This window comes from Bufo bufo, chromosome 4, assembly GCF_905171765.1.
Source record: "Bufo bufo chromosome 4, aBufBuf1.1, whole genome shotgun sequence".
Classification (NCBI taxonomy): domain Eukaryota; kingdom Metazoa; phylum Chordata; class Amphibia; order Anura; family Bufonidae; genus Bufo; species Bufo bufo.
In genome coordinates, this window is record NC_053392.1 from 246750964 (window position 1) to 246895142 (window position 144179).

General features: G+C 43.9%; 1 protein-coding gene across 1 annotated transcript; it reads left to right on the forward strand.

Annotated features, from left to right (window-relative positions):
* Nucleotides 1-27953: 27953 nt before the first annotated feature.
* PDE6D (phosphodiesterase 6D) lies at nt 27954-112329 on the forward strand. The gene is made up of 5 exons (XM_040428441.1): nt 27954-28549; nt 84996-85084; nt 87596-87721; nt 106485-106590; nt 110947-112329. Exons 1-5 carry the CDS (start codon nt 28503-28505, stop codon nt 111026-111028), a joined length of 450 nt encoding a protein of 149 aa, XP_040284375.1. The 5' UTR covers nt 27954-28502; the 3' UTR covers nt 111029-112329.
* Nucleotides 112330-144179: the final 31850 nt, after the last annotated feature.

Here is a 144179-nt window from a genome sequence, read left to right on the forward strand (position 1 = left end):
CTCCAACCAGTGACGCCATTCCTCAAAGGCCAATTTGATTGCCAGCAATTCTCTATCTCCTACATCATAATTCCTCTCGGCAACAGAGAGCTTCTTGGAAAAAAAAAGCACATGGAACCCATTTTCCAGGAGATGAACCCTGCGACAGCACTGCTCCAACCCCCACTTCTGATGCATCAACCTCCACCACGAATGGCTGAGACACATCGGGCTGCACCAGAATGGGAGCAGACGCAAAACATTCCTTAATAATCGAAAAGGCCTGCAGTGTCTCATCCGACCAGACAGAGACATCGGCGCCCTTCTTAGTCATGTCAGTCAGAGGTTTTACAATGCTAGAATAGTTGAAAATAAATTTTCTATAATAATTAGTAAACTCCAAAAACCGCATCAAAGCTTTCTGATTCTCTGGTCGGTCCCATTCCAGAACTGCCCGGACCTTTTCGAGATCCATACGAAAACCAGAGTCAGAAAGCAGATATCCCAAAAACGGAAGCTCCTGCACAGAAAAAACACATTTCTCCAATTTGGCATATAATTTATTCTCCCGAAGGATCGTCAAAACCTGTCTCACATGATCCTGATGGGTCTTCAGATCAGGAGAGTAAATTAAAATGTCATCCAAGTAAACTACCACGAACCTCCCCACCAAATGATGGAAAATGTCATTGACGAATCGCTGAAATACCGCTGGCACGTTCGTCAAACCAAAAGGCATAACCGGATTCTCAAAATGACCCTCGTGTGTATTGAAGGCCGTTTTCCACTCATCCCCTTCCTTGATTCTGATCAGATTGTAGGCCCCTCTCAAATCCAACTTAGACAACACCTTGGCTCCAAAAATCTGATCAAAAAGGTCGGAGATCAAAGGAAGGGGATACGGATCCCGGACTGTAATACGGTTCAATTCCCGGAAATCCAAACAAGGTCTCAGCGATCCATCCTTTTTCTTTACAAAGAATAAACCTACTGCCACCGGAGACTTAGATGGCCTAATATGACCTTTTGCCAAACTCTCGGCGATATACTTCCGCATGACCTCTCTTTCGGGTTGAGAAAGATTGTAAAGCCGAGACTTTGGCAACTTAGCCCCTAGGATGAGATTAACTGGACAATCATAGTCACGATGAGGCGGCAATTCCTGAGCCCCACCCTCCGAAAAGACATCCGCAAAATCTGAGAGATACTGAGGTAGAGCCGTAGTGGACACACCAGAGATAGATGTGCCAAGACAATTATCCGAACAAAATTCACTCCACCCAATGATTTGTCTTGCTTGCCAATCTATAATTGGGTTATGTTTTGTCAGCCACGGTAACCCTAAGACTATAGGAGCGGGCAAATCCTTCATGACAAAACAAGACATAATCTCAACATGTGAATCACCCACCCTCAACTGAACACCATGAGCAATATGAGTGAGACTCCTTTGAGAAAGAGGGGAAGAGTCAATTGCAAAAACCGGAATCTCTCTTTCTAAAGTGCAAGTACTTAGACCCAGATTTTGAAGAAAAAGAAAGTCAATAAGGTTTACCCCAGCACCACAGTCAATGAATACTTCAACAAAAAATTTTCTTGAGTCTAGCACCACCATAGCTGGAAGGAGAAAACGAGTATTACAGGGAGCTTGCATACCTGCTTGCTCCACCACTCCATTCACGCTACCAAGAGTCAGGACGGTTCTCTCTTTCTCATCAACATGCGGTTTAACAAAAGGACAAGCAAAAATAAAATGACCACTTTTCCCACAGTAGTAACATAGTTTGTGCAATTTCCTAAAGTCTCTACTACCAGAACGGAAAGATACCTGACCCAGCTGCATGGGTTCCTGTAACATCACCCTGGGAAGCAGTAGAGACGAAACCACTCACAGAAGGGATCCCTTGCGCGGAGGGAGCCTTACACCTCTCTCTAATACGTCTATCTAACCGTACTGCCAAAGACATAGCATTCTCCAATGTATCCGGGTACTCATGAAAAGCAAGGGCATCTTTCAATCTCTCAGATAACCCCTGACAAAACTGACTACGTAACGTGGGGTCATTCCACTCTGACTCGGTAGCCCATCTCCTAAACTCCACGCAGTAAACCTCTGCAGTATGTTTACCCTGTAATAAATTACGCAATTTGGATTCCGCCATCGAGACCTGATCTGGGTCATCGTAAATTAATCCCAGGGCTTTAAAAAAATTCCTCCACCGACCGGAGGGCCAGAGAGCCGGGGCGGCAGAGAAAAAGCCCAGGATTGCACGTCCCCTTTAAGCAGAGAAATGATTATAGCAACCCTCTGACTTTCATCACCTGATGAAGATGGACGCAGCCGAAAATACAACTTGCATGACTCCTTGAAGCTGATAAAGTCATCCACACCTCCTGCAAATCTATCAGGAAGAGCGACTTTAGGCTCCCCACAAATTTGACCTGCACCTGATGCCAGAGCATTCTGACACCGTGTGACCGAACTACGCAGATCCGCAACCTCTAGAGATAATCCCTGCATGCGGTCAACTAGTGCATCAATTGACGCCATCACCAAACCGCTGAGCAATGGCAGTCACAGTATGATGCACACAACAGGTAACAATGATGCACACAACGATACACTCTCCCTGCATTCTCCCTCTCCAACAGTGTCCCTAGAACATGAGCACTTACCACGTCTCTCCCTATGCTCAGCTCACAGGACAATGGCGGAGACCTCGCAGGGTGAGGCTTTTATCAGGCTGTGACATCACAGGGGATGGTTACCTGTGGAATGGCTGGCTGCATGGCATTATCAGTGACCTCACGTTCCCAGGCTTATTGCTTTCACCTTGTAACATTTACAGCTGCCATTTTAGGAAAAACTGAATAGTTACCACGAAGCCCGAGGAAATTTGGCTTTGTTGTGAATCGAAGTTTTACTAAACGTTTAACACACAAGTACAAAGAAAGAACCAAGATTACTATATACATACTGTACGGTGCGGTTCACTGTGCCGTGTGATGCCATGCAGGCTGGCTGCAGGGCGAAATCTTGTGCAGGCTAGTTGCTAGGGGCTGTGTGCGGGCTGCGGTATCTGGTGTGAACCTGCCCGTGTACGTGTGTACCCCTTTGACTGTGTCTGTATTTCTGTTTCTGTTCCCGTTTCGGTGTTCCTGGCAACGCCCGATACTGCAGCCTTGTGCTGTGTTCTGGTTCCCTGACCTGTAAGGGTTAATCCCCGAGTTCCTCTGTTGGTGTGTTCCTTACAGGTGCACTCGTTGGGCGGCTATTTCTCCCTGTGATCCATGTGTTTCTGGGTTAGTCTTGCTTTGTTCTGTTCTGTAGTCAGTTCCTTGTTATGTCTTGTTATGCTTTGTTTTGCCCCTTGCTGCTGATCCTTGGGGTTCTGTCTGCCATACCTTGGTGTGGTTCCGCCTTGCTCTGCATTGTTGCTTTCGTTCTGTTTGTATGCCATGTTCTGTCCATAGCCTAGCAGAGCTAATCTGCGTCTGTTTCTGTTATGCCTGTTTCTATTCTTGTTTGTGGCAGTTTACTCTGCTTCTGTTCATGTCTGTTTGTCCGCCTGCGGAAGTGGGTTCCTGGCTTCCCCGAAGGGGGAATCGCCATCCGTGTGCAGCTCTGCCTGGGGCTGCTTAGCTCCTCTGCTTGCGGCGCAGGTAACTGCTTCTTGCACTGTCCTGTCTACTCCTGGTTTCTGTCATGCCTGCAATTCGGTTCATGTCTGTATGGGATCATGCACACGACCGTATGCCCTTCGAGACATACGGTCCGTGAGCGGGCCATATGTCCCAGAGCGGCATACATCGTGCAAACAGGAGCGCACAGAGTCATAGGTTACTATGATACTGTGCGCATCGGGCCACCCGTGGGACTATTGTCCTGCACTCATATGATCATATGAGTGCAGGACAATAGTCCCGCAGGCGGCCCGATGCGCACACTATCATAGTAACCTCTGATGCTGTGCGCTCCCATGCGCACGATGTATGCCGCTCAGGGACATATGGCCCGCTCACGGACCGTATGTCTCAGAAGGCATATGTGTAACGGGGTTCCGAGGGTGCACTCGGTCCCCCATTGCCCGCAGACCTGTTGCTTAGCTTTGGGAATGAGGATCTGCGTTTGACCTCATTCCCAGGGCGGCTTTACTAGCTGGGTGGCTCCCTGCTCCTAGTCTGCCTTGAGCGCCGAGCTGATCACTCGGTGCTCGACTGGTTGGTCTGTCGGTCATGTGACGCTGGCCACGTCACATGACCCTCACTCCCCACTATAAATACAGGCAGCCTGCTGGCCACAGGTTGCCTGTTAATTTAGGTTCCACCTGCGATTTTGTCTTTCCTGGCGTACTGACCCCCTGCTGAACTCCTGACGATCCTCTGCTGACTCCTTTGGTACTTCACGACTCTCCTGGTATTTATGACCCCGGCTTCTCCTGACTATTCTCTGCTTGCTCCATTTGTACTTTGTAGATTTCCTGGTATTGACTCAGTCCGTTCACGTTCTGTTGTTTGTCTGTCTGTCATCCCTGCACTTATTCCAAGCTAGGGATTGCCGTCCAGTTGTCCCCTGTCATTAGGACTCGCGAGGCAAGTAGGCAGGGCCAGGGGTGAGGGTGGAGCGCAGTGGTCACTTCCCTCCCCCTGTGTGTGTGTGTGTGTGTACGTGACCGTTACAATATGGTAGTGTGCATGAGCCCTACTTCTTGTTACGGCTGAGGATGGGGGAAACCCTCAGCCGTGTGCCGAAGGAAGATGGTCGCTGCTTGACCAGGACAAACAGGATTAGGGAGCAGGTCACCTCCTACAGCGTCCCTAACCTGACCCTAACTCCTACCTGCATGGGCCTACCTTGAATGTAGGAGGACCCATGCGCAGGAACCTCGGATCCCTACTCGCCCTCCGACGGTCCCTAGGCTAGGAGTCAGAGTAAGACATCCTGTTCCTTCTGGATCCGGAGGAACAGGAGTCTCACTGGCCAAGCTGCAAGCAAGGGGAAACAAATGCAACCTGCAGGACTCAGCACACAACACACGGGAACCCAGGACCACAGGTGCAATAAAACAACATAAAACCAAACACATCTTCAAGACATATATATTTGCTTATGACCAGAAGGTTGGCCCCCACTGGCAGTTGGTAAGTAACCAGGAGGATGTCTACAGCCAGCATGGCTGAAACACCCTCTCTGGCTACTGCCTACAACTGAGGCTTTATAGGGCCAAGAGGCCACACCCAACAATCAGACACACCCCGTGACTCAGACACACAGAAAGGGAGTTAACCCTTCCAATACCACAAAAGGGAAAACAGAACTTAAAGGGGAAGTGTCAAAACGAAGGTCACACTGTGGCTATTGCCGCAGGCAACGGCATGGGTGGCTACCATGTCCTGGGAGTCAGCCCGAAGGCCGGGACACTGCCACCACATGTACAGACTATACAAAACGTTGCTGCGAGCAGCCACAGTGAAGGGAAAATGTCAGTGCACACCAAACATAAACAAAGTGCACACAGACATACAAAAGTGCTACAAACGCGCACACAACTCCAAGGGAACCGCACACATAGCTGTTGTCCGCGGCAACCGCACCTGAGGCCAACTACATTATGCCTCAAGCTGCGGTTGACACTACAACCCAAAACCGCGGGCAACAGTATGCGGCTCCCAAGGAGTCACGGCCAAAACCGTGGCCGTGACACTTCTGTAGATACCTTCGTAGGTATCTCCTGGTCCTCCTGACCAGTTGCTACTGTATGGGTGTGGCTCTGGAGTGGCACCTGGCAGCTACCCTAACAGCAAAGTCTATCCCCACCTTCAGGGGCCCTAGTGAAGTCCAGGTAGCTGCTTAGTCACGCCCCTTCTGGGTACATACCATCAGTAGCACAGTGGGTTTTCACCCGCTAATCTGTAACAGTACTCTGCGGCACATTTGTCATGTGCTTCTGTTACCTTGCATTAAAGTTTCCGTGTTCCGTAGCCTGTTTTGCCGTGTTCTGCCTTGCCTGACGTCTCAGGGGTTCCCCGCAGGATCCCCGGCACGTTACACATACAGCACCAGAACCAAGCCTATAAGTTCAACAGAGCACCGGAACCTTGATCAAAACACAAAGAAAGCATCAGAACCAAGTTCACTTCATAAATACAGCACCAGAACCATGTTCACTTGATGAATGCAGCACCAGAATCATGTTCACTTCATAAATACAGCACCAGAACAATGTTCACTTCATAAATACAGCACCAGAACCATGTTCACTTCATAAATACAGCACCAGAACCATGTTCACTTCATAAATACAGCACCAGAACCATGTTCACTTCATAAATACAGCACCAGAACCATGTTCACTTTATAAATACAGCACCAGAACCATGTTCACTTCATAAATACAGCGCCAGAACCAAACCTATAAGCCAAATACAGCACCAGAATCAACTACATAAATACAGCACCAGAACCATGTACAGTACATATATACATTACCAGATTTTAAAAGTTCAATACCATTTGAGTAGTCAGGTTGGCCCTCACTATATAAGCTTCTACGGTGTGAAACGAAAGCTCCCAGTATGGCCTGAACTGTAGTAAAGGGATGCTGGGTGTTGTTCAAAATATCATGCTACCACTGGCGGATCGGGGGGGGGGGGCAACGGGTCAATTGACCCCCGAGAATATAGTGAGAGAGAGGGCTTCCGATCGCCCCCCTACTTCCCCTTTCCTAAACCAGTGCCGGCCGCCGCGCTGCTGTTTTGGATCTGGTCAAGGTACCAGGTATGAAAACCGACCAAAAGGAGTGGGTCAATACAGTACAAATAACACTAGTGGTACCAAAGTAATCCAAAAATAGCATAATTTTTATTAGAAAATCACAGAAAAACACATGATTGACACAAGTCACACAAAGACATTTAATACAGGTCACAATACATATTAAAAACCAAGAGGACCGATGGTGAACTGCCGGTACATATAAATAAAGTACACATGCAAAAAAGCTTCCTGATTGGTCATCCGTAGGAAGGTATGTCATACCTACACACTATGGCTCCAGATTTGCATGATTTAAGCTATATGCATAAATTGTACAACAGATACCAGAGTTGGGGGTGATAATACACAGCAGAAGTGGCTAACTGAGGCAATAGGGTAAATAGAATTATAACAAGCACATAGAAAATACTGACCAAGCAGTTATAGTACACCGTACAGCAACACCACCAGTCCACTCCCCAACGCACGTTTCGCGTACAGCTTTTTCAAGGGGTACTCAAGATACCATGTAGGTTGATGTACTGCTCCAAATTAGTAGATATTGGGCCAGATTTATCCTTACTCTGACAGCTCACTCTACTTTCACATATGGCTAAAGTCAGTTTTAGCCAAGTCAGATTTATGATCGGCCCTTTAAGACTGTAATAAATGTGGTTTGACGGTAGCAGTTTATCCGTCAGTAAGCAGCTTTACAAAAGTCGCACATCTTTACGAAAAAGTTGCACATTTTTACGAAAAAGTTGCATGTTCTATTAAAAAGTCTCATAAGATAAGCATGGTCCTAACTGGAGTGAAATTGCGCATTTTTTTGCGACTTTTTAAATAGTCCCAATAGTAAATCTGTCTAGAGATTCATTTACATAAGAAAACACGCCCACTTTCAGAAAACTGGCGAGCATAGTGCAGAGCAGAAAAAAGTCGCAAATTTGTGCGCAGTTTTAGCATTTGCGCATTTTTTTGCGACTTTTTCACTCCATTATTCTGACTTGAGCTAATGATAAATCTGGCCCATTGTCTTTACGTGCACGGAGGAGTTAAGCAAAGACACACACGCTGGGGTCAAAGCAAAATCTCTAGTTTTAGTGTTCACACAGAATATACCCCCCGGTGGGAGGTGACTAAATGTGGTGCATATTTATTGGTTACTGGGAAGAAATAGCAAGCATTTAATGGGTTAATCTTACACTTCTTTTCCATCAGGCTGACTTAAGATATCAGCTAGGAGAGCAGCTATGCAGCCCCCTCACTGACATGTACATAGGGCTTTGGAATGCGCTCCTTCCCCCTCCCATCTTCAAGATAGTGGGAAAGCTGTATGCGTGCCTGGTAGTACATCCAGGAAGCAGGATTTTTCTACTAAGCGGTGTCAGAGCAGTGTAACGCAAGTGTATATAGAACAAGCAAGTATCCATACTGTTTCAATAGTCCATAACACCGATACTAGCAGAGTAGCAGGGGAAGGAAGAGGAGCAGGGACGAGAGGGTTACAAACTGCCGCCCACAGACACAGCGCGGGGAGGAGACAGAGCATTTCTTCTGCTCACACACAGTGTCGGGAGCCTGCGTGAGCACCTGCAGCAGAGTGTGTGAGTCTGCGCATGCTGACGCAAGAGACCGGCCACAGCCGCGGCGCCAGCGGAGACAGAGCGTTTCTGCCTGCAGCTGGCATGTGTGTGAGCGCCTGCAGCCAGCACAGCAGGGTGTGTGAGTCAAAGGCTAATAGTACAGCTATGATAAAAAAAAAACATTTTGTGACCCTCTTGGAATGATCATTTTCCACTGAAGAAACAGACCTGCTTTTTTTTAGTGGCTAGCATTAAGACTTATTTTTTTCCAACAGAAGATAGCCCTAAATATTAGAAACTGGTGATGTTTCTTTGTCCATTGGTCATCGGGTTTGTGAGTTTTACCTAACCCTGCCTGCATGACGATAACGTTTCATCATGCAGACAGGGTTAGGTAAAACTCACAAACCCCATGACCAATGGACAAAGAAACATCACCAGTTTCTAATATTTAGGGCTATTTCCTTTTGAAAAAAAAGTCTTACTGCTAGCCACTAAAAAAAGCAGGTCTGTTTCTTCAGTGGTACAAGTGACCTGAAAGGAGTATAATTCTGTGCGCTGTTAGAGGGTCCCCTCTAACAGGCCATTTAATGAGGTCTTAAAGTTATAGCATAATACTATGATTCAGGAACCAATACAAGAGATCTGTTTCCATCTGTACTCTGCGGTAAGGTGTGGGGGTCCTGTGTTGTCTCTGCGGTGCGGGGGGAGTGCTGCCATCTCTCTCCTCAGTGCAGAGTGTGATCAGACTGGCCCTGCCTCATATAGTATATGCTGTCCACCTCACCTCTCCACTGCCTCATACAGTATATACTCTCCTTTTAAATAAGGTTAGAGCCGTACGATAGGTTAAATAAAATAGTCTGTTCTATAAGCACCACATTATTTTCTGTCCGCCGCCACAAAACAATCTGGAAGTGCCCCTTCTAGCTGGCCAGCTACGACCTGTCCTAGGTTGATAATATAGCTCATGTTTGTATACAGCTAGACCTGCCAATAGCCTTAATACAGTTCCTATGTTTAGGTGTTAAAGACAAAAGCAGAGTTATTTACGGTGACATTATGTTTTAGATGTTATATAACTGTTATATTTTGTGTTCACGGAAGCAAAAAAAGATAATATACCTTTAAGATTCATATTGTAATGTAAGGTAAGCTCAGTGACACAGCAAAAACAACAGAAAGCATAGTGTTAATCTGTTGTTGCTGGGCAGAAGTCTAGACCAATCAAAGCCAGCTTCTCACACAGCAAGAGTTTTCACCAATCACAGCCAGTCTCACACACAGCCTGTTTGGGAATTCCCTTAGCAGGAGCTGCTATAATCATTATTCACCAGAGACAGGAGCTGAAGAGACATTCACTCCACTGAGAGCTGTGTTTTTATTGAAGCAGAGAGGCCAAAATAGATATTTAAATCAGTTATACAATGTTTTTACTGTTAGCATAGTGATAAGAACTGTATACTGAACCAGTTACATGTGTGTTTACTTACAGTTTCACCAAATTCAAATTGCTAGCTACAAATTGCAAATACAAATTGCAAGCTACAAATTGCAAGCATAGAATTTCAAACCACAAAGTTCACAATCCAAATTCAAATTCCATATTGCAATCCAAATTGCATACAACCATACCAGATCATACTCAAACAATCTGCAAATAGTTACTGTTAACTGCATACTGCAAATTGCGACAAATTCAGCAAGTGAACTATTAGTTAGACCTCAGATATACCTCTCAGAGAGATCATAAAGTGTTTAAATGACTTAAAGTGAGAGTACAGATACTCAAGAGAGAAATATATCCACCATTTTATGTTGAATGACAACATTGAACAGTTGAACCACCATCTTATGCATACTGCCATTTTGTGATATCTTTTCATCACGTGTTTTGTACATGGACTATCTGCTGCGGAGGCGGCAGTGTTATATGAAGAAAAGTTGAAGTTAATAAAGAAGTTATTTCAAGCATTTGGTCTGCTCTTTAAACCTACTGTTTCCATAGAACGGCGCTAGAGGAATTACAGAGTAATAGACAGTCTGGTTAGACTAAAAGTCAGAGATATCAAAATTCTTCTAATGCCACAGTGCAAAAAAGGCATTTCATAGTGCTGCGCCTGCCACAGTGGAACTATTACCCTCAGAGGGCGAAGTGATAGGCGAAGTGATAGCGCTCTTCAACTTGCATAGTAAAGAGCGCATTAGAGCAGCGGAGCGCCAGCATATACCGCCGCGCAGCAACTGTTACCTGAGTGAGCAAGCAAAGACATCTCAGCAGAGCTACCATAAAGGCCATAGAACGTGCGTATTAGTCAAACTGCAGCCGACTCTTAAAGTGGCAGAACGGCAAAGGCAAGATAGTCAGAGAAAGAGCGCCAACCCTCCTGCGATCCCTAGAGAGAGACGCATGGTGGGAGGCCAAAGTCCAGAGCTAGAGTGCCTGCACTGCTATCCACTGAGAGACCGCGTACTGCAGTCAGCTAGTTTCCCGCCACTAGGCACAAAGCCTGCAGCAGCGTATTTAAGCCAGCGCATCTCAAGTCATCACAGATCATCGCAAGTCATCACAGATCATCGCAAGTCTGCACAGAGCATCGCAAGTCAGCGCAGAGCATCGCAAGTCAGCGCAGAGCATCGCAAGTCAGTGCAGAGCATCGCATCACAGCAAGAAAAGACAAGTCTCCTTTAAGACAGACATTTGTTCCAGCAACCTTTAGATCGCAGTATCCTGCTTTTCAGAATAAGGTCAGAGCTTTCCTTTCCTGGATATAGGCTTTGGCTTAAAGAGACATTTTTGTGTTCAGATAAAGACTTTAACCTCTTGGGGACACATGATGTGGGACAAAAAATTAAGTGAAAAAATAAAGTTTCCCCCCCCAAAAAATTTAAGTTTCAAGTAAAAAAATAAAATAAACGTAATTTCCCCAAATAAAGTATAAATAAATTGGTAAAAAATAGGAAAAAAAAAAGTTGACATATTAGGTATCGCCGCGTCCGTATCGACTGAGCCAGTCGATACGGACGCGGCGATACCTAATATGTCAACTTTTTTTTTTCCTATTTTTTACCAATTTATTTTTACTTTATTTGGGGAAATTACGTTTATTTTATTTTTTTACTTGAAACTTAAATTTTTTGGGGGGGGAAATTTTATTATTTCAACTTTTTTTTTCACTTAATTTTTTGTCCCACTTTGGGACTTCAACTTTTGGGGGTCTGATCCCCTTCACAATGCATTCCAATACTTCTGTATTGGAATGCATTGGCTGTATGTGTAATACAGTGTGTATTACTCATACAGCTTCCTGCCTGTGAGATCCAGGGGGCTGGATCTCACAGGCTCTTCACTGGAAGGCAGCGCCGATGCCTAAGGAAGGCATCGCACTGCCTTCCATGCCATCGGGTCCCCATTACAGCAGCACGGAGACCCGATGGCACTGCCGACCGCCCGCCGGAATGACCCGTAAACGCCGCAAACCGCAGGTCCCATATAACATATAACATGACCTAACCCCTCAGATGAACACCGTAAAAAATAAAAAATAACAACTGTGCTAAACAAACCATTTTTTTGTCACCTTACATCACTAAAAGTACAACAGCAAGCGATCAAAAAGGCGTATGTCCACCAAAATAGTACCAATCTAGCCATCACCTCATCCCGCAAAAAATGAACCCCTACCTAAGACAATCGTCCAAAAATTAAAAAAAACTATGGCTCAGATTATGACACTAAAACATAATATTTTTTTGTTTTAAAAAAGCTGTTATTGTGTAAAACTAAAATAAATAAAAAAAGTATAAGTATTAGGTATCGCCGCGTCTGTAATAAAATGCTCTATAAAAATATCACATGACCTAAACCCTCAGGTGAACACCGTAAAAAAAAAAACGGTGTAAAAAAAAAGCCATTTTTTGTCACCTTACATCACAAAACTGAAAAAACTATGGCTTTCAGAATATGGAGACACTAAAACAGGCATCCTCAAACTGCGGCCCTCCAGCTGTTGTAAAACTACAACTCCCACAATGCCCTGCTGTAGGCTGATACCAGTAGGCTGTTCGGGCATGCTGGGAGTTGTAGTTTTGCAACAGCTGGAGGGCCGCAGTTTGAGGATGCCTGCACTAAAACATGACTTTTTTGTTTCAAAAATGATATTATTGTGTAAAACTTACATAAATAAAAAAAACTGTATACATATTAGGTATCACCGAGTCCGTAATAACCTGCTCTATAAAAATATCACATGACCTAACCCCTCAGGTGAATACCGCAAAATAAAAATAAAAAAACGGTGTAAAAAAAGCAATTTTTTGTTACCCAACATCACAAAAAGTGTAATAGCGAGCGATCCAAAAGTTATACGCACCCCAAAATAGTGCCAATAAAACCGTCATCTCATCCCGAAAAAGATTAGCCCCTGCACAAGAGAATCGCTCAAAAAATAAATAAAACTATGGCTAAAAAAATCATTTAAAAAAAAAATGCATATTTGGTATTGTCGCCTCCGTGACAACCTGCTCTATAAAAATACCACATGATCTAACCTGTCAGATAAATTTTGTAAATAACAAAAAATAAAAACGGTGCCAAAACAGCTATTTCTTGTTACCTTGCCTCACAAAAAGTGTAATATAGAGCAACCAAAAATCATATGTACCCTAAAATAGTACCAACAAAACTGCAACCCTATCCCGTAGTTTCTAAAATGGGGTAACTTTTTTGGAATTTCTACTCTAGGGGTGCATCAGGGGAACTTCAAATGGGACATGGTGTCAAAAAAACAGTCCAGCAAAATCTGCCTTCCAAAAACCGTATGGCATTCCTTTCCTTCTGCGCCCTGTCGTGTGCCTGTACAGCAGTTTACGACTACATATGGGGTGTTTCTGTAAACTACAGAATCAGAGCCATAAATATTGAGTTTTGTTTGACTGTTAACTCTTGCTTTGTAACTGGAAAAAAAATATTAAAATGGAAAATCTGCCCAAAAAGTTAAATTTTTTAATTTTATCTCTATTTTCCATTAATTCTTGTGGAACACCTAAAGGGTTAACATAGTTTGTAAAATCAGTTTTGAATACCTTGAGGGGTGTTGATTCTAAAATGGGGTCACTTTTTTGGAGTTTCTACTCTAGGGGTGCATCAGGGGGGCTTCAAATGGGACATGGTGTCAAAAAACCAGTCCAGCTAAATCTGCCTTCCAAAAACCGTATGGCATTCCTTTCCCTCTGTGCCCTGCCGTGTGCCCGTACAGCAGTTTACGACCACATATGGGGTGTTTCTGTAAACTACAGAATCAGGGCCAAAAATATTGAGTTTTGTTTGGCTGTTAACCCTTGCTTTGTAACTGGAATAAAATTATTAAAATGGAAAATCTGCCCAAAATGTGAAATTTTGAAATTTTATCTCTATTTTCCATTAATTCTTGTGGAACACCTAAAGGGTTAACAAAGTTTGTAAAATCAGTTTGGAATACCTTGAGGGGTGTAGTTTCTAGAATGTGGTCATTTTTGGGTGGTTTCTATTATGTAGGCCTCACAAAGTGACTTCAGACCTGAACTGGTCCTTAAAAAGTGGGATTTTGAAAATTTCTGAAAAATTTCAGGATTTGCTTCTAAACTTCTAAGCCTTGTAAAATCCCCAAAAAATAAAATGTCATTCCCAAAATGATCCAAACATGAAGTAGACATATGGGTAATGTAAAGTAATAACTATTTTTGTAGGTATTACTATGTATTATAGAAGTAGAGAAATTTAAACTTGGAAATTTGCACATTTTTCCACATTTTTTGTAAATTTGGTATTTTTTTTATAAATAAAAATGAATTTTTTTTAAATCAATTTTACCAGTGTCATGAAGTACAATATGTGACGAAAAAACAATTTCAGAATGGCCTGGATAAGTCAAAGCGTTTTAAAGTTATCACCACATAAAGTGACACTAGTCAGATTTGCAAAAAATGGCCTGGTCCTTAAGGTGAAAATGAGCCCGTTCCCTAAGGGGTTAAAGTAAAACAAAGGACAGTTGGTATTACACGGACTATATTGCATGTAAATTGAAAGTCATTTATTGCCTGCATTTATCGCTGTTACATTTAAAGTGAAAGTCATTTATTTCTGCATTTGTCAATATTGCATTTAAAGTGAAAGGACTCATAATATTTGTATTGATTGTTATAGCATTTAAAGTAAAATGTCTGAGCTTAGTATTACCATGCCACTGTTAGAGTATACAAAGATAGATAGAGTAGAGGGGGAAGAGTAAGGGAACCTGTCTGAGGTAGAAGAGTCTGATGCAGCATTAGTCTTGCCTCAAACAAATATATCTATGTCTATATACTAAGACGTTCATCATGTGTCAAAAAACCGACCCCAAAGATACTGGAAAATTTGGAGCCAGAAGCAGCATTAAAAGGAAAAAAAGTTTGCAAGAATGTATGAGAAGTGGAAGTTATACATTAAAGGCATTCGTGGAAAGTTAAAAGAAAAAAGTATAAAAGGGAACTTGAGTGATATGGTAGAGACGGGAGAAGAATCTGAATCAGAGCTTATGGCAGCATATGTCAACCTGCGGTCGCTTACGACACCTTCCCAGTAGATTGTAAGGAACATGGACACATGTACTGCAGTCACTAAAGATTTAGTAGAGCTCATGAGCGAACTTTCATCTGCAGCTAATTATGATGAAGTTAAAGCAAGAAGTAGAATGAATGAGCTTTTTATGAGAGACTATGCTAGGTCCTTAGGTGGTACCACAATCTCAAGTGTGACCTCCTTCGCTAGCAGAAGTGCCACACATATATCAGAGTCCTAAAATACTTCAGCCAAAAGAAAGGAATTAGCTGAACAACTTGCTGTTAAGAGAGCAGAAATTGAAATGGAAGCTGCCATTGAGGCGTAGCGCCAACTGATGGCTGAAAAGGATGCACAACACCATCATATGGAAGCTGAAATGGAGGCGCAGTGCCATCAGATGGAATCTGAAATCGAGGCACAGCGCCAACAGATGATAAGTCTGGAAAGGCAGAAAGAAGTTAAGATCATAGAAGCCAGACTCAGAGTACATGAGGAGGATATGAGTCAGAGTAGTCATAGGTTCAAATCTGTACTAAGTGAAGAAACAGACTCCTACTTTCCTTCATATGCCCAGGAGAATGGAAGGAAATCTTCAGCATGTAGTGAAGAAATAAGTTATTATCCTTCCATCCCTGCTCATAAAAACAAAGAGAGGCCTAGTCCAGTGTTAGGAAAAAGGTGTTTGGATTTACCCTCTATCTCTACCAAAAAACATAAAGAAAAGGACTCTAATTCAGAACTAAGTAAGAAAATAGAACCGTATGATTCTATTCCTAGATGTCACAGCATTTCTCATGAGAGTGTTACAACTATTGTCCCAACAGGACAACAGAGAACAGTCCTTGCTAGACTTCCCGTGCCGGAACCCACTGTATTTTCAGGAGACGTACTGAAGTTCATAGAGTAGAAGGCAAGTTTTGAAATGATCATTGAGAATCATTGCTTCAGTCCAATCGACAAGTTATTCTTCCTTCAGAGATATGTTGGTGGGGAAGCAAAGAAAGTTCTTGAAGGTAACTTCTATAGAAAAGACGAAGAAGCCTACAAGCAAGCTTGGGAAAAATTAAATGCAAGATATGGTCATCCTTTCTTAGTACAAAGAGCTTTTAGAGGGAAATTGAATAACTGGCCTAAAATAGGTCGTAAAGAACACTTCAGACTCCAAGAGTACGGTGACTTCCTGCAAGCATGCAGTAATGCCATCCCACACGTTCAAGGACTGGAAGTACTGAACGACTATCTAGAAAACCACAGGATGCTAACTAAGCTACCTGAAGAAGTGGCTTCTAGATGGAATCGCTATGTGACTGAACAGTTAGATCTAGGCAAGAACTTCGCAATTTTTAAAGAGTTCTCTGAGTTCGTCAATAAGGAAGCACAGATAGCATGTAATCCAGTAACATCATCTTAGGCTACTTTCACACTAGCGGCACAGACCTCCGGCAGGCTGTTCCGTCGGGTGAACAGCCTGACGGATCCGTCCTGACGCTAGTGACCATGTGCCCCCGAACTGCCGCTCCATCCCTATTAACTATAATGGGGGCGGGGGCGAAGTTCCGGTGAGGCGCGGCAGCACACGGCGAGAGGCTGCCGGAAGAAATGTCGGACATGTCGTAGTTTTTATCCGGCAGCCTCTTGCCGTGCGCTGCCGTGTGCTGCCGTGCCTCTGCTGGAACTCCGCCCCCGTCCCCATTGACTATAGTGGCAGTCCGGGGGCACATGGTCACTAGTAGCCTTACGTTTTAAAATCCTTAGAAGAAAGGCCTGCAACAGAGATAAGACGTGCAAGAGCAACTAGCTTTGCAACCAACACAACAGCTAAAGGTCCAGATACCTACGAGAGTAAGTTCAAAGTCACTACTGGGATCAGTAGAGAGACAGAACCGACAAATCTTCAGACTACCTTCAAGTGTATGTTCTGTGGAGAGAACCACTCCATACACAAGTGCCAACATTTGAAGGAGAAGTCCCCAGATGAAAAGAAAAAATTAGTGCTGGATAACCAACTGTGTTTCGGATGTCTAAGAAAAGGCCATGTTACGAAGGAGTGTAAGAAAAAGGCCACATGCAGCGTTTGGAAAGGACGCCATCCTACACCACTACATGAAGAACGTCCAAAGAAGGATAAATCCTCAATACCTAAAGATACTAAGGAAGAAAAGAAAGTATCGTTATTCTCTTGCAGAGTGACGGAAGGAGAAAGCAATGGCACATCAATGGTTGTACCATTGTGCATTTCAAATCCTAAAAGGAGGAACAAGAAGGTATACGGCTATGTGCTACTGGATGCCCAGAGTGATTGATAAAGAAATCTGCAAGAAATTACAAGTGGCTACAGAACCAGTGACGCTCAAACTCACCACAATGACGGGGCGAGACACATTAGTGAACAGTCAAAGGGTCAAAGGACTGAGAGTTAGAGGGCTTCATTCAAACTGCACATTAGATCTACCTCCGGTTTATACAAAAGACGATATACCTCTAGATCGAGATCGCATACCTACCTGTGAAACAGCCAATGAATGGGAGCATCTATCTGTCATATCTCATGAAATGTCCCCGCTGAAGGAGTTTGGTGTTGGACTGTTGATAGGCTACGATTGTCCCGAAGCCTTGGTAGTATGCAAGGTAATCACAGGAGGAAAGGGGGAACCCTACGCTGTTCAAACTGATCTAGGATGGGGTGTTGTTGGAGGAAAACAGCAGATCGCAAACTCAAGACAGGTGACAGGATTGTGTCATCGAATATCTGTCCAAGAGTTACCAACTGTAAGTCCAGCAAAAGTAATCAAGATCCTTGAATTCGACTTTGCAGACATAAGTTCTAAAGAAAAGAGTGTATCCCAAGAAGACATAAAGTTCATACACACTCTAGAAGAAAATATTCAGCAGAATCAACAAGGTCATCTTGAAATGCCCTTACCTTTTAGAGAACGACCTCGTCTGTCAAATAACAGAAATCTTGCTCTAGCAAGATTGAAATATTTGAAGAAAAAGATGGGAAGAGATCCCAAATTCAAGCAGGATTATTTGAAATTCATGGAAGGCATCATTAAAAAAGGACATGCAGAGAAAGTTAATAATCAGCCTAAAGAAGAAGAAGTGTGGTACATCCCACATCAAGGTGTTTACCACTCAAAGAAACCAGATAAGATTAGAGTAGAATTTTATTGCTCAGCAAAGTACAATGGTGTTGCATTGAATGATCATCTCCTAAAAGGACCAGATCTTACAAATGCTCTGCCTAGAGTACACTGTAGATTCAAAAAGTATCCTGTAGCGGTCCTGTGTGTGTCACGACGGACAGGATCTCAGATACACAGACAACCAAATACACCAGTGTCTAGGCGAGATGCTGGGAAATGGTTACCTCCTAGCACATCCGTGACTTCTCTCCCTATGCTGCTAAGCCCACATTCAGACCTTGATGGTAGGAATGATGTGTCCTCGTGCCTGGACTGCAAACACCCTAGAATTCCTGAGATGGTGAAAGGGGAGAAGGGGCAGAAGACACACAAATAGCCTAGACCGCAAACAACACAAACAGAAACCAAACTTATCTAAGCTGGAACAGACAATCCTTCCTTCCTTGAATCCAAGGCCAGACTGAATTCTATAACCCGCACGGCCCTCTGGGATTGAAGGCAATTTAAGCCAATGACCCCACCCAGAGCACCTGAAGGAAGGCGGATCCAGCATGATTCCAAAACAAACAAAAGGTTAGACACGTGCTGCCAATCTGACAGACCTCCGCACACCGTCCGAGCAGGGCATGACAGTGTGACATTGAAAAGATGTTCACCCAGTGTCATGTGAAAAATGAAGATACACTTGTTTGGAGCTGCATCATCTCCAGGTTGCGGCAATTATGGTATGAAGTACCTACCTAATTCAGAATGAAAAGGATTGCCCATCAGCAGCAAATTTTCTGAAGAAAAACTTTTATGTAGATGATGGTCTCATCAGTCTAGAGTCCACAGAATTTGCAATCAAACTAGTGAAAGAAAGCCAAGAGTTATGCGCAAGAGGAAACCTGCGCCTTCACAAATTTATCTTATCTCAAACAACAGAGAGGTACTGGAACCCATCAGTAACTCTGAACGTGCAGCAACAATGAAGAATGTAGATCTCAATTATGATCATCTTCCAGTTCAGAATGTACTTGGATTGGGATGGAATGTAGAGAACGACAAGTTCTTCTTTAAAGTATCTATTGAAGAGAAAGTTGCAACTAGACGAACCATTCTTTCCGCAGTGGCTTCTATTTTTGATCCATTGGGATTCTTGGCCACAGTAATCCTCAGAGCAAAAGAAATATTGCAAGAATTATGCACAGAAGTTAGGATGGGATGAGCCCATACCTGAAAATCTGAGGCCAAGGTGGGAGAGTTGGATAAAAGACTTGCAAAACTTGAGAGAAGTTCGGATACCCAGATGTTTTGTACCGCATGATTTCGGAAAGTACAAGAAAATAGAACTTTAGCACTTTTCAGATGCTAGTAGTTATGGATATGGTCAGTGCTCCTACATCAGAGTAATAGGAGAAGAAAAGATACACTGTGCCCTGGTTATGGGGAAGGCCAGAGTTGCACCTACCAGTATTCAGACAATACCAAAACTTGAACTGACAGCAGCTGTAGTTTCAGCATCAGTAAGCAAGTTTCTGGGAGAAGAATTGGAATTGGAAATAGATGAATATTTTTGGACAGACTCACAAGTTGTCCTAGGATACATAAACAACGAAGCTCGAAGATTCCATATCTTTGTCACCAACAGAGTTGAGAAAATTCGGGAAATAACAAATCCAGAACATTGACATCACATTGACACAGCAGATCATGCTTCAAGAGGCCTGAATGTAACAGAATTGAAAAATTCTAACTGGTTTACCGGTCCAGAGTTCCTTTGGGAAAAGGAAATCACGCCCAGTAAAGGTTACACAGAATTGTCTATGGGTGATCCAGAAGTAAAAGTTGTACAAACATTGAGCACTGCTGCCAAGTGTCAAGATGACATACTTGAAAGACTAGCCAGATGTTCAAAATGGAATACAGTGATAAACATAGTAGCTTGAATTCAACGGGAATCAGAAAGAAGAAATTGTTGAATGTAGAAGAAAGAATGAAAGCTGAAGAAACAGTCATAAGACTCATTCAACAGATTGTACAGTGAAGAGTTGAAGAGACTTAGTCAAGAACCTAAAAGGCTTCCACACAACCACCCAATGTACAAGCTTAATCTTGTTCTGCAGGATGGTATACTGAAGGTGGGAGGGAGACTGGAAAATGCATTGTTACCTAGCAGAGTGAAGCATCCAGCAATTCTACCCAAAAATTCGACCTTCACAAGATTGATTATTGATCACTACCACAACATATCCTTGCATCAAGGAAGAAGCTTTACCCAAAGCTGTTTGAGAGAAGGTGGCAACTGGATTGTGAAAGGAAGCAAAGTTATAGCAAAGTATATAAGTAAATGTGTAGACTGCAGAAAGGCACGTAGACTTACCGAAGAGCAATGAATGGCAGATTTACCAGGAGATCGGGTAAACCTATCACCACCATTTCTTTATAACGGAATGGATTGTTTTGGCCAATTCATCTCCAAACAGAACCGCAAGGAGTACAAGAGATATGGACTAATATTTACATGTCTAAGCGCCAGAGCAATTCACCTGGAAATGTTAGAAGATATGTCAACTGACGCATTCATCAACGCCTTAAGAGGTTTCATAGCCATTAGAGGTACCGTCAGAGAGCTTAGATCTATTTTTTTCAGAGCAAAGAATGAATTGACGAAAGCATTTGTTAGAGAAACAGTGTGATTTTCACATGAATGCTCCACATGCAAGCCATGCAGGAGGAGTTTGGGAAAGACAAATCAGAACTGTGAGAATTGTGTTCAGTTTTGAAAAAAAATGCCATAAGAATAGATGGTGCTTCACCTAGGACCCTATTCTATGAAGTAATGTCTATTGTTAACAGTCGTCCACTTACAGTTGATAACATCAACGATCCAACAAGTTTAGACCCTTTAACTCCCAACCATCTACTTCACCCTAATTCGGATTACATACAGCCACCGCCTGGTAAGTACACTAAAGAGGAATTATATGCTAAAAGGAGATGGCGAAGAGTTCAATATCTATCAGAGCAGTTTTGGAATAGATGGAGGAAGGAGTACTTAGCCAATATTATGCTAAGAAGTAAATGGCAAACACCCAGAAGAAATGTCCAAGTTGGTGACATAGTGTTAGTGAAAGAAGAATATTTACCTAAAAGTCAATGGAAATTGGTCAAAGTTCTCGAAGTTCAAAAGGATAAAGACAAACTAGTAAGAAGAGTGTTGTTACAAATAGGAGACTTAAAACTTTAGAAAAAATTAAAACGTCTCACTACTCCACTCAAGTTGGAGCGTCCTATACAGAAGTTAGTTAGTTGTTCTACTTTAGAGTGATAAAAGACACTTAGAAGTTGAGAACCTGATGGAAAATTCCTCAAATTTATGTTCAAGTCCTACCACTAAGAACATAGAATTATAGGTAATTTTGGTGGGAGTGTAGCTAGCCAGCTACGACATGTCCTGAGTTGATAATATAGCTTATGTGTGTATACAGCTAGACCTGCCAATAGCCTTAATACAGTTCCTATGTTTATGTGTTAAAGACAAAAGCAGAGTTATTTACTGTGACATCATGGTTTAGATGTCATATAACTGTTATATTTTGTGTTCACAGAAGCAGAAAAAGATAATATGCCTTTAAGATTCATTTTGTAATGTAAGTTAAGTTAAGCTCAGTGAAACAGCAGAAACAACAGAAAGCATAGTGTTAATCTATTGTTGCTGGGCAGAAGACTAGACCAATCAAAGCCAGCTTCTCACACAGCAAGAGTTTTCACCAATCACAACCAGCCTCACACACAGCCTGTCTGGGAATTCCCCTAGCAGGAGCTGCTAGAATCATTATTCACCAGAGACAGGAGCTGAAGAGACATGCACTCCACTGAGAGCTGTGTTTTTATGGAAGCAGAGAGGCCAAAATAGGTATTTAAATCAGTTATTGTCACTCCGGTGACAGGTTTGAGAAGGTCTGAAAGATTATCTGCACGTTAGTGATCTGACAGCCTCTTTTGGTTTCACTTTGTCTGTGTGTTGCTGGTATGTCCACACCTCCTGTTCAGGTGTGGATCATGTGACCTTTACCTTCCCCTATTTAGTCTGACTTTACCCATCACTCCTTGCTCTGGATAGCTTCATTTGGTTTTTGGAAGAGCTGGAGTGTGGTTCTAGTTGAAGTCCTGTTCATTCATCATCCATCAGCCTCAGAAGTTAAGTGTTCCACTTGTTGTGTTTTGTTTTCCCCCACCTTTGTTGTTTACTAGGCCTCAGCGAGACGCTGGTTCCTTCACCTGGGAAGGAGTGGGTTGTCTCTGCCCTGTCATTACCATTAGGGCATCCGAGGGCCACCAGGGTTTTCTAGTTTCCTGTGTATGGGCATCTCTACCACTGAGAGGTGCCCATACGGATAGGAGTCAGGGCCAGAAGCAGGGTTTTATAGGTGGTGACCCTTTTCCTTCCCTAGCAGGGAGGCCTAGTGTCTTTTCCCTTCCTTCTTGTTGTCTTTTGGTGTTCTCCCCTACTACATCCGTGACAGTTATATAATTTTCCTACTGTTAGTATAGTGATTAGAACTGTATACTGAACCAGTTATATGTGTGTTTACTTACAGTTGCACCAAATTCAAATTGCTAGCTACAAATTGCAAGCATACAATTGCAAACCACAAAGTTCACAATCCAAATTCAAATTCCATATTGCAATCCAAATTGCATACAACCATACCAGATCATACTCAAACAATCTGCAAATAGTTACTGCTAACTGCATATTGCAAATTGCAACTAAATTCAGCAAGTGAACTATTAGTTAGACCTCAGATATACCTGTCAGAGATATCATAAAGTGCTTAAATAACTTAAAGTGAGAGTACAGATACTCAAGAGAGAAATATATCCCCCATTTTATGTTGAATGACAAGATTGAACAGTTGAACCACCCACCATCTTATGCATACCGCCATTTTTTTATATCTTTTCAACACGTGTTTTGTACATGGACTATCTGCTACGGAGGCGGCAGTGTTATATGAAGAAAAGTTGAAGTTAATAAAGAAGTTATTTCAAGCATTTGGTGTGCTCTTTAAACCTACTGTTTCCATAGAACGGCGCTAGAGGAATTACAGAGTAATAGACAGTCTGGTTAGACTAAAAGTCAGAGATATCAAAACTCTTCTAATGCCACAGCGCAAAAAGCACTTCATAGTGCTGCGCCTGCACACCCCTTCCGAGACCAGGCTCTGGATCCGCCACTGCATGCTACCAACCATCAGCTGTAGATCATACAGCTCTCATCGTACACAGTCAGTAGCAGAATAATCATTTTCATTTAGTGACTTACAGGTGAAGTCTCCTCCTGAGTTCTTCTTCATCTGGTTCAGGCCACCATGATGACATCAACCGGCCACTATTGGGCTCTGCAGATTTTGCTGAGAAGATTTCTTCAGCGTCTCACTTTACCAACACATTGGCACCCTGCATACTAACACAAACTCAGCTTAGTGCAACATGCTGTGCTGTGAATATAATAGCAGCATTAGTGCTACACAGCTCCCAATGGTAGTGCCACATACTATGTCCTCTGTATATAGTGCCCCTTTTAAATAGTATCACTTATATGTGCCCTTTTTAGATATAGCACCGCTTATATGTGACCCCTTTATGTATAGTGCCTCTAATATTTATTTATTTCATGCACTTATATAGCACTACTATATTCTGCAGTGCTTTACAGACATTAGCATCACACTGTCCCCAATGGGTCTCACAATCTAAGTTCCCTATCAGTATGTCTTTGGAGTGTGGGAAGAAACCTACGCAAACACGGGGAGAACATACAAACTCCATGCAGATGTTGTCCTTAGTCGGATTTGAACCTAGGACACCAGCGCTGCAAGGCACCAGTGCTAAACACTGAACCACCATGCTGCCCCATAGCACCTCTTATATATGCACCCTTTATGTATTGCACCTCTTATATGTGCACCCTGTATGCATAGTGCCCCTTATATGTGCCCCCTTTATGGCAGTGTACTGATATGTGAGGTACAAGGTATAAATTACACCTCGAATCTCACATGAGTATACTGCTGGGTATACTATATATCTGTGTGTGCTGTGTGTACAGGCTTATTAAAGCCTTATAGCTGGCCACTTCTAAATTTAAGGCAGCTTTCTACAGGGAGTGCAGAATTATTAGGCAAGTTGTATTTTTGAGGATTAATTTTATTATTGAACAACAACCATGTTCTCAATGAACCCAAAAAACTCATTAATATCAAAGCTGAATATTTTTGGAAGTAGTTTTTAGTTTGTTTTTAGTTTTAGCTATTTTAGGGGGATATCTGTGTGTGCAGGTGACTATTACTGTGCATAATTATTAGGCAACTTAACAAAAAACAAATATATACCCATTTCAATTATTTATTTTTACCAGTGAAACCAATATAACATCTCAACATTCACAAATATACATTTCTGACATTCAAAAACAAAACAAAAACAAATCAGTGACCAATATAGCCACCTTTCTTTGCAAGGACACTCAAAAGCCTGCCATCCATGGATTCTGTCAGTGTTTTGATCTGTTCACCATCAACAGTGCGTGCAGCAGCAACCACAGCCTCCCAGACACTGTTCAGAGAGGTGTACTGTTTTCCCTCCTTGTAAATCTCACATTTGATGATGGACCACAGGTTCTCAATGGGGTTCAGATAAGGTGAACAAGGAGGCCATGTCATTAGATTTTCTTCTTTTATACCCTTTCTTGCCAGCCACGCTGTGGAGTACTTGGACGCGTGTGATGGAGTATTGTCCTGCATGAAAATCATGTTTTTCTTGAAGGATGCAGACTTCTTCCTGTACCACTACTTGAAGAAGGTGTCTTCCAGAAACTGGCAGTAGGACTGGGAGTTGAGCTTGACTCCATCCTCAACCCGAAAAGGCCCCACAAGCTCATCTTTGATGATACCAGCCCAAACCAGTACTCCACCTCCACCTTGCTGGCGTCTGAGTCGGACTAGAGCTCTCTGCCCTTTACCAATCCAGCCACGGGCCCATCCATCTGGCCCATCAAGACTCACTCTCATTTCATCAGTCCATAAAACCTTAGAAAAATCAGTCTTGAGATATTTCTTGGCCCAGTCTTGACGTTTCAGCTTGTGTGTCTTGTTCAGTGGTGGTCGTCTTTCAGCCTTTCTTACCTTGGCCATGTCTCTGAGTATTGCACACCTTGTGCTTTTGGGCACTCCAGTGATGTTGCAGCTCTGAAATATGGCCAAACTGGTGGCAAGTGGCATCTTGGCAGCTGCACGCTTGACTTTTCTCAGTTCATGGGCAGTTATTTTGCGCCTTGGTTTTTCCACACGCTTCTTGCGACCCTGTTGACTATTTTGAATGAAACGCTTGATTGTTCGATGATCACGCTTCAGAAGCTTTGCAATTTTAAGAGTGCTGCATCCCTCTGCAAGATATCTCACTATTTTTGACTTTTCTGAGCCTGTCAAGTCCTTCTTTTGACCCATTTTGCCAAAGGAAAGGAAGTTGCCTAATAATTATGCACACCTAATATAGGGTGTTGATGTCATTAGACCACACCCCTTCTCATTACAGAGATGCACATCACCTAATATGCTTAATTGGTAGTAGGCTTTCGAGCCTATACAGCTTGGAGTAAGACAACATGCATAAAGAGGATGATGTGGTCAAAATACTAATTTGCCTAATAATTCTGCACTCCCTGTATTTGTCCCCAATGGGGCTCACAATCTAAGTCCCCTATCAGTATAGGGGGAACCTGAGTACCCAGAGGAAACAAATACGGGGAGAACATGCAAACTCCATGGAAATGTTGCTCTTGGTAGGATTTGAACCTAGGACCTCAGTGCTGCAAGGCACCAGTAAGCCACCATGCTGCCCACATATCTGGTCATAACTACCGTGAGGGGCTATATGTGGGCATAACTACTGTGAAGGGCGTAATGTGGGCATAACTACTGAGAAGGGAGCATATGTGGGCATTACTACTGTGAGGGGCACAATCTGGGCACAACTACTGTGAAGTGGGCAGAATGTGGGAATTGTTACTGTGAAGGGGGCACAACTACTGTGAGGGACACAATGCGGGCATTGCTACTGTAAGGGGCACAATGTATCACAACTACTGTGAAGGGCACAATGTGGGGATTGTCACCGTGAGGGGCACTATGTGGGCATAACTACTGTGTGATGGCATAAAGGAGGAATTTTTACTATGTGGGGGCATTAAAGGGGTTGTCTCACTTCAGTAAGTGGCATTTATCATGTAGAGAAAGTTAAAGGGAACCTGTCACCTCCAAAAACCATCCCAAGCCGCCAGCAGTACCTGACAGTAGCCCACAGTGTGTTTCCGACGATAATTTTCTTCCTGAAGGATAACGCTCAGAAAACGTTCTTTTATCCCCTGCCGGTGCGCTTCTCTAGTCATGCTTGAAGTCAAGGGGGCAGCGGCCTCCTCGCTTCAAGTCACTGTGACCACGCCCCCTTCCCTGCCCCTTCGCTGTGACTGACAGCGCTTATGCAGAGAGTTCGGCAAAGCCAGCCAAAACTGCCGGCTGTCAGTCACAGCAAAGGGGCAGGGAAGGGGGCATGGCCACCGTGACTTGAAGCGAGGAGGCCGCTGCCCCCTTGACTTCAAGCATGACTAGAGAAGCGCATCGGCAGGGGATAAAAGAACGTTTTCTGAGCTTTAGCCTTCAGGAAGAAAATTATCGTCGGAAACACACTGCGGGCTACTGTCAGGTACTGCTGGCGGCTTGGGATGGTTTTTGGAGGTGACAGGTTCCCTTTAATACAAGTCACTTCCTAATATATTGTTATTATCCATATTGCCTCCTTTGCTGGCTGGATTCATTTTTCCATCACATTATACACTGCTCGTTTCCATGGTTACAGACCACCCTGCAATTCATCAGTCGTGGTCGTGCTTGCACATTATAGGCAAAAACAAAAGCCTATATGCGCTCCCATGTTCCTGCCCACCAGAGAGGCTGACACTTTTTATGCAAGCACGACCACCACTGATGGATTGCAGGGTGGTCTGTAACCATGGAAACGAGCAGTGTATAATGTGATGGAGAAATGAACCCAGCCAGCAAATGAAGCAATATGGATAATAACAGTATATTAGTAAGTGCCTTGTATTAACTTTCTCTACATGATAAATGTCACTTACTGAAGTGAAACAACCCTTTAAGGGGACTGGGTGGGATTGGGTGTGTATAGTTGTTGCTGCAGCACACTGTGGACATATTGTCCTTTTTTGTACTTTTCAAAAGTCGGGTGGTAGGTTTATTTATATTTTATTTTGTACCTTTATAATTTTATTTCTACAAATAAAACCTATGTGTTTTCGCGAACAAGCGCTGGACACGTTATTTTTCCGCGTGCATATATGCATGTCCCATTTAAACTGACCGCACATATGTAAAGTGTGTATAAATAATTTAGAACCATTTTAATTGGATATTGGCTTTTTAAACAATTTTTCCAAATGAATTATATCATGTAGCATTATTTTTAACTGTATTGTTAATTACTTACATCATAAAACCTTATCTTAACATTTCATGACTGGGATTATCTTGAAATGTCATTTTCAAGCACATGATCGCGATAAATCTTCGCGCCGGTACTTTTGTCCTCTCTCTCCTGCCGTACACCTCAATCCGTTTCTATGGAACGTCACGTTGCTGGGCAGAGTGACGCGCATATTCTGTATGAGAACGTTTTTTGAGAACAACCTAACCTCTTGTAGATTCTACCCCGCCCATTGAGGGCGGTTTTAAATGCAAGCCGGCTTCTTATTGGTTAAAGCGCGGTTCGTTACAAAGTAGCCCGACTGTCATTCGATCGTTGTTGGGTTTGGTTGAGCTGACAAGGCGGTCCGGATAGCGGGAGGAGGCGCTGTAGTCGCTTCGGTAAATCCGCTTATCTGAAGCCGCAGACTAGGTGATAATGAATAGCGGCCTCCAAACCGGAATTGTAGCTTCCAAAAGGCCGTTTCTGCCGCAGTCAATGTAAAGCCGCCATTGTGGGCGCTAATAGTGACTTGCTGTATCAGACACTTCAGTCAAGACTCTGCCTCAGCGAAAGTTTGACCCACAGGACAGGTCCCAGCTATTACCGGGAGGCACTGGCCCTGAAAGGTACTCAGTCCTGCTGCTGGCTCGGGTTTGCCCTGTCTCTGCAGTCACAGACCACAGCAGCCTGATACCCCTCTGCTGCCAGTCACTGGTCTGTCACCTGCCAGTGTACCCAGTCTGCTAGAGGTGACTGCCGGTTGCTCAGTGCCACCCTATTGTCCCAGTGTCCCTGGCAGTTCTGTGACATCTGGACCTGTTGCATCTCAGCCCCATCGATTCTGCTATAGAAGGAAAGTGTCATCACCATAGAAGAACCCTCGCAAGTTCTTCTGATACCGAATAGACTGAAGGAAGACGCGCGACATGACTAGCAACGAGCGGGCTAAGAAGATCATGGAAGGATTCAAACTGTATCCAAACCTGTGTCTTGTGGGTAGACATCTGTGATATTGGAGGTAGGGTTGGGTGATTCTTTCTTCATCAAGGCAATGACCTTTGACGGCAGCGTGGTAAGGTGAAGATTCTTGACTATATCCCTTTTGACATGCCGTGTTAGGGACGGGTGTAGGGGTACCTGGCCAAGTTCCGGATTAGGCGCAGAAAAACCACAGCGTATCCGAGTAACGTCTAAGTGTATGTGATTAGACAGATGTCATGTGCACTTAGCTTTTTCTTGCAGTGCAGATTTGGAATTTCGAAGCATGTCATTTCTTTGTGCAGATTTCGCCCTTTTCAATGCAAAGGTGAGATCTGCAGCAAATTCCGCTACAGAAAGCGCAAGTAACACACGCAGATTTAGGCGAGGAAACGTACGGATATTTGGTGCAGAATTTCTGTTTGTAAAACCTACCCTAAAAATTTGCATATTCCCCCCCCCCTTCCCATATCAGCTGATCAGAGCCGACGGTACAGACCACACTTCTCCATTACTATATATAAGGGCTCATGCACACGACGTTGATTTGCAATCCGCAAAATACAGATAACGACTGTGTTTTTTTTGTGGAATGGACATACGGACATGGAACACACACAGAGTCATTTCAGTTGGGTTTTTTTGCGGCCCGCACATGGGCCATAAAAAAAAAACGGAACAGACACGGTCAAAAATACGTTCTTGTGCACGAGCCCTTTGAGGACCTTAGTAGATATGTCTTAGTTATCTTCTTAATTTGTTAAAAATGATTCCCGCTGCTTCTATGGAAGCTGGGGGATAACAAATATGACAGCTCTCACAATGGTTGTCACTGAGGCTTCCTTTAGGCCAGGCATGCTCAACCTGCGGCCCTCCAGCTGTTGCAAAACTACAACTCCCAGACTGCCTACAGCAGGGCATGGTGGAAATTGTAGTTTTACAACAGCTGGAGAGCCGCAGGTTGGCCATCCCTGCTGTAGGCTGTTCAGGCATGCTGGGAGTTGTAGTTTTGCCACAGCTGGAGGGCCGCAGGTTGAGCATGCCTTTTTTAGGCCAATATCACACAAGTGTATTTAGTGCTGCTCCTGTGACACATACTCACAGCATTATAATGATTTACAATGCTGTGTGGTCCTGCCTGACCACGGCTGTACTGACATTATGTGAGTACAGTTCAGTACAGCCAAGGTCGGGCAGGAACGCAGAGCATTAGAAATCATTATAAGGCCTTATGCACACAACCATATCCATGCAAGCCATGGATCCTCAAAATACAGATACCAGCCGTGTGCCAGCTGCAGTTTTCTCCCTCTCTTCACTAGAGCTGCCTATTCTTGTCCACTAAACGGACAAGAATAGGACATGCTTTATCATTTGCGGAACAGACGCACTGACGTGGTCAGCACACGGATGACACCCGAGTGCTGTTCGCATTTTTATTTTTTGCTAATGTGTAGGGACAGTGACGGAACATTTTTGTAATATACTTTATTTAGGGGAAACGTTTATTTTTAGTAGAAAACTGGGGCTGAAGTGTCCCTTAGCAGCGCTCTTTTATATGAGCATTGCTAAGGGCCATCCGTCTTCTGTTGGCATAGGAGGGACGGGCTGTGCGGGAGCTGCGGGCTCTGCCTGCCCTTCTCCCTCACAGTCTGGTGGGCACAGGAGACTTCTCGGTTTATAAAGTATACATACATTTCCGCTTTTTATAAACTTCTACACTATTGTATATGAACCAGCCGCCAGGAGCGATGTCTGTGTGAGCGGTAAGCACTCACTGCAGGCAGTGCAGATACAGTATATAGGATAGTTATATCCCTACATACTATATAGAAGCTTCCCCCTGCCTCCCTGCAGTGAGTGCTTACCGCTCACATAGGCATCGCTCCTGGCGGCTGGTTCATATACAATAGTGTAGATTATCCCTGTGAGGGAGCAGGGCAGGCAGAGCCCCGCAGCTCCCGCACAGCCCGTCCCTCCTATGCCAACAGAAGACGGATGGCCCTTAGCAATGCTCATATAACAGAGCGCTGCTAAGGGACACTTCAGCCCCAGTTTTCTACTAAAAATAAACGTTTCCCCTAAACAAAGTATATTACAAAAATGTTCCGTCACTGTCCCTACACATTAGCAAAAAATAATGAAATGGCAGTTACTCTTTAAGTGTCAAATGTTCCTGGATGTGCATCAGTACTGACGTGGGTTATGCATCAGATTTGGGACATTTAATAAATCTGGGATAATGAAGTTGGGTGACCACTTATGTGGGACTTTGTAATGGCATCCATATTGCTTATTATGCTCTGTTCACACTTATGGGGTAGATTTCGGCTGGGTTAGCACGGGCAAGTTTTCCGAGCGGGTGCAATGCGTGAGCTGAACGCATTGCACCCGCACTGAATCCGGACCCATTCATTTCTATGGGGCTGTGCACATGAGCGGTGATTTTTACGCATCACTTGTGCGTTGCGTGAAAATCGCAGCATGCTCTATATTGTGCGTTTTTTCACGCAACACAGGCCTCATAGAAGTGAATGGGGCTGCGTGAAAATCGCAAGCAAGTGCGGATGCGGTGCGATTTTCACGCATGGTTGCTAAGATGACAGTCTATTCACTGTATTATTTTCCCTTCTAACATGGTTATAAGGGAAAATAATAGCATTCTTTAATACAGAATGCTTAGTAGAAGGTCAATTGAGGGTTAAAAAAGGGTTACGCGATCAATTGGAGGAGGTGAGTTAATTTAAAAGAAAAAATTTAACCCTCAATTGACCTTCTACTATGCATTCTGTATTCAGAATGCTATTATTTTCCCTTATAACCATGTTAGAAGGGAAAATATTAAAATCTACAGAACACTGAACCCAAACCTGAACTTCTGTGAAGAAGTTCGGGTCTGGGTACCAAACAAGCCGATTTTTCTCACGCGTGTGCAAAACGCATTAAAACGCTTTGCACTCGCGGGGAAAAATCGCACATGTTTCCGCAACGCACCCACATCTTTTCCCGCAACGCCCGTGTGAACCCAGCCTTAGGCTACTTTCACACTAGCGTTTTTGCTGGATCCGGCAGGGTTTAGCAAAAACGCTTCCGTTACTGATAATACAACCATCTGCATCCGTCATGAACGGATCCGGTTGTATGATCTTTAACATAGCCAAGACGGATCCGTCATGAACTCTATTTAAAGTCAATAGATGACGGATCCGTGTTCTATTGTGTCAGAAAACGGATCTGTCCTCATTGACTTGCAGTGTGGGTCATGACGGATCTGTCTTGCTCTGCGTCCCAGGACAGAAAGCAAACCGCAGCATGCTGCCGTTTGCTCTCCGGCATGGGAACGCAACTAAACGGAACGGAATGCATTTTTGAGCACTCCATTCTGTTCAGTTTTGTCCCCATTGATAATGAATGGGGACAAAACTGAAGCGGTTTTTTTTGCCAGTATTGAGCCCCTATGACGGATTTCAATACTGGAAAACTAAAATGCAAGTGGTAAAGTAGCCTTAGACCCCTTTCACACAAGCGAGTTTTCTCGCGTAGGTGCGATGCATGAAGTGAACGCATAGCACCCGCACTGAATCCTGACCCATTTATTTCAGTGGGTCTGTGCACATGAGACATCAGTTCTGCGTTGCATGAAAAACGCAGCATGTACAATATTTAGCGTTTTTCACGCAGCCCTGGACCCATGGTGAATGGGGCTTTAGTGAAAAAAAATGCATTGCACCCACGCGGAATAAACTGAACGCAATCTCAGATAAAACTGACTGAACTTGCTTGCAAAATGGTGCGAGTTTCCCTGAACGCACCCGGACCTAATACGTCACGCTCGTGTGTAAGGCCTTATATAGTCGATTTCTGGCTTCATTTGTGCCAGATAAGCAGCTGCCAGACAGATTTTGTGCCACTTATCTCCTGAGGTGTGCTGGATTGGGCTTTCAAATCTAACTGCAACGGGGAGATGCAGTGGCGGCTGTGCGGTCATCAGGAGCGCCAGGGAGCGAGGTAAGTACAATCTGTGTGAGGGGCCCGGGCGTTTGGGGGGCATTATAGGGATTGGATAAAGCCTTTAGTACTACGAATGGCAGATGTTGGGACCATCAACAGACACCGTGTGGGGTGGTTTCTCACCCAGTGTTTTTTTTTTTTGTGAAAACCTTGTCGTTTTCATGCTGTCTTTTGAGCTAAAGTCTAATATAAAGGGATGGCTTATACTTCTCCTTCCTGCTGGTTTTGGTTCAAAAACCGCCTTAAAAAGTGCAGTGCAAGCTTTCCATAAAGAGCTGTGTGAGAAACCACCCTACATCTATTGCCATCCTTCTAGGGCAGAAGTAGGCACGCCAGCTGTTGTGAAACTACAACTCTCAGCATGCATACTTGCTCTGCTCTTCTTAGATCTCTCATGAATGGAGCATGCTGGGAATTGTAGTTTGACAACAGCTGGAGCACTGAAGGTTGCTGACCCCCGTTCTAGGGTGATACCATGGAATTGCAGAGTAAGCTTCATCAGTGGTGGATTGGAGATGAGTTTCCTCCCTCTGGAGGAGTCATATTGCTTCCTCCACACAACGTAATATGTTGTGATGAGTAGTTGGCCTGTGTTGATACAAGGTCTACAAGTTCCCGTGTAAGGGTACGTCCACACATATCAGAAATGCGGTGGAATCTGTTACAGAATACAGTAGCAGCAAAGTGGATAAGATTTAACAAATCTCCGCTCATTGTGAAAAATACGGGTACAGAAATTGCCCAGCTGTACGTATTCTTCAATCCGCACCATATCAGTTTGGCGCAGACAGGTCGCTGATTTCTTCTCAGTGAGCGAGTCATAATCCACAACAGAACCCAATTCTGTAAATTTAGCTATGAATTATCTGCGTGCAGATTATCCCCTGACGCTCCCATCCTGATGTCTCCACGGTGTCCCGTCTGTTTTTGACTCCAGGCTGGAGACCGTGAATACGTCAAGAGCGGCAGGAGATTTCTAGGCGAGTATACAGCTTTTTTTTTTTTTTCTGCAAAAGGGAAATCTACAACAACTTTTACCCATTAAATACTTTATCCGAAAAACTTTGAATGGCAGGACATAACCAGAGGCAGTGCCACAGCCCCGCACCTACTAAAGGACCTTTGTCACCGCTTGATGGAGCAGACGATTGTCTGGAAGGAAGCGTTCCTGCTCGTCAGTGGAGGCGAAGCACTGAATTTACATGCTGCGATCTCCTCCACAGTATGGGAAGGAGTGATAGCTTGTGCCATTGATCATCCCCATTCAGAATCATTGTTTGCAGGCAGCAGAGGTAGTTTAGACGGTGCGATCTGCTCCCAGCAAACAATGATTTAGGTGACCACACCAAAAATCCTATTACCTGATGAATGAGTGTTTTGCTTTTTCATTGGGTAATCGGCGACACCTTTACACCGTTCGTTACGAAAGTAAATTAGCGACAATCTGCCCGACCATCGGGTAGTGCAAAGGGGCCTTTAGTCACACTTTGGGCATCTGTTGCATGGATTACTTACCCTATTCTCAGTACCTGTGCCATTTTCAGGGGTGTCAAAGCTCTTAAATTTTACGTCAAATGCTCTGTAGACCCTGCAATCCATTTTCCAATCCATTTCTCTCAGAATTTCTGGTACATTAGCTGCATACACTAGATTCCACCCGCTGCCAGAGGCTGCGCCTAATTTACGATGATGCAACCAACTGCCTTCGGGTCTATTTTAGTGTATTATGCCATATATTTGTGAAATGGTTCCTTTTCTCCCTTGTTTCAGAAAAATCTGCTAGAAATCTATGAACGTCCACTGACCGACACTATGCTTTTCCACGGATAATAGTGTAGGAAGTCCTTTACAGGTACTGAAAACATCTGAGATACCCAATCAAAATGATGTTTCGCCTTTCGTAGTCCAGTACGCCAGTGACATACCGCAAACCCTGGTTCCGCCGTTATTCTACCACTTCGGTTGGAATTAATGCAACCAGAGCTGGATGTTCTCCTGCTGTAGAAAGTCTGGGTACATGAGGGAAAGTCTGAATGGAGATCACACTTGTCTCCAGAAGCTTTTTTTACTGAGTTCCAAGGGAAGGTCTAGAGATCGTCCTCCATATAGGTCATCAGTATCTGATCAGTGGGGGTCCAACTCCTGCAAGCGCTGTTGCCTTTTCAACTACCCGGCAATGGTCTTGGGTGTCGGACCCCCACTGATTAGATACTAATGACCTATCCTGAGGATAAATCATAAGTCAGAAAGTCTCAGAAAACCCCTTTAACATATACCCACCCCCTTATCCACTCCACACTCTATTATTAAGAGTGCCTAGTTGGGGCGTGGCCTGACTGTCATGGAGTAAGGACGCACGTCGCTTCAGCTCCTCCAGAATCCTGCTGCTATCCTGGCCATCAGTGATCCCTGCGCACCTGTCACCCCACCGATCGACTCGGGGAGGAACCGGGAGACGGCGGTGATTGTGTTTAGGGTCTCTCCTGCCCCACTTGATTTCTGCCACTCTAGTGCGGCCTCCTGAGCCCAGCCGAGCGGAGACGCCATCTTGGTGACAAGGCCCTCCTGACACCGGCCCTTCCTGTGTCCTCACGGAGTCTACGTGACCGGGCGAACGACCCGATCTACGGTCCGGGACCTGAGTGACCGGCGGGTACAACCCGGAGCGCATGTACAGACATCGCCCCATTACCTGGCCAGACCGTCTTCACAGGATCCCACGTGGTCTCCTGCGCATGCCATTGCTGAGGGGAAACCCGGCGCTTCGGAAGCACCTGCTCCAGAGGCTCTGCGGTACCCGTGTGCTTCAAGGAACCGGAGCTGGAACACTGAACCTGGGCCCCTGCCTGGATATCCCCTGGGGACGCTAGCGGTGGACGCTGACTGCAGCTGGTGAGGCGGGACAGACTGCGCCTACATTGAGGTACCTGGGTTGCTCTCCCCGCAGTCCAGCAGCAACTGCAGAGTTTATTAACCCCTTTGCTGGAGTGCGGTGGCGGTTTTTAGGGGTGTCATTGGGGGCGGGAGACACAAGACTGTGCCTATAAGTGTGTGGAGCCGTTAACTGTTCCTCTTTAGGATCTGGAGGAATTACATGTCCTGATAGTTTTGTGATCTGTCTGCTCCTTGCATTCCCACAACACTCAACGGGACTACTATATATACCCTACTTGTGCAAATTCTATCTATATGAGCCGCAAAACGGGCACTCCTGGCAGTATTCCTTCTCCCAAGTTAATGGTGGACGGCATGAGTCAGGCGGAGGCCCAGGGGGATGGTTGCCCCTCCAAACAAGTCGAGATTAAAGGGCTTCTGTCATCCCCCTACAGTCATTTGGCTACTTAAAATCCTTTTACTGCGATTTATCAATATATAGTGCTCTTACTCTTTTTCGTTCAGTAGTTTCTTAAAAAAACTGGACTTTTATAATATGTAAATTACCCCTCTACCAGCAAGTAGGGCGGCTTGCTGGTAGCAGCCGCATCCTCCTTTCATAAAGACGCCCCCTCCTCATGTTGATTGACAGGGCCAGCGAGCGCTCTCGTCCTCTGGCTGGCCCTGTCTGCGTTCTAAATCTCTTGCCTGCGCCGTACCGGTCTTCAGTCGGCGCAGGCGCACTGAGAGGAGGATGCTCGCTCGGCCGCTCCTTTGTCAATGCGCCTGCGCCGATGACGTCACATCTACACCCGGCGCAGGCGCACTGAGGAAGGAGCGGCCGAGCGAGCGTCCTCCTATCAGTGCGCCTGCGCCGACTGAAGACCGGTACGGCGAAGGCTCGAGATTTAAAAACGCAGACAGGGCCAGCCAGAGGACGAGAGCGCTCGCTGGCCCTGTCAATCAACATGAGGAGGGGGCGTCTTTATGAAAGGAGGATGCGGCTTCTACCAGCAAGTAGCCGGCCTACTTGCTGGTAGAGGGGTAATTTACATATTATAAAAGTCTGTTTTTTTAAGAAACTACTGAACGAAAAAGAGTAAGAGCACTATGCAGTCGTGGCCAAAAGTTTTGAGAATGACACAAATATTAGTTTTCACAAAGTTTGCTGCTAAACTGCTTTTAGATCTTTGTTTCAGTTGTTTCTGTGATGTAGTGAAATATAATTACACGCACTTCATACGTTTCAAAGGCTTTTATCGACAATTACATGACATTTATGCAAAGAGTCAGTATTTGCAGTGTTGGCCCTTTTTCAGGACCTCTGCAATTCGACTGGGCATGCTCTCAATCAACTTCTGGGCCAATTCCTGACTGATAGCAACCCATTCTTTCATAATCACTTCTTGGAGTTTGTCAGAATTAGTGGGTTTTTGTTTGTCCACCCGCCTCTTGAGGATTGACCACAAGTTCTCAATGGGATTAAGATCTGGGGAGTTTCCAGGCCATGGACCCAAAATGTCAATGTTTTGGTCCCCGAGCCACTTAGTTATCACTTTTGCCTTATGGCACGGTGCTCCATCGTGCTGTAAAATGCATTGTTCTTCACCAAACTGTTGTTGGATTGTTGGAAGAAGTTGCTGTTGGAGGGTGTTTTGGTACCATTCTTTATTCATGGCTGTGTTTTTGGGCAAAATTGTGAGTGAGCCCACTCCCTTGGATGAGAAGCAACCCCACACATGAATGGTCTCAGGATGCTTTACTGTTGGCATGACACAGGACTGATGGTAGCGCTCACCTTTTCTTCTCCGGACAAGCCTTTTTCCAGATGCCCCAAACAATCGGAAAGAGGCTTCATCTGAGAATATGACTTTGCCCCAGTCCTCAGCAGTCCATTCACCATACTTTCTGCAGAAGATCAATCTGTCGCTGATGTTTTTTTTGGAGAGAAGTGGCTTCTTTGCTGGCCTTCTTGACACCAGGCCATCTTCCAAAAGTCTTCGCATTACTGTGCGTGCAGATGCGCTCACAGCTGCCTGCTGCCATTCCTGAGCAAGCTCTGCACTGGTGGCACTCCGATCCCGCAGCGGAATCCTCTTTAGGAGACGATCCTGGCGCTTGCTGGACTTTCTTCGACGCCTTGAAGCCTTCTTAACAAGAATTGAACCTCTTTCCTTGAAGTTCTTGATGATCCTATAAATTGTTGATTGAGGTGCAATCTTAGTAGCCACAATATCCCTGCCTGTGAAGCCATTTTTATGCAACTCAATGATGGCTGCACGCGTTTCTTTACAGGTCACCATGGTTAACAATGGAAGAACAATGATTTCAAGCATCACCCTCCTTTTAACATGTCAAGTCTGCCATTTTAACCCAATCAGCCTGACATAATGATCTCCAGCCTTGTGCTCGTCAACATTCTCACCTGAGTTAACAAGATGATTACTGAAATGATCTCAGCAGGTCCTTTAATGACAGCAATGAAATGCAGTGGAAAGGTTTTTTGGGGATTAAATTAATTTTCATGGCAAAGAAGGACTATGCAATTCATCTGATCACTCTTCATAACATTCTGGAGTATATGCAAATTGCTATTATAAAAACTTAAGCACCGACTTTTCCAATTTCCAATATTTATGTAATTCTTAAAACTTTTGGCCACGACTGTATATTGATAAATCGCAGTATAAGGATTTTAAGTAGCCAAAAAATGAAAAATGACTGTAGGGGGGGGTGACAGAAGCCCTTTTAATCTTAGCAAAATAATGTCTGCAATTACAAACTGCTAGACTGCTCTTACAGTCAAAATAGACCACGTCCAGGCTGATCTCACCTGCCTCCGGCATGATATTGACAAGATACGCAAGAGAACTGCAGAGGTGGAGAGGAGACTGGGAGATGTGGAGGATATGGCGCAACTGGGAGATAACAATGTGTGAGTCCTTCAACAGCAAGTTAAATCTCCAATAGCAAAAGTGGAAGACGCAGAGAACTGTAACAGACGAAATAATGTCTGCATTATGGGTTTGCCCGAAAGGGCTGAGGGCCAATCTCCAGTGGACTTTGCTGAGCACCTTATAAAGCAGACTCTGGCCCCCATTACCCTCTCTGCCAGTTTTGCGGTTGAACGGGCGCATAGAATCCCCACCAAACCTTTACCTCCAGGGGCTCCACCTCGTCCCTTCATAAAAGTCCTGAATTATAGGGACCGCAACGCCGTACTAGCGGTGGCCCGCCGGCTGAAAGACATTAGATTTGACAACACCAGAATCTCATTTTATCCGGATTTTTCTTCGGAAGTCCAGAAACAGAGGAGGCAGTTTACAGCAGTGAGAGAACGTCTGCGCGAGAAGGGCCTTGCTTATGCCATGCTGTATCCAGGTCGTCTCAGAGTCCAGGACGGAGAGTCGGTGAAGTTCTTCTCCACTCCGGAAGAAGCATCGGACTGGCTCGATCGGATGGGCTGAGTACATGCGGGTTCCCAGGATGATGGAACTCTACTTGCATTTATGGATGGCCGAATTATAGGGAGGGGCTGCAGTTGGATTAGATGTCCCAGTTAACCCCTAGTTCCATTTCGTTTAATTAAGGGGTTGTGGACACTTAGTGTTGGTCCCCCCCGTATTTCAAAAAGGAAGTTAACTTAAGTTCGGGATACCAAATTCGGATATGTTGGGGAAATCTGGGCAGGGAGGGGGGTCATGCCTGACGTTATGGTCTGGTTGGTATGTTCTATCTCTGTTTCATGTCTTGTGGTATGAAAGTGGGTGTGAATGGTCTGGGCAATCTGGGGTCCTCTTGGGTTACAGTAGTGAGTTCCCACCATGATGGCTACCTGCCGATTTTGTCTTCTGGAATGTCATGGGACTCAATGATAAAATCAAAAGGACCCTTGTCTTTAACTAATTGAAGGGCTATACTCCTGATGTAGTGATATTGCAGGAGACACATCTGAAGGGGCAAAGGCTGCTGGCGCTAAGGAGACTGTGGGTGGGATCGAAGTATCATGCTGTTTATAGTACTCATGCGAGGGGAGTCTCAGTGCTCGTGACAAAATCTCTTCCTTTTCAGTTGCACTCGGTTCAGCTTAATATGTCTGGCCGTTTTGTTATTGTGCATGCGGCAGTGAGGGGCATGGATTATATACTAGCGGGTGTGTACATTCCTCCCCCCTTCCAGAGAGAAGTGTTAGATGACATCATGGGGAGGGTGGCAACTTTACCATCTGCCCCATTGATCCTGATGAGAACTTTTAATGCTGTCCTTGACCCGGATGCGGATAGACTCCGCCCTCAGGTTAACCACAATAGGTCACTGATCAACTGGGCGGATGCATATGCCCTCATGGAGGGAAGGAGGTATCTGCACCCGGGTGAACGTCAGTACTCCTGCCATTTTGCATCTTATGCAACGCTTTCCCGAATTGATCTAGCATTTGTTAGCAGAGAATTGTTGCCTAACTTAACCAAGGTAGATTATTTACCGAGGGGTATTTCAGATCATGCCCCCCTATTGGTGCTCCTTGCCCAACCATTGAAACCCCCTGAGAGCTTGTGGCAGCTCAACTGTAAGTGTTTTGGAGGTCCTACCTGTGGCCTGGGTGGATCAGCAGGGCATGAAAGATTACTGGGCGAACAATGAAGGCTCCTCTGACCCCATATTAGAGTGGGAGGCCTTTTAAGGTGGTTCTGCGTGGTACACTCATACATGCGATAGCCTTGCATAGGAAAGACTTGGGGACTACCAGAGCTAGACTAGACATGGACCTAGTAGATAAAGAAAGAAAATATGTTCAGGCTCCTAGTGAGGACAATCGTATGGCGTGGGAAGAGGCGCAAAGAAGACTTAACCTACACTTGACAGAATATACCCAAAAAAAGCTATTATTTCAAAAACGGGTGGTTTTATCGGATGGGGACAAGAATGGACGAGCTTTGGCGTTTTTGTCCAGAACTGAAACGCCTCAAACTGTGGTCCCTCACATTACATGTGTAGATGGGTCTTGGGTAGTTCGACCGGGAGAGATCTGTGAACAATTTGCCCGGTATTACTCTGACCTTTTACAGCTCCAAAACGCTCTCTTCACCTGTAGATATGCGAGTTTTTTTACAGAGAGTTCCGCTTACTCCTCTATCCCGGATGGATAGGAGTTATCTTGATGGTCCTGTGGATGTTGGGGAGGTTAAGGCAACCATTAAGAGCATGTCGGTTGGGAAATCGCCTGGTCCGGATGGCTTTCCGTTGGAGTGGTACAAGCTAGACATAGATCTGCACTGTGCACGACTGGTCAAGCTCTTTGAATATGCTTTTGAGGCTGATAGGCTGCCCTCGTCTTTTATGGAGGAGACTGTCGTGGTAATTCACAAACCGGGGAAGCTCCTATAGACCGATTTTCCCTTCTAAACACGGATACCAAAATTTTAGCAAAAATCTTGGCCAGACGTCTCGGAGAACTCATCTTATCGATTATAGACCCAGACCAATCTGGCTTCATGCTGGGCAAGACAACTGATATCAACCTTAGGAGGTTGTTTACTAAGTTACAGGTCAGACTCGACAATGCAGGGTCGCGAGCATTGGCTTCTCTCGATAATGAGAAAGCCTTCGATTGTGTGGAGTGGCATTTTATTTGGGAGACGCTACACTGCTTGCTTTTCCCCCGGTCTTTTATCAGATGGGTCTAGTTGCTGTACCAGGCCCCCAAGGCCCGAGTAAGGGTAAATGGTTGTCTGTCCCTACCTTTTAGTCTCCATAGAGGCACCAGGCAGGGCTGCCCCTTGTCGCCGTTGTTGTTTGCCATCATTATGGAACCTCTTACCCAACTGATTAATAATAGTTTACTGATAGAGGAATGGACGATAGTAGGAATACAAGAAAAATTATCGCTATATGCAGATGATATGTTAGTGTACTTGGCAGACGCCGGCCCTTCTCTGGAGGCACTTCTGGACACGGTAGATGGGTATGGGAGATATTCGGGCCTCCGGGTGAACTGGGCTAAGTCTAGTTTGTGCTTGGTGGAAGTGGATGATATATCCCCGTTGTCGCCCTTGAGAGTGGTGGAAAGTTTTCCTTATTTGGGAATTCAAATTCATAGGGACCCGAGGCAGTTTTATCAACTGAACATGGTGCCTACAATGGAATACATTGCGCGTAAAATAGAAGCGTGGGAGAACCTACCTTTGACCTTGGTGGGTAGAATAAATATTGTCAAAATGGTACTGTTGCCGAAGCTTCTTTATATTTATAGGGCAGCTCCAGTTAAAATTCCTAAGTCACACTTTGAATCCCTAGCTAGACTACTGTCGCCCTTCCTGTGGAGACACAACTCCCCTAGATTGGCTAGGAAAACCCTAAAGGCTCTGTATCCTTGTCAAGGGGGTTTGTGAATGCAAGATATGTATGTTTATTATATCGCAACTCAACTGATGTATGCGTCTTGGTGGATCAGAGCGGATGCAAACAACCCAGCGGTGGTACTTGAAGCAGCGCTAGTGGGCTCCTATGAGGCTCTGGCGAATATGGTATATAGAGGGGGAGGAGCCCCTAGAGCCATGTACTGCACTGAAGCCATGACTAATGTGATTGTGGCGTGGACGCGGTTTGTGGAGACACATATTGAGGATTCTAATGGGGAGACTTGGTCTCCATATATGCCCCTGTGGCACAATAAGCACCTTCGAGAGCTCCTTCTGTTGTCAGGGTTCGAATTTTGGCCTCAAAAAGGGGTAAAATATCTGATACAACTCTTCCATGGAGGGGTATTCCGCTCTTTTGAAAGCCTACAGAGTGAATTCAAACTACCTCGAACATGCTTTTTATCGTTACCTCCAGCTGAGACATGCCTGTGAGACCCAGTTCAAATCCTTATCTATAAAACTTGAATGTGGCCCCCTGGAGTCTATTGCCAGGCTGGTGCATCTGCATAAACAAATTTCTTCCTTTTATGAGGAGATTATGAAGATGCAGGACTCTCCGCTCCAGCAATCGTTGGAGCGCTGGACTGAGGATATCCCTGAATTGGAGGTGTCTCATCTGGAGGAGTTACGATCTGTATGGCGGTCATCGGTTATAAGCGCCCTTGACCAGCTTATCCAGATAAAGTGGATACACAGAGTATACCTGACCCCAGTGCGCCTGTACCACATGCGTCAAATACCTGATCCTTCATGCTTGCGCTGCGGGGAACTAAGAGGGTCCCTATACCATATGATATGGCTGTGCCCTGTTGTGCAGTCGTACTGGGTGGGATATGTCGTTTCATTAACACAAAATTGGGTCTCCCGGGGATATGCGCACCTATGATATGCTTGTTGGGCCTGGTATCCGAGGTGATTCCCACTAAATACGGCAGGAAATTGCTCCGGCTGTTTTATGGTAGGAAAACAATTCTGTTGAATTGGAAACCTCCTAAGCGCCCGACAATTGAAATGTGGTCACAACTTATAAATAAGCATCTTCAGATGTATAAACTGACGTATGCGGCCAGAGGAGTGGCCGATCGTTTCGATAAGATTTGGGGAGTGTGGGTGCATGCCCAGGGAATGGCTTGAGGACAAATCCAAGTGGGACAACGGATTGCTCAGACGAATCAATGAGTGAGTGAGTGGGTGTCGTAACTAGATTCCAGTACCGTCTATATGACCTGGGGAGATCGCACATTGGATTATATATATATACACACGACTGTATTAATGGGTCTTGCCCATAGTCACACTATATATGCGAACAGTGTATCTGCTGGACTTCTAGGAGATCGGCGTGTGTGCCTTTCCATGTAATTGTTTTCCCTCTTGGGGACTGTTGTATTTTATATCTTTGCAAAAGAGATAAATAAATACTATAAAAAATAAATAAAAGTGCCTAGTTATGGTGAGTCCGGCACAGATGGGGCAGCGCTATAGACCGCCCTTCTTTGACGGTGACGTCACTGGGCTTACTGCTAAGAGGAAGTCTCCACCTAGCATAGTGATGTGAAGCCTGGTACGTCCCCTGCTCACAACAAACAGACCTTGCCCTGCGCAGTGCAACGCAAGGTAAGGGGAGCATCGGAGTAAGGAAATTCTCCAATGCTCCACTCGTATATAGTAAAAGAAGAGGTTCTATCCAGTTCAGCCCTGAACCCGGAGAACCTCTTTAACATTAGCGGCAAATTCTGGTACACAGGCGCTCATGTGAAAGACTCCAAAGCCTTAAGGTCTTTCATTTTGATAAGAAACAGAATGATTTGTAATGTGTATAAGATCTTAGGGAGTATAGTCATTTTCACTAACCGTATTCACCGACACAGAGTTGGTGGCAGCTCCTTCCATCTTCCAACAGTGTAAGACAATTACTTTATATATACTCTTTTATGTGCCCAATATGTATGCCTAGGTATTTAATATACTCTTGAGCTATACTCAAGCCGTCGACTTGTATAACTGCATGCTCTTTATCATTCTCTTCAAGTGCGTCCATTGCGGGAATCACTGTGTGTGACATAACGGTAGAGTAGGAGTAGCAGCACATAGGGGTATACTGGCCTTATATGTGGTGGTGCACGCGGTGTTAGACGCCAGTCCGCAGCGTCCCTCCAAGCAGGCATCTAGGGGTTAAAGAAACCGCAGCACTCTCTTGTCTTTGTATCCTTTAAGATTTCTTTAACCCCTAAATCACTGTGTGGGAGCGTGATCCTCCGTTCTGGACTTGCCAGAGCAGCATTATCCTGATTTATAATGCTGTGTGCCTCGGCTTTATGTCAGTATGATTCTGTAGAAGTAAAGTCAAGCAGAGGCACACAGTATTATAAATCAGTATAATGCCGTGCGCTCCTGCAAGTCCAGAACGGAGGATCACGCTCACACGCGGAGTGTGATTCCCGCAATGGACTCGCTCGTGTAAAACAGCCCTTACTCATAAATATAACTTCTGTCTATTTAATTAATTTCAAATTGGCCTAAGATGTCCAATACATTATGTACTGTATGTCTTTATCTAGAGAAGTTTAATTTCACAGTTAATGATTTTTATGTCTGTGACGTCTGGTGATTGCCACAGGTTCAGTACATGAGTTAAAGGGGTTATCCAAGAGTATAAACGCCCCCTACAATGCCCAGGCCCTTCCTATGGAAGATACCTACCCGGTCCCCGGCACCCGTGTCCATCTCCTTGTCACGCTGATCAAAACATCCGGTGACGGGTGGGGATGCAGGCAGTAGCAGGCCGCAATGGTGACCAGTCCCCTTGCATCACGGGTGACGTCACCTGTTTGTAAGCAGCACCCTTAATCAAACATATACTCCTATACCTTTAAAGCATACCTGAGTTTTCAAAAAATAAGTTTGCATAATGGCAGTGCATCTTTGTTCAATCATGACTGTGAAGGAATTGCTCTTTTTCAGCCTATTTATTCCCGTCTTTAGCTGCACAGAAGAGGTACGGAGGGATAGGTGAGACTTAGACACGTGGGATGCTTCTACAATCTTCAGAAGCAGGTGTTTTCTCAGCTAGCTCTGACACGCCCCCACTTTCCCGCTGCCTTCTTCTGTGTCTCTGTTGCTAGGGATGGATCTTGCCTGACAACAGGCAGTGGACTGCAAATTAGGTGGAAGGGAGACCCCCAGTGGTCATGACTTTTTACAGCTTTTTTTCAGGTGGACACAGGCATATTTTTTTTTTAAATTAAGTGATTTAGAAACTTGCTAGTTCTCTATTAAATTAAATTGTCTAAATGTACAGTGACTCTTTTAAAGGGAACCTGTCATCAACTTTATGCTACCCATACTAACGGCAGAATAAAGTAGAGACAGGTGACTCGATTTCAGCGGTCTGTCATTTATAAGTTAAAAGTGGTGCCGAGAATCAGCATCACAATCATTGCAGTCCAGGCCTTGAAAAGAGTCCCGGCCACCTGAGAAGAGTCCTGGTTAGTCATGGATTCCTGCTCTCCCTGCTGATGACTGGCAGGCTTCTACCTAGTTTTCTCCCTCTCTAGGAGAGAACTGCCAATCATCAGCAGATGGGCGAGGAGAGCAGGAGATTAGGAATAACCAGGACTCTTCTCAGGTAGATCTGACTCTTTTCCAGGCCCGGTCTGCAATGATTATGATGCTGGTTCTCAGCAACCACTGACTTTTAGCTGATGACTGACACACGGCTGAGATCAGCATTTCTGTCACTAATTTATCCTGCCCTGAGGTCAGCATAAGGTTGATGACAGGTTCTCTTTATTTCGTTATAAAGAGCCTATCAAAGCTGTAACTGCGTGTTACTGCTTGTTTCATTCTAGTGCCCAGGAGACCCGACAGGCTGCTCATAGTGGTATTTGGCTGATTCTCTGCATATTTGCCGGGTTGCGGCTTGATTTCCGCTGGTCCCCTTAATAGATAATGGGGCCAGATGACATTCATGTAGCTTCTGGCTAATGTGAGGATCCAGAGAGATTCCTCAGGCTGTTCCCTGCCGAATGTACAAGCGCTAGTGTGACACTAGCCTAAGGAGAGTCTGTCTTGAGTCTTCATCTTTTTACCGAGCACTAAAGATGCTTGTGTGTAACAAGTCGGACAGGCAGGGTGATAATTAGGCCTCTTGTCCATAGTGACGAGGCGACTGGACACCTCCGCATGTTACACACAGGCGTCTTCTGCAGACTGAAGACAGACTGGTAAAGTGCGGAAAAACCACAGTGTAGTACATTACCAGCAAAGTGTATGAGATTACACAAATCTCATGAACACTTTCCGGATTGTTTCCGTGTGGAAATTGACCTTCCGTGCGGTTTTCCAAATCCACAGCATGTCAATTATTTTTGCAGCTTTCACCCTTTTTAATGGAAGAGTGAGATCTGCAGCAAAACCGCACCAAAATCCACAATTAGACATTTCAGGTTTTGGCGCGGATATGCTGCAGAAACGCACATAAATCGGATGCGGATCTTATGTGCGTTGACCTGCACCCGTGTACAGGTGGCCTAATAGGTTTATTCCCATGTATCTTTTATGCAGATGAGTGGTGGAAGATGATTGCGGAGGGTCAGAGAGGCAGCCATTCACCAGGTGGCCACATGTTCCCAAGAGTTTGATAAATAGGGCTCATTTACACGGCTGCATCAGTTTCTTAGTATATATTTTAGCCAAAAATTGGATTTAAGCAGCATACGATGGAAGACATTTTCCAGCTGCCGTAGATCTGGATCTTAGTTCATGCCAGAAAACTGGTGTGAATGAAGATAAATGTGCTGGTCCTGCTGGCAACGCCATGTGCCACGTGCCCTTTTGTCACCACTTCTCTGAGGAAAAGTTATGCCGTAAAATTGGCGCGCAACATAAATTGTGACTTTTTATCGCCACAATAGTGGAGTGTGTGTAAGTGCCTACTCCTGCTTTACGCTAAAAGCGGCAGGCGGGCACAGTGTCCCATGCCATCAACAGCCTTGGCACTGCTGACCTATATGGTTTTAATTGTACCTGACCTTTGAGGCAGTTTATACATTGGCACTGGACTGACCTGCCTGGTATTTTCCATTCCGAGCCGGCCTGTAGCATCTGCCGCATCATCATTAATATGTCCCTATGTACAGACCAGACACATTTAGTAATAGGTTGTTTACTGCCAAGTGGTCCTCGGAGTCCCTGTCCCTTGTCATTATCAGTCGCTGGTGGTGCTGATGCAACAGTCTTGTCATGTAACATCCCATAGTCCTTGTCCAGGTTGTTGGCGTAGCACCAGATGAGAAGCTTAGCTACAAATACTAATGCATAAAAACAAGCCTCGATGCCAAGATCTAAAGAAACAGGAACACAGGTCATCTTCCATTGTGTTGATTCCTTAGGGATGACTTTTTTTTGTCTGCCTTTTTTCCTGCTTGATTGGCTGGTGCGATTTTCCCATGAATGACACCCACACATACATCTGTGTGCAGCTGGGGTGAGCCTCACATTGCAGATTATAACTCATTTGACTATTTTGAGTGTCTGCATAAGATCACAGATGTTTGTGCAGCTAAGGAAGGGAGGGAATCCACATTCCCTGCTGAATCCTTTGCTTATTGCCTTGGTGCCAAGTGTATATTGCATTGAGTCTTAAATCGCATGAAGAGTTGGTCTTTATTAAAGCTTAGCTCCACTTGTGAAACCACTTTTCTGCAACTGAATACCAGTAAAAGATCTTCTAGCATACTACTGTACATTTTCTGTGGGTTCTGGATGGCCTCCTCTTCCTCGGCGACCGGTGTCATATGATAAAGACACAACAGCTGTGGTCACCAGTAGTTATGCTGTGTAGCACAGAGGACCACCCATGATACTAGACATCATCTAGCAAGCTAGTGCCGGGTCATTGCATAATCCAGGAGGACAGGTGCTGAAGATGGAGTGCAGGGTCAGATGAGAAAGAGCTCTTTTTTAACTTTTCCAAGACCGGATTTAGATGGCCGTTCCGATCTCCGCAGCCCCTGTGATATGAGCATTGGAGCATTTCATTTTCCGATGCTCTCCCTTACTCTACGCTGTATAGCGCAGGGCAAGGGCTTGTTTGTTTACCTCTGTACACTACTAGGTGGAGGCTTCCGCCCAGCAGTGTGTTCGGTGATGTCACCGGCTCTGATGGTCCGGCTTTAAAGCTGCCCTAGCTGTTTTACAGCCTAGGGCATTTCTAAAGCCCGTCCATCAGTACCGGGCTCACTGCTGGGCAGAAGCCTATGCCTGGCAGTCCCCATGGAGAGCCTGGTAAGTCACCGGATCTCCTGAAAATGCCTTTGCCCTGCGCGATTCAGCACAGGGCAAAGGAGAGCATCGGAGAATAAAATGCTCCGATGCTCATATCAGGGGGCAGCCGGGGTGAAAATGGGGATATGTCCAGGTTCAGCTCTGAACCTGACAACCTCTTTAATGGACAGGAATGGTTCTCGGCACAGGCCAACTGAGGTGTGAATTGCACCATTTTGTTTAAAGGGGTCATCCAGCTATTACTAAGCCTCTAGGCCAGGGATGCTCAACCTGTGGCCCTCCAGCTGTTGTAAAACTACAACTCCCACCATACCCTGCTGTAGGCTGTTCAGGCATGCTGGGAGTTATAGTTTTGCAACAGCTGGAGGGCCGCAGGTTGAGCATGCCTGCTCTAGGCCATCACTAGCTAATCGGTGGAAGATTGATATCCTGCACCCCCACTCATCAGCCATTCGGGTGTAGCTCCATCATCAGAACTCGATTGTCTAGTGGACAGGGTAGACCATCACTTTAATAAAAGCTTGACAACCCCTTCATTGGGTCTGTGCAGTTTGGATAGCATATGGATGGAAAACACTGTTGTCTGAATCAGACCTAAGAAGTACATTTGTTATACTCGTCTCTCTCTTCGTGGTTGTGTTTTGGCATCATTAGAAGACCGTGTTGGGCTATGTTAATGGGATTCATTTCATTTCAGTGCAAATTTGGCGCTGAAACCACTCCCCATTGCGGAAGGCAGCGCAGCAGTTCATGCAGTCAAGTTTATTTTTTTTCACGTGCAGTTTTTCAGACCACGCCAAGAATATACATACTTGGCGAGGGTACCTCTGAAAGCCGCAGTGGGGGCCTGCTTGTGATTTAGCTCCATTCAGTGGAGCTCAACCGAGAAGCGGGACCGCAGCATTCAAAATGAAAAAACCCAAGCAGAAACCGAAGCGGTGTCATGGGATACGTGGCAGATTTTGGGTGAACATACCCTTAATTTAGCAGATGACAAAAAAAGATGGATAAAGAATTAAATTCCATTATTTTTTCTTAAAAGAACCAAATGTGATATTTGAACCTGACCGAAATTGGCAGCAGCATGTGAATCTGAATTGGAGAGACCCAGTTAAATTGCTCTTCTGATATGTCATGGATATACCGCAGGAAGATCCCTTAGTAACTTTTGTGATCTTAGGCCATCTCTGATTACTAGATTATGCCAAAGAGGAGGTTGGTTCTATAAATCACCGATGGTCTAAAATCATAGACTTATCCAATGTAACGTGATCAAAATTATCCTCCTGCATCTGTGACATATAAGAAGATAATTTTGCAGAGATTTTCCCTTTAAATTGATTTTAACACAGGTAACGGAGTATTCTAGCCAAAATCATTCTAGCCAAGTAATCATTGCTAGATCAGTGGAGGGGGGGGGGGGGTTCTGACCTCTCATAAATATGCATTTGCTGTATTCTATGATAGCTCCTATTGGGCAAATGGCAAACTGATATATCCTACTGTAAGCAGTGTCCCTTTCTGTCGCAGCACGCCCACTGTTGTGTTTAGAAAATGAGAAAAATAAATGCTCCCCGCTCCAGCGCTGGGGACTGGCAGCCATCTTCCCCCGTTATGGCCAGAGTGAGCATGGAGGAGAACCATGTTGATGTTGGATCACTGTTCTGTAATAGCCATCTTGTACCCATGGGGCTGGAAGGGAGGCTAAGTTTCCTGCGGATGACCATGAATAGATCATGTGTGGCCCCATTCTGTTTTGCTTTCAAGTCTTTTCTGACTTTCCTTTTGAATTATTAGCAAAGTGTTAGACATGAACCTGCGTCATGCAGAGACCAGGGGAAAAGGGATTAGTGTGCTAAGTAACTGGTATGTTTCAGCCTTCGGTTTTTTTTTTTTTTACTGCTCCCCCTGCGCCAAAACTGGAAGAACTATACAAGACACGGTAGTGCCAAGCTGGTGTAATAGTCCTCGCTACTACTGCCGTGACTGTATTTTCCTTTTTGAAATGCAAATTCCCCTCCTGCTGCTATTAGGGTGGTGTCTAGTTATCCAAGTTCTACTTGGACCTTTTAAAGGGGTATTCCTTTTAGAAGTCGTTATCCTCTATCCACAGAATAGGGAATACCATTAGATCAGTGGGGGTCTGACCGCTGGGATCCCCACTGGGGGCTCTCTACCCTGAAATGAATTAAGTGAATGTTGAGCATGTGGCTTGCTGCTCCATTCATTCTCTATGGGACTACTGTTGATAAGAGCACAATACCTGGCTATTTCTGGCAGTCTCTTAGAGATGAATGGAGTGTAGTGTGCGCGTATGACCTTCCCTCTATGTAGTTCAGGGGAAAGATGCCCCCATTTTCCTGTTCGGTGTAATTCCCAGTCAGAACCACAGTAATCCAATAGTTATCCCCTATCCAGACTGGATTCTCACATGTACATTGAGTGATTTTTTGTTCACTTTGTTTTTTGGTTTATGTTTAACTTCTGCACTTCATGTACAGTGGATATAAAAAGTCTACACACCCCTGTTAAAATGTCAGGTTTCTGTGATGTGAAAAATGGGACAAAGATCAATCATTTCAGAACTTTTTCCACCTTTTAATGTGACCTATAAACTGTACAACTCAATTGAAAAACCAAACTGAAATCTTTTAGGTGGAGGGAAGAAAACAAAAAAAACACGAAAATAATGTGGTTGCTTAAGTGTGCACACCCTCTTATAACTGGGGATGTAGCTGTGTTCAGAATTAAGCAATCACATTCAAAATCATGTTAAATAGGAGTCATCATACACCTGCCATCATTTAAAGTGCCTCTGATTAACCCCAAATAAAGTTCAGCTGCTCTAGTTGGTCTTTCCTGAAATTTTCTTAGTCGCATCCCACAGCAAAAGCCATGGTCCACAGAGAGCTTCCAAAGCATCAGAGGGATCTCATTGTTAAAAGGTATCAGTCAGGAGAAGGGTACAAAAGAATTTCCAAGGCATTAGATATACCATGGAACACAGTGAAGACAGTCATCATCAAGTGGAGAAAATATGGCACAACAGTGACATTACCAAGAACTGGACGTCCCTCCAAAATTGATGAAAAGACGAGAAGAAAACTCTCCCATATTCTTCATTTTTCTGTGCTATGGGGTAGAGTGGCAAGATGAAAGCCTTTTCTTACGAAGAAAAGCATCCAAGTCAGGCTACATTTTGAAAAAACACATCTGAAGTCTCCCAAAAGAATGTAGGAAAAGGTGTTATGGTCTGATTAAACCAAGGTTGAACTTTTTGGCCATAATTCCAAAAGATATGTTTGGTGCTAAAAACAGCACTGCACATCACCAAAAGAACACCATACCCACAGTGAAGCATGGTGGTGGCAGCATCATGCCAAGGGGCTGTTTTTCTTCAGCTGGAATTAAGGCCTTAGTTAAGCTAGAGGGAATTATGAACAGTTCCAAATACCAGTCAATATTGGCACAAAACCTTCAGGCTTCTGCTAGAAAGCTGAACATGAAGAGGAACTTCATCTTTCAGCATGACAACGACCCAAAGCATACATCCAAATCAACAATTGAATGGCTTCACCAGAAGAAGATTAAAGTTTTGGAATGGCCCAGCCAGAGCCCAGACCTGAATCCGACTGAAAATCTGTGGGGTGATCTGAAGAGGGCTGTGCACAGGAGATGCCCTCGCAATCTGACGGATTTGGAGTGTTTTTGCAAAGAGTGGGCAAATCTTGCCAAGTCAAAATGTGCCATGCTGATAGACTCCTACCCAAAAAGACTGAATACTATAATAAAATCAAAAGGTGCTTAAACAAAGTATTAGTTTCAGAGTGTGCACACTTATGCAACCATATTATTTTATTTTTATATTTTTTCTTTCCTCTACCTAAAACAGTTTGTTTTTCAATTAAGTTGTACAGTTTATAGGTCACATTAAAGGTGGAAAAAGTTCTGAAATTATTTATCTTTGTTTAATTTTTTTTACAGCACAGAAACCTGACATTTTAACAGGGGTGTGTAGACTTTTTGTATCCACTGTATGTATTACAGAGGAAATTTATCATAGACCAGTGTTTTATGCTGGTATATGACATCCTCTGAGCTGCCATAGGATGCGCCTAATTTATGGTGAGGCGTAGGCCTTGACATAAATGATGCTCATCCTCCGGCAGTCTGTGTGTCTAGACCGAAATCTGGTGTAAGAGAAGATAAATGTGGCCCTGCCCTCTTTTTTGGAAAGTGATGAGAGCTGCGTACAAATGCCACTTGCACCTAGAGTTAGGCACAATGGCATTTAAAAGGTCACAAACACGTGGTTTGCTTCTTTTTTTATGCCAGAAAACTGTTAAATTATGCAGGACCACACTGGAATTCACGAAGCTCTTTAGAATGACCCATTCTTTCACGAAGGCAGACTGCATGGTTAGGGGCTGGATTTTATACACCTGTGGCAATGGGACTGAATGCAATGATTAAGGGGTGGGACAATACTTATCCTATAGTGTATAATATTATATACTGTATGTATGTGCAGTTTATATCACACATAGAGCTGTACCTTTACTTCTCTGTATTCTTTCTCATAACCAAGGTCAGGACTGTATGAATGTAATCCTAGCTGCCATGTATCCCATTTCAGATACTTCAGGTACAGTAAATCAGTGAGATTCCCCACAATGTGGAATCCCCTTTGGGTAATAGAAGTGGGCAGCTTTTTTCAGTAATGCTTTTAAGCATATGGATAGAGTGTGTTCCCTCTCCTGACTCAGTGAATGAAGCGCTTTGTGACTACAAGGAAAGCTAGCTTTAGTACTGCTCATGGCCGGAAGCAAGAAGACCTTGGCTGTGGTTGCGTGGGTGTATTGAGTGGCCCGCTCGTATGGCAAGACTGAGGTGGAATTTATGGTGCATCTAGGAAATTAGCGCCATTGCGGTGTGTTCATGACAGGCACACGTTCCTGTTAATGGTCTTCGTGCAGGTGTACACATCTCCTTGTCATTTATAGCCAAGAGCTGTGCGTAGGGCCAGCTCTATTTTCTGCAGAGCTCGCCTCTGCCATAAGAATGATGGGCTTTTAATGCTCTCAGGAAGATTGCTAATACATGGTGTCATTATGGGATAGATGGAGGGAGCCTGCCGTCAACTACTCGGCATTAAATATTTAAAATGTTTAATCCGTTAAACATGTTGGAAAAAAAAAAAAAAATCTCCATCTGTTTTTATTTGTATTTTTTTCCTTTATGTGAGGTTTCTAGGACCACGTCCAGAGCAGATTATGCTTAAAAGGGAAAATCTATTCCAGCAGAAACTGTTGTAGGAGCTGCGCTTCTACTGTACAGCACAGCATTTGGCTCATCGTCACAACTGGATTTGTAGTTTTATTTTAGTTGTCAGTGAACATTATAGGTCCTTAAAGGGAACCTGTCATCAACTTTATGCTGCCCATACTAACGGCAGAATAATGTAGAGACAGGTGAGTTGATTTCAGCGGTCTGTCACTTAATAGTTGTAAGTGGTTGCCGAGAACCAACATCACAATCATTGCAGACCGGGCCTGAAAGAGTCCTGGCCACCTGAGAAGAGTCCTGGTTATTCATGAATTCCTGCTCTCCCTGCTGATGATTGACAGGCGTCTACCTAGTTTTCTCCCTTTCTCTCTAGCGCTGGGTTCACATCTGTATGCCCGATTTTATCGGGCGTTTACATACGCGACTCCGGAAACAAGCAAACGCCCATTGTCGCGCGTTCCCGGAAGTCTATGTACGGGAACGCGTGACATTATGCCCCAAAGAAGCTCCTGTACTTCTTGGGGCGCAGGGCGTTTTACAGCGCGTTCGTATGCGCTGTAAAACGCTCAGGTGAGAACCATGCCCATAGGGAATCATTGGTTCTTGCCTGTTGAGCGTTTTACAGCGCGTAGGAACGCGCTGTAAAACGCTCAGGTGTGAACCCAGCCTTAGGCTGGGTTCACACTTGAGCGCATTTGATATGCGCGTTTAACGCGCGTTTTTGTGCGCGTTTTTGTCCATGGTGAACGCGCGTTTGTGTGATTGACAGCAGTGTCCCATGGCTGCAAACTCGCGACAAAACGCCCCAAAGAAGCTCAAGAACTTGTTTGAGCGTAGGGCGTTTTTCAGCGCGTTCAAACGCGCTGTAAAACGCTCAAGTGAGAACCAGGGCCATAGGGAAGCATTGGTTTTCATGTGTTGAGCGTTTTACAGCGCGTTTGAACGCGCTGTAAAACGCTCAAGTGTGAACCCAGCCTTAGAGAGAACTGCCAATCATCAGCAGATGGGCGAGGAGAGCAGGAGATTAGGAATAACCAGGACTCTTCTCAGGTAGATCTGACTCTTTTCCAGGCCTGGGCGTCAATGATTATGATGCTGGTTCTCAGCAACCACTGACTTTTAGCTGATGACTGACACACGGCTGACATCAGCATTTCTGTCACTATTTTATCCTGCCCTGAGGTCAGCATAAGGTTGATGACAAGCAGTTCCATAGGTGAGATCATTACAAAGATCTGCGATTTAGTTTTAAAAAGGGGTGTGCATTGGCTTCCCTTTGCTTCTTATGACCTGGCTCAGCTTGAGCCACGACTTCAGTCGTGTGACCAAAGATTGCTGTGTAGCAGTGCTGCTATTGAAACAAATAAGGATGCAGGGCATCTTTCAAGTTGCCACAGCTGTGACCCTAGAATTGCAAAAAAAAAAAATCCAGCATTGTTATTTTTTTCTGATTCTGGGGTTGAGTTTTGTTGCCGTCTCGTTCAGTTCAATGGCTGCACTGCTACACGGTGGTCTTTGGTGACTAGTTGTGAGCCAAGTCAATGTGGCAGCCCCAGCCTTAAAGGAGCTCTCCCACAAAAATCTTTATTCTCGGTCCCATTAGAATGGTAGTGGAGGTAATCTTACTGGCGACTGTATTTGTTATAACCTCCCTTCGGATCCTTAGCTGCGTCATGTGATCTCCAACTGATACAGGACAGGAAGTCAGTTACTTCTCTTTTCATTCCTATAAGGGCTCATTCAGATGGCCATATGCAAAAATGCAGATAAGTTTTTTTGTGGATTAGATGCTGACCCATTCACTTCTATGGGGCTCTTTTCTTCCATTCCACGGCACTGCAAAACAAATGAAACATGTCCTATACTTGTCAGTGAAAATCAGGACATGGCCCCATTGAAGTCTATGGGTCTGCAGAAATACGGAACGCAATCCGTTTTTTGTGTGGACATGCTAAACTGTCCACAAAAAAAAGGATCTGCATTTTTGCGGACAGCATACGGCCGTCTGAATGAGTCCTAATACTGACATTGAGGCTCCCATAGGAATACACAGAAAAAATGACTTCCTCTCCACACATAAGAAGCTGTGTTATTTGGAGAGTCAGAGTGTTGGTCACATGACACAACTGAGGCTCAGAAGGGAGGTTATAACAAGCAAATACAGTCACTGGTAATACAGTCACTTCACTACAGATTACATCATGTACCTTTCTAACAGGTCAGAATAAAAATCTTTGTGGGAGTGCTTCTTTAACTGTCAGGTCTCTCAAATAGGGAGAACCCTGTCAGTCAAGCAGAGCCAGAAGGGAGACGCCTAGCAGACAGATTCTGGGAGCAGAATTAGGAAAACTGCCTAAGTGAAATACAGTTTTTCCAGAAGCTGAAATAGCGAAGACTTAACTACAAGTGATAAAGTACCCTCTAGATTTTTGTGGATGTACATTTAGGCTACTTTCACACTTGCGGCAGAAGTTATCCGGCAAGCAGTTCCATCACCGGAACTGCCTTACGGATCCGGCAATCTGCATGCAAACGGTCAGCATTTGTAGACTGATCCGGATGCTGATCCGTCTCACAAATGCATTGCAAGAACGGCTCAGTCTCTCAGTTTGTCATACGGACAAACTGATCCGTTTCTATTTTTTTTTACACATTTTTACTGGTCTGCGCATGCGCAGACTGGAAGGACTGATCCGGCATTGCGGTATTTTCAATGCCGGATCCGGCACTAATACATTTCAATGATCCGGAATTTTGGACGGAGATAATACCGCAGCATGCTGCGGTATTTCCTCCGTCCAGAACGCCGTTCAGTGACTGAACTGAAGACATTCTGAACTGATTGCTCTCCATTCAGAATGCATGGGGATAAAACTGATCAGTTCTTTTCCGGTATTGAGCTCCTGTGACGGAACTCAGTGCCGGAAAAGAAAAACGCTAGTGTGAACGTACCCTTACACAAGCCTTACTTGGCGTGTTGTGGCCCCTGCGCTACTAGATGTGTTACTACAGTATGAGCACATCTATCACCAGCTTTCAGGTCAAACCTTTGGAGATAATGGACTGTACATAGACATTTGGTTGGTTCCTGGTTCAGATACTTCATCATTATTGTCTCCCCTTCTCTAATTTTGATGTACTAATGAACCTGTCCAGATGTGTTGTATTGGTTCATCGGTGGTCAAAGAGGAGCTTGTGGCTGCTACTAATGTGTAAATCCCATCCCCCATTCTTTTATCTGTCTGTCAGATTAAAGTACTAATTCCTAGAGGTTACAAAGCGCTGTTCTCAGACTCCACTTGCTGTAATCCTAGCGTTAACCACTTTTGTGTGTTGGATGTCCCCAGAGCATCCCCTGGTGCTCTTGAAGGTATACCAACCTCTTCGTGTTGTTTGCCTGAACCTTCTGAGCACATGTGTTCCACCATATAAGCCCCACGCACATATTCCCCACCCTGGAAACATCTCCTTCTGATCTGCTGTACTCATTTTCCATCTGGGAATGCGGTAGCTTTTTTGCAAATGGTTAAACTGATGTCTTTAGCGTTCCGGGATGCCATAATGTATCATTGGTGTGACGTTCAGTTTGTCGACCAGGCATTGATAAGTAGCGCAGGTCGCTCATCTCTCAGACAATTTATTGCTTGTCTGAGAAGGTCAATGATACTACATGTCGTGGTGGAACTGGCTGCTGAGACTTCATTCTTGTGCGATTCCAGAGCCTTACGTAACGTCTTGCAGCATTATATAGTATCAGACAACTTTACTTAACCCTTTCCTGATAGGGTATTGTGGATATTTGTCTATTAGGTGGTGTTTTTGGGTCTCAGGGACCTGCATTAAGGCCTCATGCACACGACCGTTGTTGTGTTCCGTTCCGCAAAATGGGGTTCCGTTGTTCCGTGATCCGTCTCCGTTTTTGTTTCAGTGTGTCTTCCTTTATTTTTGGAGGATCACCAGACATGAAGGAAAGTTAAAAAAAAAAAAGTCAAGTTTGCCATGCAAATGATAGGAAAAAAACGGACGCGGACGACAATCTTGTGTGCCTCCGCGTTTTTTCACGGTCCCATTGACTTGAATGGGTCCGCAAACCGTTTTCCGTGGAAAAAAAATAGGACAGGTTATATTTTTTCGACGGACTGGAACCACGGATCACGGACGCGGATGACAAACGGTGCATTAGCCGAGTTTTTAACGGACCCATTGAAAGTCAATGGGTCCGCAGAAAATCAGGAACAACGGACACGGAATAAAACAACGGTCGAGGGCATGAGGCCTTACTGTTGATGACTGAACTGGGTGGAGGGTGGTGAAATTCCAATGCAAGGGAGCATGGATGTTTGGATAGATTATTGCAATTTTGGGTCTCTGGCACACTGCAGGTAATTTGTAAAATAGTATTCACCCTCACAATGATTCCTCTAATTCTCCCATGAATAGCGATGTCAAATAACTGTACAGTGGTTTCCCAAGTTGCAAGATTAATTGGTTTCAGGAAGACCATTGTAAGTTTATAATATTGTAACTCAAAGGGGTTGTGCAGGAAATATATATTGATGACCTATCTGATCGGCAGGGGTCCTACACCTGGCACCACCGCCTATCATCTGTTTGAAGAGATGGCGGTGCTCCATGCGAGCGCTACGTCCTACTGCCCTTCGGCTCAGAAGCGCAGCGTATTCACTTGAGTGCAGGGAGTACTTGTAATTACACTATCCAACCACTTCAAGGTAGATGACGCGCAGTGTAAGGGTTTATTCACACATCCGTGTGTGTTTTGCGGATCCGCAAAACACGGACAGCGGCAATGTGCGTTCTGCATTTTGCGGACCTCACATTGCCGGCACTAAGAGAATAGGACATGTTCTATTTTTTTTCAGGATCGGAATTGCGGACCCGGAAGTGCGGGTCCGCAATTCCGGATCGGGGCCGCACGTCGTGCGGCCCCATAGAAATGTATGGGTCCGCAATTCCGTTCCGCAAAATGCGGAATGGAATTGCGGATGTGTGAATGGAGCCTAAAGACGAGGAAGTGGCACTTGCATGGAGCACCGCCTCCTCTTCAAACAGCTGACCAGCAGAGGTGCCGGATGTCGGACCCCCGCTGATTAGGTGTTAATGGCCTATCCGGAATATAGATCATCAATATATACTGCCTTCACAACCCCTTTAAGTTCATAATTCTGTGAAAAACTAGCAGTTGGTTCCAAAATGTCCTCCCAGGATAAGAAGAAATGAAGATTTAAAAAAAGCGCAGATCAATAAGACAGATACGGCAAATCCTTACATTGCAACAGTCAAAAATGGATGATGGAATCTCTCAATCACTTTGTGATGAGGACAGGAGCTTTTCCACGGTCTTGTATAGCACACTGTGTACCAGAAAAATAACATGCCACCGCCCTCACCTGATATCCAAAGGAGCAGCTCATCCTTCCACAGACAGAGGGCAGTACAGGACATGTAGTACCGCACTGTACTGTAAAGAGGTCCAGGAGAAAAAAGCCAGTAACTTAAATAGGGTCTATTTGTATTTCTATCTGTTGTCTGTATCGCCAATAATGAATCCTCCCAGTGTCTCCATAGCTCCGTACATACCTGCTGGAGCCCCTGACCACGCAGGTCACCCTCTTGCAAAGGAATGAGCAGCCCCAGTAGGGTCTGGTGTTCTTATACAAGGGCCATCATTGTGAGGTCATGGAATGCTGTGATGTCATGTGCTCATTTTCATATGCTGATTTTTAATCTGTGAAAAAAACCTTTTATTGCCTCTAAGGCCTCATGCACACGACCGTGGTGTGTTTTGCGGTCCGCAAAACACGGATGGAGTCCGTGTGCGTTCCGCCATTTGCGGTACGGCACGGAAACCTTCAATATAAATGCCTATTCTTTTTTTCTTTTTAATCACGCAAATTTTATTAAAGTTTCAAGACATTAACAGGCTTAGTTCAGTATCATTAATACAATAAGACATCAAATTAACCACTTAAGGACCACAGGTTTATACCCCCCTAAAGACCAGGCCCTTTTTTACAAATCGGCACTCCACAACTTTCACCGTTTATTGCTCGGTCATGCAACTTACCACCCAAATGAATTTTACCTCCTTTTCTTCTCACTAATAGAGCTTTCATTTGGTGGTATTTCATTGCTGCTGACATTTTTACTTTTTTTGTTATTAATCGAAATTTAACGATTTTTTTGCAAAAAAATGACATTTTTCACTTTCAGTTGTAAAATTTTGCAAAAAAAACGAGATCCATATAGAAATTTTGCTCTAAATTTATAGTTCTACATGTCTTTGATAAAAAAAAAATGTTTGGGTAAAAAAAAAATGGTTTGGGTAAAAGTTATAGCGTTTACAAACTATGGTACAAAAATGTGAATTTCCGCTTTTTGAAGCAGCTCTGACTTTCTGAGCACCTGTCACGTTTCCTGAGGTTCTACAATGGCCAGACAGTACAAACACCCCACAAATGACCCCATTTCGGAAAGTACACACCCTAAGGTATTCGCTGATGGGCATAGTGAGTTCATAGAACTTTTTATTTTTTGTCACAAGTTAGTGGAAAATGATGATTTTTTTTTTTTTTTTTTTTTCATACAAAGTCTCATATTCCACTAACTTGTGACAAAAAATAAAAACTTCCATGAACTCACTATGCCCATCAGCGAATACCTTGGGGTCTCTTCTTTCCAAAATGGGGTCACTTGTGGGGTAGTTATACTGCCCTGGCATTCTAGGGGCCCGAATGTGTGGTAAGGAATTTGAAATCAAATTCTGCAAAAAATGACCAGTGAAATCCGAAAGGTGCTCTTTGGAATATGGGCCCCTTTGCCCACCTAGGCTGCAAAAACGTGTCACACATCTGGTATCTCTGTATTCAGGAGAAGTTGGGGAATGTGTTTTGGGGTGTCTTTTTACATATACCCATGCTGGGTGAGATAAATATCTTGGTCAAATGCCAACTTTGTATAAAAAAATGGGAAAAGTTGTCTTTTGCCAAGATATTTCTCTCACCCAGCATGGGTATATGTAAAATGACACCCCAAAACACATTCCCCACCTTCTCCTGAGTACGGCAATACCAGATGTGTGACACTTTTTTGCAGCCTAGGTGGGCAAAGGGGCCCATATTCGAAAGAGCACCTTTCGGATTTCACAGGTCATTTTTTACAGAATTTGATTTCAAACTCCTTACCACACATTCGGGCCCCTAGAATGCCAGGGCAGTATAACTACCCCACAAGTGACCCCATTTTGGAAAGAAGAGACCCCAAGGTATTCGCTGATGGGCATAGTGAGTTCATGGAAGTTTTTATTTTTTGTCACAAGTTAGTGGAATATGAGACTTTGTATGAAAAAAAAAAAAAAAAAAAAAGCAGCATTTTCCACTAACTTGTGACAAAAAATAAAAAATTCTAGGAACTCGCCATGCCCCTCAGGGAATACCTTGGGGTGTCTTCTTTCCAAAATGGGGTCACTTGTTGGGTAGTTATACTGCCCTGGCATTTTCCAGGGGCCCTAATGTGTGGTAAGTAGGTAAATGATCTGTGAAATCCTAAAGGTGCTCTTTGGAATGTGGGCCCCTTTGCCCACCTAGGCTGCAAAAAAGTGTCACACATGTGGTATCGCCGTATTCAGGAGAAGTTGGGGAATGTGTTTTGGGGTGTCATTTTACATATACCCATGCTGGGTGAGAGAAATATCTTGGCAAAAGACAACTTTTCCCATTTTTTTATACAAAGTTGGCATTTGACCAAGATATTTCTCTCACCCAGCATGGGTATATGTAAAATGACACCCCAAAACACATTCCCCAACTTCTCCTGAGTACGGCGATACCAGATGTGTGACACTTTTTTGCAGCCTAGATGCGCAAAGGTGCCCAAATTCCTTTTAGGAGGGCATTTTTAGACATTTGGATACCAGACTTCTTCTCACACTTTGGGGCCCCTAGAATGCCAGGGCAGTATAAATACCCCACATGTGACCCCATTTTGGAAAGAAGACACCCCAAGGTATTCAATGAGGGGCATGGCGAGTTCATAGAAAAAAAATTTTTTGGGCACAAGTTAGCGGAAATTGATATTTTTAATTTTTTTCTCACAAAGTCTCCCGTTCCGCTAACTTGGGACAAAAATTTCAATCTTTCATGGACTCAATATGCCCCTCACGGAATACCTGGGGGTGTCTTCTTTCCGAAATGGGGTCACATGTGGGGTATTTATACTGCCCTGGCATTCTAGGGGCCCTAAAGCGTGAGAAGAAGTCTGGAATATAAATGTCTAAAACATTTTACGCATTTGGTTTCCGTGAGGGGTATGGTGAGTTCATGTGAGATTTTATTTTTTGACACAAGTTAGTGGAATATGAGACTTTGTAAGAAAAAAAAAATAATAATTCCGCTAACTTGGGCCAAAAAAATGTCTGAATGGAGCCTTACAGAGGGGTGATCAATGACAGGGGGGTGATCAATGACAGGGGGGTGATCAATGACAGGGGGGGTGATCAATGACAGGGGGGTGATCAGGGAGTCTATATGGGGTGATCACCACAGTCATTGATCATGCCCCTGTAAGGCTTCATTCAGACGTCCGTATGCGTTTTGCGGATCCGATCCATCTATCAGTGCATCCGTAAAAATCATGCGGACATCTGAATGGAGCTTTACAGGGGGGTAATCAATGACAAGGGGGTGATCAGGGAGTCTATATGGGGTGATCACCACAGTCATTGATCATGCCCCTGTAAGGCTTCATTCAGACATCCGGATGCGTTTTGCGGATCCGATCCATCTATCAGCGGATCCGTAAAAATCATGCGGACGTCTGAATGGAGCTTTACAGGGGGGTAATCAATGACAGGGGGGTGATCAGGGAGTCTATATGGGGTGATCACCACAGTCATTGATCACGCGCCTGTAAGGCTTCATTCAGACGTCCGGATGCGTTTTGCGGATCCGATCCATCTATCAGTGGATCCGTAAAAATCATGCGGACGTCTGAATGGAGCTTTACAGGGGGGTAATCAATGACAGGGGGGTAATCAATGACAGGGGGGTGATCAGGGAGTCTATATGGGGTGATCACCACAGTCATTGATCACGCCCCTGTAAGGCTTCATTCAGACGTCCGGATGCGTTTTGCGGATCCGATCCATCTATCAGTGCATCCGTAAAAATCATGCGGACATCTGAATGGAGCTTTACAGGGGGGTAATCAATGACAGGGGGGTGATCAGGGAGTCTATATGGGGTGATCACCACAGTCATTGATCATGCCCCTGTAAGGCTTCATTCAGACGTCCGGATGCGTTTTGCGGATCGGATCCATCTATCAGTGCATCCGTAAAAATCATGCGGACGTCTGAATGGAGCTTTACAGGGGGGTAATCAATGACAGGGGTGTAATCAATGACAGGGGGGTGATCAGGGAGTCTATATGGGGTGATCACCACAGTCATTGATCACGCCCCTGTAAGGCTTCATTCAGACGTCCGGATGCGTTTTGCGGATCCGATCCATCTATCAGTGGATCCGTAAAAATCATGCGGACGTCTGAATGGAGCTTTACAGGGGGTTGATCAATGACAGGGGGGTAATCAATGACAGGGGGGTGATCAGGGGCTAATAAGGGGTTAATAAGTGACGGGGGGGGGTGTAGTGTAGTGTAGTGTAGTGGTGCTTGGTGCTACTTTACTGAGCTACCTGTGTCCTCTGGTGGTCGATCCAAACAAAGGGGACCACCAGAGGACCAGGTAGCAGGTATATTAGACGCTGTTATCAAAACAGCGTCTAATATACCTGTTAGGGGTTAAAAAAAACACATCTCCAGCCTGCCAGCGAACGATCGCCGCTGGCAGGCTGGAGATCAACTCTCTTACCTTCCGTTCCTGTGAGCGCGCGCGCCTGTGTGCGCGCGTTCACAGGAAATCCCGGCTCACGCGAGATGACGCCTATTGGCGTTAGTGTGACCTGGGAGCGCCGCAGAAATGACGCCTTTCGGCGTTAGCGTGACGGTAAGTGGTTAAATGCCTATTCTTGTCCGCAAAGCACGGACAAGAATAGGACATTTTTATATTTTTTTAGCGGGGCCACGGAACAGAGCAACGGATGCGGACAGCACACGGAGTGTTGTCCACATCTTTTGCGGCCCCAATGAAGTGAATGGGTCCGCATCCGAGCCGCCAAAACGGCGGCTCGGATGCGGACCCGAACAACGGCCGTGTGCATGAGGCCTAACTCTGAAAAGTTCTGAACTGCACTTGCTTGCAAAATGGTGCGAGTTTCACTGAACGCATCCGGGCCTAATCCGTCATGCTCGTGTGAAAGAGGCCTAAGTGTCTTGCTTGTCTGCAGTTTTTTAAAGATGCAGTGGCCCATAAAACGCACCTAGGTTTTAGAGGAGAAAAATACAGAAAAAAAAATATTTTTCATCTGACCTCAGCTCAGACCCCAGATCAGAGAAAAAATAAAATAAAAAAAATCAACTTGCCTCTTCTGCTCTGGCTTTCGCCGCTCCTCAGACCCAGCTCCTGCTCTTCCTGCCGCGCTGTGCAGTGACCCGATATCACAGAGCGTGCTGACATCCTCAGGCTGTGCGCAGGTCACAACACAGCGTGCGGCCAAAGAAGACCAGGAAGTGATGAGTACAGAGCCTGCCGGGTGTCTACTTTCAGAAAATATATATGGGGGGGGGGGGGGGGGGGGGGGATTATTTTTATATAATTTAGGTTTTGTTTGTACATGCTGTAGGGATCTGTACTCGCAGTAGGGTTGGCAATGACAGATTTTCATGGAGACAGTGGTTTCAAAGTCCAAACAGAGCAGTCAAGTTATAGCATCACTCAGAGTGGTAAAGTTATAGCACCAGCATAGGCTAACATAACACAAAATAAATACCTGCCTGTCTGGGCTCTACGGTTCCTGTTCACACCAGGGAAGATCAGGCTGCACTCAGACACAGGTCAGCTCTCCAGGCTTCATTTCCCTAGACTGATATTCTGAGGTCTGCTTTATATCCCCCAGTGATGGATCCCTACAGGCCTCACCTAGGATCACCTCGGGCTAGGGGAAAAACCCTGTAATGGAGGGGTGTGGACTGGGAAATCGCACTACCAATCCTATCTCCCAGGCCAAAGAGGTCCAGCCCATATAAACCTGAACAAAGCGCTCCAGCAGACAATGCTCCCTCCACTACTTTACCTTACACATTACCACAATGCCAATACTTTGTAAGTTGTCCTGCCTACCAGAGGGGTAAATCATCCAAAAACCAGCCACAGCTAAAGGTTATGCCAGTTTTATCAACTGTGAGGTTTTTTTTTAAGTTGGAAAAATTGTCACCTTCTTGCTCAAGTAAAGGGGTGGAGTAATATCTAAAGACAGAAATGCACCAGACTTATCAAACATAGCTTGACGTTTGATGAATTTGGCTCAAATGACTCCAACTCAGAATCCTGCAGTCCCCATATACCAAGCATGCTCAACCTGCGGCCCTCCAGCTGTTGTAAAACTACTACTCCCACAATGTTCTGCTGCAGGCTGTTCAGGCATGCTGGGAGTTGTAGTTTTGCAACAGCTGGAGGGCCGCAGGTTGAGCATGCCTGCCATATACAAATCACTGATAAGTGATCTGATGGTAACAGCCCATAGATCACTGTTAGCTCTGGTCTGTACCGACACACATGCAGAAATGGCGCAGAACGCGTGCCCAAAGACAGAATGCTTCCGGATGCAGAAACGCACCGCTCAGGACCCTGACAGACGTAATAGTTATCCCTCATCCTATGTATAGGGGATGGCTTTTAACAACTGGAATATCCCTTTAAATGGCTGTTTTTTTAATATATATATATATATATATATATATATATATATATATATATATATATTATAATTTTTTTTTTTCTGGATTAAAGATCGTTTCCTCAAACTTAGGGCTTGTTCACATGACCGATGCCTCTCCGTGCCCGTGCTGTGGACCACAAATTGCGGTCTGCAATGCACGGGCACCGGCCGTGGGGCTGCTGCATGCAGATCGTGACCCCATTCACTTGAACGGGGTCCGCGATCTGTCCGTTCCGCAAAAAGATAGAGCAAGTTCTATCTTTTTGCGGTGTGGAGGCATGGAACAGAACCCACGGAAGCACTCCGTAGTGCTTCCGTAGGGTTCCGTTCCGCACCGCATCTCCGGATTTGCAGACCCATTCAGGTGAATGAGTCTGCACACGGCCGTTGCCCCACCATGGCTGTATTGCGGCACGCATACAGCGGGTTCACAATACACGGGGCATCGGTCGTGTGCACCCCGCATCACGGATACGGACCCATTCAGTTGAATCAGTCCGCAAACCCGGAGATGCGGTGTGGAAGCATGGATCGTAACCCCACGGAAGCACTACGGAGTGCTTCCGTGGTGTTTCTGGCCGTGCCTCCGCACAGCAAAAAATTATGCATGCACTACTTTTTTTGCGGTGTGGACCAATGGATGCGGATCGCTAACCCCATTCAAATGAATGGGTCCGTGATCCGCATGCGGATGCCCCATGGTTGGTGCCCGTGCATTGCAGACCGCTATTTGCGGTCCGCAGCACGGGCCCGGCCAGCACACGGTCGTGTGCATGAGCCCTTACCTATTTGTCATGCCATCAATGCCCCTTTTTCTGCTGTGTTCACACTGGCTGCAGACTTCTTATGCTCAGATCCTGACCAAATATGTTCCTGAGTCTTCCTGTCCTGCTACACATACAGTATAGCTCACAACCAGTCTGAGGACAGCGGAGACAGTCGCATTGGCGGGATGACAAATAAGAAACAATCTTTTGTCCACAGGTGAAAAGGCTCCTTAAAATACCTGGACAACCCCTGTTTTGTACCTTGGCGACTAAGCATCTTTTTTCATTGTCACATTCCAAGAGCTATAACGCCCTCCATCAATGTAGCTGTATGAGGGCTTTTCTCTGGTAGGACAAACTGTAGATTTTAATGGCAATATTTTGGGGTACACAAAGCTCACTGATTAACGTTTATAGAAAATGGGGGGAAAAAACTGCTTCCATCATTTACTTTTACCATTTTAAATTTTCTCTTCAATGTGGCACAAATAATATGGTAACTTCATTCTCTGGGTCAGTACAATTACAGTGTAATTAGTTAGATAGATAGATAGATGAAAAGAAAAAAAGCAGCACACTTTAAACGTGGGTGCAAGTCCTTATAGGGGCCTGTGACCGAGGTCCCAAGTACATATAGAAGAAAAAAGGCAGCACTCCAGATTAGTGAAAAAAAAGTGGATGGTTTATTCACCCATCTAGCAGCAACGTTGGTACCTTTGTCTAGCTGAATAACATGTGCATAGTGGCATACATAAATAGTGCAAACAATTTCATAATCACAGATCCATGATTAAAAGGGTTATCCCACTTCGCCTTTTTATACTTACCTGCTGCCACCGCGCCGTTCACTTCCTGGATTCTGGCTGGGGGCGGGCTTCATCTTGATTGAAGTGTTCTCCCGGCCGGGCCGCGTGCTGGACTGAACGCGCACGCTGCCGCGCATGCGCCATGTGACTTATTTCTGGCCAGTATAGTACAGAGCCGGCGTGCGCGTTCGCAGCTCTGTACTATTCTGGCCGGGAAGAAGTCACCATCGCGCATGCGCGGCAGCGTGCGCGTTCAGGACAGCGAGTGGCCCGGCCAAGAGAAAAGAAGGAGTCTTCTGAGCAAGCGCGACAATCGGGATTCTGGAGAAGAGCGGTGGCCGTAACCAGGGGAGACAGAGTCCCAACAATAAGGTAAGTGGGGATGAATTTTATCCTAAACCGTGGGAATTTGTTAATCAAGTATATTTACAAAAATGATCACTGTCAAATCATTAACAGATTTAACAGTGATCATTATGATGGGATAACCCCTTTAAGTAATAAAGTGCAAGCGCATCCAGAATATAGCAATATTAAAAAGTACAATTTATCTGTCATCATGATTAATATCTGAATTGATTGTGAACATCGTCATATAAAGTGCATAACGTGATCCGTACAGTGAAAAAAATCAATGAACATACATGATTACCAATCAACGTATAAAGTGTACACAGTGCATAAAAGAATCACAAGTTGATTAAAACCTTAAAAAACTTTGGATGAGTCACGTTAAGTCATGGAGACATAGTGGAGTCTGCTGGCGTCTGGAAGGGCGGTCTGCGCATGCGCCGCTCCATGTGCTCTCGCGAGACACGTAGTAATATAGAGGAACATGGGAACCACACCAAAGATGGCCGCTATCTGACTTTCTAGCAGGGCGCATGCTCGTGCCCATACAGGCCGGCAAGTTCCCTATACAGAATTGCAAAGACACACTCAACGTGTCCAAAGCTCCGCAGTTTCCAGCAGACAAAAGATGATCCGCAAAAGGAAGATCGGCGGGTAACCACCAGTCTCCGAACCGGAATGTCTGTGTCAGGGGGGCATCACGGAGTGTCAGACCGTATACACCTCACTGTCCAGACCTGTCAGCATATCTGCTCCATGTCAAAATCCCACCGCACTAGGGATGGGCATCAGGGTATCACAGTGATGTAATCCCGATTCCCTCCCTGAGCGGGGGGAGTCACGGATAGACTGCATCGGAGCATTACATGGTATAATATAGTGTATAACTAATGGACAAACCAACCCGTCAGGAGTCTGTGTCACTCAAGTCCCATTGGGGGCTAGAGAGACACGGAGTCACAGACAGGGATTGTCACCATTCACGAATTCCAATAAAGTGGTATCCCAACCAAAATTGACTATTTTGTAACATATATTAATGGATCGCCTGCATAGTTCCTCCAGTCTTCACCAAACGTGACCATTCCTGACAATAAAGTCAAAATTGTTGTCCTACAAAGAAAGGGGGAACACAGTTAAACATATAGCACATGTTGTTTTCCCTACAAAGGATACAAGTAAAGAGCACGTACATAACTGGTGACTAAATGACCCTGAATTCTACATTTAGACCCTGTGGCTTCAGAGTCCCTAAAGTATAAATCCCAAAAAGTTCTCTTCTTTTCAATAATTTGGTCCTGTCACCACCTCGTCTCAGAAGAGGTATCTGTTCCAAAATTCTAAATCGTAAATCCCTTTCAGAATGTTTAGCCTCAGTGAAATGTTTTGATACGGGAAGATCCATTTTTTGTTTCCTAATAGAATACCTATGTTGGTTGAGTCGGGTTTTTACATCCCAAGTAGTTTCACCTATATATAGGAGATGACAAGGGCAAGTCAACAAATAAATAACATGGGACGAGTCACATGTTAGATATTGTTTCATTTTGATAATTTGACCAGAAACCGGGTGAACAAATGAATCGCCCCGTAACATCAGATTACAATTTACACAATTATAACATGGGAAACACCCCTTACGGGTGGAACCAAAGTATGTCTCACAGGTTTCCCTAGATGAGCCTATGTCAGACTTGACCAGTCTGTCACCCAGATTACGACTTCTCCGGTATGAACATAAAGGCAAAGATTTGAATTCTTCAACATTCTCAAAATTACTTGTCAGAATTCTCCAGTGCTTTTTTAAAATAGCTGAAATGTTATCACTGTTGGGGCTAAACTCTGACACAAAGGGAATGCGGGCTTTAGAGCGTGTGGTATCACCTAATCCCTCCCTAATGGCCTCTTTGGTGAGGGGCTTAATTCTGCCTAGATGTTCTTGGATCCGTTTTTTTGGGTATCCACCTGTCCGGAATTTGGACCCCATTTCTTGCAGCCTAATGTCTACTGAAGTGATTTTCGGTCCGTTTTTTGCGGATCCGTTGTTCCTGAAAATGTTTCCGTATGTCATCCGTTTTTTGCGGATCCGCAAAAAACAGGAACAAGTATAAATTTCAATAAGCAAATAAAGTTGTTTGGATTTCTTTGAAAAAAAATAAAAATTTAAATGTAATTTCCAGGAACGGAATCCGCATAAAACGGATGACATACGTAATGACATCCGAATGTCTTCCGTTTTTTGCGGATCCATTGACTTTGTATTGTACCAGGATCCGAATTTTGCGGAAAAGAATAGGACATGTTTTATATTTAAACGGACATGCGGAACGGAACAACGGAAACGGACAGCACACATTGTGCTGTCCGATTTTTTCCAGGACCCATTGAAAATGAATGGGTCCAGATCTGGTCCAGATCTGTTCCGCAAAAAACAGAACAGATCAGGAAAGAAAAAACGGACGTGTGAATGGACCCTTAACGTGACTCATCCAAAGTTTAAGGTTTTAATCAACTTGTGATTGTTATGCACTGTGTACACTTTATACGTTGATTGGTAATCATGTATATTTATTGATTTTTTTCACTGTACGGATCACGTTATGCACTTTATATGACGATGTTCACAATCAATTCAGATATTAATCATGATGACAGATGAATTGTACTTTTTAATATTGCTATATTCTGGATGCGCTTGCACTTTATTACTTAATCATGGATCTGTGATTATGAAATTGTTTGCACGATTTATGTATGCCACTATGCACATGTTATTCAGCTAGACAAAGGCTCCAATGAGAGAGCTAAAACGTTGCTGCTAGATGGGTGAATAAACCATCCACTTTTTTTCACTAATCTGGAGTGCTGCCTTTTTTCTTCTCTCTCTTTCTCTTTCTTTCTCTCTCTCTCTCTCTCTATAGGGAGAGAGTTCACAGTCCAAGATCAATTACATGATCATTGTATAGTACAAGTTGTTATAAATATGGAAATACCATATATGTGAAACGGATTAAATTTTTTTTAAGTTTGGAAAGATTTCAGGGAACATATTACACTGTACTACTTATGTAGTGAAGTGTATTATACAGTCAGTAGGTTACTGACAGGCAATTAATTAGACTGTGCTTCTGGTACAGCCTTATAGGGATACACTAAAGACAGACTTAGCAGCCTTCAATGGACCACTGGTTGAAATGAAAAGGCATCAGCTTCCCACAATCGCATTTGCAGAGTGCCGATGGTTAACAGAGGGTGCCACCTCCATCTGAAACCACTTAGATGCTGCAGTCACTATTGACTGTGGCATATAAATGGTTAAACAGCTGAGATCAGAGGTTTCTCTGATCCTGGCCCTTAGAGCAAGTGCCCAGCTGTCACTAGATAGCCAGACACCTGTTTTACCCGGCATTAACCTGCACCACTATAAAAAAAGGTACTTGTGTAGGCTTAAAGGGGTATTCTTATTTTAAGACATATCGCTAGGATATGCCCCTAATGTCTGATAGGTGCGGGTCCCACCTCTGAGACCACACCTATACTTAGAATGGAGCCCGCATAGCGCACTGGGCTATTTTCAGAAGTCCCATTGAAATGAATGGGATGCACAACTTGCAAGCGTGGCCACTGCTCCATTCTCTTCTGTGGGGCTGACAGAATTAGCTGAGCGTGCTTGGCCATTTTTGTCTCTCCCATGGGAGTGAATGGAGGGTGGCTGTGCATGCGAGGTTCGCCCTCCTGCACTTTGCAGGCTCCGTTCTGACCCGCACCTATGATATGCCCCCAGTGTCTGAGATGGGAATAGCCCTTTTAAGAGAACTCCCCTCACTGGTTCTATTCATATTTAAATTACAGCCATCATGAAAAAACGTCTTGTGAATGTAGCCTTGATGTGTGTGGAGGCCTATGTCAAGGGAGATGGAGATGTTTGTTGCATCGGTTGCTTTCTGCGTAGGTGTATGGATAACTTTATCGTAGGACTTGGTCTCCTTTTGAAATCTTAGGGCTCATTCAGACGGCCGTATGCTGTCTGCAAAAATGCGGATCTGTTTTTTTGCGGATTAGATGCTGTCCTATTCACTTCTATGGGGCCCTTTTCTTCCATGGCACGGCTCAGCAAAAAAAATGATAGTGACTCTGCTCCTGGTGAGGATGAAGAAGATGTAAGCTGTTTAAATCCCATTAAGAGATAACTCCTCAGTCATGCTGTGAGGGCACACTCCATCTAGAGTGTCCGTGGACAAACACTCTGCAATTACTTGTGTAATAGGGACACATACATAATACAATAAACGAATGTATTGGTGCAAACAGGAGGCCCTCGAACAATGAAACAAATAATAGAAAAGAAATAATAAGAAAATGTGGCCCTTTTCAAAACCGCTGCAAGCAAGCCTCAGATAAGGCTGTATTACACAGCCCGATTTAACAGGCGATTGTCGGGCTGTCGCCTGCTCGCTAGCGGAGAAGACCGCGATATGACATGCAACAATCTCTTCCGCAGCCTAGGGAGGAGTGATCGCTATGCCATCGCCCGTCCCCGTGCTGTCTAGTGGTTTTCTGTCGGCAGATCGTTATTAGACACCACAATCTGCTGCCTGCAAATGATCATTTTTCAACATGTCAAAAGAATTGGATTTCCAAGTTTGCTTGTTCATTGGGCAGTTGGCGACAGTATTAGGGTGGGTTCACACTAGAGTTATGGAGTCCGTTATGGCTTTCTGTTATAACAGGGTTATAACGGAACATAACGGAATCCAAAAGACTGCTTCCCATAGACTTGCATTATGACGGAATGCAAAACGGACGCCTTTAAACGGCATTCCGTTTGGTCTCCGTCCTAACTGAAGTCTATGGGAATCTAAACAGATCCGTCTGGTTCCCGTTACGTAAGACGGAAAACAAAGTCTTGTCGACAGGACTTTGTTTTCCGTCTTGCATAACGGGACCCAGACGGATCCGTTATGTTTTCCCATAGACTTCTATTAGGACGGAGCAAAACAGAATGCCTTTTAAAGGGGTCCGTTTTGCATTCCATCATAATGCAAGTCTATGGGCAGCAAAACGGATCCGTCTTTCCGTCTTATGGATTCCGTTATGTTCCGTTATAACCCTGTTATAACGGAAAGCCATAACGGACTCCATAATGCTAGTGTGAACCCACCCTTACATTGCATTCATACAACCGCTCGTTAGTGATCATCTGCCGAAAAATCGGCTGGTGTAATACAGGCTTAAGGGTAGTTTTTGAACCAGATTTTCCTGCAGATTTATGACTCAAAGCTAGAAGTGGATTTGAAAAGAATTGGAAATATAAAGGAAAGATTAAAAGTGCTCCTTACCTACAATCGCCTGCTTGTCAGTGGAGGAGAAAGCTCTACTTACATGCAGCAATCTCCTCCACTGTATAGGGAGGAGTGACTGCTAATGCCATTGCTTGTCCCCATACTGAATCAATGTTTTTGGGCAGCAGAGACAGCACCATCGGCGGCACCTTTACGCACGCAGATTATCGCAGATTCGCCACTGTTTGTACGAATGCTCGTTAGTGATATTCTGCCCGAACATCAGCCAGTGTAAAGGGGCCTTTATACTTCTCCTTCCTGGTGGAGCAACTTCTGGCTTTGGCTGAAAAACCTGCAGGAATGTACATCAAATCCTTAAAAAAACAAAAAAAAACTGTGTGTACCTACCCTAAGACAAATGGCTATAGTCACAAGGGCGGACACAGACAGCAGAGGGCCCCTGTGCAAGGTATGTACCGCCCCCCCCCCCCCCCCCCCAAAACCACACATACAAATATAAACATAATCAATAGAATGGAGTGGCTCACTGCTGATTGTGGGTGGTGAGGTGCTGCAAACTCAAATTGAGGACACCCAACCTCAATTGATAAAATTAAATAAAAGGCAAATTGGAAGAGCGAGCACTCACACTATGGCATCTACTAATATTTATTGGAAAGAAATAGGATAAAATAGATCTGTCTATTGGCTGAAATAGACTATCACATGAAAACATATAATAGCATAGAATGAAAATGCATAAGATTTGATCAAATCAAAGCTAAAATATAAGCAATAGTAATATACAATAGACCGCAACAATATAAGCAATAGGAATATACAACGGACCGCAACAGATTAGCAGCAGGTAGCAACAAAGTAACTTCTGATGAATGGAAACAATTAATGGTATAATAGTAGCCAGTGGTGTGCGCCACCAATAGAGACTGTATCTATTATGGTGCAATGTGCTATTGAATAAAGATATAAATATAAAGATAAAAATATAAAGTGCCAAGGTGCAAAAATAGTGATGATGTCACTCAGTCCTGGAATCCAAATCAAATGAAAGTGTCTCGATAATAGTAAAGAAATAATGAAAAAAGTTTTTTTCTGTGAAGCTTTGTGTCACTGTGATTTAACCAGTGATAAAATCCACATAAATAAGTGTAAAAACAGCCTCTTCTGCGGCTATAAAAGATTGTCACACTACTTGAATTGTCCCGTTTTATCAACTCATCCACACAGGATGATGCATAAACGCTGCTTGAAGGACTCGTGGTTTTTTTAGACAAGATCCCAATCAGCAGTCCATATCGGACAGTCGAGCTGAATGCGTGGATTATATAGAGTCCTTGAATAGGAGAAAATTCTTACCTCCTTCCACGTTTGGTTCAGGGTAAAGCTTCTGGCTATGTGCCGATAGTACTCTGGAGACGCCAATACGGCCTCGTTGTTCGTGTTGTACACTGCTCTCACCTGGATCTCGCGGTGATACAAGCAGGATTTCCGTCCGGTAAGCCGAATCACTTGGCTCAATTTGATCAGTTAATTATAACCAGAATGTTCCGATTTAGTATATACCAAATGTGGAGTCTAGCATGGCCATGCAAAAACTGGTTGTAGTGGAGGTTTTACCAGAGAGTCCAATGTCCCAGACGCGTTTCGGGATGATTCCACATCCCTTCCTCAGTGGTCATATCCGGCACTCCCCACCTCCTCCCTTTTATATCATTTCAAGATCAAATCCAAAATGTGGTGACAAAATCCAGAGTTCTAAGATTTTTCAATTTTTCACCTCTTGCGGTTCTGATGCGGTTTTGTTGCGGTTTTACCGCCATCAGTGCGTTTTTTCTCTTTTTCAATAGTACACATTGCGATTTCATACTGTATCTAATATGAGCTATATCTCACATTATAATATAGTTTTTATTGCTTTTCTCCATTAATAATGCGTTTTTTTCCATTTACAATTGCTACCATTGTGCTCATATACTGAATATAATATAAAAAAATAATAATAAACCACAAATATAGTTTAATTTATCTATCTAAGATGATAAAAATTGGAAGTTAATCACAACTAGCAGCAGAAATTCCTCTAAAAATAGCAGCACAAATTTGTATGAATAAAATAACGATGCCAAAAAATCACAGCCAACATGATAGAATACAATTGCTATATTGACATTGATTTTCTAATAATTCGTATGTTGACATAGATTTTCTAATAATTCTAGAATTAGACGAGCTGGGTCAGAATCCCAAACCAGAGAGCGGGTCCCAGTGCCTGATATCGGCCAAATATGGGATCCGCCATCGGGGATGGGACGCCGACCCTACAAAAACCCGAATATTTCCATGTCTGAGTTCAATCCAAATGGTAGAATGGATCCAAACTCATAAATCTGTCTGGATTCTGCTCTAGACATTTTCTGAATAAAATCTCCTCCTCTCCAATGTTGGTCTATTTTCTCTAATCCCATGAATTTTGAGTCTACTGGATTACTATTGTGTGCCTCTTTATAATGTTTTGATAAAGTGTGTTTATCATAACCTTTTTTGATATTTGCGATATGTTCATTAATCCTAGTTTTTAAAGTGCGTTTAGTCCGGCCTATGTATTGGCGATTGCATGGACATTGGATTAAGTATATCACTCCAGATGTATTGCATGAGATACAGTCTTCAATATTCCATATATAATTGTTTTGAGTTGACCGTACATCTACAGTTTTCCGTGATAAGTTGTTAAATTTACAACCTATACATCTGCCACATTTATAGAATCCTTTCATATTTAAAAAGGAACTCAGAGTACTTGTTTTTTTAATTTTATTTGGGACAGACGGTGCTACTTTTAGACCCAAATTACTAGCTTTCGTAAAAGTAATCTTTGGTATATGGGGTAGGAGATGTCCAATTGTTTTGTCACTGAGCAGATATGGCCAGTGTAGTCCTATCATTTTTTGAATTTTTTTGTAATTGGCATTAAAAGGGAGTATAAATCTGATGTCAAAAAGATCATTATCACCTCTCCCCTGTAATTTTTCTTTTTCTTTAAAGAAGGATTTCCTATCTAGCTGTCTTACAGTGTTTAGAGCTTCATCAATTGGTCCTATGGGATAATGTTTGTCTACAAAGTAAGATTTCATTTTTGTAGCTTCCTCCTCAAATTTCTCTTCCTCGGTACAATTACGTTTAATCCTTCGGAATTGTCCAGTGGGAATATTAAGTAGCCACCTCGGAAGGTGACAACTAGAAAATGGGATGAAGTTGTTGGTCGCTGTGGATTTTTGAAACGTACTACATTTGTACTTATCTTCCTGTGTCTCAATCAATATGTCTAAATACTCAGTCTTATTCTTCATACTTGAAGTAAAGACTAGACCTCTATCATTGGTGTTGAGATATATCAAGAATTCTTCCAATTGTGGAATTCCCTCTCTCCAAATAAAAATGACATCGTCGATATAACGCCGCCATAGGACCAGGTCCGCACCCAGCCTGTGGTCAATGGCAGATGACTCCCATTCGGCCAAAAACAGGTTCGCATAGCTGGGGGCGAACCTGGTACCCATGGCGGTGCCCCGCTGCTGTAAATAGTAATCTTCCTCAAAATAAAAGTAATTGTGCTGCAAAATGTACTCGATTCCTTCCAATATAAAATTAATCTGGAGATTTTCCAAAGAAGCATCCTTGGTCAATTGCTTCTTTATTGCATCAAGTCCCTGTGTATGGTCAATCACCGTATACAGGGACTGAATGTCCAATGTGCCCATGATCCACCCAGGCTCTACCTTCAAATCTTCCAAAATTCCAATAATATGTGTGGTGTCTTTTACATATGATTTGGATTTCTTCACCAGTGGTTGAAGATGAGTGTCAATATATTTTGAAAGATTTGAAGTGATAGAGCCTATTCCAGAAACTATGGGGCGTCCTGGGGGATTTTGTAAATTTTTATGGATTTTGGGCAAACAGTAGAAGACGGGTAGTCTTCCCTGTGTGCCCAATATGAATTCTGATTCTTTCTGGAGGAGGATTTGATCACGTAATCCCTTTTCACATAATTTTTCCAATTCTTGTTTGAATTGGTTCAACGGATCCTTTGACAGTCTTAAATACGTTGTGGTATCCGTTAACTGCCTCCAGCACTCATTATTGTATTTTTCAGTGTCTAATAGTACTGTGGCACCCCCTTTATCTGCAGGACGTATGGTAATGTCCGTCATTTTTTGAAGTTCTTTAATAGCCACAATTTCCCTCTTGGACAAATTATTTGTTGTAGTTCTATTTTTCATTTTCCTTAGATCGCCCTCTATACATTTCTGGAATGTGGCCATTTCCTTACTGATTTCGTTCCGTGGGTACATTTTAGACTTATTTTTAAGTGTTATGTGCTGAGATTGCTTGATAGATTTATCAATCTTAATCTCCACAGGATTTTTCATAAAATATTTTTTTAGACACATTTTTCTAATAAATTTTTGTATACCTATATAGGTGGAGAATTTATCCATTTTTGCTGTAGGGGCATATTTTAGGCCTCTATTTAACAGAGAAGTTTGTGCTTCAGTGAGATTGGTGGAGCTAAGGTTTATGATAGAGTCCTTATTCGGTATTAATGGTGTTTCCTGTATCTGGTTTCTCTTCCTTTTGCTCCTCCTTGTTTTTCTCTTTCTTCTAACTGTTTGTAATACTGGGGCTTTTGGGTATGTATTTGTTCGTCGTTTATCCTCGAACGATGATTCCGAGATGGGGGAGTGTCGTAATAATTCCCCTCTCTCGGTATCTGATGTGGGGGATTTTTCTGTCTCAAGTTGTAATGATGAGTGGGTGATTGATGGCGATAATAATTCGGAGACTGTTCCCTTTGCCTCACCCGAGTTCTGTGGTGTGCAGGGGTATGATCTAAAAAATGCTGTTCTGATAGTAGGTCAAATCTATTATTTGTTGGTATAGGGTATAAATGCTCCCCACTCTCAACCTGCCCATTCATTGTGATATCTTCATCGATATGTAGATCTCTTTGTGATATCGCAGATTTGAGATTATTCTCTCTATCTCTAGTCCCCTGGGTGTCTGTATATTTCTTAGTTTTTTTATTTATAATATCTGACTCCGTTTTATCTAGACCCTTACAGATTCTCTCCTGCCACATCGTATATTCATCATTTTTTGGATATTTCTCTAGTTGTTCCTTCAGTTTTTCTATTTTCTTAGAGAGTTCTTCTAATATTTCAGTTCGCCTCTTAATAATTAAATTCATTAAGGCAATAGATTGGGAGAACAGAAGGGTATTCCATTCATTCTCAAAAGATTCATTGAGAAGATCCTGCGCTGGGATTTTATATATAGATAAACCTTTCGGAATTATCCCATGTTCTATGTAGTGTTGTAAGGATCTGATCTCCCAAAATTGTCTCAATTGTTTCTGAAGTAAGCCTTCTAATTCCCTAAAGCTTGTTGTTATTGATTTCTCTCCCTCACTAGATAAATGTTCATTCGTAGTAAATCTATATGATTCTGCTTTCAATTTTTTACTCTGAATGTGATGCCACAGGTCCATCCTACAGCCAGAAGGAGCTCACAACCAAGTGGGTGTATGTAACGAAAGTAATCAATAGAATGGAGTGGCTCACTGCTGATTGTGGGTGGTGAGGTGCTGCAAACTCAAATTGAGGACACCCAACCTCAATTGATAAAATTAAATAAAAGGCAAATTGGAAGAGCGAGCACTCACACTATGGCATCTACTAATATTTATTGGAAAGAAATAGGATAAAATAGATCTGTCTATTGGCTGAAATAGACTATCACATGAAAACATATAATAGCATAGAATGAAAATGCATAAGATTTGATCAAATCAAAGCTAAAATATAAGCAATAGTAATATACAATAGACCGCAACAATATAAGCAATAGGAATATACAACGGACCGCAACAGATTAGCAGCAGGTAGCAACAAAGTAACTTCTGATGAATGGAAACAATTAATGGTATAATAGTAGCCAGTGGTGTGCGCCACCAATAGAGACTGTATCTATTATGGTGCAATGTGCTATTGAATAAAGATATAAATATAAAGATAAAAATATAAAGTGCCAAGGTGCAAAAATAGTGATGATGTCACTCAGTCCTGGAATCCAAATCAAATGAAAGTGTCTCGATAATAGTAAAGAAATAATGAAAAAAGTTTTTTTCTGTGAAGCTTTGTGTCACTGTGATTTAACCAGTGATAAAATCCACATAAATAAGTGTAAAAACAGCCTCTTCTGCGGCTATAAAAGATTGTCACACTACTTGAATTGTCCCGTTTTATCAACTCATCCACACAGGATGATGCATAAACGCTGCTTGAAGGACTCGTGGTTTTTTTAGACAAGATCCCAATCAGCAGTCCATATCGGACAGTCGAGCTGAATGCGTGGATTATATAGAGTCCTTGAATAGGAGAAAATTCTTACCTCCTTCCACGTTTGGTTCAGGGTAAAGCTTCTGGCTATGTGCCGATAGTACTCTGGAGACGCCAATACGGCCTCGTTGTTCGTGTTGTACACTGCTCTCACCTGGATCTCGCGGTGATACAAGCAGGATTTCCGTCCGGTAAGCCGAATCACTTGGCTCAATTTGATCAGTTAATTATAACCAGAATGTTCCGATTTAGTATATACCAAATGTGGAGTCTAGCATGGCCATGCAAAAACTGGTTGTAGTGGAGGTTTTACCAGAGAGTCCAATGTCCCAGACGCGTTTCGGGATGATTCCACATCCCTTCCTCAGTGGTCATATCCGGCACTCCCCACCTCCTCCCTTTTATATCATTTCAAGATCAAATCCAAAATGTGGTGACAAAATCCAGAGTTCTAAGATTTTTCAATTTTTCACCTCTTGCGGTTCTGATGCGGTTTTGTTGCGGTTTTACCGCCATCAGTGCGTTTTTTCTCTTTTTCAATAGTACACATTGCGATTTCATACTGTATCTAATATGAGCTATATCTCACATTATAATATAGTTTTTATTGCTTTTCTCCATTAATAATGCGTTTTTTCCATTTACAATTGCTACCATTGTGCTCATATACTGAATATAATATAAAAAAATAATAATAAACCACAAATATAGTTTAATTTATCTATCTAAGATGATAAAAATTGGAAGTTAATCACAACTAGCAGCAGAAATTCCTCTAAAAATAGCAGCACAAATTTGTATGAATAAAATAACGATGCCAAAAAATCACAGCCAACATGATAGAATACAATTGCTATATTGACATTGATTTTCTAATAATTCGTATGTTGACATAGATTTTCTAATAATTCTAGAATTTTATTCTTATTGGGCACACAGGGAAGACTACCCGTCTTCTACTGTTTGCCCAAAATCCATAAAAATTTACAAAATCCCCCAGGACGCCCCATAGTTTCTGGAATAGGCTCTATCACTTCAAATCTTTCAAAATATATTGACACTCATCTTCAACCACTGGTGAAGAAATCCAAATCATATGTAAAAGACACCACACATATTATTGGAATTTTGGAAGATTTGAAGGTAGAGCCTGGGTGGATCATGGGCACATTGGACATTCAGTCCCTGTATACGGTGATTGACCATACACAGGGACTTGATGCAATAAAGAAGCAATTGACCAAGGATGCTTCTTTGGAAAATCTCCAGATTAATTTTATATTGGAAGGAATCGAGTACATTTTGCAGCACAATTACTTTTATTTTGAGGAAGATTACTATTTACAGCAGCGGGGCACCGCCATGGGTACCAGGTTCGCCCCCAGCTATGCGAACCTGTTTTTGGCCGAATGGGAGTCATCTGCCATTGACCACAGGCTGGGTGCGGACCTGGTCCTATGGCGGCGTTATATCGACGATGTCATTTTTATTTGGAGAGAGGGAATTCCACAATTGGAAGAATTCTTGATATATCTCAACACCAATGATAGAGGTCTAGTCTTTACTTCAAGTATGAAGAATAAGACTGAGTATTTAGACATATTGATTGAGACACAGGAAGATAAGTACAAATGTAGTACGTTTCAAAAATCCACAGCGACCAACAACTTCATCCCATTTTCTAGTTGTCACCTTCCGAGGTGGCTACTTAATATTCCCACTGGACAATTCCGAAGGATTAAACGTAATTGTACCGAGGAAGAGAAATTTGAGGAGGAAGCTACAAAAATGAAATCTTACTTTGTAGACAAACATTATCCCATAGGACCAATTGATGAAGCTCTAAACACTGTAAGACAGCTAGATAGGAAATCCTTCTTTAAAGAAAAAGAAAAATTACAGGGGAGAGGTGATAATGATCTTTTTGACATCAGATTTATACTCCCTTTTAATGCCAATTACAAAAAAATTCAAAAAATGATAGGACTACACTGGCCATATCTGCTCAGTGACAAAACAATTGGACATCTCCTACCCCATATACCAAAGATTACTTTTACGAAAGCTAGTAATTTGGGTCTAAAAGTAGCACCGTCTGTCCCAAATAAAATTAAAAAAACAAGTACTCTGAGTTCCTTTTTAAATATGAAAGGATTCTATAAATGTGGCAGATGTATAGGTTGTAAATTTAACAACTTATCACGGAAAACTGTAGATGTACGGTCAACTCAAAACAATTATATATGGAATATTGAAGACTGTATCTCATGCAATACATCTGGAGTGATATACTTAATCCAATGTCCATGCAATCGCCAATACATAGGCCGGACTAAACGCACTTTAAAAACTAGGATTAATGAACATATCGCAAATATCAAAAAAGGTTATGATAAACACACTTTATCAAAACATTATAAAGAGGCACACAATAGTAATCCAGTAGACTCAAAATTCATGGGATTAGAGAAAATAGACCAACATTGGAGAGGAGGAGATTTTATTCAGAAAATGTCTAGAGCAGAATCCAGACAGATTTATGAGTTTGGATCCATTCTACCATTTGGATTGAACTCAGACATGGAAATATTCGGGTTTTTGTAGGGCCGGCGTCCCATCCCCGATGGCGGATCCCATATTTGGCCGATATCAGGCACTGGGACCCGCTCTCTGGTTTGGGATTCTGACCCAGCTCGTCTAATTCTAGAATTATTAGAAAATCTATGTCAACATACGAATTATTAGAAAATCAATGTCAATATAGCAATTGTATTCTATCATGTTGGCTGTGATTTTTTGGCATCGTTATTTTATTCATACAAATTTGTGCTGCTATTTTTAGAGGAATTTCTGCTGCTAGTTGTGATTAACTTCCAATTTTTATCATCTTAGATAGATAAATTAAACTATATTTGTGGTTTATTATTATTTTTTTATATTATATTCAGTATATGAGCACAATGGTAGCAATTGTAAATGGAAAAAACGCATTATTAATGGAGAAAAGCAATAAAAACTATATTATAATGTGAGATATAGCTCATATTAGATACAGTATGAAATCGCAATGTGTACTATTGAAAAAGAGAAAAAACGCACTGATGGCGGTAAAACCGCAACAAAACCGCATCAGAACCGCAAGAGGTGAAAAATTGAAAAATCTTAGAACTCTGGATTTTGTCACCACATTTTGGATTTGATCTTGAAATGATATAAAAGGGAGGAGGTGGGGAGTGCCGGATATGACCACTGAGGAAGGGATGTGGAATCATCCCGAAACGCGTCTGGGACATTGGACTCTCTGGTAAAACCTCCACTACAACCAGTTTTTGCATGGCCATGCTAGACTCCACATTTGGTATATACTAAATCGGAACATTCTGGTTATAATTAACTGATCAAATTGAGCCAAGTGATTCGGCTTACCGGACGGAAATCCTGCTTGTATCACCGCGAGATCCAGGTGAGAGCAGTGTACAACACGAACAACGAGGCCGTATTGGCGTCTCCAGAGTACTATCGGCACATAGCCAGAAGCTTTACCCTGAACCAAACGTGGAAGGAGGTAAGAATTTTCTCCTATTCAAGGACTCTATATAATCCACGCATTCAGCTCGACTGTCCGATATGGACTGCTGATTGGGATCTTGTCTAAAAAAACCACGAGTCCTTCAAGCAGCGTTTATGCATCATCCTGTGTGGATGAGTTGATAAAACGGGACAATTCAAGTAGTGTGACAATCTTTTATAGCCGCAGAAGAGGCTGTTTTTACACTTATTTATGTGGATTTTATCACTGGTTAAATCACAGTGACACAAAGCTTCACAGAAAAAAACTTTTTTCATTATTTCTTTACTATTATCGAGACACTTTCATTTGATTTGGATTCCAGGACTGAGTGACATCATCACTATTTTTGCACCTTGGCACTTTATATTTTTATCTTTATATTTATATCTTTATTCAATAGCACATTGCACCATAATAGATACAGTCTCTATTGGTGGCGCACACCACTGGCTACTATTATACCATTAATTGTTTCCATTCATCAGAAGTTACTTTGTTGCTACCTGCTGCTAATCTGTTGCGGTCCGTTGTATATTCCTATTGCTTATATTGTTGCGGTCTATTGTATATTACTATTGCTTATATTTTAGCTTTGATTTGATCAAATCTTATGCATTTTCATTCTATGCTATTATATGTTTTCATGTGATAGTCTATTTCAGCCAATAGACAGATCTATTTTATCCTATTTCTTTCCAATAAATATTAGTAGATGCCATAGTGTGAGTGCTCGCTCTTCCAATTTGCCTTTTACAAATATAAACATATACGTGCAAATAAAAACATGTTGTGAATATGGATCAATATGTTTTTCAGTATGTATATATTTTTTTTTTCATACTAGGTCACGCCTCTGCCCAAAGCATAACTATACACAACCAGTCCCCTTAATGCCCCCGTAGTAATTATTCCCCCTTTGTGCCAGTACATAGTAGTAATGCCCACACTGTGCCCCCTTCACAGTAGCTATGCCCAGAGATGCCCACTTCACAACAGTTATGCCCAGATCTGTGCCCATTTCTCAGTAGTTATGCCCAGGGATGTGCCCCCTTCACAGTAGTTTTGCCCAAATATGTTGCCCCCTCATAGTAGTTATGTCCAGATATGTGCCCCCTCACAGTAGTTATGTCCAGATATGTGCCCCCTCACAGTAGTTATGTCCAGATATGTGCCCCCTCACTGTAGTTATGTCCAGATATGTGCCCCCTCACTGTAGTTATGTCCAGATATGTGCCCCCTCACTGTAGTTATGTCCAGATATGTGCCCCTTCACTGTAGTTATGTCCAGATATGTGCCCCTTCACTGTAGTTATGTCCAGATATGTGCCCCCAGTGTCATAGGTACAGAACTGCTGACAGATTCCCTTTAAAGCAGTTGTCTGGGTTCAGAGCTGACCCCGGACATATCCCCTTCTCCCCCCACTCATCCCCTCTGACATTTCATACTCCGATGCTCTCCCTTGGCCTGCATTGTAAAGAGTAGGGCAAGGGCTGTTTTGTTTCCAGCCCTAGCAGTGTTCCCGGTGACTGATGGGCGGCTTTACAGACTAAGGCAGCGCGAAAGCCCGTTCATTAGTGCCGGTGACGTCACCGGGAACACTGCTAGGCGGAATAGTACCCCTACAGTGCCCTCAATACTAATAAGGCACCCCTAATAGAAATAAGGCCAATTCTTAAGGCACTCCTATGGAACCCTCAGTAGTAATGCCGCCATCACTGCCCACAGTATTGATAATGTTCCCTGCACTGCCCCCTGTAATTATAATACCTCCTGCTGTACCCCCTGGAGTTATAATCTATTCTCTGTAGTGTCCCCATACATTATAATGCCTGTCCTCTCCCTCCAGTCTTCTATATGATACAGTCCCATGTAAATAACCTCTCTTCCTTACAGTCTTCTATAACATACAGTCCCATGTACATAAATCCCCTACTTCAGCCCCTCCAACACAGTCCCATGTAAATAACATCACTCCTTGCCCTCCAGTCCTCTATAATATCCAGTCCCATGTAAATAACACCAGTCATCTCCCCCCAATCTTCTGTATCATACAGTCCCATGTAAGTAACAGCCATAATCTCCCTTCAGCCCTTTTAACATACAGTCCGAGTTAAATAACATATTTTCCTCCCACTAAGCAGGGAGGAGGTATAATGGGGAGAACCACAACTCCCAGCATTTCTCTGGCACTTACATTCATTCATAGTCACATGACTAGGATGTCATCGCAGGTCCTTCAACTATGGAGTATAGGTAGAACCAGCAGCAGATTCACAGTAAGTCCTGATCAGCTACCCCCCGACCTCCACCCCAAGGTGACCAGGTTACTCTGGCAGAGGAAGGGAGGGAAAAAATAATAACATAAAAAACACCTCAGCTAGCGGTGGGAAGGGGCCCCCTCCCTCTCTGGGCCCCTGTGCAGCTGGTTCACCTGTATAGTCAGTAATGTATTGATGGCTGAATGCTTTTGTGTTCTAGACTAGAGCAGGTTGTATTCCTTAACTTTATTAGAAATTCAATGATTCTCCGAGACGGTGAGACCGGGAAGACTATGTGGCAAGGAGCAGAAGATTTATCATTTCCAGGAGTTGAACATGAAGGTAAGTTACATGATGTACTTTTCTCTTCCCATTGTTTTTTATGTTATTAAAGAAACACTCCAGAATAATTTTTCCTATATATCGGAGCATAGTATTAAAGTGTATACCTGTTTTATGGGTTTTCTGTCATCCTGGTCCCTTCTCCCCTCTCTAATATAATTCCTCTAATACAGCCTGCATTTCCCATTATACATTATGTGTGGTATGTGCTTCAGTCATAATAGAGGCTGTGTAGATCATGCCTCATATGTTCACATTTTAAAGGGAATCTGTCACCAGTATAAACAGTATGAAACTAGGCTTCATGCCTGGTTAGACTGTATGAGCTGATCACATCAATACCTGTGGGGAGAGCTGATCAGGAGAGCCAGAAAGACTTCACCAGCTAAATAAACAGTTTCCATCGCAGCCCAAGTACTTTAGTCACGTCCTTACAGGTCAGTACTTCTCTATAACGTCCTCTGTGATCAAGCCTCCACCCACCAGCTCTGGGAAAACTGCAAATGAAAGATATAGACAAATTATAAAGCTGCTAAACAAATTCCAAATACAAGCCATATAATAGCCAGAAATAGTGTTATTTTTCATACACATTGTACTGTTAATTAATGCAAAGTTTGTTGACAGGTGACGCAAGCTTTACGGACATGACACTGCACTTTATATTTTTTTGTCTTTCCATCTGTATCTACCACCCAGCTCCCCAAAACACAACACTCTGCTTACCCTACAGAGGATTAGAGGTCCCTGGCTCCCACAGGCCTCCATGCAGCCTGCTCCTTCCCCAGACTTGGAGCCCTGATTGAGGAACTCAGCCCACATTTACCCAAGCTCCTTAGCTGGCTGCTAATTATCTTACCAGCCTAGCTTCTGCAGACAGTGGGGAAACCCTATTTTCCCAGCCTTTCCTGTTCCCACCCAGGCTCCTCTGGGTGAGATACACCATTTCAATGGCCCTCAGGCAGCTCCACTGCCACAAGTTATTATAAACTGTTATTCTGCGGGTCAGTACACTTACAGTACCAAATTCATATAATTTTTATGTTTTTCTACTTTCGCATTATAAAATCTTTTACTTAAATTTATTCTTTTTGTGCTGCTGAATTCAAAGTCCCATTGACGGAGCAGGTCTTGTTTTTTGCAGGATAAATTGTAGTTTGTATACTTTCAACTTTTTGATCCCTTTTTTTTATTGCTTTTTGGGGAGGTGGAATGAACAAAAAACAGCAGTTTTGCCATTTTAATTGCACTTTGATAGGGAGAGGCGTGACTATTTTTGCACTGCCTTACTCTGTCAAAGTGCAGAGGATGTGGCAGTTGCAGAGAGAGCTGAGCCTCTAGGTGTAATGACAACGACCCCCGTTGCTCCTAGTGGCTCATTTGCATATATTAAAACATCATTTTTCTCAGCAATGCGGGCACATATGAACATGGGACCAACACAGATGCCTTCAGCTGCCAAGTGCACATGTTCCAGGTCAGCCAGTTTTACGGGTACTGACAGATGCCCTTTAAAGGAGAGTAACAGAGAATGTGAGGAGGAAATGTGGTATTAGAGCGGGGTGAGAGTTGGAACCCATGGATCAGGTACTGGTGGTCTATCCTACTGATAGGCCAACAATATTACAGTGCTACAAAAGTATTGTTCTTCTAATAATTCTTGGGATCGATTTCTAAATGACAAACTTGCATATTAGTGAGACATAACTAGTGGTAACGTCATTAATGATTTACTCTCGTGAGACGTTACAAAACTGCAACAAGAATAATTTTCAGCAAAGAAGCGAAAGGTGGTTGTTCAGCTGTGTACAGTTTGAGATAAAGGCTCCCCATGGTGTAAAGCAATAAAAGAGGTCAATACTGTCCTTACAGGTTCTCCTCCTCTCGCTCCGCGCCTTCACAGCACCCTGCAGGTCTCTGCATTCTGGTCCCTCTTGACGCACAGGACATGCCCACTCAGCTAATCATTGGCTGAGGGTGCTCACCTCTACAGTCAGTGATTGGCTGAATGGGCATTTCGTGTTTGTTGAGAGGGCCCAGGAAGTAGAGACCAGTGAAGGATCGTGAAGCAGTGGAATGGGAGTGGCAGGGGGATTAATAAAATGAGCATTTTATTATTTAACACCACAGGGAACCTTTAAATAAACGGCCAGACAAGCCCTTTAAAGACCAAACCGAAGTCCTGCGCAAAACAATGGTTAAGAGCAGCACACAAAAGCAGGTTTACCAGAGCTAGGGTTGTGGAATGCAGCAACTGAGCCAAACGACCCCAGATCCAAGGCGGTCAAGATGAACGTAGTAGAAAAATGTGAGCTACAGCAGCATCTCCATAAACTTCTTTATTCAGACTTCCAAGGTGCGGTACAAAAATTGCAATGTTTCGGCTAGATATAGCCTTTGTCAAGCATAAGCAAACCTAAGTCCTGTCATTAAGATGCATTTTTCATATGTTTATGTATAGTCAGAGTAAATTTGTTATGATTTTTTATATTGTTTAACTTTTTCCTATAGCTCGAGTACCCAAGAAAATCTTAAAATGTAAGTCTGTGTCCAGAGAGATCAACTTTGCATCTGAAGAAGAGATGGAGAATTTTAGACTAGAACAGAAAGTCTACTTTAAAGGGCAGTGTTTAGAAGGTATGGTGGCTGATTTCGGGTTAATACTGTTCACAAACTTAAAAATTAATCTTAAAGAGGACCTTTCACAGTTTTTTTTGTTTTTAACTGAGTACCTTTACATGGGGAGTACCCCCCCTGCTGATGCTGGCAGAATTTTATTTTATTTTTTTAAAGACCGCCCCTCTGTGATTCCCCGATGTTTTGGTGCCCAATATGTTTTGGTGCCCAATATGTTAATGCTGAGCATCGGTACAGGCAGGAGGAGATGGCTGAGTTTCTCAGTGGACGTCTCCTTCTCCAGTCTCAGTTGACCACTGAGACACGGCCATCTCCTCCTTGTACCAATGCTCGGCATCAAGATATTGGGCGCCAAATGTTCGTGGGATCACAGCGGAGCAGACGAAGGGTCTTTCAAAAAAAAAAAAAAAAAAAAGAAACATTCTGCCAGCATCAGCAGAGAGTACTCTGCATGTAAAGGTACTCGGTTAAAAACAAAAAATGTGCACAGGACAAATATATGATTTATCCATGACTGCCTTTTCCATTTTACAAAGGGCCGAATAAAGATAAGAGTTGGAATCTGATTGTTTGCTGTTAACACCTACCAATTTCCTTCTGCATTAGTTTTGACAAATTGTTTTTCTCTTACTTCTGTTAAGTCCTGATCAAAAGTTTAAGACCACTTCAAAAATGGCAAAAAATCATATTTAGCATGGCTGGATCTTAACAAGGTTCCAAGTAGAGCTTCAACATGCAACAAGAAGAAATGGGAGTGAGACAAAACATTTTTTGAGCATTCAATTTAATGAAAACAACGAATAAGCTGTTTTTCAGCTGATCAAAAGTTTAGGACAGAAATCCAACTTCCAAACATGAACTCAGTAATGAGTAGCTCCGCCGTTATTGTTTATCACTTCAAAAATTCGTTTCGGCATGCTTGATGCAAGCGTTTCCATGAAGTGAGTGGGAACATTTCTCCAAGTGGTGAAGACGGCCGCACGAAGGCCATCTACTGTCTGGAACTGTTGTCCATTTTTGTAAACTTCCCTTGCCATCCATCCCCAAAGGTTCTCAATTGGATTTAGATCAGGGAAACACGCAGGATCGGCCAAAAGAGTGATGTTATTCTCCTGGAAGAAGTCCCTTGTCCTGCGGGCATTGTGTACTGTAGCGTTGTCCTGTTGAAAAACCCAGTCGTTACCACACAGACGAGGGCCCTCCGTCATGAGGAATGCTCTCTGCAACATCTCGACATAGCCAGCGGCCGTTTGAGGCCCCTGCACTTCCTGAAGCTCCATTGTTCCACTGAAGGAAAAAGCACCCCAGACCATTATGGCGCCCCCTCCATTGTGGCGCGTAGAAAACATCTCAGGTGGGATCTGCTTGTCATGCCAGTAACGTTGGAAACCATCAGGACCATCAAGGTTAAATTTTATCTTATCAGAGAATAAAACTTTCTTCCACCTTTTGAATGTTCCATGTTTGGTGCTCTCTTGCAAAGTCAAAACGATCTGTTCTGTGGCGTTCAAGGAGACGAGGTCTTTGAAGACGTTTTTTGTTTTTGAAGCCCTTCAGTCTCAGATGCCATCTGATGGTTATGGGGCTGCAGTCAGCACCAGTAAGGGCCTTAATTTGGGTCGAGGATCGTCCAGTGTCTTGACGGACACCCAATTGGATCCTCCGGCAGTGCTGATGAAATTTTTTTGGGTCTTCCACTTGACTTTTTTGTTCCATAACCCTCAGGATCATTTAAGAAATTCCAAATGACTGTCTTACTGCGTCCCACCTCAGCAGCGATGGCGCGCTGTGAGAGACCCTGCTTATGCAGTTCAACAACCCGACCACGTTCAAAAAGGGAGAGTTTTTTTGCCTTTGCCATCACAACGTGTGACTACCTGACAGAAAATGACAATCCACATCTTTGCACAGATTTGGCCTTTTAAAAGCATGTGGTCCTAAAAATTCAGCTGAAAAACAGCCTGTTTCAGTTTAATCGTTATTTTGAATTAATTGAATGCTCAAAAAATGTTTTGTCTCACTCTCCTTTCTTCTTGTTGCATGTTGAAACTCTACTTGGAACCTTGTTAAGATCCAACAATGTAAAATAAGATTTTTTTTGCCATTTTTCAAGTGGTCTTAAACTTTTGATCAGGACTGCATACCATCTAGCTGGTCGCTGGTTGTAATCTAAAATCTCACAGTCACATGTTTGAACGAATTTTGGTGAATCGCTGTTAACCACTTCACATCCGCACATAGGATATAAACGTCCTATGGGTGGATGTTTATCTCTGAATGGACGTTCTAGAACGTCCATTTAGAGATGACAGCTGCACGCTAATCATGCAGCTGTCGAGCAGGGGGCCGCTGTCAGTGACAGCAGGCCTCCCCAGAGAGAAGGAAGGGACAGTTCCCAGGTGTCCTTCCTTCTAAATCGCTGCATACACAGCTCTCACTGAGCGCTGTGTATACAAATCAGAGAAAATCACAGCCTGATGAACGTTTAAAAATAAAAAAACAAAACCTTTATTAAAGTCTGTTTAAAAAGAGGGTGGGGGAGGACCCATATGTCACAGTCTGGGACCATCAGGCAACTAGTCTTCAAAATATATACAGAGAGGGGGAACAAATAACACCTCTGCACATTTAGAAAGACTAGGCTAGAACCCGACTTGCTAGCTGGGAATTGCTATAATATGCAAGCCGGGGTTAGGGACACTGATGTCAGTGTGAATGGATACAGAATGTGTGTATAACCGGTGATCCTGTAGAATATATATACATGGATAAGGTTGTGCCAGCTGGTACATATATCCTGTAATGCTCAATACACTTGATCACGCCGCCTCTGTCAGGTAGAAGTCTCAATGGACTTGGAACCACTGGGTATGGTGCAGAGTTCAGATCAATATATATGTATGGCCGGTGGTCAGTACCTAAGTCACAACCATATATCCGCAGCCAATATTGGCTATGTACAGTCACTCAGAGCCAGTATATTTTAGCTCCATTCACACAACTGTAGCCAGTATATTTTGGCTCATCCATTCATCACATACATGCTCCAGGGCTGACTAAAGGATTGTTTGCATCTAGTGCAGTCCTGCCTAAAGAGCTGTGTCCTAGTACTTTGCAGCAGCTCTACGCGTTTCCACGTGACCTGTAGTTGTCACACATCTTCAGGAGCTTATATTTAATGCTTGTGTCAAGACAGTACAAGCCGCACTGTGGTGTGCTATGGCTATTGGACAATTTAATTGTTCTAAGTGTGTATGTATACAAATCAGGAAGCGCTATGCGCTTCCTGTCCTGACCCAGTGGTCATGTGACCGCCGGGAGAGTGCAAAAGCTGTCGGGTCTTCTACAGACCTCGATCAGCCCTGCTCTGAGGCTGTACAGCGTTGTGGTCTGCTGTACAGCCTCTCTGGGGGCTGTATTTCCCCTTTAACTGGGGCTACTATGTCAGCCCCAGTTACAGGAGAAATCAATGGTGAAAAAAAAATAAAAAATGAATGTAGATGTCCCCCAGAGGTCTTGTATGACCTTATGGGGGATGCAAAGTGTAAAATAAAATATATAAAAAATAATACAATAAAGTGTTTAAAAAATAAAAATAAAAAAAAGGTTTTACTTGTAAAAAAAACTAAGTTCTCCAATTAAGTAATTAAATGTATTTTTTTTAAATAGAAAAAATAAATAAAAAAATAGACATATTTGGTATTGCCGCGTCCGTAACGACCGGATCTGCAAATATATCGCATGATCCACCCCGTCCGATAAACACAATAAAAAAAATATAAAAACTATGTAAAAAAAAAGGAATTTTTGTCACCTTGCTTCACACAAAGTGCAACTCCAAGTGATCAAAAAGGCGTATGTCCCACAAAATGGTACCAATAAAAGTCACCTCATCCCCAAAAAAATGAGCCTCTACATAAGAAAATCGCTCAACAAAAAAAACAAAAAAAAAACTATAGCTCTCAGAACATGGAGACATTAAAACATCTTTTTTTTGTTGTTTCAAAAATGCTATTATTGCGTTAAAGTGAAATAAATCACATGACCTAACCCAGGTGAACACCATAAAAAAATAAAAACAGTGCAAAAAAAAGCAATTTTTTCCCTTCCCCCACGATAGCACTACAGACAGAGGGGATCCTCCCCCAGGGACAGAAAACCTGCAGAAATAAAAGGGAGGAGCCCCTCTCCCACCTCAGTGGTTTCCTGTCCCTGGAGCTGGGAACCTGCAGTTTCCTTTTAGGTGCCACTAGTCTGCAAGTCCCAGAGGTTCTGGAGGGCTAGTTGGCAAACTAACCTGCTGGGGTCTATCGCCCATAGTCTTGGGTTTGGCAGGACCCTAGGTGCCGGTGGAGGTCCGGGGCTTCCACCGGGCACTTGTGGCAGGTACGTGTGCCCTTCTGGTTGGAGGCAGGCCGCGTAGAATGGAGGATAGGAAGCAGCCTCGGTTGGGGTGATGCGTTCCCGTGTGCAGGGACGGAGCAACCTCAGTCCCGGCGTGCAGTGGCTGTCAGCGAGGGACGACTTCAGGAGCTTCCGGTAAGCTGTTGCAGGGATAATGACAGACTTCAGGGGGCGGACAGTCCCCGGAGTCGATTGATGATAACTCGTGCGTTGCATATGATGCACTTCCGGTGGCATGCGTTCCACCACCCAGTTTTCCGTCCGGAGCCGCCGAGGTATATCTGGGTGAAGCGAGTGCGGTCAGAAGTTGCTGGACAGGACACTAGGTGGTCCTATCGGCTGATCCCTACATACTGTGTATGTATATGACGCAGGAAGATTCTGAGTGTCGGGTCCTCCTTGTTTGGTTTAGCTGCTTATACTCGGTATCATTTCAATATGTATGTTTTCCTAATAAAATGAAAGAAGAAAAGAGACCCGACCCGGCGGAAGGAGAAAACCCTGAGCCGGTATTGCATCTCAGAATCTAGAATCATAGGGGTAAGTACCCAGATCTATGCGATAGAAATTGATGGGGTCGTTTATCTCTTTTTTCATAGACAAGACCCAGGAAAGTTTTGACCAAACGTAAAAACAAAGAATGTGCCCTGTGTAGATGCCCCTTGTCTTCCTCCTACACTAAAAGGTTGTGTCAACAGTGCATAGACAAGACAGTGGCAGAAGAATTTCCTTGTTTCCTCAAGAACATAAAATCCCTCATTAGGACGGAAGTGAAATCCTCCTTAAAATCCTGTAAAAAACAGAGAAGACCTGGGGAGGGGGCTTGGTCATCAGAAGCAGACTCCTCAGATAGTAACCAAGAACAGGACATATGTAATTCTGATTACTCCTCATCCTCAGGGGATGATCTGCTGAAGATACAGATAAGTTATTAAAAGCGATCCGTTCTACCTTAGAGTTGGAAGATAACAAGGAAGATAGGTCGGTAGTGGACGCGGTTTTTGAGGGTCTGCAGCAGAAGAAACGAAGATGTTTTCCATTACATAAAAACGTTATGTCCCTCATTAACAAATAGTGGAAAAAAACTGACAAAGTTTTTATTCCCAAAAATTTTAAAAGGAAATATCCCTTTGAGGAGGATGCTACTACTTCTTCTTGGGGCAAGGCGCCTAAGATTGATTTGGCCATCTCTAAAATATCTAAGAGGTCCTCTCTTCCATTTGAGGACTTGGGGTCCTTAAGGGATCCATTGGATAAAAAGATTGACTCCTGCCTTAAGAGTACCTGGGAAGCCTCCTCCTCCACCTTTAGACCTGGTATAGCTTCAACAGTGGCAGCTAGATCCATGGTGGTTTGGCTAGATAGGTTAGAGACACAGATTTGTGAAAAATGTCCCCGAGATCAGATTCTGTCCTCCATTCCTACCTTACAGAAGACAGCTGAATTTTTGGCAGATGCCTCTGTACGTTCTATCGGACTGTCAGCACAGGCCTCCTCTCTTTCTAATTCAGCACGCAGAGCCCTGTGGCTAATGAATTGGAGAGGAGGTGACCTAGTGTCAAAATAATGTTTGTGGCATTCCCTGTCAGGGTGAATTCCTTTTTGGGCCAGATTTGGATTGCTTACTGGAGAAGGCAGACCGGAAGAGAAAATTCCCAGATGTATCCTCAGGATTCACAGTAAATTCCTTTTCAAGGCCCAGGCGTTCCTTTTTAGAAGATGGAACCGGGATAATGAGAGAAACCAGAACGCTAGATCCAGAGGATTTGGAGGCAGGGGTTTCCTTTTTCGGAAACAACTCATCCCAACCTAAAAAAACATCCCAACAGCAACCATGACACCAGAAGCAGGGTGGGAGGAAGAATAAAATACTTCCTTTCTGCTTGGGAAGACGTTGGGGGAGTTTGGGTTCAAAAGTTAATAAAAGACGGTCTGAAGCTAGAATTCCGTTTTACTCCCCCCCCCCCCCCCCCCCCCCCCCATCCCCCTTGCAGTTTCAGAGTCACAGATCCTCAGATCTCAGCTTTAGGCAAATCAGCAATGATAAAAGAGGTATTAAGTTTAGTGGAAAAACGGGTCCTAATTCCAGTGCCAGTAGAGTAAAGGGGAAGAGGATACTATTCTCTTCTCTTTTTGGTAAAAAAAAAACCAGATGGAACCTTTCGCACGATTATAAATCTCAAACATTTAAGCAAACATCTGGTTCAGAGGAAATTCAAGATAGAAAAAATAAAATCTGCAGTTCAGCTGCTCTTTCCAAATTGTCACATGGCAGTGCTCGATTTGAAAGACTCGTATTACCACGTCCCCATTCACCATTCTTGCCAACAGTTCTTCAGAGTGGCTATAAAGATCAGAGGCCAGATTCATCATATCCAGTATCAGGCGCTTCCATTTGGTCTTTCCATGGCACCAAGAATTATCTCAGAAGTGGCATCCTTTATAAGAAAGAAGACATAGGCTGGGTTCACACGGGCGTGACGGATTTGTTCAGGATGCGTCCCGGGTGTACTGCGGCAAACCCGCGCGAGTAGGTACCCAATTGCAGTCAGTTTTGACTGCGATTGCGTTCCGTTGTTTAGCTTTTATCGCACGGGTGCAATGCGTTTTGCACGCGCGTGATAAAAACCTGAATGTGGTACCCAGACCCGAACTTCTTCACTGAAGTTCAGGTTTGGGTTCGATGGTGTGTAGATGTAATTATTTTCCCTTATAACATGGTTATAAGGGAAAATAATAGCATTCTTTAATACAGAATGCTTAGTAGAAGGTCAATTGAGGGTTAAAAAATAAAATAAAAATTAACTCGCCTCCTCCAATTGATCGCGTAGCTGCCGGTCTCCTGTTCTTTCTTCAGGACTTGTCAAAGGACCTGTGGTGACGTCACTGAGATTATCACCTGGTCCAATCACACGGTCCATCACCACGGTGATGGACCATGTGATGTGGCGTCACCACAGGTCCTTTAGCCGGCAGCTCATGATTAAAGAAGTAAGAAGAGATCGGCAACTACGCGGGGAGGAGGTGAGTAAATTCTTTTTTATTTTTTAACCCTCAATTGACCTTCTACTAAGCATTCTGTATTAAAGAATGTTATAAGGGAAAATAATACAGTGAATAGACTGTCATCTTAGCAACCATGCGTGAAAATCGCACCGCATCCGCACTTGCTTGCGGATGCGTGCGATTTTCACTCAGCCCCATTCACTTCTATGGGGCCTGCGTTGCGGGATAAACGCACTATATAGAGCATGCTGCGATTTTTCACGCAACGCATAAGTAATGCGTGAAAATCACCGCTCATGTGCACAGCCCCATAGAAATGAATGGGTCAGGATTCAGTGCGGGTGCAATGCGTTCACCTCACACATTGCACCCGCGCGGAATACTCGCCCGTGTGAACTCAGCCATAATGTTTTTGCCATACCTAGACGATTTCCTCATCATTGCAGACTCTCATTGGAACTGTGTAATTGCAGTTCAGAAAGTATTGGACATCCTGAAACAGTTAGGTTGGATTATAAATCTGGAGAAGTCCCGGCTGCAACCAAGAACGCATCAGTTATTCCTAGGTCTCCTCCTGGATTCCAGATCCCAGAGGGTGTTTCTTACAGAGGAGAAAATTTCAAGGATACAGAGGAAGATTCAGACGTTAAGATCTTCAAATCACCTGTCCATTCGGAAGGTCATGTCGCTGCTGGGGTCAATGACATCTTGTATCCCAGCAGTAGCATTCGCTCAATTCCACGCTCAAGCCCTACAAACAGAGATCCTGTTTGCCTTCAAAGTCCGAGGAAACTCCTTAGAGACAAAAATAAAAATCTCATCAAAAACTCTGAAAAATCTGGAATGGTGGCAGGAGAAGTCAAATCTAGATCAGGGAGTTCCTTGGAATGTCTCCACTCCCGTGGTATTGACTACGGATGCCAGTCCCCTTGGGTGGGGTGCTCACTGTCTAGACCAGGTCTTTCAGGGGACATGGTCTCCAGTTCAGAAGACCTTCTCCTCGAACAGGAAAGAATTGTTGGCAGTCAGACTTGCCCTACAAGAAGCGATCCCCCTAATCCATTCAGACCACATAAGAATATTATCAGACAACCGTGCAACAGTGGCATATATAAATCACCAGGGGGGCACGAGATCCAGATCCCTCATGAGGGAAAGTTCCCTTCTGTTTCAGTTTGTGGAGGGGAAGTTTGGGCAGATCTCTGCTCTCCACATAACAGGGAAAAACAATGTTCAGGCAGATTTCCTGAGTCGCCATCAGCTAAGACAGGGGGAATGGTCTCTGAATCAGGTTATCTTTGGGAAAGTAGTCAGTGCATGGTGTCTTCCGTCCATCGACCGGTTTGCCACCCGAGCAAACAGGAAAGTGAAATGCTTCTGCTTGCTCAACCCAGGGGAATCCCCATTTGGAGTGGATTCTCTCCTCCTGAAATGGGACTTCCCTTTGGGCTATGCATTTCCTCCCCTTCAGTTAATTTCGTCAGTGCTAAAGAAGATCAGGGACGAGCAGGCGAGAATCATACTCCTAGCCCCATTCTGGCCAAAGAGAGCTTGGTTCCCTCTCCTAAGATCTATGTCAATTTCCAACCCGTGGATCCGTCCAGAGATCCCGGACCTTCTCAAACAGGGACCGGTTTGCCATCCAGACGTCAGGAGTTTAAATCTGACGGCCTGGATTTGAAAGGGTGCTATTGATCAACGAGGGGTTTTCCGAGGCGGTAGTGTCCACCTTGCTAAAAAGCAAAAAAGAAGTTACCAGATCCATTTACGCTAGAGTCTGGAGGAAATACCTGGAATTTCTAGGGATTAGTTCAGGGTCTGTCCCTACAGAAACATCTATTCTCCATATTTTGGAGTTTCTACAGAAGGGGTTCTCTGGGGGGTTAGCAAAAAGTACCCTTAAGCTCCAGGTTTCTGCACTTTCAGCCCTTTTCCATAGGAATTTTGCTTCCAACCCGTGGGTAATAAGATTTTTTAAAGCAATAGACAGAATATTGCCAGTAAAATCTCCTAGTTTTGCTCCATGGGATCTGAATTTAGTTTTAAATTCCTTAACCAGTAAACCTTTTAATCCGTTTTCTTCCTGTTCAATAAAACTACTCTCGTTCAAGCTAGGTTCTGTTGGTAGCCCTTACTTCGGCCAGAAGAGTAAGCGAAATACAGGCCATGTCGATTAACCCTCCTTTTATGTCCATCACTGAGGATAGAGTGGTTCTGAGACCAGATCCGGCCTTTTTGACAAAAGTCCCATCCAGAGTTAATAGGCTTCAGGAAATTGCGCTGCCTACCTATTTGCTGACCCTAAGACTCGGAGGAGAGTAGATTACACTGCCTGGATGTCAAAAGATCGCTTTTACAGTATCTTGAAGTAACAAGTGAGTGGAGGAATTCGACTTCCCTCTTTGTCCTCTTTTCAGGAAAGAACAGAGGAAAGGCAGCCTCTAGGAGTTCTTTGGCTAGGTGGATAGATCTGTTATATCTCTTGCCTACACGTTATCTGGTAATCCTCCTCCTATCACAATTTAAGGCACATTCTACTAGATCTGTCTCTACCTCCTGGGCAGAAAGATCTAATGTCTCAATTGAGCAGATTTGCAAAGCTGCCACGTGGTCCTCTCTTTCCACTTTCTATAGACACTATCGTCTTCAACTAATTTCCTCCTCCGATCTCCTGTTTGGTACCAGGGTGTCCCACCCATAAGGAAGGGTGTTCTCTGTAATCTCTCTGTGGTGCTGTCGTGGGGGAAGGGAAAAATGATTATTACTTACCAGTAATCTGATTTTCCAGACCCCACAACAGCACCCTTCCTTATTCCGTCCCTTGGGGTTTTCCTGGTTCTACTTGTGCACTGGGTGTAGCAAAAAAAAAAAAGTATTATAGATGTAGATATTATGCGTGTTGGTTAAACTAACTTGGGTTGGAGTCTCTAATGCTCTGTAAACCACTGAGGTGGGAGAGGGGCTCCTCCCTTTTATTTCTGCAGGTTTCCTGTCCCTGGGGGCGGATCCTCTCTCTCTGTGGTGCTGTCGTGGGGTCTGGAAAATCAGATTACCGGTAAGTAATCATAATTTTTGTCACCTTACATTACAAAAATTGCAACACCAAGCAATCAAAAAGGCATATGCCCCCCAAAATAGTACCATACAGTTACCTCATCCCGCAAAAAATGTGACCTTACCTAAGACAATCGGTCAAAACATAAAAAAGCTATGACAATGGAGACACTAAAATGTTTTTTTTTTTCTTCAAAACTGCTATTATTGTTTTAAAGTGAAACAAAAAAAAAAAAGACATATTAGGTATCGCCGCATCCGTAAAAACCAGCTCTATAAAAATATCACATGAACCAAGCCCTCAGGTGAACACCATAAAAAAAAAAATAACTGTGCCAAAAAAAAAAATTTTTTGTCACCCAACATCACGTTCAAGTGCAACACCAAGCGTTCAAAAAGGCGTATGCCCCCCAAAATAGTAGCAATCGAACAGTCACCTTATCCTACAAAAAATGAGAGCCTAACTAAGACAGTCGGTCAAAAAAAATAAAATAAGCTATGGCTCTCAGACTATGGAGACACTAAAACATACATTTTTTTGTTTCAAAAATGCTATTATTGTGTAAAACTTAAATAAATAAGAAAAAGTATACATATTATGTATTGCCATGTCCGTAACGATCTGCTCTATAAAAATGTCACATGACCTAACCCAGTGGTGGCGAACCTATGGCACTGGTGCCAGAGGCGGCACTCGGAGCCCTCTCTGTGGGCACCCACACCCTGGAAAAAGCCTATGGTACACCAATATGCCTTAGACTATTCCTGACATTCATCAGCACAGGGCGCACTATGAACAGCACAGGCAGCGCACTGAATGTAGGCAGGCTATTATAGCTAAATGATAAAGTACATGGAAGATATACTATTGGACTGTAGTATTCAGGGTAAATTGCCGTTTTGGGATAAATAGGTGGGTTTTGGGTTGCAGTTTGGGCACTCGGTCTCTAAGGCTACTTTCACACTTGCGGCAGAGAGATCCGGCAAGCAGTTCCGTCGCCGGAACTGCCTGCCGGATCAGGCAAAATGTATGCTAACTGATGGCATTAGTAAGACTGATCAGGATCCTGATCAGTCTTAAAAATTCCTGATCAGTCGAAAAAATGCATTGAAATGCCGGATCCGTCTTTCCGGTGTCATCCGGCAAAAACGGATCCGGCATTTATTTTTTTACCTTTTTTTTCAGTCTGCGCATGCGCATACCGGAAGGACGGATCCGGCATTCCGGTATTCTGAATGCCGGATCCTGCACTAATACATTCCTATGGGAAAAAATGCCTGATCAGGCATTCAGGCAAGTCTTCAGTTTTTTTTAGCCGGAGATAAAACCGTAGCATGCTACGGTTTTCTCTTTTGCCTGATCAGTCAAAACGACTGAACTGAAGACATCCTGATGCAAACTGAACGGATTACTCTCCATTCAGAATGCATGGGGACATGCCTGATCAGTTCTTTTCCGGTATAGAGCCCCTGTGACGGAACTCTATGCCGGAAAAGAACAACGCAAGTGTGAAAGTAGCCTAAAAGGTTCACCATCACTGACCTAACCCCTCAGGTGAACGCTGTAAAAATAAATAAATAAAAACTGCTAAACAACAAATTTTTTGGTCACCTTGCCCCATAAAGTTAAATAATGAATGATCAAAAAATCGTATGTACCCAAAAAATGTCACCTCTTCCTGCAAAAAACGAGACCCTGCACCGGATGATCGGCAGAAAAATAAAAAGAATATGGCGTTCAGAAAATGGAGACACAAAAAACACATATTTTTTTTCAAAAATGCTTTATTATGTAAAACTGAAACAAGCAAAGAAAGTAGAAATATTTGATATCATTGCGTCCATAACTATTTGGTCTATAAAAATAGCACATGATCTACCCTGTCAGATGAATGTTATAAAAAAAAAAAACGGTGCCAAAACAGCAATTTTTTTGGTTACCTTGCCTCACAAAAAATATATAGCAATTAAAAATCATATGTACCCCGAAATAGTACCAATAAAACTGGCACCTTATCCCCTAGTTTCCAAAATGGGGTCACTTTTTGGGAGTTTCTACTGTAAGGGTGCATCAGGGGGGCTTCAAATGGGACATGGCATCTAAAAACCAGTTCAGGTAAATCTGCCTTCCAAAAGCCATACGGCGCTCCTTTGATTCTGCGCTCTGCCGTGTGCCCTTACATCAGTTTACGACCACATGTGGGGTGTTTCTGTAAACCGCAGAATCAGGGTAATAAATATTGAGTTTTGTTTGGCTGTTAACCCTCGATATGTTAAAGAAAAAAATGGATTAAAATGGAAAATCTGCCAAAAAGAAATTTAGAAATGTCATCTACATTTTCCTTTCATTCTTGTGGAGCACCTAAGGGGTTAACAAAGTTTTTAAAATCAGTTTTGAGTAACTTGAGGGGTGTAGTTTCTACAATGGGGTCATTTATGGGGGGTTTCTACTATGTAAGCCCCACAAAGTGACTTCAGACCTGAACTGGTCCTTAACCGCCTCCGGACCGCCTAATGCAGGATCGCGTTCCGGAGGCGGCAGCGCTGCGCAGAGTCACGCATATACGCGTCATCTCGCGAGACGCGAGATTTCGCTCAAAGCCGGCCCGCGCATGCGCATCGCGGGCCGGCAAAAGTTAAAGGACAATTTCGTCACCAGCCTGCCAGCAACGATCATTGGCTGGCAGGCTGGCGATTTTCAAAAAAACAAATCACAAGCCATATAACAGATCATATTAGTAAATATGATCTGTTATATGGCTTGTCTGCTCCTCTGCTGGTCCTTTTCGTCGGTTGGATCCAGCAGAGGAGCAGGCTTCACAGTGAGTAGCACCAACACCACACTTTAGCCCCAGATCACCCCCATCACCCCCAATTAACCCTTTGATCACCCCTGTCAATCACTAGTGAAAGGAAAAAAGTGATCAGTGTAAACTGACACTTTCTTTTTTCACTAGTATTGGCTGTTAGGTTTTAGGATAGTTTAGGCCCCTTGGTTAGGTAGTTAGCGATCGGTTAGCGCCCAGCCCACCGCACCGCAGTCCCTTATTCGCTGATTAGCGTATCGCTAATCAGCATTTGTACTTTTATAGTATCTGTAAGTGATCAAAACTGATCACGGTCAGATCTATAATAGTATTAGTGTCACTTTAGTTCGCCCTCCACCCAAAACGCAGTGTTTGCCCGATCAGACCTGATCGGTCGCCCACACGTGCGTTCACCCACGCCCGCCCCACCGCAGTGACAAAAAATTATTTTTTTTTGATCACTGCACATTCACTTTACACGCACTGCGGAGATAAAAAAAATCAGTTTTGATATTTTTTATCAACCGCAGCGGTCTCCAGTACTTCGCTAGCCTCCCCTTTGTAAGACAGGCTTGCTTTTTTTCTTGGGTAGTCTCAGGGAATACCCCTAAATTTAGTAGTCCAAATGGCAAACAGGGGGTATTCTTCTGAAGAGGCCTACAGGATTCTGACCCAGTCGGATGAGGAATGGGAACCCTCATCTGACGAATCTAGCTGGTCAGAATATGAACCTGTAGAAAGCAGTGGCTCTCTGACCCAAAGTTCGGACGAGGAGGTGGAGGTCCCTGATAGAACCAGGCGTACCCGGCCCCGTGTCGCTAGACCACAGGTTGCGCAGGATCCGCTTCAAGAGCAGCAGAGTGGGGCTGGCGCTGTCGGATCACGTGGTGAGGCATACACCAGCAGCGCAGTTCTCCCTGGACCTAGTACCAGCACTGCCGTACAACATGGTGAAGTGGCGAGCACCAGAAGGGCAGTTGAAGGTGGCACGTGCAGTAGTTACCCCGTCGCAGCCACCGCACAGACAGGCCCGTAGAGCCCCTAGAATCCCTGAGGTGCTGGCAAACCCTGATTGGCAGTCACCAACTTCAGCCGCACCTGTAGTTCCCCCTTTCACCGCCCAGTCTGGAGTTCGAGTTGAGACGGCTCAGATCGGTTCGGCCCTGGGATTTTTTGAGCTGTTCTTGACTGCAGAGCTCTTTTACTTAGTCGTGGCAGAGACAAACCGGTATGCCACACAATTTATATCCGCCAACCCGGGAAGCTATTATGCCCAGCCTTTCCGGTGGAAACCAGTCCAAGTTTCCGAAATTAAAATTTTTCTGGGCCTTCTCCTCAACATGGGTCTAACTAAAAAGCATGAATTGCGGTCATATTGGTCCACGAACCCGATTCATCACATGCCCATGTTCTCTGCTGCTATGTCCAGGGCACGATTTGAGGCCATCCTCTGTTTCCTGCATTTTAGCGACAACACCACCTCCCGTCCCAGAGACCACCCAGCTTTTGACCGGCTCCACAAAATTCGGCCCCTCATAGGCCACTTCAACCAGAAATTTGCAGATTTGTATACCCCCGAGCAAAACATCTGCGTAGAAGAGTCCCTAATACATTTTACCGGGCGCCTTGGCTTCAAACAATACATCCCAAGCAAGCGTGCCCGGTATGGGGTCAAATTGTATAAGCTCTGTGAAAGGGCCACAGGCTATACCCACAAATTTCGGATCTGTGAGGGAAAAGATCAGACCCTGGAGCCGGTCGGTTGCTCTGACTACCTGGGGAGCAGTGGGAAGACAGTCTGGGACTTGGTGTCACCCTTATTTGGCAAGGGGTACCATCTTTATGTGGACAATTTCTACACAAGTGTGGCCCTCTTTAGGCATTTGTTTCTAGAACAGATTTGCGCCTGTGGCACCGCGCGAACTAGTCGCGTGGGCTTCCCCCAACGGCTCGTTACCACCCGTCTTGCAAGGGGGGAGAGGGCTGCCTTGTGTAACGAAGAACTGCTCGCGGTGAAATGGAGAGACAAGCGTGACGTTTACATGCTCTCCTCCATTCACGCAGACACGACAATACAAATTGAGCGAGCAACCCGTGTCATTGAAAAGCCCCTCTCAATCCACGACTATAATTTGCTCATGGGAGGGGTGGACTTCAATGACCAGATGTTGTCTCCGTATTTAGTTTCCCGACGCACCAGACGCTGGTATAAGAAGGTGTCTGTATATTTAATTCAATTGGCTCTGTACAATAGTTTTGTTCTCTACAGTAAGGCTGGGAGAACAGGATCCTTCCTCAAATTCCAGGAAGAGATCTTCGAGAACCTCCTGTATCCAGAAGGTTCCGTGGCCCCATCCACCAGTGTAGTTAGCCGTCTACACGAGCGACATTTCCCCAGTGTCGTTCCTGGTACCTCAACCCAACCGTCACCCCGAAAAAGATGTCGTGTCTGTAGCAGGAGTGGAATAAGGCGTGACACCTGCTATTTCTGTCCTGACCACCCTGCCCTATGCTTTGGAGAGTGTTTCCGGAAGTACCACACCCAGGTACACTTAGCATAGGGATTGCATCTCACAGGACAGGCACACAGGGCTATTAGGGCCCTTTTACTCACAGCTGCTGCAAACCTCTCCTTTTACCTGGGATAAAGTGCATAACGTACTTCGCCACATCTTTGGGCGATTTGCGCTTTGCACATTGTCCCATGGGGAAGGAGAGGTTTGTTCTATAAAGGTAAAAAAAAAAAAAAAAAAATTACCGGTAAGTAAAAAAGTTAACGTTCAGTTAAAAAAAGTTTATATGTTCTGTTCAAAAGTTAATAAATTTATTGCGTTGCGGCCTGGTTTTTTCTTTTTTGTTTAGTTTTTTTTACCTTCCAGGTGGACCAACCGATCGACTAGCTGCAGCACTGATGTGCATTCTGACAGAAGCATTGCGCTGCTGTCAGATTACACGCAAGTCGGTGTATGCGGCGCTGCAAGACGAGATTTCTCCTCTGCAGTAAAAGATACGTTTGCCGAGGCATATGAGCTGAGGAGGTGGCGGTGTTCATATACTTTGGCAAACACTTTGTATATATAAAAAAAAAAAATCCCGGCAAGGATTTATTCATCCACATCGATTGATGTGAATGGAGAAATCTGGTTTGCCAGGGCATACGAGCTAAGTGGGTATGGATGTTGGGCGGAGCTCCTATGTCCTGGCAGACGCCTTTCCCCTCCTTTTTCTTTTTTTGGCAGAGATTTTTTTCATCCACATTGATCGATGCGATTGAAGAAATCTGTGCCGTTCATTTTTTTCTTTCAGCCCAGAGGCTGAACGGAAAAAAAACATCTCATTACCCGTATGCTCAATATAAGGAGAATAGCAGAAACTCCTAATGCTGGCCATACATGTAATGATTGTGGAGACCCTCAAATGCCAGGGCAGTACAAACACCCCACAAATGACCCCATTTTGGAAAGAAGACACCCCAAGGTATTCGCTGACGGGCATATTGAGTCCATGAAAGATTGAAATTTTTGTCCCAAGTTAGCGGAAAGGGAGACTTTGTGAGAAAAAAAAACAAAAAATCAATTTCCGCTAACTTGTGCCAAAATTATTTTTTTCTATGAACTCGCCATGCCCCTCATTGAATACCTTGGGGTGTCTTCTTTCCAAAATGGGGTCACATGTGGGGTATTTATACTGCCCTGGCATTTTAGGGGCCCCAAAGCGTGAGAAGAAGTCTGGTATCCAAATGTCTAAAAATGCCCTCCTAAAAGGAATTTGGGCACCTTTGCGCATCTAGGCTGCAAAAAAGTGTCACATGTGGTATCGCCGTACTCAGGAGAAGTTGGGGAATGTGTTTTGGGGTGTCATTTTACATATACCCATGCTGGGTGAGAGAAATATCTTGGTCAAATGCCAACTTTGTATACAAAAATGGTAAAAGTTGTCTTTTGCCAAGATATTTCTCTCACCCAGCATGGGTATATGTAAAATGACACCCCAAAACACATTCCCCAACTTCTCCTGAGTACGGAGATACCACATGTGTGACACTTTTTTGCAGCCTAGGTGGGCAAAGGGGCCCATATTCCAAAGAGCACCTTTCGGATTTCACCGACCATTTTTTACAGATTTTGATTTCAAACTCCTTACCACACATTTGGGCCCCTAGAATGCCAGGGCAGTATAACTACCCCACAAGTGACCCCATTTTGGAAAGAAGACACCCCAAGGTATTCGCTGATGGGCATAGTGAGTTCATAGAAGTTTTTATTTTTTGTCACAAGTTAGTGGAATATGAGACTTTGTAAGAACAAAAAAAAAAAAAAAAAATCATCATTTTCCACTAGCTTGTGACAAAAAATAAAAAGTTCTATGAACTCACTATGCCCATCAGCGAATACCTTAGGGTGTCTACTTTCCGAAATGGGGTCATTTGTGGGGTGTTTCTACTGTCTGGCCATTGTAGAACCTCAGGAAACATGACAGGTGCTCAGAAAGTCAGAGCTGCTTCAAAAAGCGGAAATTCACATTTTTGTACCATAGTTTGTAAACGCTATAACTTTTACCCAAACCATTTTTTTTACCCAAACATTTTTTTTTATCAAAGACATGTAGAACAATAAATTTAGAGAAAAATTTATATATGGATGTCGTTTTTTTTGCAAAATTTTACACCTGAAAGTGAAAAATGTCATTTTTTTGCAAAAAAATCGTTAAATTTCGATTAATAACAAAAAAAGTAAAAATGTCAGCAGCAATGAAATAACCCCAAATGAAAGCTCTATTAGTGAGAAGAAAAGGAGGTAAAATTCATTTGGGTGGTAAGTTGCATGACCGAGCAATAAACGGTGAAAGTAGTGTAGGTCAGAAGTGTAAAAAGTGGCCTGGTCATTAAGGGTGTTTAAGCTATGGGGGCTGAGGTGGTTAAAAAGTGGGTTTTGGAAATTCTTAAAAATTTTAAGAATTGCTTCTACAATTCTAAGCCTTCTAACGTCCTAAAATGATTCCAACATAAAGTAGACATATGGGGAATGTTAAGTAATAAAGATTTTATAAGGGTATCACTTTCTGTTTTAAAAGCAGAGAAATTGACATTTTGAAAATCGTGATTTTTTTTTAATTTCTTGTAAATTTTTGATTATTTTATAAATAAAGGTGAAATATATCAACTCAAATTTATGAAGTACAATGTGTCACGTGAAAACCGTCTCAGAATGGCTTGGATAAGTAACAGCGCTCCAAAGTTATTACCACAAAAAGTGACACATGTAAGATTTGCTAAATTAGGCTCTGTCAGGAAGGGGGAAATGGCCCAGATGTGAAGTGGTTAAGAAGTTAAATCCTGTCCTTGTCCATTACTCTCCTATGTATATGCCACCTTTTTATGATGCATGATACTCATAAACATGTTATTCCACTCATTTCCCACACAGGACTTGAAAGCAATGAAAAATCAATGTGGTAGAATTATGTATTCTTTTTTTTTTTTTTTTTTCCAGAGTGGTCCTTTGAGTTTGGATTTGTAATGCCCAATTCGGTAAACACCTGGCAGTCTATGATAGAAGCAGCACCAGAGTCTCAAATGATGCCAGCTAACGTTTTAACGTAAGAACGCAGTAAAATATACTGATATGGTGGAAAATTTCCTGCAATACCATTATTGAAATCTCACTCCTTCGCATGTCATCACCGGGTGGGCAAACGGTGCATGCGCAGTCCAATCACGGATTCAGCTGCCCACATTCGCACATTGGTGTTATATGACGCATTGCCAGGTCCTGTGGTAATGTGCGCATTTCAGGAGCATAGACACTGACATAGGCAGGACACTCGGCTTCCTTACAGAAAGTTAGGGAAGTAGTTATTCACTAGCAACGCCAAGGGGCCAAGACTTTTTTATGTTTGTTGGCAAGGGGGCCGAGTGTGGGCGGGGCCACATTCATTATTATTTATCTAATAATGCTGTAGCTTTCATTCTGGTGCACAAACTGCCTGAGGAGGCCCTATCAAGACTGGAGTAGCACACGCCGGTCTTGATAAATCTGGGCCTAAGTTTCTAGAAAATGCTAAGGTGGTCATTTCCTATCCAGAAATACGCCTATATTAGTGTCTATTCACACGTCCACAATTCTGTTCCGCATTTTGTGGAACGGAATTGCGGACCCATACATTTCTTTGGGGCCGCACGATGTCTCCTGCCCGGATCCAGAAATGCGGTTCCACACTTCCGGGTCTGCAATTCTGTTCTCGAAAAAAATAGAACATATCCTATTCTTGTCCGCAATCAAGATTAGGCATATATGCGGACAAGATTAGGCATATTCTATTATAGTGCCGGCGATGTGCGGTCCGCAAAATGCGGAGCGCGCATTGCCGGTGTCCGTGTTTTGTGGATCCGCAAAACACATACGGATGTGTGAATGGACCCTTAGGCGTATTTCTGGAGCAGATTGCGGCGCAAAGGTCCTTTTACACATTATACTACATTGTACTGTTCATTTCCATGGTTATGGCTACCCTGCAATCCAGCAGCCGTGGCTGTGCTTGTACACTATAGGAAAAAGCCCAGCCACTAGAGAGACAGGTGTCTTTTTCCTATAGCGTGCACAGCCACTGCTGCTGGGTTGCAGTACTGGCCGTAACTCCTAGAAATTAGCAAAAGTGCCTTGTATTAACTTTGTCTACATGATAAATGCCATTTGCTGAAGTGAGACAACCCCTTTAACCCCTTGGTGACCACCAATATGCCTTTACGGTGGTCACTAAGATGCCTTAGGCTGGCCTGCCGCCTTTTTACGGAGGCCCAGTCTAAGTGCAGCACGGGTTTCCGGTGCAGTGGAGAGCGAGGGCTTGGCTCTGACATGAGAGCCGCCCCAGGCCTGCTGGTAAATGTCAGTATAGCACTGAGAGTAAAATACAATACACAACGGAATAGAGCATTGTATTTTCGAAGTGATCAAAAGATCGCCTATTATAGTCCCATTCAGGGCCGCTGATAGAAATCATGGGGCCCCGTACAGCATACATGACGGGGCCCCCTTCAGCTCCACCCCCTGATCCCTCCTTCAGCCACACCCCTGGCCCCGCCCTTGGCCCCTCCCCAGACGCCGCCTTGAAACAACATGCAGATTTGTCTACAAGTGATATTTATGGCGCTGGGGGGTCGTCTGTGAATGGCGCTGTTATGGAGGGGATCTGTGGATGGCACTGTTATGGAGGGGATCTGTGGATGGCACTGTTATGGAGGGGATCTGTGGATGGCACTGTTATGGAGGGGATCTGTGGATGGCACTGCCCCATTAAGAAATTTGTCCCCCCACACTGCCCCCATTAAGAAATTTGCCCCCCACACTGCCCCCATTAAGAAATTTGTCCCCCCACACTGCCCCCATTAAGAAATTTGTCCCCCATACTGCCCCCATTAAGAAATTTGTCCCCCCACACTGCCTCACAAATTTGTCCCCCACACACTGCTTCATATTATGAAATTTCCCCCCCACCTTGTACTTGTCCGCTGATCTGCTAGGCTGCTGCGCTTCGCGGGCATGAGTTCAACTTCAGTCACTTGACAGCGCAACCTCCCGCCGGTCTCGCGAGATTACGCACGTAACGCACCGCACGACTGGGTTGGCTGTCAAGTGACTGAATTCATGACCGCGCAGCGCAGCAGCCTAGCAGATTAGTGGACAGACAAGTACAAGGGGCGTGGGGAATAGCATTCGGGGCCTGGAATGTTTTGACCTAAGGACGCTCCCACCCGACACTGCCGCAAGTACTTGTGGCGGTGTCGGGTGGGAGCCAGAGCGAGGCCCCCACCAGCGCGAGGCCTTAGGCGGTGGCCTAAGTGGCCTAATGGAAGAGCCGCCTCTGGGCTCGGGAGTCGGCAGCCCGGGCCCCCCTGCCAGCCGGGCCCGGTACAACTGGGCCAGCTGTACTGGCCTATCAGCGGCCCTGGTCCCATTTGAAATAGTTATTGTGTTATAGTTAGTGCCTTATATTAACTTTCTCTACATGTTAAATGCAACTTACTGAAGTGAGACAACCCCTTTAATAAAAGTTAATCAGTAAGTTATGTGTACCCCAAAATGGCACTATTAAAAATTACAAGTGGCCCCACAAAAACAAGCCTTCATACGACTGCATCAACGGAAAAAAAAAGTTATAGCTCTTTGAAGACGACAATAAAAAAAAAAGAAAATAAATTGCTTGGTCAGTAAGGACCAAAACAGGCTGGTTACTAAGAGGTGAAGGTGCAGCAATGAATGACTAGCAGAAGTCATACTGTACATAAATGAAGATGTAATAGACACCAATATTACTTAAAAGGATTCTCCAAGATTTAAAGGGGTTCTCTAGAATTAGTGACTCTATCGGGCCTGTAGAAGTGAAGGGATGTGAAATGTCCATCTCCTACACCGCTTGCTGCAACCTTAATTTTATGTGAAGAATAAAGGATTAACTATTGATGAGTGCCGCAATTCACGCTTCGATTTTTATATATTTTTTCTTCTTCCCGGAGAACCCCTATAACATTGATCTGTCCCTAGGATGAGTTATTAATATCAGATCGATGTTTGGGAGTACTGGAACTGCACAGCTATGTCCATGGTGTATATCGGATGAAGCTGATTACTTCAGCGCTGCTCCCATTGAGGTGAATAGAAGCAGTATGGATACTGCTTTAGGCCCTTCCTTTATTTAAAAGTTAACTTTTATTAGGTATACATTAAAAAACAAAAACAACCCCTAAAAAAACCAGCCCAAAACTCCACAACACGTGTCTGACTGCAATTCTCTTAGTCTTATATAAGATGTCTGTCTTGACGTAGGGACCTAATGGAGGTCCTTCTTACTTACGGTTCATATATTCATTTCAGACACAACTTTTCGCCATATATGATGTATAGGACCAGTAACTTATATGATTCTCTTTTAAAGGCAGAGGATCCATGTATGTATAACTCTTCTACCAGGGAAGGAACCAGGAGGCATATCTGTCCCTGCACGGTCCCTCGCCTACCCCTGCCTACAGGCAGAGCACCCGCCCCAAAAGGCGCGACCCCTCCTCTCGGTGGCTAAGCCCTCTCTGATCACTATTGATGCCCTGTCTGTGTAGCCTTTGGTCCCAAATCGTCGAAAAATACAAAAACTTGACAGACTATCGGTCCAACAGTTAAGGGTCCATTCACACGTCCGCAATTTCATTCTGCATTTTGCGGACCGGAATTGCGGTACCATTAATTTCTATGGGGCAGCACAATGTGCTGCCCGGATACGGAATTGCGGATCCGCACTTCCGGGTCGGCAATTCCCTTCCCGAAAAAAATAGAACATGTCATATTCTTGTCCGCAGTTGCGGACAAGAATAGGCATTTTCTATAAAGTGACGGCGATGTGCGGTCCGCAAAATGTGAATGGACCCTTAATAAAAAAGACTTTGAGTCTCAAAAAAAGAAAAAAAAAAAAAAGGGGTGCTTATAAGACCATTAAATTCTCCTTATTCGGTATGTCCCAGGCCTTGAGATAATGGTCTTGAGATAAGGCCAACGGACAATTGTCAATAGCCCAAGCATCCCTCTTTCTTAGAATATGTCCCTTAAATCAGAGAAACAAAAGTGTATGCCCACGTACGTCACTTCTTTGATACATTCCAGATCATACAATGATAAGATCAGGAATAGGGCAAACTGTCACTCGTAAGCAATTCAAATATTTATCTTCAAATACGTCCCAATACGTATAGAAGCAGTGATGGGCTCTGTTCTGTATAACGTGGATGGAGCTGTGTAGTTCCTTCTCCCAACAGTTGATCTGATCTGGGTGATCTTGATGAGCTGTCCTAGGAGAAACCCTGCGGTAGCAGCTCATAGTCTAGATACATTTATGAATGTGATATACTGTATATTGATATATCTGAGTTGTGCTGCAATTTAACAGTTTTCTTTTTTTCTCAATTTACAGTGGTAATGTCATCATAGAAACTAAGTTCTACGATGCTGAACTTCTTGTCAGTACATCAAGGGTCAGGCTCTTCTATGTTTGAAGACTAAGGAGTCCGTTGATACGTTTTTTTTACCCACCTCCATTCTCTTTACATTTTTTCTCTTCTGGGGAAGGAAAAAAATATTTGTTGGGTGCTGTGGACTTGAATGCAGTACAGGACTATACCCATGTTTGCAGACAGAGAGGCATGGACACACCATGCTGCACACTGCACGTGACCCACATGGAGCAGAGTTTGTTTTATTCAGCTATTCTTTGACTTCTGCGTCCTCCACCACTATTAGTGATCGTTCACAGACTGCTAACTTGTATATTTTCTTTTCTCAAACTGTTACATGATGTAATATGATCATTTCTCCCGACTAAAGGGTTAGGCCACTGTAAGCTCAAGTACATCCAAAACCACGACGAAGCCACAGGCTGCACAATATATACCTCTGGCATTCTCTTGTCCTAAAATAAGGGTTTCATTGCACTTATTGTACCATTCATGCTACATGATCTGAAAGACTATGGAGACTGTGGCTGGAAAACTGACATCTCGTGCTCAGAGCGTGAAATGTTTCTAAAGCATTTATCATTGGTGAGAGACCTGACCTCAAAGCCTCATGGTCCTGAAGTGGCTAGAATGGTGTATTTATGCCCAGCCATTGATTGGAGCTATATGTATAGATATAATATTTAGGCAGGGGTATGTACAGGTATATACATTTAGAACAAAATGGTTCATAACGCTTTCAGTATTAAAACTTGCATCTAAAAGCCTCAAACCGTTTTTCGATAAAATATGAAACTTGTACCTCTGGTAATTGATGTACTAAGGTCTTACAGTGGCATCCCATTACCAGGGAAAGTGAGCATATTTTACCCTCAGATTGCGCCATATCAGGTCATGCCCCTTTTTATATTGCTTTTGTGCTTTAATTACTAAATTAGTCCATTGGGTTAAGATATAATACTGTCAAATTCAATGTGTAGTTTAAATAGACATATTTTAAGTTATTCTACTTTATTTATTATATATACACGGCCCCTATTACCACGAAAATGTCCATTCATCTCATCAGTAGGGGTTATGGAACTAGAATGCATTATCTGAAAGTCTGAATAAAGACATAGCTTTTAAAAACTCATCTTGAATAAACATGAGCATGGTCTCACTGGGGTAATTAGTAAAATGGAGCTTCTATGGTCATTTAGCATACCAATATATTCACAAGTGCAGAAATTTCTGCATCTCGGAAGGTTCCATTGATCTGAATGGGGCTTTGTTGGGACAAGCGCATGGATTTCGGCAAGCATCATTCAATTGAATGGGACGGTTAAAAATAAGTTCAGCAAAATTATGAAGTGTGAAGCCACCTTAAAGGAGTTGTCCTAGTTATGAAAAAAAAAATATATAGCACTGAAAATCTAAATGGGCAGCAATATATAACTAAGCTAAGCAAGTTTTATGCAAAAAAAATAAATATATATATTTCCTCATTTCCCTGGTTCTTTTCTGGCCCTTTGTTTACATGCAATAAAAACAATCTCTGCCCCTCCCCCTGCTCTGCTAAGGGAGTGGCTACAAGTGCTGCCCTGAGTGACATGTCTGCCTGCTGGGAGACTCAGCAGCATGTTGTATGTGTAGGACTACAAGTCCCAGCTGTATAATGACACTGCTAAGGGAGTGAATACAAGTGCTGCCCTGAGTGACATGTCTGCCTGCTGGGAGACTTAGCAGCATGTTGTATGTGTAGAACTACAAGTCCCAGCTGTATAATGACACTGCTAAGGGAGTGAATACAAGTACTGCCCTGAGTCCTGGGAGAATCAACAGCAACTTGGAAGTGTAGAACTACAAGTCCCAGCTGTATAATGACACTGCTAAGGGAGTGAATACAAGTACTGCCCTGAGTGACATGTCTGCCTGCTGGGAGACTGAGCAGCATGTTGTATGTGTAGAACTACAAGTCCCAGCTGTATAATGACGCTGCTAAGGGAGTGAATACAAGTGCTGCCCTCAGTGACATGTCTGCCTGCTGGGAGACTGAGCAGCATGTTGTATGTGTAGAACTACAAGTCCCAGCTGTATAATGACACTGCTAAGGGGGTGGATACAAGTACTGCCATGAGTGACATGTCTGCCTGCTGGGAGACTCAGCATGTTGTATGTGTAGGACTACAAGTCCCAGCTGTATAATGACACTGCTAAGGGAGTGAATACAAGTACTGCCCTGAGTGACATGTCTGCCTGCTGGGAGACTCTGCAGCATGTTGTATGTGTAGAACTACAAGTCCCAGCTGTATATTGACGCTGCTAAGGGAGTGAATACAAGTGCTGCCCTGAGTGACATGTCTGCCTGCTGGGAGAATCAGCAGCATGTTGTATGTGTAGGACTACAAGTCCCACCTGTATAATGACACTGCTAATACACACAGGATCTTCCCCCTACCTTCTTGTGCAATGCTCTCTCTAGTCTGTCAGCTCCTGTGCCCAGAATTGTCACTGCTGCAGCTACCCAGTCTGTGCAGCTGAAGGGGTTAAGAATCCTAGGAGAGAGCCGACAGCCCGGCAGTGAAGGGGGGCGTGGCCAGCACAGTGACATCTCGTTTACAGGCTTGTAAACAAACTTTATCAGAGCAGGGAGAGAAGCTGACATCACAGGTCATGTGACCCTCAGTCAAATCTGAGAAACCAGCCACTGGAGATAAAGTGAGTTAATTGGAAAGCTGCTACATTTACCTAGTTAGGAACATAAAAAAAACAAAAAAATAACTCGGACAACCCCTTCAAGGCCTCTTTCACACAACTGTATGGCTTTTTCAGTATTTTGCGGTCCGTTTTTAACGGATCAGTTAATCTCTATATGGTTTCCATATGCAATCCGTTGTTTGCGGATTGCAAACAGAAACATAATATGTGTAATCAGTTATGTAATTTACAGTAATGTGTTTTAACAGTATACACATGGGCAAAGTTGGCATGGATCCGCAAAAAACGGATGACATAAGGATGTGTTCCGTATGCATTCCATATTTTTTGCGGACCCATTTACTTGAATAGAGCCACAGATCGTCATTTGCGGGCAATAATAGGACAAATTCTATCTTTTAGCGGAATGGAAATATGGAAACGGAATGCATACAGAGTACATTCGTTTTTTTTGCGGAACCATTGAAATAAATGTTTCAGCATACGGACCGCAAAAACTGAATCCGCAAAAACGGAACGGAAACGGGGGAAAAAAAACGTTTGTGTGCAAGAGGCCTTAACAGGCTTTCCAGAAGTTGAGTACTGATGGCCTATGCTCAGGATACCTCGTTGACATCTGATAAGTGCAGTTCGATTTCCAGCAACACCACCGACCAGCTGTTTCAAGAGGCTGCAGTGCTCCAGTGAGTGCTGTGGCCCCCTTAAAACATACCAAACACAGTACAGTACATTGTATAGCAGCTGTGCTTGTCATTGCAGCCCAGGCCCATTCACTTGAATAGGACTGAGCTGCAAATGGGCCATGTGACCGATGAATGTGACATCACTGGCCTAGGAAGAGGCCATGGCTGATAGTCAGGTGTGCCAGGAGTTGGAAGCCCACGGACCAGATATTGATGACCTATCTTGGGTTGCCTTTAATTCTTGGTACCTCCATGTCCAATTTTCCAGTGTGCTCTACAGTGGATATAAAAAGTCTACAAACCCCTGTTAAATTGTCAGGTTTCTGTGATGTAAAAAAATGAGACAAAGATAAATCATTTCAGAACTTTTTCCACCTTTAAATTAATGTGACCCATAAACTGTACAACTCAATTCAAAAACAAACTGAAATCTTTTAGGTAGAGGGAAGAAAAAATATAAAAATATAATATGGTTGCATAAGTGTGCACACCCTTAAACTAATACTTTGTTGAAGCACCTTTTGATTTTATTACAGCACTCAGTCTTTTTGGGTATGAGTCTATCAGCATGGCACATCTTCTTTGCAAAAACACTCCAAATCTGTCAGATTGCGAGGGCATCTCCTGTGCACAGCCCTCTTCAGATCACCCCACAGATTTTCAATTGGATTCAGGTCTGGGCTCTGGCTGGTCCATTCCAAAACTTTAATCTTCTTCTGGTGAAGTGATTTCTTTGTTGATTTGAATGTATGCTTTGGGTCGTTGTCATGCTGAAAGATGAAGTTCCTCTTCATGTTCAGCTTTTTAGCAGAAGCCTGAAGGTTTTGTGCCAATATTGACTGGTATTTGGAACTGTTCATAATTCCCTCTAGCTTAACTAAGGCCCCAGTTCCAGCTGAAGAAAATCAGCCCCTTGGCATGATGCTGCCACCACCATGCTTCACTGTGGGTATGGTGTTCTTTTGGTGATGTACAATGTTGTTTTTGCGCCAAACATATCTTTTGGAATTATGGCCAAAAAGTTCAACCTTGGTTTCTTCAGACCATAGCGCCTTTTCCCACATGCTTTTGGGAGACTTCAGATGTGTTTTTGCAAAATGTAGCCTGGCTTGGATGTTTTTCTTTGTAAGAAAAGGCTTACGTCTTGCAACTCTACCCCATAGCCCAGACATATGACGAATATGGGAGATTGTTGTCACATGTACCACACAGCCAGTACTTGCCAGATATTCCTGCAGCTCCTTTAATGTTGCTGTAGGCCTCTTGGTAGCCTCCCAGACCAGTTTTCTTCTAGTCTTTTCATCAATTTTGGAGGGACGTCCAGTTCTTGGTAATGTCACTGTTGTGCCATATTTTCTCCACTTGATGATGACTGTCTTCACTGTGTTCCATGGTATATCTAATGCCTTGGAAATTCTTTTGTATCCTTCTCCTGACTGATACCTTTTAACAATGAGATCCCTCTGATGCTTTGGAAGCTCTAAGACAGGGATGGCCAACCTGCGGCTCTCCAGCTGTTGCAAAACTACAACTCCCAGCATGCCCAGACTGCCTACAGCTATCAGCCTACAGCAGGGCATGGTGGGAGTTGTAGTTTTACAACAGCTGGAGAGCCGCAGGTTGGCCATGCCTGCTCTAAGACTAAGAACATTTCAGGAAAGACCAACTAGAGCAGCTGAACTTTATTTGGGGTTAATCAGAGGCACTTTAAATGATGACAGGTGTATGATGACTCCTATTTAACATGATTTTGAATGCGATTGCTTAATTCAGAACACTGCTACATCCCCAGTTATAAGAGGGTGTGCACACTTATGCAACCACATTATTTTTTATTTTTTTTGTTCCCTCCACCTAAAAGATTTCAGTTTGTTTTTCAATTGAGTTGTACAGTTTATAGGTCACATTAAAGGTGGAAAAAGTTCTGAAATGATTTATCTTTGTCTCATTTTTTTACCGCACAGAAACCTGACATTTTAACAGGGGTGTGTAGACTTTTTATATCCACTGTATATACTAAAAGACTTTTTAACATCATGTAAAATAGAGAAGGTTGCATGTTAGTGGGCTATATGAAAAAAATACCAAAACTACCCCACTACCATCTCTTGACATGCTTTCCTGTTGATTAAACTCATAGATTTCCAGCTTTGCCCACCTGTATGTAATAGTGTTAATACTGAGAGGTCTCTGCTCCTTTTCATGAAGTTCTTCTGCTTTCTGGTCCAAATGCAAGAGGAAGTAGAAGCAAAGGCCTCTTTTTCACACGAGCGTGTCCGGATGCGTTGCGGCAAACCCGCGCGAGTAGGTACCCAATTCCAGTCAGTTTTGACTGCGATTGCGTTTCGTTGAAAAGTTTTTATCGCACGGGTGCAATGCGTTTTGCACGCGCGTAATAAAAAACTGAATGTGGTACGCAGACCCGAACTTCTTCACAGAAGTTCAGGTTTGGGTTCAAGGTTGTGTAGATTGTATTATTTCCCCTTATAACATGGTTATAAGGGAAAATAATAGCATTCTGAATACAGAATACATAGTACAATAGACCCTAATATGAGTGACCAATACATTTCTTATCAGCAAAGATTATTGGAGTGCCGGTTTTCTTCTATTTTTCTGATTCCGGGATTACATCTGCATAAACTGAGCACCCATCGACCAGCACGCAGTGCCGCCTGACTTTATCATACAGCATAGGACAATAGGTCTGGAGGGGTTAAAAAAAATATATAAAAAATTTAACTCCCCTTAATCCACTTGTTCGCGCAGCCGGCATCTCTTCTGTCTTCATTTGTGAGGAATAGGACCTTTTGATGACGTCACTACGTGGATCATGTGATGGACCTAGTGATGAGCGTAGTGACGTCATCAAAGGTCCTATTCCACACAGATGAAGACAGAAGAGATGTCGGCTGCGCGAACAAGTGGATTAAGGTGAGTTAAATTATTTTTTATATTTTTTAACCCATCCAGCCCTATTGTACTATGCATTCTGTATTCAGAATGCTATTATTTTCCCTTATAACCATGTTATAAAGGGAAATAATAATGATCGGGTCCCCATCCCGATCGTCTCCTAGCAATCATGCGTGAAAATCGCACCGCATCCGCACTTGCTTGCGGATGCTTGCTATTTTCACGCAGCCCCATTCACTTCTATGGGGCCTGCATTGCGTGAAAAACGCAGAATATAGAACATGCTGCGATTTTCACGCAACGCACAAGTGATGCGTGAAAATCACCGCTCATGTGCAAGCCCCATAGAAATGAATGGGTCCGGATTCAGTGCGGGTGCAATGCGTTCACGTCACGCATTGCACCCGCGCGGAAATCTTGCCCGTGTGAAAGAGGCCAAGAGCTTAATGCAAGTGGGAGCAAGAGAGATAATCTGCCAATAGCAGCAAAGCAGCCATTTGTTTCCTGGGGTGTTAGGCACCTATAGTGAGAGTGAATAGTCATGGTATGTTATGTCGTCCGTCCATTTTACTAGTTATCAAAAGGAAATGTTCCTGCGGTTCCACTTTAAATTACATGTATATGTAAAACCCTGTATACATTACATGCGAAAATGTTTGATATCAGTGTCTTTCTGCGTATTTTGTATTTTACAACAAACTCGAACAGAGGAGATGAAATGGGCAGGAGCGTCTGCCCACCCAGGCATGGAAAAGTGAGATTGAGATGTGGAGCAATTTTCCATTTTCTGGAGGCGTTCTAAACGATGCTTTCTGGAGAGCATTAGTCAGTCACAATACCTTGGATTAATTTATGGTCTGTGGAAATAAAATGACACACAGTCCTCTAAACAGGTGTTTTTTTTAAATCCTGGGAAACTTCATATTATTCGGGAGCCATACATCTGCAAAGGTCTGTCTGAAGGCTTTTCTTTCTTTTTTTTTTACTTTTTCTGGCTGCACTGTTTTAGCTTCCAGCATCCAGGTCTTTCCAATGATTGCTGGACCAAATAACAGACTACAAGGCATAATGTTGCCTAAACTATGTGAAGTAGAGGATACAATGTATACCTAGTAAACAGATACACAGAAATTAGAAATATATTTGTGTGGCTTTTCAGTACAATGTGGTAAATTTAAAGGGAACCTGTCACACTAAACATGGTGTCTGAGCTTCAGGCAGCATGTTATAGAGCAGGAGGTGCGGAGCAGATCGATATATGGTTTTATGTGACAAAATTCCATATAACTTGCAATTTTACTCATTTAAATTCTTGCTTATTCTGGTGGCGAAGTCAAGGAGGCGGTCCTATCAGTGACTGACAGCTATCTCTGTATACACAGTCATAGAGGGAAGGCTGTCAATCACTGATCGGACCGCCTCCATGACTTCAATACCCAGAATAAGCAAGAATTTAAATGAGTAAAATTGCAAGTTATATGGAATCTTGTCACACAAAACCATATATCCTCCTGTTCTATATTATGCTGCCTGCAGCCCAGACACCATAAAATCCCTCTGTCTTTCAACCTGTGGAAGCAAGATTGTTTCAGCAGCACTTACCCTTCCGTCTTGTCGCCAATTCCGCCATCTCCGCTCTGCTCACTTGACCACCTGGACTGGCCGCTGGCTCTTTCACTGAGGTCCCAACCGAATGTGCGCATGAGTTTTTCTGTTCCGCTGCATCATGTAAATGCAGCTGAACAGGAAGATTCAGGATCTCATCGGAACAGCCAGTCCAAACGGTCATGTGGTTACAGTGGAGAAGGCAGAACTGGCAGTGCTGAAATTATTTTGCTTCCACCGGTTAGAGGGATTTTAATAAAAGCCCAGAGAACTCTTTTAAAGGTTTTCTCACCATCATTTATATAGTGCTGAACCTAAAAAGAAATGAAAAATGGACTATATATATATATAATTAGGGTATTACTAAGGATCTCTGTAAACAAGTTAATTCCGTTATATTGTGCAAGACATTATTTCTATATTTTGAAGTGTATACATTATGAGGTATAGGGGTGGTTGTAGTCAGGTGCCCATATAGCCATTGCAAAATACAAAATATTAAAAATTATTGTGGGACCAAGTTCTGTCTCTATGTAAAAGCAGTCATTCACTGCAATAATTGTGACATTTATTAAAATGACATTTATTAAAATGTCTGTCAGCCCTTGATAATTGTCTCCATTACTGATGACTTTAACTGGCATAGAATGTATGAAAAGTGATGCAAGTACAGATTATGCATAGTCAAAATTCTGCCCTTGTATGAAAGCATCTTTAATCCTGAGCTACAATAGTTAAAGAATTTTCTTTATAGTTAAATCCAGTCTATAATGAACATTTTGGTATCTACTTATATCCCTAGATATCCTAGTGTTAGTATAGCACAGCCTGACGTTTATTTTCAGCGGCTGTAAATATGAGGAGGTGGATGCACATGTTCTTTGTTTTTCAGTATATCGAAGTATTCCTTGTGTGGTAGGTTGGCTGCTTGTGAAGCTGTATCGTCTTCTCTACTTCTCAAAGGAGATGCCAAGCAAGTGAGAATGCTGTAATTATTATTATTATATTTTTTATTTTTTGCTCAATCCCTTCATATACCTGAAGGAGTGGAGAGTGGCAAGAGTGAGCATGTGTGTCCACATCAGCTTGTTTACTGAATTGGACCCTGAAACAGCAGGTGGTGTTGTACTAACATTTCTGAAATATCTAGGGACAGAAGTGTAAATACAAAAAACATTTTCATAATTAATATTAATTTATAATATTATTTGTTTAATACTGCAGCAACTTACATGACATCACAGTGATGTAAAAACTGTATGTTCAAACACAGCATATTTGTTGCAGAAATATCTGCAACTGTAGCCATATGGAACAGATCTTCAGTTGCAGAAATTTCTGCAACTATTCTGAACTCATGAATTTACCATAATACAATGGAATTATAACCAGCTGTAACAATGTTGTGTGAATGGTTAATCTGTCTATCTTCCTAATTTTATGTAGTAAAGTTATGATTTTATAAAAGAAACGGAGGCGAGTATTGCTATCTCTTTCTTTACTAAGAACCAATAGCAGCAAAGAAAAAACATGTGATACAGAAAGGTAACCCTGGAAACCGGTGTAACGTTATATTTCCCTACCTCGTGAGATTTCCCTACCCTCGTCACTTCTGGTCACACCGGACATGACGTGAGGAGGTGCGCTGCGCAGGCGCACAACGATGGGGTAGGGAAATTTCACAGCAGAGTGCGCATGCGCCGGGAGCCTCGCCAGCGGTTAGGGTAGGGAAAAATTACGGGCCAGTGCGCAGGCACGGTGATCGGATGGAGGTTCTCAGCTGGACACCGGCCTGTAATTTTTCCCTTACCTAACCGCTGGTGAGGCTCCTGGCGCATGCGCAGTGTCAGCCGGTGTCCAGCTAAGAACATCCATTCGATCACCACGCCTGCGCACTGGCCCATAATTTTTCCCTACCCTAACCGCTGGCGAGGCTCCCGGCGCATGCGCACTCTGCTGTGAAATTTCCCTACCCCGTCATTGTGCGCCTGCGCAGCGCACCTCCTCACGTCATGTCCGGTGTGACCGGAAGTGACGAGGGTAGGGAAATCTCACGAGGTAAGGAAATATAACGTTACACCGGCCCCTCCCCTTACAGCCCTAGTATAATAGTCCAGTAAGCCGTAAGTACATCCTCTTTCTTTGGTAAATGACACCCAACAGGAAATCTTCCAACCGTTGAAGTCTCATCCTCCAACAACATCGGAAACTAGAACTTCCAAGAACTTGGTGAAAAAACTGGAAACCACAAACTTTTAGTCAGGCTCTCCCGAAGTCATCCACTTATCCTGTGAAGACATAAAAACATGAAACGTGGATTTATAAGACAAATAGATGCATGTTAAGTAAGGTAAGGAATAATACTGTAAGGCACAATACTAATACAATTAAGTACTAATCATATGACACAAACTTAGTATCCCAGGGCGGGTATACAAAAGGGATGGGGCAATACTCGCGTCCGTGTCTTTTATAAAATCATGACTTTACTACATAAAATTAGGAAAATCATGCAATTTTATAGCATGACACGGAGGCTCCTATTGCAAGTTCAAAGCTGACCCATAACCAGAGAAAAAGCGTGTGGTGGAGGACGAAAATAAAAGTCCCTAAAGGTGGAAACTCGGGACCAATCCGCCAGTCTTATGATGTCTTCCAATCGCGCCCCTGAGATTGCCATCGAGATAGCCGCCGCCCCTCTAGTGGAGTGTGCCGTGAAAACAGGTGTCTACCCCCGCTAAGGACATGACCCATTTAACCCACCGGGCCAAGGTGGTGCTGGTGACCGGAGCAAAAGGGCGACGGAAGGAGAGAAATAACTGAGGACACACCGGTGCGCGATGCGCCGACGTACGAGATTCATACTCCTTAAGGCAGGCAACCGGACAGAGCGCTGGGAAAGAAGGAAAACTGGGGTACGAGACTGAACGGATGTTAGTCTTAGGGTCCATTCACACCTCCGTGTGTGTTTTGCGGATCCGTGGATCCGCAAAACACAGACATCGCCGGCATTCTCATAGAAAATGCCTTTTCTTGTCCGCAATTGCGGACAAGAATAGGACATGTTAAATTTTTTCAGGATCGGAATTACGAAAATGAATGGCTCTGCAATTCCGTTCCGCAAAATGCGGAACGTAATTGCGGACATGTGAATGGACCCATAGGCCTCTTTCACACTACCGTTTATTTTTTTTCATTTTGCGGGCCGTTTTTCGCGTTCCGTATACTGTTCGTATACAGAACCATTCATTTCAATGGGTCCGCAAAAAAAACTGAATGTACTCCGTATGCATTCCATTTACGTGTTTCCGTATCTCCGTTCCGTGCAAAGATAGAACATGTCCTATATTTGGCCGCAAATCACGTTCCGTTGCTCCATTAAAGTCAATGGGTCCGCAAAAAAAACTGAATGCATACGGAAATGCATTCGTATGTCTTCCGTATCCGTTCAGTTTTTGCAGAACCATCTATTGAAAATGTTATGTCCAGCCCAATTTGTTCTATGTAATTACTGTATACTGTATATGCCATACGAAAAAACGAAACTGACCGCCATACACTGAAATAGCCATACGGTAGTGTGAAAGAGGCCTAAGTGCGACGCGAAATGTTGAGGGTAACTCCCTCAGGGGTAAAGGATCTTGCATCATAATATAGGGCACAGATGTCAGAAACTCTCTTACAAGAAATTAGACAGAAAAGAGAGACTAACTTAGCTGATAATTGACGCAAGGAAAGGTCTGAATTAGTAGGCCAAGACAAGAAAAGTGATAAAATACAGGAAACATCCCAAGTGGTATTAAAACGAGGTCGAGAAAGACGAGATCCTCGAAGCAAACAACACACCAACGGGTGTTGACCTGCGGGGCAACCATCGAAACCCCGGTGGGAAGATGAAATGGCGGATCTGAACAGATTAATCGTCCGATATGCTTTGCAGTCTTCGAACAAAGATGTAAGGAACTGAAGAATGTCCGTCACATGTGCCGAAAAGGGATCCAAGTCTCTAACCAAGCACCAGCTAGCCCAAGATCTCCAGGCTGCTCTACAAGAGCGTTTGGTGCCGGGAACCCATGCGTCTTCCAAAAGGCGTCTAGTCGAATCCGAAACTCCTGGGACTTCCCAGGCATCCCTGAAACCCTGCATGCTAGAAGCCGTAGAGACGTGTCGAAGATGAGAGGATGTAGTAGTCCTAGAGGTCCCTGCAAGAGGTCCGGGAATACTGGAAGAAGAATGGGAATATCGATCATTAGTTCTAATAGTTGAGGGAACCAAGACTGCGTGCCCCAAAACGGAATCGTCAAAACCAGGTCGGCCATTTGTTGGCAAACCTGGGCAAGGACCTGTGGAATCATGGCGGGAAGGCGTACATGAGATGGCCGGACCAGTCCTGCAGGAAAGTGTCTTCCGCATCTGGGTCCGGGTGCCAACTGTAGAACCTGGGATGCTGGGTGTTCAAACGGGAAGCAAAGAGATCTATAGAAAAAGGCCCCCAGAGAGATGCAATGGCAGAGAACACTGTCAAGTCCAATCTCCAGTCGCTGCCGTCTGAAAGATATGGAGAACTCCAGTCCGCGTGGGTGTTGTGCAAACCCGGAAGGTATTCCGCTAAAACCGTAATGTTCCTGGAAAGACAAAAGGACCAGAAATCCCTCGCCAGATGGGACAGTACAGCTGAGCGAGTGCCTCCCATAGCGTTGACATATGAGGATGGTGTGGCCATGATGAGGATATCGTCTAGCTAGATTATTAGACGTATTCCCAGACTGCGGAGCCAAGCCATTGTGGGCTGCATCAGTTTGGTGAAACACCAAGGGGCTGAGGAAAGACCGAAGGTGAGACATGTGAAACGCCACACGTCTCCCTTCCAGAGAAAACAAAGTAGATCCCTGGATGACTCTGACACCGGCACCGTCAGATTCGCATCTTTTAGATCCAGTTTCACCAACCAATCCCCTTGAAGGAGAAGATCTCTGAGGAGGTGAATCCCCTCCATCTTGAAGTGGCGGTACCGGACGAAAGCGTTCAGCGCCCAAAAGTTGATAAGGGGGTGCATTTGTCCGCTTTTCTTTGCTACAAGGAACATATTGGTGCTGACCCCCGCGAGAGAGGCGGGAGCCTGCTCTATTGCTCCTTTTTGGTAAAGGACTGTAAGCTCCTTGTCTAATGACAGTTGAGCTTGTCTGGAGAGGACCATAGTATGAGGGGGGAGGAATAAGGAGTGGAGTTTCCACCAATTCTATGTGGAAACCCCAGACTGTGGACAGAACCCAGGTGTCCGAGGTGATGCTTGACCAGACGTGGGAAAAGAGACGGAGTCTGTCCCCTACATAAGTATCCGAAAAACAAAGAGGAGGTTGTAGGCTTACAGAAAGGTAGTCTGTAGTTCGTGGTCCCTCTGACACCTCTGGAACGCCAAGATCCACCGCGGGCGGGAAAGAAAGTAGGAGGTTGTCTGGCCTCTTGATAGGAAGGTCTCTGGGAGAAGGAGCCTCGACCCGAGGATCGGGTCTGGAAGGTAGAATGGCCGGACAGACGGCCCCTGGAACTTCCGGCCCTGGTAGAGACCCTCCCCTGAAAGACTCGATTCTTCGAGGATTAGGCCTTATCCAGGGTGGTAAAAGCGCAAACAAAACTGCTGAGGTCTTTGATAAAAGAGTCTCCGAAAAGAAGACCGTGAGCCTCTTTACCTGCTTCAGTCAAAGCGAGGTTGGAGAGCTTCGGTTCTATCTTAAAAAGAATGACCTTTCTTTTTTCAATGGAAAGGGAGGTGTTTGCGTTGCCAGCTATACAGACAGCTCGCTGAACCCAACCTCGGAGTACGTCCGGGTCTACCAGTCTACTCTCAGCTCTGGCGGATTCTGCCATTTCAAAAACTTTTGTCATGGGGCCAAAAATATCTAGGAGTTTGTCCTGACAGGCTCTCAGAGCCGACTCTAATCCTTTGCGGGGATTCCAACCCAATTTTGACAGAAATTTAGACATTTTCGGGTCGACCACCGAGGTCTCACAGACCTTGTTAGGTATGAGTGGTCTAGGACATTCCGCACTTAACTTATTGCGAGCCTCTTTGCTAAGGGGTTGCCTTAGCGGGCCTCTAAATATTTTGCTATATGGTCCGATGGTATCAAAGAGGGGTTCCCCGGATGGATCTAAAAGGAAAACTGAGGGTTCAGTAGCAACCACAGCCGGGGAGTGACTAATCGGTGCTACAACAGAAGGTGGTATGGGTGGGACTAAATCCTCGTTCATAAAGTCTCCCTCTGAACTATCAGTGGCGTCAGCCTGAGCCCCCTCGTCTGATCCGAATTCTGATATGGATTCTGTGTCAGGTTGCGCTCTGGCGCATTTCCAATGCCGTGCCTTTTCTCTTGCGCGACATAAGCACGCTATCATGGGTGGAAGGATTAACACCAGTGATCTTACTTCTGGAGGCAGTAGTTTCAGAGTTTGGAGGGAGAATCCCAGCCGTCCTAGGGTGTCCTTGGGATCTGGATGAAGAGGGATGAGCCATAAGGGCTTCGGAAATGGATAGGGTAATGGCCGAGGACATAGAGCCCATAGCTGCCTTAATGGCAACTGACACAGAGCGCTGCAGCGCTAATGTCTGGGCGTCCTTGGTAACAGATCCAGAATCCCCAGAAGATTATGGGGAACCAGGCTCATGGGGGGGACTCCCAGTCTGCATACCTGCAGATAATGGAGGTTAATGGCAGAATCTAAAGGAATATGGTGGGGCTAGAGTGGGTAAGTCACCCAAACTAGCAGAGGTGTGATACCTAATATTAATATGAATATATATATGAGTATACTGTATATGGACCCTATAACGGCCGAAAAACCTTTATACCTGGCTGAAAAAGAAAAAAGAGAGAGAGCCTAGGCTAGAAACTACTCCGGCGATGTCCGTTGAACAATGAGGCAATAGCGGTCGAAATCACGCGATGTTTCGGCCGCCGATGCGGAAGGAAGGACTTGAGCGGTCGCGAGATCTCGCGGCAGCTCGAGTTCACGCGATTCTTTGGCCGAGCCGGCCGAAAGAGAAAGGGGAGCAAAGATGGCCGAAGAGCAGGAAGAGGGAAAAGACGAGAGGTAAATCGTACAGAGTGGCCCTAGCCGGGTCACTCTGCTAGGGTTACCCCTGTCTCATGGGTATCAGTCACTCTCATAGCAGGCCACAGTGCCTGGAAGTCTCTCCCTATTATAAGTTCGTAGTGTAAATTTGGGGCAACTGACATTTCGTGAGTCCATCTGCCAGCCCCTGTGGTTAGAGACACCAGGGCGGTGGGATAGTCTTTTAAGTTTCCATGGATGCACATGACCCTGACTTTCCAGCCACTATACTCCGCTGACCGTACCAGGGTAGCCCTTACTAGGGCTGGATTGTCTCCTACCTCCACCTGGCACAGGTGGTTTAGAGTTTTTGGGGTACCTGCTGCACACAGCTTCCTGGCATATAGTGATTGACGGTAGCCATAGTTAGTATCCATGGGTTCCACCTGAAGGGGACAGCTCTTACATGGCCCGGCTCCTTACACCGCCAGCAGACTATCGGAGCCAGGTCCGTAGATGGTACACCCCGGGTGGGTTTGGTTGGTACAAGTCACCGTGTTTGGGATGGAGATTTACAGAGTTTGACTGCCCCCCTCCCAATAGAACCCCCTGTAACAGTCATAGTAGCCTCATAGATCTCCACCAGGTCCACACCATTTCTAGGGCGTTGCCAGGAGACACCTGGCCGATCCAGTGCTGGAGAGGGGGTGGCAGAGCCCTCCAGAACATATCAGCCAATAGTCTATCCAGCATAGCCGTGGGACTCAGCACATCAGGCTGTAGCCACTTTTGCAAGAGGTGGAGTAAGTCATAATACTGGGTCCTCACACGCTCAGCCGGCTTAAACCCCCCACTGATGTACCCCCTGGGCCTGGACAAACAAATTCACCCCCAGTCTTGCCAAAATCTCACCCTTTTACTTTTTGGTAGTCGGCTGCTTGATCATACGGCAAGTCGAAATACACCCGCTGGGAATCTGATGCCAGGAATGGAGCCACGACCTCAGCCGACTGGTCAAGGGGAAGCTTTTCTCTGATGGGCACTTTCTCGTACATGGCCAGGTAGGTTTCTATGTAGTCTGCGGGGGTCATCTTACTGCTTTCCAGGCATCGTGGACGCTTGGGGTTGCTCCTGCTGTGTGCAAAGCCATCATGTGTTGTAGCAGCAACTGGTTAGTCTCCTGCTGCTGCTTATTAGCCTTGCGTTGCTGCAGTTTTGTCTCTCGCTGCTGCATATTAGCCTCCATGAGGGCCTTCACAACAGCCTCCATTTTGTTGTGGGGCGCTGGTTGTAATACAGCTGGTTTAATGTATGACATACAACCGTGCCTGAAAAATGCAGAAACCAAAAATATCGGCGTTCACGCCAGCCTCACTGCTGTTGTCTGCGTCCTCCATCAATTGTGGGGTTTCGCTCTGGTAGATAGGGTAAGCGGGCGCAGTACAAAGGTAAAATACAAGTTCTTAACTCAAAACGTCAGTGTTTATTTGCACAAAACGGCACGTAACTTTGCAGTCTTGGTGTTAATTCACACACAATGGAAAGTTCATATAAAACAAATCGCCTTGCTGGCAGTTCTTCCTCCAGTAGTCCACAGCAGGCTTAAGGGGGCCTGTTTCCCCAACATGCGGCTCTCAGCCCTCCAGCACGGCACAAAGCCTCAGATCCCAAAAACAGAGACATTTCTGCTGAGCCCAGCTGCGTATTTAAGGACAGCCAGGTGCTGCCAAAACATTGACCGGCACTTAAACTCCGGTCCAGTATTTGACCTCACCTGGCTGGAAACCAGCCCAGCCGCACATGCTGGGAGGAAAATACTTGCCTTGCCAGACACAACCCCTAACTTTGTCACAATAGATATAGATAGATTTAGATAGATGGATAGATATAGATAGATTAAGATAGATTAGGATAGATGGATTAGCTAGAGATAATTTATATAATTAATAATATAAAATAACGCAACATATAGGTATTTCCTCCACTGAAGAGCAGGCAGATATCTAGAAGGAATAGTCCCCTTCCAATAATTCCCTGCTTGGTCTGGCAGTTTAAATGACAAAACATAAATTAAAACAAATTGTATCACAAGTGTAGCTGTTTCCACCACTTTATGGTTGGCAAACTCTTTAAATGCTGACTTGTAATGTGCTTGTATGTCCAGAAAATGTCTTTCATTGTTGAGCTGCTTGGGTTCTACCAGTCTAACAGATTGTACTGTACATCATACATACTATAGGTGGCATTCTTTACACTCAATCATATAGTTATCATATAACTATTACAAATTATAAAACTGTTTGCATGGCATGTGATGGTTGTCTTGTTGGATATGTGTGCCCTAGACTTCTTTATGTGTTTACCTGCTTCCATGGTAGCATCCTCTTTGATTTAATCAGCGTTATGTAAACTAGAGGTGAGTAAATTGGAATGGTACAGATACTTTTGTCCACATCTTTTACACAAAACAGATTTATGTTTAAGTTGTAATGACACTGTGCCGCCTCTACAAAGGACAAGACACATAGGTCATTTTAAAGAGGAAACACTACCCCTTCAAATAGCTGATCAGCAGGGGTGCCGGGAGTCAGGCCCCCCCCCCCTCAATTTGATATTGAGGATAGGTAATCAATATTAAGACCTTTTGTTCTCCCGGGAGATAAGCCGCCACCAGAGGTGTCTAGCAGCAGATTTCTGTGCTCTTCCTCAGCTGAGCCGAACGTGTATGCATATGATTCAGTTGTCGGAGACATAGCTGTTTGCGAACAGCTATAGAATGTGTTTATCTGCCTTTAAAGTGTAACCGTCACTTTTTTGAGACAACCAAATATTTACTAAAATCCCGCCTTAATGCTAATGGGCTCCCTTTATAAAGTCCAAAATATGCCATTGTTGTTTACCACTGAGGAAGGAGAACTTTATCTCCGAAACGCGTTTGACTTATGGCGACATTTGGCATGGAATAAAAAAAGAGCTATTCACTCTATATCTAAAATCAAAATCATAGCTGAATACATATATGTGCTTAACGCATGACTGGAGATCTTGCCTATTCATGAACACAACCACTTAACCCGCTCTAGGACCCGGCATATTGAGTACAAAGATTACAACCTGATTACGTTGTACGCCACTCTAACTCGACCGGCATAGACAACAGAGCTGCGAACATTACAGCGCAGAATCTACAAGTGGTAGTGTACTAACAGTCAGTATAACGACCGCTCGATTGCACATACCATGTTATACAGTGTCCTTTGGAAAATTGAGAAAGATCAATTATTATATAAGAACATTTAAATGCACCAACGGGACTGGGAATCCTTGAGGTATTAAAGAGGTTCTGCACTTTCATTTAACTGATGATCTGTCCTCTGGATAGATCATCAGCTTCTGATCGGCCGGGGTCCGACACCCAGGACCCCCGCCGATCAGCTGTTTGAGAAGGCAGCGGCGCTCCAGTAGCGCCGCGGCCTTCTCACTGTTTACCGCCAGGCCGCCGGCCCACTGATGTCACGACTAGTATCAACTAGCGTGGGCGGGGCTAAGCTCTGTTCACTTGAATGGAGCTTAGCCCCGCGTCCGCTAGTTGATACTAGTCGTGACGTCAGTGGGCCGGCGGTAAACAGGTGAGAAGGCCGCAGCGCAGCTGGACCGCCGTTGCCTTCTCAAACAGCTGATCGGCGGGGGTCCTGGGTGTCGGACCTCAGCCGATCAGAAGCTGATGATCTATCCAGAGGATAGATCATCAGTTAAATAAAGGTGCAGAACCCTTTTAATGGATGACTGATTAATAACTGATATACAACAGGACCATCCAAGGAAATATTACTATTTTTTGGTGCTATACAAGTGACAGAATACCATACCTAGGAGTAATATAATATCTTCGGAATACTGAATAGACAATTGATTGCAGTATATTAGTGCCATATGTGTTTGAATAACGTCAACGCATTTTTGCTATTTATCTTGCTTTTATCTTTTTATTTAGTTTTTTCAATATAGCTTAATAAATTGTTTCATATATATATATTACTTTATGATCATTTGACTGATTCATGCAGTCCCAGGTGGAGAGGACCTAATTGTTGTATTACCATTTTAATGATGAAAATGAACTTCTTATGGGGCCAAAATATAGAATATTCAGTATTAAACTAATTCTAAAAATGTATCTGCCATTTAAATGAACATGTACCTCCAATGGTGATGACAGCCACATTTCCTGCCAGAAGATTACAACTGATGGTAGAAGGGGCAAATTGGTGGGGGAGGAGGTTGCTTAATCTCTCTGCTGCTACTTTTACAGTGAGATGATCTTAAAGAAGCCCTTTTTTCCCCCACTAACATGTCTGATGAGCTGCATAGCACCATCCCATATTTTTTTTTGTTCTAAGGCCATGGTTGCTTATTTAGAAAATACAATTTTGGTTAATAAAACAGTTTAAAAAGGGTCTCCCCTGATATACCATTATTTTCTCATCGGAGAGGTCTGACGCTTACAGGCAGTGTGCTAGTTATTGCACCTAGGTTGGGAACAATGTTTGAAAAACCATCAGTGGATACCCCAGTGACTGCATTATTTACATGGTTCAGGCATTGATGGCATGTCAAATTGACAATCTAAGGTTATTTTTTAAAAGTTGCTTTAAAGTCAACTCTAAAGCTAGCTTAGAGAAACAGTGCCATCTGGTGGGAAAACTATGAAATGCAGTGCAAAGAGACCACATTTTTACAGAGGTATACTTTCAGAAACTGTTAGGCATAAATTACAGCTCATACCTCACATATCAGTACACTGCTTGTATATACTATCAAAGAAAGAAGACCGGCACTCACTCCTTGTGAATAAAGGTATTGCTTTATTGAAAAAGCATAGAATACAGCGCAACAGGCGACACGTGTCGCCTGTTGCACTGTATCCTATGCTTTTTCAATAAAGCAATACCTTTATTCACAAGGAGTGAGTGCCGGTCTTCTTTCTTTGATATTGAAGCGGGTTTGTTCCACCCTGGACGCGAGCACCACGATACACAAGGAGGAGTGCCGACTGTTTATATCTGTGCTTGTATATACTATATATCTGTACACACTACATCTATTATACACTGCCTGTCCAAAAAAAATAATAAAATAAGTCGCCACCTGGATTTAACTAAGCAAATAGTTATGAGCCTCCTATTGGATAATTACTGTATGGGTGATTATCTTTTAGCTGGCAACAAGTTATTTAACCCCAAATAGTGCAATGAGTTGCTTCTCATTTCTTAAACAACCATGTCGAAAGACACCTCTCGTGGTCGTGGAAAGATGTTAGTCTGTTTAAGAAGGGTAAAATCATTGGCATGCATCAAGCAGAGAAAACCTCTAAGGAGATTGTAGAAACTACTAAAATTGGGTTAGGAACTGTCCAACGCATTATTAAAAATTTGTATTCGAGGAAGACATGTGGCAGGAAAAAAATCCTGAATGATCGTGATCAGCGATCACTTAAACGTTTGGTGAAATGAAATCGAAGGAAAACAACAGTAGAACTCAGGGCTATGTTTAATAGTGAAAGTAAGAGCATTTCCACACGCACAATGCAAAGGGAACTCAAGGGATTGGGACTGAACAGCTGTGTAGCCATAAGAAAACCACTAATCAGTGAGGCAAACCAGAAAGGCTTCAAATTGCTAGGGAGCATAAAGATTGGACTCTGGAGCAATGGAAGAAGGTCACGTGGTCTGATGAGTCCAGATTTACCCTGTTCCAGAGTGATGGGCGCATCAGGGTAAGAAGAGAGGCAGATGAAGTGATGCACCCATCATGCCTAGTGCCTACTGTACCAGCCTGTGGGGGCAGTGCTATGATCTGGGGTTGCTGCAGTTGGTCAGCTGACTGACCATACTGAATGACCAGGTTATTCCATCAATGGATTTTTTCTTCCCTGATGGCACGGGCATATTCCAAGATGACTGCCAGGATTCATCGGCCTAACATTGTGAAAGAGTGGTTCAGTGAGCAGGAGACATCATTTTCACACATGGATTGGCCACCACAGAGTCCAGACCTTAACCCCATTGAGAATCTTTGGGATGTGCTGGAGAAGGCTTTGCGCAGCAGTCAGACCCTACCATCATCAATGCAAGATCTTGGTGAAAAATTAATGCAACACTGGATGGAAATAAATCTTGTGACATTACAGAAGCTTATTGAAACAATGCCACAGCGAATGCGTCCCATAATCAAACCTAAAGTCGGTGTGACATTCATTTTTTTGGACAGGCAGTGTACCTTGTACCTCACATATTAGTACACTGCTGTATATATTAAATACCTAGTTACTGCATATATTATACCTTACATATCCGTACACTGCTGGATATACTATATATCTGTACCCACTGCATCTATTATACCTCGTACCTCATATATCAGTACACTGCTGAATATACTATGTATCTGTACCCACTGCATCTATTATACCTCACGTATCAGTATACTGCTGTATATATTACATATCTGTAATTACTGCATCTTTTATACCTTGTACCTGACGTATCAGTACACTGCTGGATATACTATATATCTGAACCCACTGCATCTATTATACCTCATATCTCACCTATCAGTATACTGCTAGATATACTATATATAGTGGACATAAAAAGTCTACACACCCCTGTTAAAATGTCAGGTTTCTGTGATGTAAAAAAATGAGAGAAAGATAAATCATTTCAGAACTTTTTCCACCTTTAATGTGACCTATAAACTGTACAACTCAATTGAAAAACAAACTGAAATCTTTTAGCTAGAGGGAAGAAAAAAATATGCAACCATATTATTTTATTTTTATAAGTGTGCACACCCTTAAACTAATACGTTGTTAAAGCACTATTTGATTTTATTACAGCACTCAGTCTTTTTGGGTATATGTCTATCAGCATGGGACTTTTGACTTGGCAAGATTTGCCCACTCTTCTTTGCAAAAACACTCCAAATCTGTCAGATTGCTGTGCTCAGCCCTCTTCAGATTACCCCACAGATTTTCAATCGGATTCAGGTCTGGGCTCTGGCTGGGCCATTCCAAAACTTTAATCTTCTTCTGGTGAAGCCATTCCTTCGTTGATTTGGATGTATGCTTCGGGTCGTTGTCATGCTCAGCTTTCTAGCAGAAGCCTGAAGGTTTTGTGCCAATATTGACTGGTATTTGGAACTGTTCATAATTCCCTCTAGCTTAGGCTACTTTCACACTAGCGTTCGGGGTTCCGCTTGTGAGCTCCGTTTGAAGGCTCTCACAAGTGGCCCCGAACGGATCCGTAGAGCCCCAATGCATTCTGAGTGGATGCGGATCCGCTCAGAATGCATCAGGATGGCTCCGCTTGGCCTCCGTTCTGCTCAGCAGGCGGACATCCAAATGCAGCTTGCAGCGTTCGGGTGTCCGCCTGGCCGTGCGGAGCCAAACAGATCCGTCCAGACTTACAATGTAAGTCAATGCGGACGGATCCGTTTTAAGTTGACACAATATGGTGCAATTTCAAACGGATCCGTCTGACTAACTTTCACACTTAGAATTTTTTCTGAACTATAATGCAGACGGATCCGTTCTGAACGGATCCCAACGTTTGCATTATAGGAGCGGATCCGTCTGTGCAGACACCGGACGGATCCTCTCTGAACGCAAGTGTGAAAGTAGCCTTAACTAAGGCCCCAGTTCCAGCTGAAGAAAAACAGCCCCAAAGCATGATGCTGCCACCACCATGCTTCACTGTGGGTATGGTGTTCTTTTGGTGATGTGCAGTGTTGTTTTTGCGCCAAACATATCTTTTGGAATTATGGCCAAAAAGTTCAACTTTGGTTTCATCAGACCATAACACCTTTTCCCACATGCTTTTGGGAGACTTCAGATGTGTTTTTGCAAAATGTAGCCAGGCTTGGATGTTTTTCTTCGTAAGAAAAGGCTTACGTCTTGCAACTCTACCCCATAGCCCAGACATATGAAGAATACGGGAGATTGTTGTCACATGTACCACACAGCCAGTACTTGTCAGATATTCCTGCAGCTCCTTTAATGTTGCTGTAGGCCTCTTGGTAGCCTCCCAGACCAGTTTTCTTCTAGTCTTTTCATCAATTTCGGAGGGACGTCCAGTTCTTGGTAATGTCACTGTTGTGCCATATTTTCTCCACTTGATGATGACTGTCTTCACTGTGTTCCATGGTATATCTAATGCCTTGGAAATTCTTTTGTACTCTTCTCCTGACTGATACCTTTTAATAATGAGATCGCTCTGATGCTTTGGAAGCTCTCTGTGGACTATGGCTTTTGCTGTGGGATGCGACTAAGAAAATGACAGTTGTGTGCATCCGTGGCCGTTGTGCCGTTTTCAGTTTTTTTTCACGGACCCATTGACTTTCTTTTTTTTAACAATTCTTTATTTATAAAGAGCAGTATAATAACAGTATCCCTTGCTTTATGCAAGAGAGTCCTGACATGGAAACATACTTTTAGATGTTACAAAATCATTGATCAAAATATCATCTCATGTAAATACAGAAGGTGACATGTTTATACAATTTCCAATACAGATACAAGCTTGCAATTAAACAGCACAGAAGACTATCGCTGATTAGTGATCAGGGATACAAACATTGAGACAGAATATTAAGTTTAGTATTAAATACACATATTTAACTCAAAACCAAATAACCATCCCCGGCAAGGGGCTATACGATTTCGGCCATTGACAAACTATCTACTTTGTATAATTTATATATCTATAACTTATGGGTTATGAGATCAGTGCTATATTTCCCTAAAGGCTGATAACCCCTCTCAATTCTGGTTTGGGTCTGCGAGTGTCGCTTTTCATGGGTAACCAAACTGGGTATGTGTTATAAGACGTTATCATTTATTTAGCCAGGGTTTCCAGACCTTAAGGAACTTTTCTCTATTTCCTAAATTCCATCCCACTAGTTCCTCCATGAGGCAAATGTGGTGAACTTCCTCCATCCATTCTTCTACCCTCGGAGGCTCCCTTTCTTTCCATCTCCTTGGTATAAGGATTTTCGCAGCGGCTATCAAGTGTGTAGGGAGGTTGTCAGCTGAGGGTGTTAAACCTAATTGGGGTTTCCACAATAAAACTAAATCCGACGATAATGATATGCATGTGTTGCATATAGTGTTGATCTTTTCCCCAATTTCTTCCCAGAAAAGACTCAGGGAGGGGCAAGACCACCATAAGTGTGAAATTGTTCCCTTTCCTTCAAGGCATCTCCAGCACTTATCATCAGGGATCAGGTTTATTTTGTGTAAGAAGTCCGGCGTCCTGTACCACCTCGTGAGAATCTTGAAAGAGTTCTCCTGTAAGCGAATGCTTCTGGAAAAGCCATGTGAATGAGCTAAGATAAATTTGACGTCTGCGTCTGAAATGCTTATCTGAAGCTCGTGTTCCCATGCCTTTAAATACAGGAGTTTCTCAGGAGGTGGAGCAAGGAGTAGCTGGGAGTATAAATAGGACAGCATTTTTGGGGGAGGCCAAGTGGAGGATAATGAAAGGTTTTCTAACCAAGTGGGGTCTAAAGCTTCCTTAGTGTATTTTTTCTTGTAATCTCTACAAGTGATGATCAAATCTCTTATAGCTGGTGAATTCCTAAAGGACTTTGGAATTTTCTCTATCATGTCTTGCATGAAGGAGTCAAAGTCAGTGGATTTGCGCAAGTTTGAGATTCTCATCTCTGTAAGATTATACCAACACTGTTGATTTACACTCCTCTTACCTCTCATAAAGTAAGGTAGGACAGAAAGAGGGGCTAGTGGGGAAAGCTTATTTTGATGCATCAGGAGACCTGTTGTTTTCTGGCAATAAGAAAGCATAGTGTTAGACATTTCAGATGTGAACAAGGGCTTCTTTCTAGTTTTGTTGGCAACTCACATGTACCTTGTGACATTTATACCCATGAGATTACGTTCAATGTCGACGTGTAACTTGTTATTGGACAAGTCTGCTAATTCGGTCCATCTTTCTAGGTGTATTGCATGATGGTAAGCAGGGCCGGGCCGACACAGAGGCTGGGGAGGCTCCAGCCTCAGGGCGCAGCCTGGGGTGGGCGGAAAAACAAACCTTTTTTTTTTTTTTTTTTTAACTTACTTGCTGCCGGGCGCCCTCCCCAGCCAGTGTTCACTCTAAGCTGCGCTTGTAGATAGGAGCAGGAGGCTGCTGATTGGCCAGTATCAGCTAGCTGCCCTGCCATTGGTCCATCCTTTCACACCCCCTTCTCTCTGGAGCTGAACACAGCAGGAGGGTGTGAACTTTGAAGACAGGAAGCCTGCGTTCTCACAGTGCATCATGTGACCATGAAGGAGCATGTGACCAGTGACGTCACAGACCTCCTTCTAACAAATCCATTCTAGCATCTACCCAGCATGTATGGCAGGACTCTGCTGAGCAAAGACCATGTGCCCAGGTGAGGTGACCACAGAAGTGCCCTGGCATCTGTCTGCTGCTGGAAGCTCAATGTGGAGCTTTATGAATGTAAAAACTAATACCCAAGAGGCTAAACAAAACCCTGCTTGTCTGCTTCTGACCCTAATCTTAACACATAACGTTCATTTGATTGCAATTTACTCTAACACCTAAAGGGATTTTTTTTTTTTAAAGCCTGCTGTTTCTCTAGATGACCTTATGCTGATAGTAGTGTTAATAGAGTCTCAAAGGTCTGTAAAAATAGGGTAACTGCTTTTATAGACCCTTGAGACTCTATTAACACTACTATAAACATAAGGTCACCTAGAGAAAGAGCAAGTTTTTTAAATTATCTTTTTCCTTTAGGTGTTAAAACATAACTTATTTGATTGCTTGAACACCTAAAGGAAATCAAATTAAAAATCTGCTGTTTCTCAAGATGACCTTATGTTGATAGCAGTGGTAATAGAGTCTGAAAGGTCTATAGAAGCAGTTACCCTATTTTTACAGACCTTTGAGGCTCTATTAACACTACTATCAACATAAGGTCATCTAGAGACACAGCAGGTTTTTAAAAAGATTTTTCCTTTAGGTGTTACAGCAATCAAATGAAAGTTATGTTTTAACACCTAAAGGAAAAACATAATTAAAAAAACATGCTGTTTCTCTAAATGACCTGATGTCGATAGTAGTGTTAATAGAGTCTCAAAGGTTTGTAAAAATATTGTACCTGCTTCTATAGACCTTTGAGACTCTATTACCATGACTTTTAGCATAAGATCATCTGGAGAAACATCAGGTTTAAAAAAAAAAAAAATATTTCTTTAGGTGTTAGAGCAATCAAATGGAGGGGGAGAAATGTGACCTGTGTGAGGATGGGGTTACATGATGGGCCGGAGACAATGACTGTAGTCTGTACATGGACGGGGAGAAATATGACATGGAGGGCTGATGGCTGACATTGGGGTCTGATCTGAGGCATTGGGGCTGTGCTCGTGAGCTGGGGTCTGATGGCTTGTCTGACCTGAGGTGGAATGAAAAATATTGTTTCCTATTATCCTCCTTTGAAACCTAGGTGCGTCTTATGGGACGAACCTACATTTTGGTGCACCCCCCCCCCCTTCCCCCAGGTGAGCTGAAGGGGGAGGGGGGGGAGGGGGCGCCAAAATGTAGGTTCGCTTGTGTTGGTAAAAAACCTTGCACCGGCCCTGGGCGCAGGAAAGGGGGGGGGGGGGGGGCGCACTTGGGCAGCTCAGCCTCTGTTGGTGGTGGACCTTGTCCCAGCCCTGATGGTAAGTTCTTAAGTCAGGGAAAGAGAGACCTCCCTCTGCCCTTTTCTTGATAAGAAGAAGATAGGAGAGACGTGGCCTTCCGCTAGCCCACAAGAATTTAGTAAAGAGACTCCTAAAGTCTGCAAAAAGCTTGTCCGGAATTTTTATGGGCAGACATCTTAGTATATATAGTATCTGTGGTAGAGCATATGTAGTCAGTATGTTTTTCCTACCTAGCCAAGACAGGAATGGGATTTTAATAGAGCTAAGGTAGGCCTTAATCTTGGTAAATAAGGGAGGGTAGTTCAAACTATATAGAATTGCTGGGGATCGGATGGCACTTGGATTCCCAGGAATTTTATAGCTCGTCCTGGCAATTGGAATAGCGTGAGTGGGACTAGGTCGTTTGCTCTTTTCTTCTCTATGGAGACATTAAGTATTTCTGATTTCTCATAGTTAATTTTGAAATTGGAGATTTCCCCATAATCTTCAAGTAATACCATAATTTCCGGTAAGGCTTCTTCTGGGTTAGTGACCAATAATAGAAGGTCATCGGCAAAGGCTGCTATTGAGTGTGTGTAGCGCCCTATATGGAGACCCTTAATTTTGTCTGACGCTCTTATTTTATTTAGGAAAATCTCCAGAGCCAGCACAAAGAGAGTGGGTGACAGGGGGCATCCTTGACGCATCCCATTTTTGATTCCGCAGGGAGCAGAGAGGTATCCATTAGCTAAGACTTTTGCTGAAGTACTTCCATAAAGAGTGAAGATCGCGGTGACGAACGCGGAGGGGAAGCCAAAGTGCAAGAGAGCATCTCTCATGAATGACCAGCTTACTCTGTCGAAGGCTTTCTCCGCGTCCGTCCCCCACGAATCCCACCTGTTCCTCCTCAAGTAGTCGAGGGAGAAATTTGGCTATCCTTTGGATGAGAATTTTAGCCCATAGTTTCACGTCCGCATTCAAGAGCGAAATGGGTCTATAACTGCCGCATCTACTTGGGTCCTTCCCTTCCTTATGTAGAACTACTATATGGGCCATCAGGGATTGTGAGGGAAGAGGAGATCCACCTAATAGCGAATTACAGAGTTTAGTGAGTTGGGGTAGTAATATCTTCTGGAGTTTTTTGTAATACAGTATGGGGAGACCGTCCGGCCCTGGACTTTTACCTGTTGGAATACTCAGTAGACATTCCCTCACCTCCTCCTCTGTGATGGGAGTTATTAAGCTATCTATCTCCTCAGAATTAAGTTTGGGAACCTCTACCGAGTTAATAAAAGCAGCAGCTTTCTTTTGTTTATCCTCAGGGTCTATTGTTTGTAAGTTGTACAATGAGGAGTAAAAAGATGCGAATTCATTTGCTATTGCTGGAGTTGAGGACAGGGATTCACCATTATTGTTTTGGATGCGTGCAATATGCGTTTTTTCCCTTTGACCCTTTATTAATCGCGTGAGCAATTTTGAACCCCTATTGCCATGGACATAAGTCTGAAATTTCGACATCTTGAGCATCTTTGCTGATCTAATATTTAGGAGATCTTTAAGTCGCAGACGTAATTTGATTATGTCTTCATGAGTTACCCTGGAGGGTTGTCTCCTTATTAAGGTTTTCAAGCACAGATATTTGGGATATCACTGAATCTACCTCCTTCGTCCTTTGTTTACAGACCCACGACCCTAAGGCAATTAACTCCCCTCTAACAAAAGCCTTGTGTGCCTCCCAGGTGATGGGTGTGGCTATCTGTGGGTCGTTATTAATCTCAAAAAACATGTTTACTTTCTCTTCTATCTGTGTTCTGTGCTTAACATCTTCTAGAAGGGTCTCGTTGAAGATAGATTTAGTGGGCGGGGGAAGTCTACCTAAGGACCAACAATGAAGGTCGGGCAGCTAAATTAACATGGGAGAATTGATCTCTAAGGGCAAGTGAAAGGTGTCTCTCCATATGAAAAGCCAGGACCAACAACTAAAGAGTATAATCGGCATGAATCGCAGCACAGACTATATACTTTAGAGTAAGATAATCACACCAGCAGTTGCATTCTTACACATCACCTTGCGTCATATACAGTGGGCAGACATCATGTGTTACTATGAGGCGGGAGGATGGGGGGGAGGAAAGGAGAGGGAAGATGGATGGAAAAAAGGGGGGGAAATGGGGAAGGTAATGGAGAAACCATTCTTAAATTGTAAGCGACTCTATAACCTCTCACCCCTAGTATTAATCAAGTCCTTGACTTTACATCTTAAAAGGGGGTAACGCTTCAGGTATCTCCACCGATCTCCTTCCTCGAGGTCCCATTCCCGCTTTTCTTTCTCTGCCTTTGTCTCTGGGACTTGCCCTGTCTTCCTGGGGTCCACGATGCAGGCAGCGGTGGCACGTCTGTGATCTCCTGAGCTACGTTCCAATCTTGGATCTCTTGGTCCCCGATGCCTAGGTGATCATAAATTCGCCTTAAGTCACTATGGGACCTGAGAATTAGCTTCTTGTCTGGCGCGTTTATAAGTAACCCGAATGGAAAGAGCCAGCGATACAGGAGTTTCTTCTCCTTTAATACCTCCAGCAGTGGCTTCAGCGCTCTCCTCTTGCGCAGCGTGACTGGCGAGAGATCTTGAAAAATGGTTACCGGAGCTCCTTCAAACTTCAAAGGAGTTTTACCGCGGGCTGCTTTCAGGATGCACTCCTTAGCCTGGTAGCTTACAAGCTTACAGATAATGTCCCTAGGCGGGTCTGAAGGGCCAGGCGGAGGTCTCAACGCCCGATGAGCTCTCTCCAGAGAGAAGTCCTGAGTCGCACCCTGTCCGACAAGGTTGGTGAAGAAGGTAAGCAACGCGGCTTCAATGGCGTCCGGTATGATGCTTTCAGGGAAGCCTTTGAGTCGGAGGTTGTTCCGGCGGCCTCGGTTGTCCTGATCTTCCAACTGTGTGTACAGCGTGTTTATATGGGCTTGGGTATAGTCCAAAGAGTGAGCCACCGATGAACCAAACTCTATAATGGCGGACTGCGCAGTTTCTACTACTTCTATCCGTTCCCCCATATGCTGAAGATCTTTTTTATATTCTTTCAACTTCTGCACTATTGGGTCTAGTGCTTCTGCGAGAAGTTTCCTCATGAAAGGTCTGGAGACCGGGAGGTGTTCTTTCAAAGACGGGGCAGCTGCTTCACTGCTTTCTCTGTCTTCTGAGTCTGAGGCCTCAGGCTGTAGTTCAAGGTCTTCTGGCGGCGCCATTTTCTCTGCCTTCTTAGTCTGCAGCGCCGAATTCTTTTTGACGAATTTATCCAGGTCTCCCTGACCTGAGGAGAGCTTTATGTGTGCCGAGTTGTCCCTGGATTTATCTCTCAAGGGTTTACCTATGTTTGCTGAAGAAAACTGCGTATAATGCCCTCTTCTCTGTCAGTCTACAGCAGAGCGATCTAACTTGCGGCCATTCAGCTCTGTTGCCAGGCTCCGCCCCCCCGGACCTATTGACTTTCAATGGGTCCGTGGAAAAATCGGAAAATGCACCGTTTTGCAGCCGCATCCGTGATCGGTGTTTCCTGTCTGTCAAAAAAATATGACCTGTCCTATTTTTTTTGACGGACAACGGTTCACGGACCCATTCAAGTCAATGGGTCCGTGAAAAAACACGGATGCACACAAGATTGGCATCCGCGTCCGTGGTCCATGGCCGTAGGCTACTTTCACACAGACGGATCCGCTGATCTGTCTGCATAAAAGCTTTTTCAGAGCTGAGTTTTCACTTTGTGAAAACTCAGATCCGACAGTACAGTCGTGGCCAAAAGTTTTGAGAATGACACAAATATTAGTTTTCACAAAGTTTGCTGCTAAACTGCTTTTAGATCTTTGTTTCGGTTGTTTCTGTGATGTAGTGAAATATAATTACACACACTTCATACGTGTCAAAGGCTTTTATCGACAATTACATGACATTTATGCAAAGAGTCAGTATTTGCAGTGTTGGCCCTTCTTTTTCAGGACCTCTGCAATTCGACTGGGCATGCTCTCAATCAACTTCTGGGCCAATTCCTGACTGATAGCAACCCATTCTTTCATAATCACTTCTTGGAGTTTGTCAGAATTAGTGGGTTTTTGTTTGTCCACCCGCCTCTTGAGGATTGACCACAAGTTCTCAATGGGATTAAGATCTGGGGAGTTTCCAGGCCATGGACCCAAAATGTCAACCTTTTGGTCCCCGAGCCACTTAATTATCACTTTTGCCTTATGGCACAGTGCTCCATCGTGCTGTAAAATGCATTGTTCTTCACCAAACTGTTGTTGGATTGTTGGAAGAAGTTGCTGTTGGAGGGTGTTTTGGTACCATTCTTTATTCATGGCTGTGTTTTTGGGCAAAATTGTGAGTGAGCCCACTCCCTTGGATGAGAAGCAACCCCACACATGAATGGTCTCAGGATGCTTTACCGTTGGCATGACACAGGACTGATGGTAGCGCTCACCTTTTCTTCTCCAGACAAGCCTTTTTTCAGATGCCCCAAACAATCGGAAAGAGGCTTCATCGGAGAATATGACTTTGCCCCAGTCCTCAGCAGTCCATTCACCAAACTTTCTGCAGAAGATCAATCTGTCCCTGATGTTTTTTTTGGAGAGAAGTGGCTTCTTTGCTGCCCTTCTTGACACCAGGCCATCTTCCAAAAGTCTTCGCCTCACTGTGCGTGCAGATACGCTCACACCTGCCTGCTGCCATTCCTGAGCAAGCTCTGCACTGGTGGCACTCCGATCCCGCAGCTGAATCCTTTTTAGGAGACGATCCTGGCGCTTGCTGGACTTTCTTGGACGCCCTGAAGCCTTCTTAACAAGAATTGAACCTCTTTCCTTGAAGTTCTTGATGATCCTATAAATTGTTGATTGAGATGCAATCTTAGTAGCCACAATATCCTTGCCTGTGAAGCCATTTTTATGCAACGCAATGATGGCTGCACGCGTTTCTTTGCAGGTCACCATGGTTAACAATGGAAGAACAATGATTTCAAGCATCACCCTCCTTTTAACATGTCAAGTCTGCCATTTTAACCCAATCAGCCTGACATAATGATCTCCAGCCTTGTGCTCGTCAACATTCTCACATGAGTTAACAAGACGATTACTGAAATGATCTCAGCAGATCCTTTAATGACAGCAATGAAATGCAGTGGAAAGTTTTTTTGGGGATTAAGTTAATTTTCATGGCAAAGAAGGATTATGCAATTCATCTGATCACTCTTCATAACATTCTGCAGTATATGCAAATTGCTATTATAAAAACTTAAGCAGCAACTTTTCCAATTTCCAATATTTATGTAATTCTCAAAACTTTTGGCCACGACTGTATATTCTAACACAGAGGCGTTCCCATAGTGATGGGGACGCTTCTAGTTAGAATATACTTTGAACTGTGTACATGACTGCCCCCTGCTGCCTGGCAGCACCCGATCTCTTACAGGGGGCTGTGATCCGCACAATTAACCCCTCAGGTGCTGCACCTGAGGGGTTAATTGTGCGTATCATAGCCCCCTCTAAGAGATCATGTGCTGCCAGGCACACCCCCTCCCTCCCCAGTTTTAAATTCATTGGTGGCCAGTGGGCCCCCCCTCCCTCCCTTGTATTTAACACATTGGTGGCCAGTGCGGCCGGCCCCCCCCCTCCCTCCCCTGTAGTTAACACATTGGTGGCCAGTGTGGCCGGCCCCCCCTCCCTCCCCTGTAGTACTGTAGATTCATTGGTGGCCAGTGGACCCCCCCTCCCTCCCTTGTATTTAACACATTGGTGGCCAGTGCGGCCGGCCCCCCCTTTCTCCCCTGTAGTTAACACATTGGTGGCCAGTGTGGCCGTCCCCCCCTCCCTCCCCTGTAGTACTGTAGATTCATTGGTGGCCAGTGGACCCCCCCTCCATTCCCCTCCTAATTAAAATCTCCCCCCCCTTTCATTGGTGGCAGCGGAGAGTACCGATCGGAGTCCCAGTTTAATCGCTGGGGCTCCGATCGGTAACCATGGCAACCAGGACGCTACTGCAGTCCTGGTTGCCATGGTTACTTAGCAATTTTTAGAAGCATTATACTTTCCTGCGATGTCTGTGACCGGCCGGGCGCTCCTCCTACTGGTAAGTGACAGGTCTGTGCTATGAGCAATGCGCCGCACAGACCTTTCACTTACCAGTAGGAGGAGCGTTCGGCCGGTCACAGACATCGCAGCTCGCAGGTAAGTATAATGCTTCTAAAAATTGCTAAGTAACCATGGCAACCAGGACTGCAGTAGCGTCATGGTTACCGATCGGAGCCCCAGCGATTAAACTGGGACTCCGATCGGTACTCTCCGCTGCCACCAATGATAGGGGGGAGATTTTAATTAGGAGGGGGAGGCCCACTGGCCACCAATGAATCTACAGTACTACAGGGGGGGGGAGGGGGGGCGGCCGCACTGGCCACCAATGTGTTAACTACAGGGGAGGGAGGGGGGGGCCGGCCGCACTGGCCACCAATGTGTTAACTACAGGGGAGGGAGGGGGGGCCGGCCGCACTGGCCACCA

What these genes read in the sequence shown, in the direction of transcription:
- PDE6D (XM_040428441.1), top strand. Translation starts at nt 28,503, where the DNA reads ATGACTAGCAACGAGCGGGCTAAGAAGATCATGGAAGGATTCAAACT. An exon ending in ATCATGGAAGGATTCAAACT is followed by an intron (nt 28,550 to 84,995) that starts GTATCCAAACCT and finishes TAACTTTATTAG; the next exon opens with AAATTCAATGATTCTCCGAG. An exon ending in ATGCCAGCTAACGTTTTAAC is followed by an intron (nt 106,591 to 110,946) that starts GTAAGAACGCAG and finishes CTCAATTTACAG; the next exon opens with TGGTAATGTCATCATAGAAA.